Source organism: Microcebus murinus, chromosome 19 (genome assembly GCF_040939455.1).
Source record: "Microcebus murinus isolate Inina chromosome 19, M.murinus_Inina_mat1.0, whole genome shotgun sequence".
NCBI classification, from domain to species: Eukaryota; Metazoa; Chordata; class Mammalia; order Primates; family Cheirogaleidae; genus Microcebus; species Microcebus murinus.
In genome coordinates, this window is record NC_134122.1 from 16,592,647 (window position 1) to 16,736,825 (window position 144,179).

Genomic DNA, 144,179 nt, shown 5'->3' on the forward strand with positions numbered 1-144,179 from the left:
CAGTGATCAGACATCACTCTTGAGAAGTTGAACTGCAAAGGAACGAACATCAATGGAGCTCTAGTTGGAGGGAGAGATGAGGTCAAGACAGACTGGTTTTTTTAATGATGCAAGAAATAAAAAACATATTTGTATGCTTATGGGAATAATCCAGTGGAGAGGGGAAAGATTGATCATGCAGGAGAGAAAGGGAAGAATTGCTGGGGTCATGCTCTTGAAAAGATAAGAGTGGATTAGATATGTGCATAAGTGGAGGGATTGGCCTTATCTAAAAACACAGACAGTGAAATCACATCAACAGGAGAGAAAATAACGTCTATGGATGTAGATGCAGGTAGGCGAGAAGAGGTGGTAGTAAAAATGCTCCTCTGATTGCTTCTGTGTTACCAGTGAAGTAGGAAGCAAGGACATCAGCTGATGGTGACAGTAGCAGAGGTGTTAGAGGTGTGAGAAGAGGAGGGAAGGTACTAAATACTGTTAGTGAGACTAGCCATCATGCTTGCACATTTGCTGTGTTTAGTTGTGTGGGTGCAAATATTGAGTGGGAAGAAAGTTGATCTTAACCTGCACAGTGAAAGAGGGTCACGGGAGTTGATGATATAAGCCAAAAAAAAGTGATTGTCATGTTTATCCATTGAATTTAGACTTAATAAAGAGGGAAGAGAGGACATGAAGGAGGTGATCAATTAATGGAGAATTTGGTCCTTTATGATAAGTTGTACCATGTCTTCATGGCTAAAATTGCTGTCCTCCAGGCAAAAGGGTGTTTGAGGGTATTATCTATTTATTTATCCAGTAAGCACTTATTGAGCACCTGCCATGAGATATGTCCAGAGAGGATATTTGGTTTCTTCCCTAGAAACATTAAAAATTTCAGGAAGATAAATTAAATTTAAAGCAAGAGAGGTCTTAGATGATTACCGAGAACAGAAATTGATTTTATTTTGTTGTCAATAAAATTTTCAAGTTGGTTGAAAGATGCATATCTAGTTGAAAAGTACATATTTATATCAATCAAAATGGCTTAAGCCAAAACGAGAACTTATTGACAGATATAATTGAAAAGTTCTCAGCATGATAATGGCTAATGCTTACTGAGGACTTATGATTAGCCAGGATTTGTTCTGAGTGCATTACATTTATTATCTTTTTAAATTCTAGCTGGATATCCAGGATTTGAACCCTGGCAGTCTGTTTCCCGAGACTGCACTCCTAACCACTATGTTTCATTACCTCTTAAAGAGATAGCTTCAGGCAAAGCTGCATCCAGGGATTCCAACATTATTATCAGGACTCAGTCTTTCACTCCCACTCTGTTTACTTCTGAGTGAATTCACATGCAGGTGAGGTTTTCTCTATTCATGGTAGCTGCAGACTTACACCATCCTTACATCTAGCATTTCCAGTAGAAAGTTGTTTTCTCTTTCTGAAAGTACTAGATCTATTATTACATAAGTTTGTATTTAATGTTATAAAACAGATTCACAATATTGTGAAGTAAAACACCACTTTACAATATAGTAGGTATGGGAAGACCCATAAATGAACAAACAAATACATTTATAATTGCAAGGATGTAATTAAAATATTAACTATAGTTATTTCTGGGTGTTACGATTTGGAGGAGTTTTTTCTTTTTGCTTCTAAATATTTTAATTGTTTCTACATCGAATATATATTACCTGTATAATAAAAATATTAAAAGGAGAGAAAAAATCAGTAAAAACCAACAAATACATCTCACTATATCGTTCTTTGTAGCTAGGTACACTTCCCTTCATCTGCAAAACTCTGCTGTAGGGAAGAGAATCGAAACTTACATTGAATAAAACTGAATAACAAGGCTTGATTGGACCAAAGACTTAAGGGAAAGAAAAATTTCTTGCTTTGTAATTTCAAATTCAAGGTCTTCTTCCATCATATACCACTAAGGTCTGTATTTCAGGAAATTGGCAAACAGGAGTGACAAAACCTGTAGTGTCCACCATTCTTATCTGTTTCCATTTGGTTAAAAAAAAATTGGAGGAGAGGGAGCGGTACTAGGTCAGCCCTACCACATTATTGTGAACGTGACCAGGCTTAGGATCTTCCCTGACCTTACAAATAATCCACTTTCGATACATTTTGAAATGAAATATTAGTTCTTCCTTGGAAGCCCCAACAGGGGTCCATCAAAGAAGAAGAAAAAGGATGAAGAAACCAAATGAGTTCCAACATGAACATAGCAACCCAAATTCCACATCCCAGGCCCTGTTGGAACTAGGTATTTAGTCTCCATCCCCAAGGAGTTTACAGTCGCATTAGGAAGGCAAGATTATAAGATCAGGCAAGATTAGATAGTATGGTTTAAATAATGCAGGATGGGAGCGGGGGTGCTAAACAATACTGACTCCAGAAAAGATTATGAGATGGGTAAAGCTGATCCTTGATCTTCCCATTCATGCTTTTTTGGCTCTCCCTTCTGCTTTCCCCAGCCAGCAGCATCTGTGAGAACACAGCAAATTCAACCTATTTGAGACTGTTTTCTTACTGATAAAATAGGGACAGTAATAACACCTACCTTTTTGGTTTATTAAGAAGATTCAATTAGGTAATGCATCTAAATGCTTGGCCCAGACCCTGGAGCAGAGTAAATGCTCAATTAATGGTGTCTATCATTATGATTATTATTATTGCCAATAACCGAAGTAATCAACATGGCGAATGACAAAGGCTTTGAAATTTTGCAAAGTACTTAAAATCAACCACAGCCCCTGGTATTGTAGATTGGGCTCTTTTTTATAAGTAATATCTGGAAGCCATGAGCTCATTGATTTTATCCAGAAAATGAAGCATCCTTAAATCTTCTCTCATTCTCACTCCCAACCTCTTTTCTAAATGTAGACTATTCATGCACATCCTCTTGACTCAAATGTAAACTTAGCACCTCACAGAACCTGCAGACCATATGACACCACTTCACTGCTCTTTGCTTCATAGGAATCACCCTTTCTGGGAGATTTTTTTTACCGTCTACAAAACTCTGGTGTAGGGAAGAGAATCGAAACTTACATTGAATAAAACTGAATAACAAGGCTTGATTGGACCAAAGACTTAAGGGAAAGAAAAATTTCTTGCTTTGTAATTTCAAATTCAAGGTCTTAAATGCAGAGTATGACAGTGGGAAGGAAGATTCAAGACAGTGCTGATGCAAAAGAGAAATGTAGGCCCAGAGAAAGAAAGTGAACAGAAAAAAATGCATATTCTGTGTATAAGCCCAGTTCTTCAGCCCCCTCCTTAATTTTTTGACCCACCTCAACGTCCTTTTCCTGTGTGAGCTACCCCAAATTCCTCTTTTTGATTATATTAGCCAAAGTCAGTTTCTGCTGCTTGCAAATCAGTCATCATTACTGATTCATAAAGAGACAATGGCAGTTAAGAATGAGAAGGAAAACAAAGTACAAAGAGAAGTACAGAAAATGAGGAAAGTAGCTGGATCCTGTGATTGTCTCAAATTTGGAAGAATTCCAGTCCTGGTCTGTGTCTATCCTTAAAAAAAGAAAAGGCTCCACCCAACCCCTACCACTTTTTACTAAAATGGTCCCTATTCCTTGCAATGGGGATAGCAGCTATTTTTGTTTGTTTTTTTGTATTAGGACTCTTTCAATTCCAAGTACTAACAGAAAGATAACTCATCAGCTGGAGCAAAACCATCCAGGAACCATAATTCCTCCATGGCTAGATTCAGAGGGTCAAAAGATACCACCAGGAATCTGAGTCTTTATCTTTCAGTCCTGCTTTCCTCTTTGTTGGCTTCATTCTCAGAGACTCTCCTCATGATGGCAAAGATGACCGTCAGATTTATCATCATGGTGAGTTTTCATCGTTTCAAAAAAAAAAATAGTTTCTCTTTTTAAAAGTTTCAACCGGAGTCCCGTGGTTGATTCTCACTGGGAAGATTTGAGTTGCTTTCAGTCATTGAAATATAACTAGAAAACAGTGATAGCAAGCTTGGTCATATGCCTGTCTTTGAAATAGGCTCAGACTATACAAACCACATGGGAAAGAACAAAGGAAAACTATTTTTCCAAGGGTGGCAAAGATTACCAGTTGTCCTTCCTAACTGCTCTTCAGTTCTTCCCTGGTAACAAAACCCGTATGTTTCAGCCAGAACATAGGCACCCAGCATCAAGACTACATTTTGAAGGATCTCTTTAAGCTACAAAGCCATATGACAACATTCTGACCAATTGAATATGAGTGAAAATAATGCTGGAAATTTCCAAGAAATGTCGGTAAAGGGATATGGCATGTCTTTACTTCTTTACTGATGGCCAGTATGTGAACATGATGGCTGGAGATGGAAAAGGCATCCGCATGGTGACTTTAGAATGGAGGAAACACATCGTGGAGCAACAAGATAGAAGGAGCCTGGGTCCCAAATGTTGTGGAGCTTCTGCACCAGTCCTGAATCATCCTCATCTGGAGTTTCAAGTGATAGAAAAATAAATGTACATCTTAAGTGAGTGTTAATTGACAAACCATACACCCCAGTGTAATCCTAATTGATACCCCCCAAAGAAGAATCATGGTGCTACTCTAAAAAGATAGGAATGTGAGTGATGGGAGGGCATGTCCACTGTCTCACTAATCCCTGAAAAATTCTATCTAAGTCATGGTCATCACTCTCATTGGAAATTTGAAGAGGAAAATCTGCCTGGCTGCGATGTATCGGAGTACCTATAGATTTCAGAGTTTATGAATTCAAAGATTAAAAATAATTTTAAAATTAAGCTAAGCACAGAATTATGAGAAATAACCATACCTTTATTTTTCCTCTAAGTAAAGAAGCACTTATCTCAGTGGATTACTTTTCATTTAACCTTGTAATTTTAACAATGGAGTGCAAAAATATCAGGTTCATGATGTGAAGAATCATTGAAAGTATATATTGGAACTCTTTCAACATATTTGTTTTGACATTTTTATTAACAATTAGAGTGAAGAATTAATTACATTTGTAATCAAATGTGGAGATGGCATGATGTCAAGAGAGTAGTTCATGCTTCGGATAATGGAATCATAGAATCATGGAATTACACAACGTTAGAACCTCAAGAGGCTATTGAGTTCAATCAAAGCTCCCCATTTTACAGCCAAGGAAGCTAAGTCTCAGAGAGGGCAACCCATGTGCCCAAAATGCTCCTAGAATCAAAGGTACATCTGGGGTACAATCTTTCTACTTTCTCCTTTTGAATAAATGAAAGCTACATCATGACTTGTGATTCAAATAGGCATTTGAAAAAAAAAAAAAACTGGAGCAGTGAACTGATGAGACAAGATGAAACTTAATCAGATCAAATATGAAAGGACCCACATGTTGGGTCCAAAGAAGCCCACTGTACAAGCACAGTATGGGGCAGATGGGCCCTAATCAGCAGTACTTGTAAGAAACACTTGGAGACATTACGTGGCTGCAAGTTCAAGATGCCAGCAGTGTGATGTAGCTACAAGAAAAAGATAATGAAGTCTTAGGTGGCATTACCAGAAATAGAGCTTACGGAAGAGAGGTGAGAGTCCTGTTGAACTTTTCAATCTATACCTGGAATTCCTCATTCAGTCCCAGGTGCCAGAGTTTAGAAGAGACACAGACAAATTAGTTCACATCTGAGAGAGGAACCTTGGATAGAATTATGTGAATAATGGTCAAAGGAAGTTAGGGAGTTGCAAAGCACTGTAATTAAGAGCTTGAATCTCAGAGTCAGACTGCCTGGGTTTAATCCTAGCTCTGCCAATTACTGAGTATGCATTTGTTAAACCTTCTTTTCACTGCCTGTAAATTAGGAATTATAATAATGCCTATCTTCAAAGATAAATGAGGTAGTGCATGTCAAGTGATTAGCACATTACTGGCACAAAACTCACACTCAACAAATGTTAGCTACTGTTAGAATTAAGAAAGCAAGGTGATATGATGATAATGATAACAATCTCAGAGGTTGTGGTGAATATTAAATGGGTTAACACGTGCCAAGTGCTTGACACAAAGTTGGTAGCTATTATTATTATCTGCGGTAGAAGGATTGATCTAAGGTTTCTAGGAATGGTTCAGGGACAAAATATTTCCTGGTCTGGGCCAAGATCCACAGCGTCTTACAATCAGTTCTACCTCCTGAAGAAGGAAGTCATTGTACCCTGAATGGGGGTGGGGTGATAGTGGTCATCCAGACATCCTATGGGGCACTCACTGTGTGAACGCCCAGGCATGACGACTTGACATTGTTGTTGAGGGACAACCCAGCTGTGTTTTTGTCATGGGCATCTGGGCGCATTCTGATGCAGGGTTCTGATCCAAGGCACTAACGTGGTCCCTCAGGGAAGTACTGGAGATCGCCACTCAAGCCTGTTCTGGGCATGGTCACTGAGCATTGTCCTGCGGGCAGTCACTTAGATTGTCCTCTGTTTTCTCCTTCTAGCGCCACTGCGCGAAGAAGCCCAAGGCACCCTGGCCCTCAGGAACCACGCTGTACCCTGGACAGCTCCCGGGGGAGCTGTCCACCGCCAGGGGGCGGCTGCTAGGACCGGAGCCCGCCAGGCGCGGAGTCCGCGGCTCTGGGCTGCTCTCCGGCCAGGCCGGGGGAGAGGTGGAGTGACAATGGGTTGACAGTGCGTGCTTCACGGGTGTGAGACAGAGCAAGCTGCCTGGGTGTGAGTCAGCGTGCGGGGGGCTAAGGAGCTCGGTGAATAGTCACGGAATCACGCTCAGCTCCTCCACCCATCCCGTCTACAGCGTGTACGAGTCCCGGGCGTGCGTGCGCTCAGGGTCTGATTTTGGGTTGTATGTGCACGTTTGGAGAGATGGCGGGGGAGGAGGGGTTGCTGGGAGGGAGCGAGCGGGGGGTGGAGGTAAGGCAGTGTCCCTGTCGGTGTTTCCAAGGCCCAGATTAGGAGATTTCTCCCCCTCGTCCCTGTGCGGCTGTGGGGGTGTGTCCAGGTGAGAGTGCGTGTCCTCCCGAGTGTGTGTGTGTGTGCGCGTGCGGATCAGTGTGGTGGGACCGCGGATCAGGGCAGGGTGCTTGAGTCTGCGCCTGGGTCCATGTCTGGTCTGGATGTCGGCGCGATCTGGACCTGGGTTTCCACCCCTGGGTGTCCAGCGTGGTGGGGGTGTCCAGCCTCCTGGCGGGGAGTACAAACCTCGACAATACCTTCCTCTCACCGCCCCAAGCTGGCCTGGGTCCCTTAGTGGGCAGCCTGCATGAGGAAGGACTGGGGTGGCGTGTCTCTGGGAGGGGTAAGACAGTGGGGGCGCAGGGGACGGGCCAGGTCCCCGGGCGCGGCGCGGGCTCGGGGGACCCGCGTGGCTGACGTCAGGCGACTCCTTAAATAGAGCCGGCAGCGCGCTCCGCTCGGCATTTCCCGAGGAGCCAGAACGCAGCCGGCGCCAGCGCCACCGTCCGGCCCACCCGCCAGTCCGCACAGCCGCGCCGCCGCCGAGCGTTCCGTGCGCGGCGCTCCGAGGACCGGGAATGGGGCTTCGGGCACTGGGCGCGCTCCGACCCCGGCGCGCGTAGGAGCCGAAGAGCGCCAGGAGCCGCCCCGCTGCCCGGAGCCCCGCCGCCCAGGACCGGGAGATGTCGGAAATGCAGCCGCCGGTTCCCAGAGGAGCCGCCGCCCCCGGGATCCCGGGGCAGGGTGCGCGCCCCGGCCACCAGCGCCCGGAGAAGACGGCGCCCCCTACTCCCGACCCGCGCGGCCGGGGCAGCGCCACGCGAGCCCTCTAGGCGACCGCAGGGCCACAGCAGCTCCGCCGCCGGTGCCCCCTCGGAAACCATGACCCCCGGCGCGGGCCCATGGAGCCATGGCCTATAGGGTCCTGGGCCGCGCGGGGCCACCTCAGCCGCGGAGGGCGCGCAGGCTGCTCTTCGCCTTCACGCTGTCGCTGTCCTGCACTTACCTGTGTTACAGCTTCCTGTGCTGCTGCGACGACCTCGGCCGGAGCCGCCTCCTCGGCGCGCCTCGCTGCCTCCGCGGCCCCAGCGCGGGCGGCCAGAAACTTCTCCAGAAGTCCCGCCCCTGCGATCCCCCCGGGCCCACGCCCAGCGAGCCCAGCGCTCCCAGCGCGCCCGCCGCCGCCGCGCCCGCCCCGCGCCTCTCGGGCTCCAACCACTCCGGCTCGCCCAAGCTGGGCACCAAGCGGCTGCCCCAAGCCCTCATCGTGGGCGTGAAGAAGGGGGGCACCCGGGCCGTGCTGGAGTTTATCCGCGTGCACCCCGACGTGCGGGCCTTGGGCACGGAGCCCCACTTCTTCGACAGGAACTACGGCCGCGGGCTGGACTGGTACAGGTGAGGAGGGGGAGCCCCACTCCGTGCGTGCGCCAGAGCTGCGATCCGCTCCGTCCTTAGGGCCACCCGTCGCCTGCGTTTTCTCTTCCCTGTAACCCCCGCTCGTTGTGTGGGTTCAGGCTGACACGTGGTGGGGGGAGGGTCTAGCAGACGGATTTACCCAGAACTTCCCAGTGACCATCTAGACGGACACGCAGTTTCTTGAACTGCAAAGGGCGTTCCCTGTCGCCACTGGACTCGCTGGCTGGCAGGGAAGGGAGATCTCCAGTCAAACCCAAGTGCCGGCTGGAGGGCTGGCTCTGTGTCCAGCCTTTAGGGTGCCCAAAGAAGGGGCGAGTCAGGACACATGCTGCCTGAACACGACCCCATAAGGACCCTCGCTAGATCTTTCCTGGTCCCTGGCACCCGAAGGACCTTGAGAAGAGGAAGGGAGGGCAGAGACCCCCTGGGATGGGGCTCTGATTGGGAGACATCCCCACAGTTCACTCCCAATGAAGGAGTGTCCCCAGCGGTCTCTGGGTGAGAAAGGTCCCTTAGGGAACCTCAACGCCAGCTTCAGCTGTTTGCTGCTCTAGGGGGCTGAGACCCCCCCCCCAGTCGCTCTGGCCTGGGGTCAGTGGTCTTGGAGCAGTGGAAAGAACCCTGGATTCGAGTCTCAGCTCTGCCCCTGAGCTTGAGCAAGTTCCTTAAACCCTCCCCTCTATTTTCTCATCCATCACAATGGGCAGCAAAACAGTCCTTGTCCTGTCTACCCCTCAAGGTTTTTCTAAAGTGCTTTAAAGATGTGAAAAAAAAAAAGATACTTAACATCGGTTGGTACTTCTAAGCGGCAGCCCAGATGTGGCTTTAGAATACTGGTGAGCATCTGGGGGGGAGGGCTGGCCAGGGTCCACTCCCCCACCGCAGTGTGGGGAAAGAGATGAGAATGATCCCTGCTGGTGTCTGGGCCCAGACTGGAGTTCTGCAAAGTGCAGTCTCCGCTCCTCAATGCCCATCTGCCTCCCAAGCCCTGAATGGCGCTCAACGTGGGCCGAGTCAGGGTGTCCCTGGGAGTGGTGTAATGTATGGGCTCCCCATAACACACAGGTCACAGAGTTCTGACCATTCACCCGACCCCTTGAACACTTTCTAGAAATGTCTGCATAGTAACGGTATTGGGGAGGGGTAACATGGCAGCTTACACTGTAGCTGAGGCTACTTCCTTTATTTTTATCGACTGTTTCAGGCAGCAGAGGTCCTAAGCATATTGTACAAAGGACGATTTCATTAGAAGGAAGACCCCACTCGGCTCATAAGAGGGGGCCCTGGATTTACAAAAAGGGGGAGCCACAGGGCCAATTGGTCACCTTTGCCAGTTTGTCCTGGTCTGCAGGGGTTGTGGTTGTGGGGACAAGAAATGGGGTGTGCATTGTCCTCAGGAGGCAGACACATAGTCGGTCTCCAGTGGATCCAAGTAGGGGATAACTGGCCTGTGGGTGGCCCCAGCATCGTTATGTCTGGTTAGTGGAGTTGGGTGGCACAGAGTGGCAGGTTGGGCTCCATGCCAATACTGATGGCCCATCGTGCTTTTCAAGCTGTGACCCACAGGTGCCCCATCTAGGCGTGTGAGGGTCAGCCGCCGCCACATTCTAATGCAAGCCAGGGGTTCCCCGATGGGAAATCTGAAGATCCTTATGAAACCCTTTGCCAATGTGAAGTGCCTTTTAAGTGCAAAACAGCGAAATTCTGAGCATCTGGTTTTTCCACAGTATGCCCTGCAATAAACACCTGTATTCTGAACCCAGACTCTCTTCCCTCCACCCTCAAACAGCACACCTCAGGCTCCCTCCCCGGAGCCCGTGTCATTCAGGGATGGCTGCTTTATATTTTTAACCTTGGCATGTGTGATTCTAAGCCAGCTTAGCTGTGAACCTTAGAGATGGGAGCCATGCCTTTTCTTTCTTTCTTTCTTTTTTTTTTTTTTTTTTTTTTTTTAGCACATTTGGATTCTGCTAAAATTCTCAGCTGAGTCTTGGGAGGTTTTATTTAACATTGAGCGTACTGACAGCTCCACTTCTCCCTCTACTTCCCCCCCCACCTTTTCCCCCTTTATATTTCCAAAAGAAAGATTAGCCTGGAGGTCTGGTCATAACTTCCCACTCCCCATCACTTGCCCAGGAAGGCTGAGGAGCCTACAGCACCAGGAAAGGGCTGTGCGGTTTGTGCTCGTGTCCATTGCAAATCTACACCCCCAGAGTCAAAGGTTTGGGTTGTGGATTGCTATTTCTGCACAAGGTAATACTGCTACATTAGGATGCTCTTTCTATAATCTGCAGAATGTTTCTCTGTTTGTAAGGAACATTTTTCTGTATCCCTCTTTATTATCACTCAAATCATATGCATTAATTGCAGAAATGATGGGGATTTCTGAAGTCCTATAAAACCCATGCTCTCACTCCCGAATTCCATGAGTAAGGTATGGTGGGTGATAGGATGTTCCTCTTTCTGCCCACTGCCCTTGTCATTTCACAGCTTCCCATCATAAAGCCGGCATCCACTGGGCAGACGTGGCCAGAGGACCCTTGTACCCATTGCAGTGGACTCTGCTCTCCAAGGGTGGTGTTGCAGAGTTGCAGGCAGTTGATCTTATTATGACCTCCCCACGTTGAAGCCCCTGGTTAGGTAGCCCAAATCCAGATAGGCAGTGGAAAAGTGCTTTACCCTCAACCCAGAGAAAAGGCTTATAAAGCTGGAGGCAGAATGATACAGCCAGAGAGATACCTTCAGCCAGAGAGACCAGGAGACAGAGTCTGCACCTTCCTTGCCCCCAGCCTGAGGCCCTTCTTTGGAACCGGTCCAGTTGAGGAGGGCCCTGCCCTCTGCAGTGGGATCCCTCCCAGAGATACAAGTATTGTAGTACCATATCCAGTAGTTTTTAGAGTCATAGGGGAAACTGAGTTTTGTTTAAGGTGTTCTCTATTTTGCTGGTGTTCTGGAATAGTAAGAGGGGTATGTGAAGAGAGGAAGATGGCATTGAAATGCCAACAAGAGCAAGTTAATACATGATAATTGACTCTGTTCTCTGGTGTCCAAATTTTGATAGATGAGCCTGGTCTATAAATCTTAAACTTCACTTCACAACTCTGGTTATTTGTTTGTTCAGCATCAAAGATGTTCTTGGGATGGTAAAAGGTGAAGAAGACACATTCTTTGCCCCAGAGGCAGAGGTTTAAGTATGAAAGAGAATTAAAAAGCACAGAATAAGATCTATCATATTATCCAGTTCATTTCGATCAAGAAATTATATTCTAATAGCAAAACAAAACTCTGGAAGGGCCAACTTTAAGAATAAATAAAACCAACAGCAGATGGTGAGGGGCCTTCTGTGTGAAGTAGTTAATGCAGAAGGGTTCACTGTCTTTTAGCAAACTGACCAACACAGGAAACAGACTTGTCTGTGCTCTTTGGGGGTGCACAGAGGCACGTGTGTGCACAGCCCATGCGTGCACTCACTTGCACAATTGCAGCGTCTATGCAGACTTAATGTCTTTGTAAGGGATTTCCACTGCCTTGGTCCAGGGGATGTCACACACTGTGATTAAATGAAACCATTGAGTCCATAAATCCCCCATTTGTCTTGTAGCACTGTGTCAGCCTCGCAGCACGCTGTAGATAGAATAGTTAGTGCCGGCACATGTACAGTTCTTGTCAGGCACCGAGGAACATTCAGAATGGGCAAGCAGAGCTGTCATCGCCCAAGGAGGCTTTTTGAAGAGCTGGTTTCTCTTCCCCCCGGAGCTGAAAGGGACAGAAGAAGAGCTCGAAATAAAGAATAGCCTTGCCCGGAAGCCTTGGTACGTGGGTATTTAAGTGGAGAAGACCCCAGTGACCCCAGTGCTTTCCAGCCGCATGTATTGTTAAGGCTGTTTTGCATGTGAGAATGTGCAAATATCACTTAGAGTGTCTAAGAAGCATGTTTATTTTAACATCTCTGAAACTAGGATGTGTCTTGTGATGCATGGTGGCTTGGATTCAAGAGATATGAAGACGGAGATGGGATGCTTCCGTATCCCATCCGTATGGTATCCCATTCTGTATCCCATTGGTTGGAAGCCCCCTCCCCGGAAGTGCCCCGTGGCTGGGAGACCTGGTTGCTGCCCCAGCCCTCCCCGACACCCTCTGGACCTCCCAAAGAGCCAGAGACTAGACCCTGCTTCATCTCTGTAGGCAGCAGGGGTCTCTTCGGATTGGTGAAGGAGCCAGATTCATTTTAGGCTTTTGAATGTCACCCATGCCATCTCCCTGAAAGCATCCGTCCTAAAATTAGGGAAGGTGTGGGGCTGACACTCGCCAGGAGATGACAACAGGCTGTGGTGGGCATGCTCTTCACGGGCTGCTGTAGAGAGGCACTTGCTGCACCTCCCATGTGGCTGGAGGCACATCCAGAGTCCCTAATAGGTTTGGAGCAGAGTCAGTCAGTGCCCAACAGGTGCTCTTACCTGCATGCTTGGTAATGCCCCGTGCAGTGGGCATGCGGGACTGCAGAATAACTTTCTTTCCTTTGGTTACATCTCCATGAATCATTCCTGAATGATTGAGTGACCAAGTGGGTGGGGAGGGGTGGAAGCACACAGCTCCCTGTTCATCTATATCCGTGTCCAGAGGGCTTGGAGGGGACAGGGGACACCATCTCTATGTGTGAGGGTTCAGCAGCAGGGGGTGAAGGCGGGGATCAAGGGGTAGCTAAGCACCTGGGCTGTGAGTCAGGCTGAAGGGGACTGGCAGGTCACGAAGGCAACCCAAACCGTGGGACTCACTGCCTCCCTCAGCGCTCGCTCGGGGGCGGGTTAATCTGTTTATTTGTCAAACGCCTACCGTTTGCCAGGCTCGGTGCCAGGCTGCTGTAGGCCTGCCCTGCTGCCGCTTTGTTCTCCTAATGGGCTGTGAGGATGGGCTGAAGTGCTGTGTAGTCCACGGGCAGCTTGACGAGGTGGGTCAAAGCCACCAGTGAGTGGAAACGACTTTGCATTTCAGAGGTAATTGCTGCCTGTCAAGCGACACCCCTGGGCTGTCGGTCCAATGCCACGCTCCTAGCGGCCTTCTCAGCAGAGAGGGCAAGGGGCAGGGAGTTATTATTGAGCCAGTCCTTCCTGGGGACAGGGGCCAGAGGTGCTGGTTGGGTGATCTGGGGCTTGCACCTCACATGGATTTTTCTGGGCACAAGTCAAATGAGTGTGTCTTCATAAGCTTTCTGAGTCAGAGGAGCTCATATGGTTCCACCTCATTCATTGCCCACAGCCACCAGCTCCCATGAATGCTTCCCAAGTAAGAAAACTAGGGGTGTCTTCCAAGCAATAGTACAGTCCTTTGGGAGGCAGCAGTTTCCAGACTTCAGACATTCTTCTACTACCTTCATGGTATTTGCCAAAGCCTGGCACAGCCTCTATTATTTTTCTTGATATTTTTGTTTACATGAACTCATGAAAAAATTATAATTTTTCATAAAGGACAGGGTTTATTTTTCCTTTGTTTTGTATATATCAGAAGAGATAACATTAATATATTCACATAATGCGATTCAACAGTGGCAAAGGACACTCAGTGAAAATGAGTCCTTTCCTTCCTCCCTCATCTTTTACCTGTGAAGTTCCTATTTCCAGAAGCAACCACAGAAGGTACCTGTTTGGGTGCATCCTTCTAAATACATGCTGTGCATTTGTAAACCTAACTATGCAAGTATAGTTAAAATAAATATTTTTTTAAAAGCAACTTTATTTTAAAACCACCCTTAATGGAAAACCAGCATCACTTGTTATAATTAGAAAGAGATCATAAAAATAAATTGATTGAAAACAAAACAGGGTTATTGAATTTTTGCTCTATAATGTGGCTGGAATGTTCTAAGCCTGCAGCATTCTCTATCTTTGTTTAAAAGGGGATATTAAGGGACAGTACTAAGAGCAGTTAAAGAAATATCAATATCAATGTGAGACCTTTTCTCCTTGCTGTAACCAGAAGGAATGAAAGTGAAGTGGAAAAGATATAATAATAAATGTTCTCATGATGTGATCCGGTGGTATTTAGTAGGTCTACATAGCACCTAAAATTACCAAGATGGGGTACACAATTGACATCATGGGAAACATTGCTAGAGTTTGCAGAAAATCCCATTTAAGTAAATCCAAAGATGTTTCTAGCTTTTCAGGTTCCTTTGGTGTGTTGTGAGAGAGACAAGCCAAAGGAAAACTCAGAACAAATATGAGCATTAAGAGAAGTGTTTTGATTTGCAGTATTTACAAGGGAGGTTAGCCTTCCCAAGAACTAGATTCCCTGAATAAAGGTTTTAGTGGGCATTCAAAAGGACAAAATAAACCCACAGGGTCACTGTGGGGGGTGTCTTCATTATCCAGTGGTGGAAACCCAGCCGTCTCCCCCATAATCATGTCTACACAGGCTGTTACTTATCTGCAGGCATCAGTATTGTGAAAGTCAGAGAGTTTTCGCTAAGGAGCCAGCAACTTATGGGAAAGGGACTCAAGTCTTTTTTTTTATTTTGAGACAGAATGTCCCTTTTTCAAAATCTCAGGATGCGAAGTACCTTTTCTTCTTTTCTGCAAAACATGAGAGGAGGCTTATAAACATAGGGTGGGGCAGGGTGTCAGTTTTGCTTTCTCAAGCAGTTTAATTTCACTGAATCAAAAGCAGAAGACAATGTAATTTCTTTGTATCCTTTTAAAAAAAAACTGTGGAAAAGGAGTTCCACTGGGGAAAATGGTCCCTGGGACTTCTTATGTATTTTTTGTTTTTGTTTTTGTTAGAGTCTTAGTCTGTCACCCAGGCTAGAGTGCAGTGGCATCATCATAGCTCACTGCAGCCTCAAACTTTTCTGGGCTTGATTAGATCCTCCTGCCTCAGCCTCTTGAGTAGCTGAGACTACAGGCATGTGCTACATAACACCCTGCTAATTTTTCTGTTTTTAGTAGAGCTGGTGTCTTGCTCTTGCTCAGGCTAGTCTCAAACTCCTGAGCTTAAGCAATCTTCCTGCATCGACCTCCCAAAGTGCTAAGATTATAGACGTGAGCCACCGTGCCTGGCCAGGGATTTCTTATATTGTTAACAGAGGCAACTTAGAAGGTGTCTATGAGGACAGGACTCCTCAAACTTGCTTTTAATTAGGCAGACAGTCATCAGTACTGGGCGGGGGGGGGGGGGGGGGAGGTGGCTTCCTGCCAGCTCAGGGTATACCCTGAGGCCTAGAACCCCAGATCTGCCCCGAGGCTGGTGGAGAGATGCACAGGCATTAAAGCAGGCTCCTTAGGAAGCAACGAAAAGAAAAGACAGATCTTATTGGAGGGAGTGAGAGCAGCCTGATTCCAAAGGCATGGATGAGATGGACTCAAAATGGAGATAAAGAGACAGCAACTCGGAGGGAAGGTGGTTTCAGCACAGTGATTAAAAGCTCCAACTCTGGGATCAGAAGGAATGTGTTGTAATCTCAGCTCCACCACCTGCAAGGTGTGTGCCTGCCGACTGCTTGCTTCTCTGTGCCTCAGTCCCTCCGTCTGCACACTGGGACTAATCACATTGACTGCCATGTCCAGCTGCCGTGAGGAGTCACTGAGCAATTACATGGGAAAATACTCAGAGCACTTCTGGCACCTGGAAGGTGTTCAACAGGTGCCAGTTGTCATTATTGGCCATTGATTTCTTCATCATACCTTTATTGACCTCAATGCCGAGGACAGAGAGATGAATAGGACAGAGAGATGAATGAAGAGCCTCTGGGCTCTTCACAGTGTAGTGGGGTTAGGAGATGTTCTCGGAAATTTGTACACAAATCAGATGGGGACAGGTACTGTACTAAAGGAACAAGGGGGGCTACTGTAGCATGGGAAGGAGATAAAGTGCAATGGAGGGGGGGTTGGGGAAGGCTTCCCGGAGGAGGTGGTATGTTATTCAGGCATCAGCGGGCAGAGAGAATTTCCTTGGGCAGAAATATTGGTCTGGGGGCCGACGAAGGGCGTGGCCCTATAGGGGTGCAGTTTCTAACTACATTAATTCCACACATTCACCTCTGATTACTGTCAGATCACAAAATAAAGTTGTTTCAGATCACCCTTAGTTCTGCATGCATTTATTGGCCACCTACTGTGTTCCAGGCTTTGCGATAAGGCCTGGAGAAATGAACATGAGAAAGAGATTTAATCCCTCCTTTAAGGAGAGGAAGGGGCAGAGAAATTCAGTAGCAAGACTTGCTGAGAAAGAGAAAGCTCCCAGCTTTTGTGAGGTCAGATAGGAGAGGCTCCCAACAGGGTAGGTCAAAGAAGCTTTTGGGAGAGCAGATGCCGAAGCTTTGGGGCATTTGCGTGTGCTGTTTCCTCCCCCTGGGTCACTCTTCCCCCAGGGATGCCAGGTCTGGCTGTTTCTCATCATTCAGGTTCCAGCTCAAATGTCACCTCCTCAAAAAGGCCTTTCACAGTCTAGTCTAAGCTGGCTCATTGTGCTCATCGCGCTCTCTCGTTACCACCTTGCTCTATGTACTTGACACTTCTTACTGCCATCTGAGATCACCTCATCCATTTTCCTTTTAACTTACTGTCTCCCCACTGGAGTCAAAACTCCCTGAGAGCAGGAACCCTTTCTGTCTTGTTCATGGCTGTTTCACCAAAGCTCAGGACAATGTGTGGCATACAGTAGGTGCTCACTAAATATTTATTGAGTGACCATTCTCAGGTACAGGGGATTACTAGGAATTGGTGAGTCTGTTCTGAGGCTACAGACTGGCCCCAGCCCTTTTATTAAACTTGTCACAGCTGGTTCAGAGAGGATGCAGAATATGGATGCTGGTGACTTGGTTATCACATCAGTAGGTGTTTACTGAGCACCTACTGTGTGCCAAGTGTGTGGTCACTGGGGAGAGAGCAGTCAATAAAATAGACAAAAGTCCTGCCTGCATGGTGCTTACTTTCTGTGGGGGAGGGTAGGAAGAAGATGGCTAGTAAACAAACAAGGAAAACATATCTATGTCTGATGGTGACAAGTGCAGTGGAGAAAATATAGGGAAGGTGAGTAGTACTTGGTGGGGGAGAGTATTACAATTGTAAACAGGGTGGTTTCAGGAGAGTCCTCTCTGAGAAGGTGCTATCTGGGCAAAGACCTGAAAAAGGTGAAGAGGCAAAGCATGCCGTGATCTCGAGAAGAACATTCCAGTAAAGGGACCACAAATAAATGCCAAGGCTCTGAGGACAGCAGGGTGGCTGGTATGATGGAGCAAAACCCAGGGGCCAGTGTAGCCAGAGTAGAGTATACAAGGAGAAGAGCAATGGGAAATAAATTCAGGGTGGGTAGCAGGGGCCAGGTCGTGCACACCTCATAGGCCATTGCAACAACTTTGGCTTCTACTCAGAGCAAACGGGGAAAGATTGAATGGTGTGGAATTAAGGAGTTGTATGGTCTGATTACATTTTATTTTTTATTTTTATTTTTTTTTTTTTTATTTTTTTATTTTTATTTTTTTTTTTTTGAGACAGAGTCTCGCTTTGTTGCCCAGGCTAGAGTGAGTGCCATGGTGTCAGCCTAGCTCACAGCAACCTCAAACTCCTGGGCTCAAGCGATCCCTCCTGCCTCAGCCTCCCCAAGTAGCTGGGACTACAGGCATGCGCCACCATGCCCGGCTAATTTTTTCTATATATATTAGTTGGCCAATTAATTTCTTTGTATTTATAATAGAGACGGGGTCTCGCTCTTGCTCAGGCTGGTTTCGAACTCCTGACCTCGAGCAATCCGCCCGCCTCAGCCTCCCAGAGAGCTAGGATTACAGGCGTGAGCCACCGCGCCCGGCTTATTTTTTATTTTTAGAGACAGGGTCTCACTCTGTCACCCGGACTGGAGTGCAGTGATATGATCATAGCTCACTGCAACCTCAAACTCTTGGGTTCACGTAATCCACCCACTTTAGCCTCTGGAGTAGCTGAGACTATATAGGTGCGCACAACCACATTGGCTAATTTTAAACAATTTTGTTTAGAGATGGGGTCTTGCTATGTTGCCCAGGTTGGTCTCAAACTTTTGTCCTCAAGCAATCTTCCCCCAGCCTCCCAAAGTGCTGGAAGTACAGATGTGAGCCGCTGCTCCTGGCCCTGATTACATCTGCAAAGGATCTCTTGGGCTGCTATGTGGGGAGTGAGGATGGAAGTGGGAACATTGGTTGGGAGGCTGTCATGGAGGGAGCGGGAGAAGGGGCAGGTGCTGGGTGTGGTTTGGAGGTGCAGCTGCAGGACTTGCGGAGGGAGGGATGGTGCACAGGCCGGGTGTGAGAGAGCAGACAGGAACGATGGCAGCGGTGACGGTGATGGTAATGGGTGGCTGCTGCTGGTGACACTGATAGCATGTCCGGAGGACTTGCTAATCTTTCAGGCCCTTACGAGTGACAGCCTGGAGTCGGAACCAGATATGCTTCCCAGCATAGCCCCTGGCTTGACAGGTCATCTTGTTAATTCAAGATGTCCCTGAACTAACCAAAGAAAAGAACATCATTTCTACTGTAGCTTGGAGTTTTCACTCCCAAATCAGTGGGAGATGGCAGAGTCCCCATTTCCAGGGGTCTTTGAGACCCCCCCCTTTTTTTTTTAAATAAACGCAGAGTTCTTAGGCAACCTCTTGAGATCCTCTGAAGGTTAAATTAGCTTTGTTCCAGCCCAGAAAAGGCGCCTGCCACTCAACGAGCACTCGCCTGTTTCTCGCTCTTGTTCCAGCCTCGTCAGCATGCGTGGCAAGGTGGCTGCCTTGGTGACGTCGCCAGATTTAAGGGGCTTGAGTGTGTGGGTTCCTTCAAATGGAACCGAACACTATAATGCCTTCCTGCAAGATAGTCGGGGTCTGAATCTCCCCAACTTCCCCAGAGCTGCTGAAGCATGGGGGAAATGCTCTTGGCTTTGGCAGCTTCTTTGCAGTGTGTTTCTGCTTTGATGGTTTTAATGAAGATATGAAATCATCCAGCGGCTTTCATTTCGCTCCGGCGAGATGGCTTAAAGTGGAGGTAGCATTTCCCAGGATCAATCCCCATTTTCAGAAGTGGTTGGTTAAACTCTGCAGTTTATGGCCACTTCTAGCTGAAACACCGTGGGATCTGAATTATTAATTCTGTAAAAGACGACTTGAGTCATTGCAAAGCTCTGTGGTGGCACACTCCCTACTTTAGCCCCATCCCCACCTCCTTTCTGGTATCTTCTCTCTCACAAACATCTCCATTAACCAGAAATTCTTGGGCAACTTGGTCAAATCTCAGCCTGACAGTCATTTCACTGGCAGAGAAAGAACTTGACTTAATTCAATTGTTCTTTCCTGCCAAGGATGAAGAGGAAATAGGCATAAATGACCCTGGGAAGTACGTATGTCAAAGCTATTTACGGGGATTCAAATTTGGACATCATTCAAATGACAACTATGCAAGCAAGGTAGTCCTGAAACATGAACCCCTGAGCAGCTGTCTCCAGCCAGGTGGCTGATGGGAAGAGTGTGGAAGGAAGGAGAGACTCTGAGCTGCTCTGAATATGGCGTTGTGAGCTGGGTCAGTGACTGAGCTGTTGCGAGCCTATGTCCTGTGCAGAAGCAGTTGGAAGCAGTGAGCACATCAAACATTCAATATCCTTAAGGACTTCGTGGACACATACATGAATAAATGAATTTGGTTGTGGGACAATAAGAATAGGTGGGGACTTGTCCCATTTAGACAAGTCCCATGTAGACGAGGGTATTTGTCCCATGTATAAGGGACAACCACTAGTCAATCCCAACCCATTCTTTTATCATCTCTGTATTGCTGTATCTCCCAAGCTATTTTTTTTTTCAGAAGAAGCTTGAAATATGGCATTTAAAAAATGTGAACTCTCAGTTTATAATTGCATCTTACTGATTCACAACTTTTGTAGAAAACTTGTGGACCAAACAGAATATATCTCTGGGCTGGATGTGACCTGTCATCTGTCCTTTCTTGACTCGGAGAGGTTGGGCCATAGATAGAAACAGGTTCTACCGGCTTCTAATCCTCCTTCTGCCACGTGGTAGCTGTAGGGTAAGTCACTTTGTCTTTCCAAGGTTTGGTTTCTCCTACATAAGATGAGGGTATCCAGAGTTCCTACTTCACAGGTTGTTGTAGTGATTTGATATAATAAGAAAGAGTTCAAATTTATTGTCCCTGTTGTGGATCCCCCTCCCCAGGTTGTGTTTGAAGAAGATGTGACTTATCACTAAGCTGATGGCCGTTCCTAGGAGACAAGAGGCACTCCCTGTCATGACGTGGACCTTTGTCCATGTGAGGAAGGCTGGGGTATTATCAATTGGGCCAACGAGGATGAGAAGAATCTGGAGCCGAAATGACCCAGGGCTGGAGAACCTCATTGGGTTGTAAAAGTAGACCTCAGGGAGGGAGCCAGCAATTTCACCACTCCTTATTGTCATTTAAACTCTGCAGTTTATGGCCACTTCTAGCTGAAACACCGTGGGATCTGAATTATTAATTCTGTAAAAGACGACTTGAGTCATTGCAAAGCTCTGTGGTGGCACACTCCCCACTTTAGCCCCATCCCCACCTCCTTTCTGGTATCTTCTCTCTCACAAACATCTCCGTTAACCAGAAATTCTTGGGCAACTTGGTCAAATCTCAGCCTGACAGTCATTTCACTGGCAGAGAAAGAACTTGACTTAATTCAATTAAGCCAGTCCCACAAAAATCTCTGTAGGATATTGAGTCTGTGATGCCATCGCTGATCTGAACTGCTTCTCCATGGGATAGAAGCTCTCAACAGCTTGGTCACTGTCCCCAGCTCACAGTGCCATATTCAGAACAGCTTGCAGCCTCTCTTGTCACCAGCCACCTGGGTAGGGTAGAGGTGTATAGAGGTTGATGTTCACCATCAGAAGGTGAACGCCTCTCTGATTCTGGTGGCTTGGTGTAGGTAGAGTCCAACCTGGGCATGCGATCTTGCTATGAGAAGGCTAGGGCTGAGCAGGGCTGGGCCATTAAGATTAGCCTGGAAGAATCTGGTGCTATTGGAACTTATCCAACCTAGAGTCCAGATACATATTATGCATTAATAAAACTGCACTTGGGATGGTGGGCAGCCCAGAGAAGGCAGCCACACCTCTCAGGAGAACAAATACCTGTAAAGGTGGCCTTAGGGATGACACTTCTTGTTAAAGTCAAGCAAAGCTTTGATGCAAGGAAGGTCTGTTGGGATGGGCTGTATGTTCAATATGGAAAGTCTGGGTGCATGAACCACTGGTACAAGAGCTGGGAGACTACCCAGGCTTTGCCTTGCCCCTGGGGCAATCTGTCTACAAGCATCCCCAATCATGGGGTCATCTAAGTTCTTTCCAGAACCTAACATGTTGTTTCCCAACCTTCAGTTATGTGTGTGCCATCTTCATGATTTGTTTTTGGACATTACCTACAAACATTTTCATTTACTTTACATCATGTCGAAGTCCACTCGTAACTTTGATTCAAATGTATTTACTTAAAAATGAAAGTTTATATCACCATCCTAAATGAGACTCCTCATCTCTTGCCAAAAATAGAAAGTAGTCATTAAAACAAACACAGTGAAAACCAAACAATTCAATTCTGGCCTGATACCATTGCCTGTGCCTTGTTCTGCCTGAGGCAGCCTCTTTCTCTGTTCCAGAGAGAGATCAAAAAATGATTAGAGAGGTGTTAACAACATTCTAGCACCTAACAAAGACTTTCTTCATGATGTAATCAGAAGACTTGAATAGAACAGAAAAGGAAAAGGAAAGATAATTGTTTTCTAATGATGTGATTAGGTGGCATTTAAACTCATGTCATGTATTAACCCCCCCCCATTTGTTTTTTAACCGCTAATAGTATGTCTCCCACACCTTGGGAGATGCTGACTTTGATGCCAGTGTATGATTTAGTCATATTTGGTTGCCACGGCCTGTCAACAGCTTGGGAGGGACTGGCTGACATTACAAAGTCTGGGTGGTTTAAAAAGCTGTGATTCCAATTTCAATTGCAAATGGATGGGACATCACGGGGAAAGCAAATGCAGACGTGAAGAACTGGAGGAAAAGAGCCAGCTCTGTGGTATTTTTAGGTCTTTTTCCTTGGATTGGTTTTACATAATTTGTATCTGGACTCTACGTTTGATAAGTTCCAATATCTGCTCTCTAACATATTACCCCAGGGCTAAACCAAAGTTTCTCTACAATTCCAATTAATTTTTGTATGCCATTTTATAACTTGCATATTATCACCCATGGAAAACCTTTGTTTATGGCTCCTTAGAAACATGGTGACTTGGATGAATCTCCAAGGCATTTTGCCGAGCAAAAGAAAGGTTATGTACTATATGTTTCCATTTATACGGCACTCTCAGACAGACAAAACCAAAATGATGGAGAACAAATCACTGGTTGCCAGGGATTAAGGCAGCAGGGAGGGTTGACTACACGGTTGGTGAGGGAGTTTTTTGGGGTGTTCTGTAGGTACATCCAAAGGGAACTGTGATATATCCTGATTTTCATGGTGGTCACATGAATCTGTACATGTGTTAAAATTCATAGAGCAGAGCACCAATAAAAAATGTCTATTTTGCTGTATAATAATTTTAAAGATAAGATTTAAAAATAAAATTTTATTCAAAAAATATCCATGATTATAGAACTCAGCAACTGATAAGCATCTCACACTCCTCAAAAGAGTGGAAAAAAAAATTTGAGAACCAGCCCTCAAATTTTTTGGTGTTCACAAGCTTCCCTAAACTTCCATCCTTATTATGAGTTAGAAACCAAGATGTAGGTGGCACTTAAATCTTCCCCATCCCACGCCGACATTCCTGAATGATGCTGGGGTCTGAAGTAAAGGCTGGGGAGATCCCATTGTCGTCTGAGGCCAGGGTGGCCCGAGCAGATGTCTAGCTAGGCTTCTACCTGGAGGCGTCAGGACCGTGGGAGGCAGCCATGGAAAATGGATCTCATCATCATAGCGGCAGTGGGTGGATAAAAGGATCTAGCTGGGGGACTGGGAAGAGTTGGATGGCATCTGGGATGGGGGAAGATGGGCCACAGTGGAAGGGATGCCCAAGGATTTCCTCCAACCAAAATAATTCACAATCTACTGACAGCACCTGTGACTTCCTAGACAGCCTAAGGACGGAGCCAGAAGCATCCATCCTGCTCACTCAACCTCCATCCTGACCCAACAAGGCAGGGACAGATACCTCCAAGGCACCTTCTCCAGCCACAGCAACCCCAGAGCTGGGGAAGAACATCCACTCTGCCCACCACAGTTCCCTCCTCTCAGTACTTTGTAGAGAACCCACACTTCCCAGAGGCTCACACGCTGCAAGACTGCACTCCCCAGCCACTGCTAAAGATGGCCACCAATGGCGTTCCCTCTGTGGCATCTGGGATGGGACACAGGGACTGGGGGTACAGCAGAGAGAGTAGCCATTAAAGCCTGGCTGTCTTGCTGGCTCTTTATATCCACTCGGCATCCTGGCACCCTTTCCAAAACCCCATTTTTTACTTGGGTTAGTGTGATGGCTTTCTTTCTCTTAGACTGGCTGTGGCACTACTGGGGTGGTTGCCACTCCCCTCACTTGGGAAGTTGTGCTGAAACCAACCATCCTGGAGATCAGAGTGTGGGCTGTGCCAGCCGCTGGGTAATAATTAAATTCACGGAAGTGGCTGCAATAACCTAGCAGCACGTATAGCAGGAGAAGGAGGTCTCAAGGTGGAGTGTGACCAGGAAGTAAATGAATGAAGTGACAGGAGGGGCTGAGGATGGTGTCACTTCAGAAACCTGGTGGGACAGAGGGAGGGAGGTGCACCAGACATGTTTGGGGTGTCTGCTCCTCCAACGTCTCTTGCTCTAGGCCAGCCGCTTAGAGAAAGGCATCTTATATTTCTTAACTTCACCATTTTCCCATGGTTATTGGTCTATGTGGACTCTTGCGGGGTCAGCTTTGGTTATTGATATTTACCTATTTCAAAAATAATGATAAATGTACCACATTGAGACATCTGAGATCTGTTACTGCCATTGTCGTCCCCAACATATAAATATTTTTATTTTTTCTGATTATAAGAACAATTCATTTAAAAATAGATACGCAAACAAAAAATAAAGATACACATGGTTAAATTCAGCATAGAAGATAAAGTAAGAAAAATATATACTCATATGGGAAGTTCTCTAGATATATTGCTCAGTTAAAAAATAGCAAAGTGAAAAACATATTATCTTTCGCATAAAAAGAGGGAAAGGAATAATATATATTCAAATTTTCTTATTGATGCCTAAATAAATTCTGAAAGGTTACACAAGAAACTAATAGCAACAGTTTCCTGGGTATGAAATTGGGTGGTTGGGGAAAAGGAGTAAGAAAGAGACTTTTCACTACATACTTTTTGTATTTGTTTTCCTGCTATATGAATATATTCTTTGAAAAATTAAAATGGAAATTGTGCATTGTGCAAAAATTAGGAAATTTATAAACAAATTAAAAATTCACCCCAAATTGTATTAATACTCACATTTGTAACCACTATTAGAATTTTGCTTTTTACCTTTCTAGACAAATTACATGTATAATTTATATACCATTTTATACCTCTGTATATATCAGTATGTATAGTATATATCATGTGATTTATATACCATTTTATAACTTGCAATTTCATTTAACAGTGTGACATGGTTATCTTGCCATGCCAATAAGTATGAATCTGCAGGATCATTTCAAATGCTTTTATAGCATGTAGTTGTATAAATATACTATTATTTATATAATCATTAACCAAATCACCTACTGACAGACATTTAGATTGCCCCCATTTTTTGTTATTTAAAAATAAAAGGACAGCAGCAAGCATTTTATTCAATTTTTTCCCTCAATAAATTTTTTTTCCAGAGGAATTTTTGGGTTTTAGAGTAAGCATGCTAAAAGAAAGGAAAAGAAAAAAGTATCAAGTTTTGATGCCAATTGCCAGCTTTCCCCCACCGCTATGACAATATGGCTGAGGCATTTATACTTCTCTAGCAGAGTCTAAAAGGGCTTTTGTCCACAACCTTGTCAACAGTGACTATGAACAACCCACCCACCTAATCTTTGCCAATCTAATGCATGAAAACTATCTCCTTTTAATTGGAAATTTTTGATAGCTATTTAAAAATGTTTATTGCCCATTTGCATTTACTTTCCAACATTTTTGCTTAGTTTTTCCCCCTGTTGGAGATTTTTCTTTTCATTTTTGAAAGAGGATGCTTAACGGTTAATGATACTTACTCTGGGTTGATTTCATCTTTTAGTGTCTTATTATTTCAGATGTTTCTGCTGAGCTGAACTTGGCTGGATTTTATATCTTTTATGTATTTTTATGCAGTCTGATAATCTTCATCTTTCAACAAGAAAGTTTGAATTATTTTCTGTCTTCTGATTATCAACATATTTGGACTTTTCCCCCTATCATTTTTTTTTGTTCATTTTCATTGTTTCTTTTTTCCTCCTATCCTGACTTTCCAATATTGAATTGGTGGGGCTTCTATTATTTCCCCTTGTCTTCCCTCTACTGAGATGGAAGCTACATAGACTATTTCTGTACATCAAAAAAAATTTTTTTTAATTTTTAATTTTTTAATTCTTTTTATTTCTGTACTATTAATAGGTGACCTTCTATCTGACCAAACAAAGACTTAAGGAAGAGTAACTTAGAGTACAGTGACTCCAAACTTCTCTCTGCTCCACCTGGGTCCGTGTTATGACTGCCCAGTAATTTATTCTACTTTGTTTTTGTAATTTTAATGTTTATCAAAATAATGTCTACATAGTTTAAACAGCTCAATAACATCATAGGCTTATCACAAAACAGCAGCTCACTACCTGACTTCCCTGAATCCTGACTCTTGCTTAATGGAAGCAACCCATTTTCAATTCTTCTGGCTCTCTGTATATTACTAAATAATATGTTTATATTGCTATGTCTTAGAAATCACAAAAAGGATAACCTTGGGAGTTAAAATTGCACCTGTCAATTACTCAGGTAAAAGATGAATTTCAAAACTGCAATTGTACGATATGTAGAAAATAATGATCATGTGCACCATGCTTATTGAAACTAGCCAGATGTAACCAAAGCTACACTCAGCAGCAACTTAGCTTCTTTATTAAATGAAGAAAATGAATTGGCTAAGGATTCAGCCACAGAAGTGAGAGGAATGATAAAACAAGGACAGGGAAACAAAAAAAGGAGTTTGGAAAGATAAAAATAGAGATTCATGAATGGAGGAAAACAGAAACATAGATTTAAAAAAATAAACCCAACAACTGATTCTTTGGAAAATCAATAAAGTAGACAAACATCTATACTAATCAAGAAAAAATGGGCAACATTAGAAACGTGAAAGAGGATATAATCACAGGATTTTAAAAAATCTGCAAAAGGCTCAAGCATCTTTATGATACTGAAAAAGAATTAGATAAAATCCAACATTTAATCCTTGCAAAACACTGAGTACGTGTTAAAGATATTTTCTTAGCATAATTTTAAGAATAATTTTCAAGCTAATAGAGATTGGCATCCTGATCTGATGTGGGTACCACTTTCCCCAAGCTCTGCTGATAAATCACAGAAGTGCTAATGCGTAGATCACAGATAGAAGAACTAGAGTGTAACAAACAAAAACAAAAAGCCAAGAACTAAAGAAAGGAAGCTTCCAGCAGCCATAGTGATAGTGGTAGCAGCTGTTCCTGAGAATTTCACTGCTCTGTAATCACTATTAAATCACTTCATATAATGTATCTTCTATTTTAAATATTACATTTGATGTTGCCCTTGAGCTTCATAACCATATCACCAACACAAGTCTTGTTTACTGGTTCTGGTCCTCACTTTCCTCACTCCATTAATTTACACCTTTCTTTAGTTGTATGTTTTTATTTATCTCTCAACCAGTTGATGGGCTTTTCTGAGTAACTTTTGTTTTTCCAATTAGTGTTTCAACCTGAGCCCTTTGCAGGTTTAAGAATATCTTTCTGCTTTCCTCACACAAGAGCAGAAAATTTGGCCGAATTGAAATTTTTTGGACAAAATCTTTTTAATAGCACCCCTATCATCTTAGGGCATCTGTGACTGTGTGTGTGGCAGAAAAGAAGGTTGATGTTCATTCAACCTTTTCATTTTTTCCCTTTCCTTTATAGACAAATTGTTTTGTTTTGTTTTCCCTGATTGGATTGCTTATAAGTTTTCCCTCTGTCATTTAAATTATAAATAGGACCTGGACGAGGTGGCATGCACCTGTAGCCTCAGCTACTCTGGAGGCCAAGGTGCGAGGATCGATTGAGTCCAGGAGTTCAAGACCAACTTGGGCAGCATATGGAGATCCCATCTCTTTAAAAATACATACATAAACAAATAAATGAATAAATAAATAAAAAAAAAAACTGGTCTGGGTTCAGCTCCAGGCTCTTTTATTTACTTACTAGCTGTGTCCCCTTGTGTAACTTGTTTAACTTCTCTGTACCTCATTCTCCCATGTGTGAAGCAGGATAATAATCATATTGGCCTCACAGGGATGACATAAACATTATAACAATATACTGTAATAAAAGTTATATGAATGTGGTCTCTCTCTCAGATTTTCTTATTGTACTGTACTCTTCTTCTCGTGATGATGTGATATGATAAAATGCCTATGTGATAAGATGAAGTGGGGTGGTTGCCGTAGGCATTGTGATTTAATGCTGGGGTACTATTGACCTTCTGAAACTACGTTAGAAGGAGGATCATCTGCTTTGGTTGATCTTGGATCACTGAGTCGTGACGATGTTCATGGTCAGATGTCAAGAGCACAATGTCAGTGACTAACGGGCAGGTAGCATCTGACAAGGGGGTGATTCATGGGCGGGGCAGAACAAGATTTCATCACGCTACTCAGGACAGCACGCAGTTTAAAACTTATGAATTGTTTGTTTCTGGAATTTTCGATTTAATATTTTTAGACTGTAGTTGACTGTGAGTAACTGAAACTGTGGGAGACAAAAACCACAGATGAGGAGAGACTACTATGTTATTATTATCACTACTACTACTAAACATTTAGGTCTCATCTTGCCATTAATTTTATCTGTTCCTGTAGGTAGTCAGGGGTTTCAGCACCTAGAAGGAGATTTTTCCAATAGGTCTCCCGTAATCCTAGGCCTGCTATCTGCCCCATTATTCCCTATTATCTGCCAAATTGGCTTCCCTGTTTCCTTCTGGGGCCCCTGATAGATGAGCGGCTCTCTTTGCTTGGCATGGCCATCCATCCCAAGGAGCCACCGAGGACAGATGCTCTGTAGGATCTTTGCTCTCTGTGGCCTCTAGTGCGTGGGGAACTCCCCAGGACGTTAGTGAGACTGAGATTTCCACACCTCCCCACCTCCACTGCCAGTTGTCCCTATTCCTTCCTCCACCCCCTCTTACGAATTCAGGAGTGCTCGTTGGACTCTGCTGAAGTCTTTCTACGTAGCTCTTAGGCAGGCTGTTCTGTCCATGCTGCGGGACACAGGTTGGCTGGGCCTTCCGCAGTCTGGTCTCATCTTTATTATATCCTATTAAAAATTCTTGTAATTCCTGGCATGTGAGTTGAATACATCCCCGTTCCCAGTGCAGACACTAATTTCTCATATGTGTGTCATGACCAAAAGGGACCAGGAAGGTTGGGTGGGGGTGGTGGCTGAATGTACAAGAAGCCCTTTTAACCTGAAACCAGCATTATAATCATCTTTTCCCTTCTGGAACTTCTAAGTTTCTTTGCAGTGCTTCTCCTGGGGTCTGGATTTTAAAATCCAGGCCTTTTGCTGATGGACAGCCCCTCTTTCTTCTTCCTTCTGTGCCACTTTGGGCTTTTGGTGTGCTCTCTGCAGGGAACAGCGCCCTCTGTTGAGAGGGGTGGGAGTTGGTCTCTTCTATCCAGAGTTTCTGATATCATAACCTCTCCTGGCACCCAGTGTGACACCCCTGGGCCTTATCTGCCTCACATGAAATATGAGCATGCTTGATTTCCCCACTAAACAGAGCTACAGGCACGAGTGCAGGTACGGCAGTTTATTTAGGAGGTGATTCCTGAAAGCAGGAATGATGGAGAGGGAAGAGAGTACAGGCAAGGGGAAAAGTCAATTAGCCACAGCTGCTGTGAGGAGTGGGCCTCAACCCTGCCGGGTAATCTGAGCAATTCTAGGTAATTGTGTAGAAAGTGCCTCAGAATTGTCCCTCCAAAGGAACCATTGGTGGAGAATTTCTCCAAGAAGCATTTCCTTCCTGGTGCTTCTGGCTCACTCTGTGCGAGGGAAAAGCAAGCGCCCACACTTTGGGTAAAGCCCCCGGCTGAAGCAAAGAGACTCAACAAGTACCTAAGGAGGGATGTGATCAAGGTTCACAGGAACTGTCACCACAGCTGCAGTGGCATTCCAGGGCAGGCTCAGTTGGGAGTGCAAAGGGGCACATGGTGTATCTGCTATGTAATATATCAGAGCCCTCTTGCTCATGGATGCAAGAAGAAGCCTAAATCTTTCTCCAGCCACTTTCTCTTCCAGTCTTTTCTCTGGAAGAAGATACGGAGAACCCTCAAGGACCAGGAGCCAAGCACTGCACCAGGGCTCGGATTTGCTGCTCAGTATTGCTGACTCAGCAATGACTGCACGTCTCCCAGATTTTCAGGTTGAGCATGATCTAGACCAAGGGGCCACAGGACCAGGTTCTCAGTCCCATCTTGGTCTCTTGGCTGACAGGTCAGCCTCAGTTTGCTCTGAATCCCCTTCTCCTCCAGGATGGGGTGACTAGAGGCACAGTGCCATAGCACCCAGCCATTTCTGGGGCTCCCCCACCCCACTGTGTCCAGTCAGTGCTGCGTTGAATGGGTGGGAAATAGCCAAGCTTTGCTAGACTGATGACATAAGCCAGGATCTCCCAAGGGAACTAGCTGGTGCTCCTGAGTTCTGCATCACAAGGAAAGGAACGCTTTGTCCAATAGTGGTGTCTAAAGAGCACCAATATTGAGTCAAGAAACTTATGCTCTTGTTCCAGCAAGTTCACCTGCTTGCCTTTGACCTTGGATGAATGACTTGTGTGTTCTTGGTGTCAGTTTGTTCATTTGTAGAATTAGGGTGTTCGACTCGACTCGTGTATCTCAAGTGGAGAACATGTTATAAAATCGGCGGGGGGGGGGGGGCGTGTTAGGTGATACCTGAGGTGATTTGGAATGATCTGCACATGACATACATCAAGTTCACAGTTAAAAGACGACTCCTTTTCAATTTTTGTTCCCTTATTCTGATTGAGTAAAGGAAAAGTTCTCACTTTGCTGTTAATAGATCTTTAACACCCCTCTAACTCCTGTAACACACTACTTAGAATTTAATCATTTTAATTTTTCTCTGTGTTTATTTTTACACTTTTTTACTGTCTGTGGCAAGCGATGCTGATTTCCCTGTATGTTTCCAACAAAGTTTTAGGAAAAAAACTAAAAAATAGATTTATGTAAGGAAAGAGAAAAGTGAGTGGATTTTAAAGGAAAATATAAAGTAAACAATAGTGCAAAAATATGGCGAGAATTGTGGGAGTTGCACGTGAATGATTGAGTTTGGAGAAAAGAGACTTAAAGATCCTTTGTCTAGTCCTAGAATCTATCTGTGCAGTTGAGGCTCAGTATACAATATCCCACGGCCCAGGATCTTGCAGGCTCTGTTCTGCATTCCTTTGGAATATGTTCACAGCTGACTCACTGAGCACCAACCTTCAGATGCAATGTGTCTGCCACATTGGATCAAAGGGGATTTTTTGACAGTTGGTGGAGGCATCTCTCCTACAGCAGCTGCAGAATGCGTCCTTAAAAATCATAAACGACAAATCGCCTCTTTGGCTGCTTTGACATCCTTGTTTAGTTCAATCCAGGTGTGTTGTAGCTGAGCAGTTTAGACCGGAGTCCTGGCTGGGGAGAAAATCATTATGAAAAGCTATCGATTAGGTGTCCACAGCTGCTGAAACTCAGCCGCGGAAGCTCCTGGAGCTGCATTTATGAAAGGGCAGAGGGCACGGAGAAGGGCAAGGATGTGATGGAGTGAGGAGGCAATCTGTTTAAAGGACAACGGTGTGTGAAGGCAGGCGGCCACTGCAAAGTCGGGTCTTCCTCGTGCTAGACTCTAGGGTGGGTTGTACAGGTGTCTGCTGGGTTGTGCTTCATGACCTCTTGCAGCCTTGGAAGGAGTTCAGGGGATCCTGCTTTTCCCTGGGAAATCTTATTACCTTCCCTTTTCCCCATAGAGTCTCTGCACTACCCAGCCCTGCCCCGCCCAGCTTTTCCCTTCATTGCCCAGCCATGAAACCCCCCAACCCACACTTCACTGCAAAGCATAACCCACACAACACAAGCCAATACTCTCTCCCCTATCTGTGAATGGCGCTGAACTGTGATCACCATGATGCATCCCTGTATAGCCCTTGGCAACCCTGTATGACACTCTGTCTCATCGCACTGAGCGTCCTTAAACACCTGTGCATCACTGCAAAAGGAAGCACAGGCTTGTTTATGCCTATACCTCCTGTGCCTAGAAAAGTGCCTGGCAAGTAATAAGATGGATAAATATTTGCTGAATGAGTGTTTGCACCAGATGGACAGGGCAGGACTCAGGGAAGCTCACAGGCACTCCCTGAAAGCACATCAGACTGTTGACTCACAGCTACAAATACATGAAAGAGTGAAAAGCTGCTCAGGAAATCTGGAAGGAGCTCCTGACAAGAACAAAAGTATAAGTAGCAAAGGAGGAGTAGAACAATGTTCTTTCCTGCCTATAGCTTTAGAACAGTTGTAATTTTGAATGATCTGTCAATCATATTTGATGAATTAAATCATACCTTAGAACAGCATTTCACAACATTGTTTTCTTCTTGGCACAAAAGCTGCTGCATAGGTAACTTCTGCAAGATACGTGAAATTTTCTTTCCTAGGTAGCAGTAACTTCACTCTTTTTCTTCAATTCAACACAGCATATTGTATACTTTTTTTTTTTTAAGAAGACACACAGTTTTTTCTTTTACCTAAAGATTTTAATATACCTCCCTACCTGCTACTTTACTTAGGATTAACATCTTGGATGTTTCTTGCCCTCATTTTGTTCATAGATTTCTCTGAGAATATTGTGAAAGTTATATTCCCGAATTTGTAAATGCATACATGCAACATTTTGCAGAGAATTCATCTTATTGCAAAGAAAGTCGATTGCCTTCGAATTCATGCAATATGAATGTGATTTTTACAAAGAGCTAGCTATGCCTTTTCACCTCAGCTTTTTAATATAAAAGTAAATGGTCATTTTCTGGAAAAAAAACATAAACTCAAAGTTGTGCAACATAAGAATGAAAAAAAGCCTTTAACTTTACTCAAAAGGAAATTTAAACAATAATGCTGCTGATGTTTAGCTCGTGCAAGAAGCTGGAATTGTGGTGCAAGGCACTTGCCATTTTTGACATCAAATCGATTCTGACTTTTGGTTTTGATGGCGACAGGCACCTGACTTACAAAGCTAAGTAGCAGCAAACAGAATCCTAGGATTCCATGCATAGCTTTGCCTGATGAGGGTGGCCTTGGGTTGAAGGGCACAAGATTTCTCCAAAACTCCAAAGATTGAGTTCATGCCACATCATTTCTTTTGCACTTGTATCAGGGAGGTCACCTATACCCTAGTCTGCATATTCTTTGCTTGGCAAAGAAACTTCATTATTTCAGAGACATCATCTGCTTTTGCAGTGTACCAACAGGAGTGCACAAAATAGGAATTCTTGGATGGTGTCAGGGTTTTCACCAAGAGATGAAAATAAGCCACTGGCTGTGCTGAGAAGTGGCAGCAATTTTATCCAGCTATGTGCTATAGAGGATGGCGGAGTTATCATTTCCTCCATGACCTTCCTCACACTATCGGAAGAAACGCCAGCATTTTTGGAGTCGATGTCAACATGCTACGGAGGCACTACTTGAATTTCTGCTGGCACTACCTGAATGTCTTCCACTTCTCCAAGCAACAAGCCAGCCCAACAGCCTTGCTGAGTTTTCTTCTTCGACTACTTTGGGAAGTTGTCTGTTCTACTTATATTCTTTAGTGGTTATCCTTGAAATATTAACTTGACTTAACTTTCTAGAATTTATTGATATTTTACCTTCTTCCCAAATAAGACAAGAACCTTAGCATACTAATTCCTATCACCACCCCCGCTTGCCATGCAGTTGTCTAGTATTTTAGTTACACCGGGTTTGTACCAACCCAAATCATATTATCATTATTACTTCCTTTTTAAAAAAAAAACAGCAAAATTCAGAAGTTTTCCGAATTTCTTTGGTCATCATTGCTCTTTTCACCCAGATCCTCCCTTTGAGTTTGGTTGCCTCTAATAGATTTTCACTGGTGAATTGTCAATTTTTAAAATGAAAATGTCTCTCTTTTGCTTTCACTTTCAATTACTAGTTTATCTCAGTACAGAATTCTGTGTTGGCAGCGATTCTGCCTCAGATCCTGGAAGATATAATACTAGCATCTTCTGAACTTTCTTCTTGTCATTGAGAAACCTGCTCTGAATCTGACCAACATGTCTTTTCTCTCTGTTTGCATTTACTCTGTCTTTGGTATTCTGCAATTTCATGGACAATGCATCTAAACATGGATTTGTTTATATTTCTTTCTTTCTTTTCATTTTTCAAGCATATAATATACTGTTATTAACTAACCACCATATTGTACAATAGATCTCTTGAACTTACCCTTCCTGTCTAACTGCAACTTTGTATCGTTTGACCAACATCTCCCCAACCCTCCCTCTACCCTCAACATTTGTTTAGCAACACGATAAGCAACATAGTAGGAAGTCGACAGTAAGGCTTTTGTGTTAAAGCAAATCCAACTTCTAGTAAAGTTCCAGACTTTTTAAATTGAGTTTCTTCTCATTAACCAAAGACTACTATTGTCTAATGTCATTACAGGATGGACAGACATGAGTTGGCCCTTCAGATTGGTTGCTGCATTGAGCAGAGAGGCCCAGTCCACATTTGTTAATATATTATCATTGGCTTTGAACAGTGGTGTCCCTGATAGATCCCACTGCAAACCCTTCTGTGCTCCCACCTTTAATGCCTCTCATGTTACATTCTTGGTCTTACTTTGTGCCCTCATATAAGCTTAGTGAGCGCCTGGGCCAAGCCATATACTTGTTTCACATCACTTATGGTGCCGAGAACATAGTAAGAAGTTTTTTTAAAAAAAAATCTATATGTTTATATGAACTCACTTATAGATGGAGCTATTAGAATTAAATCGACTTGAGTTGCCTTTTCACACCTATCAGACTCGCAAAAATTAGAAAAATGCCACGTGTTGGAGTGATGACAGGTTTGAGGAACTCTCATGCACTGGTGATGGGAAGGTAGACTGGGGCGATTCTGAAGAACAATCTGACATTACTGTCAAATTAAACATATCAAACCTCAGAGTTCCACTCCTAGGTGTGTAGCCCAAAGACATTCTTACAAAGCTCCATGTGACCAATGCACAAAGAAAGAAACTGCAGTGGAGTTACAGTGGTGGGAGGCTGGAGACCATCTGCATGTCCAGCCCAGCCAAGTGGGCGGGCAAAGGTGGGGGTCCATAGCATGGAGTTCCCTGCAGCTCTCAGAATCAGCAGATTTTTCTGCACACAAAGCAACAGGGATAGATGTTCAAAGCGTGGTGCCGAGTGAAAAATGTAAGAAAGGAAGTGAAATATTTAATGCAGTATCATTTATGTAAATTTTTTAAAACCCACATACAAAACAATATACATTTTGCAAGATGAGACTCGAGCTAAAAGATACACATTTAAATATATGAGAATGGACTGCCTCTGGGAGAAGAAAATGGAAGAGAGAAATGAAGATAAAAATAAGTTAATTAATAAATATGTTTTTAAAAAGGAGGGCCATGCACAGGCCATAGATGAGAAACCATATAGTCAGGAGTATGATTAACTCTCAACACCTGATGGTGAAACAAATAATAATGAGAAGAAAGAAACATTTATTCAGTTGGGAGTCTCATTTTCTCCTTGAATTTTTGCCTGGTCAGGTCAGCCTCATGTTTTTTCTGGAATCCTGTAATTCTTATTTTAATGTGTCCTTTTCCTCCAACTCACTGGCAAGCCATTTTATTGCAGAAGTTGTATTTTATGCCTTTGTTCATTGTTACACGACTGCAGCCAGATGCAGCTGAAAGAGCATAGATTTTGGGGTCAAATGAACCTCTTCCATTGTTTGACCTTGGGCAGATCACTTTATCTTCTGAGCCTTAGTTTCCTTGTTTGGAAAACAAGGGCAAGAAGACCTCTGGGTTTGTCGCAAGGACTAAATGAGGAAATCCAAGTGATTTCTGGTACAGTACCTACAGTAGATACTCGATAAATGCCAGCATCTTCTCTTTAATTGTCTTTTCTATGGTCTCCAACACATTATAGGTATTCTGTCAAGATTTTTTGAACAGAAACTAATGCATGTTCACCAGAGACTTGAGCAAAAGATGATGGCTTTAGCTCTAGCTAAAAAAGAACTTCCATACAGCATTAAAAAAAAAAAGCATCAGAATTGCATTTGAGCATAGTTGTGAAATATTCTCCTTTGAACACCTTTAGAAAGAATTCTCTCCTCTCACTTGCGTCTGCTCTGCCCTCCTCTCAGCTCTGTTTCTCTGCCTTCAGTCCTGAGGACTCTGTGATTTCTCACTCACCTCCCTCCCTGCTGGTCCTGGGAGAAGTACTCCACGTATTCAAGTTGATTTCTCTTTCCCTTTTGTTCTCTGCTGTCTGTTAGAGAGACCATAACTTAACATGAGGCCCGATGATTATCCCCACGCCTGCTGCCGAGGGAGGAAACCCTGACACTGTACCACGGACTGGGGTGATTTTCCGAGGCCTTTAGGTTGATTGCATTCATCTTAGCAGCAGGTTACACACGCTATAAAATTATCCAGCTGCTTTTCTAAAACCTTGCATTCAACCTGAGAGTCTTTAAAAGCTTTCACATTTTGAACGTTTTTAAATCCAGCAGATTTGGACAATGCAACTGACTCACTGTGCTTTGGGCGGCTGTTTTTACCTCTCTATGCCTTGTTTTTCTCATCTAGGAAACGGGAATGATCTTCAGCATGGCATGAACACCCAGAGTCATGGGAAGCATGTAATGTGCCCTAAATAGCAGGTTTCACAGATGCAGTCCCACTCTCTGGCAGTGATAGCTCCCCGGCCCACTGCAGGAAGACACCTGTGTTGTCTCCCCACTTGCAGCCAACGGGAGCTCACAGATGTATGCATTTACCTCTTTAAAGCAACCCAGTCCTCTCTTTGAAATAAGCTAACCCACCCAGAGACTAAGAGTATAAAGTAGGGGAAGACAAACCTCTTACTGAAATGTCTGCAGTACAGAAATGTCATGGCTCATCTTCTGTATATGGGGATACCACCTATTTCATTGTTTAGTTCTCATTCTAACTCTTCTTAGATACAATAGGCTAAATCGTGCTGCAGCAACAAACAACCTCAACATATCGATGGCTTGGCACGGCAAAGATTTATTTCTTGTTCATGCTACATGTCCTGCAGGCATCAGCAGGGGGCCTGTGCTCACTCGGGGACCCAGTTGATAGAGACTTCATCTCAGTGTGGGCTTCCCAGGTCACCACAGAAAAGGGAAAGGACTGTGGTACGTTGCGCACCTGCTCCTAACATTTCTGCCTAGAATACAAGTAGCGGGCGGGAAACTCCCATGAATCAGGAGAATGTGAATTATACCCTGGAACTTCAGGCAAGGCTGGATTCAGGGCACAAGCAAGGCCATTGTGCTCCTTCCTTCAGATCTGCTTCCTCTCCCTTATCTCCATTGTCAGGTTCTGCTTGATAACATCACAGCGCTCAGTTCAGCAGAAGAGACAAGGTCATTGTGAATAGTTCCCACCCAGGTCCTGGGGTTCCCTCTCCCATCACCGTGGGTTGGACCGTGGCTGGGGGAGTACACTTCAGTATTGGCTTGGTGTAGGTCATCCCCTCTTCTGGGAGTAGGGTTGCTTCCATACAATAAAATATAGGACACCCAGTTACATTTGAATTTAAGATAAACAACAACTTTTTTTAGTATCAGTAAGTTCCAAATATTTCATGAGGTATACTTACACTAAAAACATTCATTGTTTATCTGAAATTCAAATGTAACTGCGTATCCTGTATTTTTATTTGCTAAAACTGGCAACCTTTTATGGGAGCCCCTTCCCAAACCACATATAAAGAGAGGGTGGTCCTTCCAATGCAAAACTGGTATGCCACATTATCAGAATGAAGGACAATTTCTACTGAGTGGCCTAAACCATAATCGCTCACTATAGTAACTATGTGAGGGTTGAATGGGGCAACACTCCCTCCAGGTGTATCTGTGTGACATAGCCCTGAAAACAATACCTTACAGTGGCATGACACTGCTCCAGTTATGGATTGCTGTGTAACCAACAGCCCCCAAATCGAGTTGCTTACACCAGTCATTTATTCTCTCTCATGGTTCCATGGGGCAACTGGGCTGAGCTGTTCCTGCTCAGCATCTCTGGTGCAGTTGCAGTCGAATGTCGGCCGGGCTGTCTGTCCGCATCTGAAGGTTCTACTGGGACGAATGTCCAAGATGGCTGACTGGGGGGCTGGCAGCGATGCTGGCTGTTGGTGTGAGCTCAGCTGGGATTATCAACCGAAGCAACTACACATGGCCTCTCCATGTGGCTTGGGCTTCGTGCAGCATGGAAGCTGGGTCTGGGGAGGAGCATCTCCAGACCAAGTGTTCCAACAACTCCAGGCAGAAGCTTCAGGACTTCTTATGACTTGGTCTCAGAAGTCCCAAAGCATCACATTTGCCTTTTTAGTCAAGCAAATCGCTGAGGCCAGTCTAGATTCTAGGCAAGGGGAATTAGACTCCATCTCTTGTGCAAACAGCATCATATGTGTACAGGGAAGGGAACAGCTGGTGGAGTACTACATTATGTACATAAAATCATGTACATTTTATGTGCACAATGTGTTAATAATGTAAGCCTCACATCAACTGTACTGGGTAGAAAGGGATTCTGCCTCTTTTATTGGATGAGAAAATCAAGTCCAAGTGAAGTCAAGGGATTTGCCCCAAATTAAGGAGCTAGTAAATGGCAAAGCAAGGACTGGAACTCACATCTTCTGATTCCACGTCAGTGTTATTTCTTTCTCTGTTGCAACTTAGTTATCTCCTCTTTGGAGTGGTGTAGCTATGGTACATGGGTTTGAGAGTGAAGATGGAAGGAAGTTCTAGGGTATAATTCACATTCTCCTGATTCCTGATTCATGAGAATTTCCCGCCCCCTACTTGTATCCTATTTCCTGGGTCTCCTCCAGGGTAATTTAAGATAAAAGGTAAAGAACTTCTTAGACTAAAATAATTTGAAGCCAATTATGGTGTTGAGGGCTGTGATATTCTGGATTATTATTTCATACATGTTCACTCCCGTTTCCCCTCCCTTGGGGTATGGTGTGCCTCCTTGCTCCGTCAGTGCCTTGCCCAAAGGAATGTTAGCTGAAGTTCCGTGCTCAACGAGTTGAAATGTGCTGTGTAGTTGGACTTACTCTCTTGTGCTTCTGCAATTACACAGGAGAATAATCTGCCCCCTAGCCAGCTGGTTCAAAAAAGATGAGAGACGCATGAGACAGGCTTAACCCAACCTGACACTTAGACCCAAACCCAGGTGAGCCCAGCCCAAGTTCATCCTAGACCAGTGGTTCTCAAATGAAAGTGATTTTCCCTGCCAGGGAACATCTGGTAAAGTCTAGAGATAATTTTGGTTGTCACAGCTAGGAGGAGGATGCTATGGGCATCTAGTGGGTGGAGGTCGGGGATGCTTACAATGAGCAGGACAGCCCCCTCAGTAAAGAATTACCTGGCTTAAAATGACAATAGTGCTGAGGTTGAGAAGCCCCAGGATGACATGAACAAACCTCCAGCCTCCCTGTAGACACAGGAGCAAAAATCAGTGATTTCTACTTGAAACCTCTGAGTCTGGGGGGAGGCTTTGAATGCAGCGTCATTGTAGCAGTAAATGGCAGCTACAAAGGCAAATGTGAGAACCAGATTTTATAAGGCAAGCTCAATAAACAGCTCCTCCCAGCTGAGGTTTGCAGTCTCCTTGCCCGCTCTCATCCCCAGTCATTTCCTCCGGCAGGGGGTGGTCAGGTTCTCAGACACCCCGGGAGAGGAAGCCACCACCCTTGACCCGGAAGGTTCCCCCCTCAAGCTTCACGTCAGCTTCTTTCTTGCCTTCCGACGCCCTTAACGACTCTCTGCCCCACAAGACCTGCCCCTTCCCCTCTCTGTCCCATTCAATTTGTCTGAAGAATTTTCTCCCGCTGGTTATTAATGCTGGTTTTCTGCTGCGGAGAAGCTCAGCTTTTTCTCTCGTCATTCCAGGCTAGACTCGCCAGCCCTCAGGACCACGCGTCCGTGATGGTGACTCGCACACTCCAAGGAACCTAATTCATTGTGTCCTTTTCCAGAAAAGATGAAAAGTGTTCCTTTCGGTCCTCCGGAAAATCCCCACATCCCTTAGGATCATTCCAAACTGAGAAAAGAATCATTTCTGACTAATCTACACAAAAGACATTGTGGAAACATGTTTTTTTTTTTTTTTATCTACTGAACATGCAATCCCATTTTATACTAGCTTACTTTTTTTCCCCACTCTGAAGGTTTTTTTAAAAATTGAGGTGTAATTTTGCACATAGCAAAATGCACAAATCTGAAGAGTACGGCTTGATACATTTTTCTGTCTGTATACACCTGTATAACCGCTACCCAGATCAAGATCTGGAACATTCCATCACCTCAGAAAGTCCCCTTGGGCCCTTTTCCAAGCAGTCACTACCCCCATAAAGGTAACTTCTATTCTGTCTTTTATCAACAAAGATTAATTTTGCCTGTTCTCAAACTTCATATAGGTGGAATCATACGGTGTATCTTACAGGATGTACTCATGTGTGTCTGGCTTCTCTCAGTCAACACAATGCCTTGAAATCCATCCATGTTGTTGGGTGATTCAGTTAGAGGATTCAAAATGGCTTCTTCCACAGGGAAGAGGATTTAGTAAAATTTCTACCACTGCTATTATTTCAGGAATCCATGAATGGGTAAAAGAGAGAATTAAGGACTTCTGGGAAAGATGGGGACTTTAACACAGGCATCTACTACATCTAATAAATATATCTTCCCCTCTACTTGCCCTCACTCCTGTGGCAATGACCAGCACTGATAGGAGGAAAATCTACACTGGATTTTAGAGACTAGGAATGGATTCACCTGTTTGGAAGACACTTCAAGGAATTTCTGCTAGAGCAGAAAGAGATGAGATGAGATGGGGGTCCGAAGGTGCCATGGAAGGCAGCCTCCCTCTCCCCACCCTGGAAGGAGGAGAGAAGGCTGTGAGACAGGCAGAGACACCTACAGCAGAAGCGTGGGTGGTGCTTGGGCTTCCGCCAAGACTGGACGGCTGCCATGATCACAGAAGCTCCAAGGAAGGCATCTCCCCAGCCCTGGCATCCAAAACAAATAAAAGTCCTCTGAGATGGGCTGTCCTCTGAGGCTGGTTTTCTGGCCAAGCGAGAAGCCTGGCACACTTAACTAGTCTAAGCAGGTTGACTCTTATTGAGTCAATTTTGGTGATTTATCTTTTCCTAGAAGAACATCCATGTCATCCAGTTTTTAGCTCACAGGCTTGGACCCACGTGGTCTCACTATTGTATTTTTAATCAATTGGAACATGATTTCAATAGTGTAGCATGCAGATGTTGGACTTTCTGAGCTCTTGAACACCTGGGAATAACTTCCCATTGTTGTACATGGGGGAACAGCAATTTGGCTGTGTGTCTAGCCAGGGTGGGGAACCTGTGGCCTCAAGGCCACATGTGGCCCTCCAGATCCCCAAGTGGGGCCCCTCCACTAAATCCTATCTTCACAGAACAAATCCTTTAAAATAAAGGGATTTGTTCTATAAAATTTGGATTCAGTCAAAAGGCCACACTCAAGGATCCAAAAGGCCACCTGTGGCCCCAAGGCCACAGGTTCCTTACCCCTAGGGGATTTCAGGCTTCCAGAACCCCAAAGCTCATCATTATCTTTGATATCTAATGCCCCGGCTGACCTCTTCTCTTATCAGGAAGTTTTTTTCCCTGAGTATTTACAGAGATCTTTTCCTTGGAGTTAGGACTTTACCAGGAAACACATCTAGGTTTGATTCTCTTTTTGTGAATATATTTTTTTCTGATATGATTTGTACTCTTTTGAAACACAGATTCAGATTTCTCTTTAATTCGGGAACTTTCTTCTCTCATATCAAATATTTCTTCTGTTGCATTTGCTTTGGTATCTTGTGCACTGCACAGCCATGCACATCTTATGGGGCCAGAGTCACACTATAGACACTATGGATTTACATAACTTTGACAATTTTCCAACAGATAGAAGTAGAGTTTTAAGGAAGGGACTCCTTTTGCTAATTGTATAAACGTGCCATATATACTGGTGACGAGTGTCAGCCCTCTCAAGATATCTTTAATCAATATTTCTTTCTGCAATCTGCAATTCCTTTCCCTGAGCTGCCAGTCCTGAAGTAATTTCTTCAGATTATTTTTACATATTTAAATTTGTAAATCCTCCATTTTCTGTCTTTTCCCAGAAATAGAAATCCCATTGCTAATATAGGATTATTCTTCTCTCCTGCCCCCATGCCTGTCCCCAAAACACTCCACTAAGAAACCCAGCTCTCCTCATCCTTCACCTTGTGGGTTTTGAGGATTTCTGATGAGCAAGCGTGATAGGAAGTCCATTCTAGGGTAGGTGGATTAGACTCCGAAAGAGCAGGAGAGGCCCGAATCTGCTTCGATCTGGTAGCTGACGTGCCATCACACTGGCAGTGACCTCAGGGCGCCCCATGGAGCAGAGCTTTCCCAGCGGGAATCCAGCCAAGGACTCACCTGCATTCTAGTCCTGATTTTTCACTGCCTTGGGCATGATATGTCCCTCCTCCAGGCCTTTCTGTTGGGGAGCAGAGCTGAGTCATTCCTGAAGGCCTTTCCACTCTCAGATCCCATGCCTGTGGGTGTCATTCAATGGTCAGAATAAAAACATTTTCAACAGATGCTACGTAATCTCAATAGCCACCTTTTATTCAATGATATATATCAAAGGTGCTGTCCTAGGGGGTGTACGTACATCGTGCCGTTTAATTTTTACAACAACATCACGAATGTGTACATTACTATCTGCCTCATTTCCTAAATGAGGGAAGTGAGGTTTGGAGAGGCCAAATGACACCTTGTTAAAAAAAAAATCACTTAAGTCTCATTCCTATGACTTTATATGTGATTTACTGGTACTAAGTACCATGATGAAAATAATGTTATTAATTTCCACAGTTTATAATTTTTTACACAAGAAAATATGAACACTCATTGTTTCACAAGACACTTCTTGCATCTTTCCACATGTATGTTATACAATCACCATCTCCTTTCTTCAAGCTAGAGGCCTTTGATGATTTCCTTTTAAGAAAGCCTCTCTTAGTGATTTTCACTGTAGCCTCTTGATGAGTATTTGAGATGATTTTAAAGCGTAAACAGTGGAAAATGCGTTAATATCATTTCCTTTCCAGCCTCATTTGAAAATGAAAGGGAAATGTGTTTGGGGAAAAATTCACTTACAAGTTTGGCCAAATGCCCAAACTGCAAAAAGAGCTTGACAAACAGAACAAAGTTCTACTCTCTCTAAAATAAAATCCCCATCTCTCTGATTTCGAGCTGGGGAAAGCTCTTACAGTGACCCGTTTGCTAATGATAGCCCGGACATCAATAATGGAATGTGAAAGACAATCTTCTAATCAATTTTTTTTTTTTTTGCTGGTTTAGATTAAAGCACAGAAAATGCCCAAATGCTCCATCTGCTTCCTCTAAGATTTCTGGTAGGCTAGAGCCCAATTATGGCTGCCTTATCCATTTTTAATAATCTACTTATGATCATGCAAACACAGGGTGTGATTATACCCACATCAGCTTCTGTTTCAGAGCTTCCATTTCCATCCATAATTAATAAGCCACTCCGTGCATTGGAGGAAAGCTGCAGGAGAGATATGAGAGATTCTTAAGTAGGGTAGCTTTTTCGGTGGTTGTTCCTTCATTCATTTTACAAACCTTCAGTGATGTCTTCAGTGTGCCAGGCACTGTGTGACACACCAAAGGCAAAGCAGTGACACACACTTTGCCCTCTCCCAGAGCTCTTGGACCACCAAGACACATAAGCACCTCCATTTGTGGTGTAACTTGTGCTTGTTTTATAAGCAAAAAATTCAGCTGCTGAGACAACCAAGATGTTTTATATTCCCAAACAATGAAGTATAGGATAATTAGATCACTCTATTATTACAAATATAATTCTAGAAGGGCCTATTTTGGAACCCAAGCTTTTTTGGTTTGGTTTTTTTTTTTTTTTTTTGAGAGGGAGTGAGCTATTCTGGGGAGGTAGCCAATTTAGTAAGAAGGTTAGAATAGAAAAGGATAAACTTACAGCCAGAGAGCCTGGCTTTGAGTCCCTTTTTTGCTCTGTGTAACCTTGGACCAGTCCCTTCACCTCTAGGACTGTTTCTGCATTGCAAAATGAGGAAACTCACTTGGATTCTCTGAGATAATGTGCATGAATTCATTGCATGGATTGCAAAGTACTACATCAGTATAATAAAGAAAACTCAAAGTTTTGCTGGTCAGAAATATGATAAAAACCACTTTGTCCTTATTTTTCTGATCCTGTCTCCCTGCCCAGTTCTCCCAGCCAAATGTTACCTATGCTCTGGAAAGACCAAACCCTTCACGTTAAAGACTAGTGTGAAGTATTTTGCAATCCTCACGGTACAACTTATTGTTCTCATTTGCACACAATGCAAATTGCCTCTATAATTCTTAGCACAAAGGGGATACTTCAGGAAAGATACAAGGGACTCACAAATTTGCAGTAGGCCAGATAACTGAATTTAGTCTATGTTCTATTATTATTTGCTGAAAATGTAATCGAATCAATACTTTACTACTTACGCTCATTTTCAGTGTTATAGCTGCCAGACTTCCTTACATCTTTTATGGGACTTGCGTTAAGAATCCACTGTGCCCACCATCCTACCTCAATGTCTCCCTCACTGGGCCACAGTGGTTCTCTCCTGCCATCTTAGAGGAATTCTCCAGCTCTGCCTTAAAATTTCCCACCGATAGTCTTGATGGAAAATTCCAGCGATATATAACCTATGATTTATAGCTGAATGAAACCTACAAACATTAATCTCCAGCAGGAACTGAGCAGTATTAAATGAAGGTGCAGGCAACAAGTGCCATATATCCAAGGTGGGAGGGTCACTCTGATGGTCTCCAGACCTGGTCCGAGAGGGTTCCTGATTTGGGTGGGTAGTGAGCAATCGGCATTGGGGAGGATGCAGAAGGGGAGAGCTCTGATCATGTGCACCCTGGCTCCATCTCACCTCCCCAGCCCCATTGCTCTTCCTCAAACATGTCGAGCACACCCTGTTCAAAGCCTTTGTATGATACTGGCCCTTCCCAATGGAATTCTCTTCCCCCAAGGGACCACGTGACTCGCTCCCCTATTTTGCTCAAATCTCTGCTTAAATGTCTGTGAGACTCTCCCTAACAACCCTGCTTACAACTGCAACCACTTCTCCCCACCATACACACTCAGAACTCCCCATCTGAACTCTGTGCTTTCTTTCTCTTCACAGCAATGATCACTTTTTGCTATATAACTTCCCTTTGGGGAGGAGGTCTGTCTTCCCCCTCAAGGCGGGAATTGCCATCTATTTTGTGCACTGGTGCAGTCCTCAGCACCTGGAACAATTTGGGGCAACTGTAGGCCCCCAATAAATATCTGTGAAAGGAACAAATAGAAGAGCCACAACTTGCTTTTACATATCATAATTCTGTATGTCTATAACTATGACATACAAAAATACAAATTTAATGTACTTAAAATGTATTTAATATATTACAATATGCAATGAAATATATAGTATAGTTAATATATTAAAACAATATATATTAAAGCAATATATATTAAATATATTAAAGCAATATATATTTTATGTACCCTAATTATATGTCATAGTCTTGATATAGAACTTGCTTTCCTGGCCTCCAGAACTGCAGCCCACTCTGGGGGTCCATCAGGGCCTTGTGGGCTGGTTCCTCTCCTTTGTTTTTGGTTCAGATGCCCTGGCTGCATCCGCTCCGGCTTCCCCCAATGCACCGCTCCAGCCAAGGTGCCCCCTCTGGTGCTCAAACCTGCAGAGCTGCTTTACTGCCTCAGGGCCTTTGCACTTGTCTCCTAGAGGCTCTGCTGCCCGGTCTTGGCTTCCTCTCATCATTCAAACCCCAGCCCGGTATATCCCCTTGGAGAGACTTTTCCAGCCTAAAATGGCTGCCCCCGTCCTGTTCTCTTTCTTCGCAGAGAGACGCAAATCCACTTGTCACATTTGCACGGGTTGTCTCTCCGCCACACCTTGGGAATATGAGCTCTCTGGTCCGTTTACCACGGCAGCCTTATCGCTGAGTGTGGCCCCGTGCACTTAACAGGTGCTCAGTAAACATTTGATGAATGAATGAATGAATGAATGAATGAACACACCCACAGGACAATTAGGCACTCCGGTTTTAGGATCTAGAGGCAACTGTGTGGGTGTGTGTCTCATTCGTGAGGCAGGCTTCTTCTTGGTCTCTTTTTTTTTTTTTTTTTTTTGAAGGGAATTAGCAGCAAAGGCTGCAAACTGGTAGACTGTGGGCTAGAAGGAGCCTGTGGATCTGTTGAAGTGGTTTGATTGCCCTCCCACCGTGTCTGAAGCGCGGACGCACCAGGCACCTGTTATACTTGCAGTCCCAGCTGTGCAGTGTCAGTCGTATTGCACCGTTTCTACCTCTCACAGTTCTGTTACCTGCCTGGCTCATGCAGCAGCTGAGCCTACCTGCTCTGGACTGTTGGATCATTTGGACTCAGATCATTTCATCGGTGGCTTCTGTGGCTTCCACCGCTGTCCTATGGGTCAGAGTCCATTCTCGGGAACCTGGCTGGGGAACCAGTCTTCTCACTCGGGACTCTGCCAGGCTGCCAGCTCGGGACGTGTCTATAACATTCCCAGGCTCGAGGGTCAGGCAAGACATGGCTGATGGCTTTCATCTTTCTGGAGAAGTTGAGCAAGGTTGGCAGCCAAGAGAGAAGGATGAGGTGGAGAATAAAGGTTTGGAGCATCTCCTACGGGGATGCAAGGGGAGCCCGTGAGAGCAGCATCCAGGTCTGTTTGGGGCACTGCTAATATCCTCAACTTCCGGCATGGCTTAGATCCTAGTAGATGCCAAGGAAAATCACCCCAACTTAAAGTCCTTAACCTAATCACACCTCCAAAGACTTCTTTTCTAGATGAGGGCACATTTATAAGAGTCAGGACCTAATATACTGGGAGCCATTCTTCAGTAGACTATAGACGGTCTTCCCAGAAATTGTAAAGGACCTCCTATAAGATCTTCTGGGGTTCCTGGTCACCCCACTAGTGTCCCCAAATGAACAGAACTCCTGAAACATGCTTGAGAATGATGTGCCTCCTGGGAATCTTGCCCTTTGGGATGGCACATCTATAGATGCTATTGCTGATTTGTCCCCACTTGGGGTCATAAGGTTGTTCCTATTCTCATGGATGTGCTCACAGAAATGGCCACCTCACTCCCTGCTGTCATTCCATACACCTGTCCTCTGGTTCAATGCCCGTCGTCCTCTGAGAAGCCCTCAAAAATCTCTGACTATCCACACCAGGACCCTTCTGAAGGACCCGCCTATTGGATGCACTTAAAATGATCCACTCCTATGATGGTGCCTCTGATCCAGGCAGCCACCTTTGCTCACAAGGCTCATACAAGGGGGTGCCTGGAAACCCCCATCATGTGACGTGGTAGCTATTCTGGCTCTGTTAGTATAACCCACAGTTCTCAAGGCCATCCAAGAAGCTCAGTGGCAAGTACTTGCCACCTCTTCCTTCATCCTCTTTAGCCCCCAGCACTCAGGGGCTCCATGGTTCCTCCCATGTTGAGTTTGGGAGGGTTCCTCACTCTATCTCAGAGCCCCTTGCCCGGAAACCTCAAATGTATAGGACAAATGTTCTCCGTGAGTAGGTGGGATTGGAAGTCTCAAAGTAACATGTAAACTTAAAAGCCAAAAATATAAAAGGACCGCCAGTCATCCCATCCATACGTCCCCTTCAGGGGGGCCACACCAACAGGGTCAGTGTGTGACTTCTCGAGGTGCTGATGAGCCGGACGCCTGACCCTCAGTGACTGCCTTGACCAAGGATTGTCTGACTGCAAAGAGCAGAAACATATGCGAATGAGATAAAGCAGAAGGAGGGGATTTATTATAAAGTTACAAGGACATTTCATGGAACCAAGTGCAGGCAATATGGCAGGACCTAATGAAGAATCGTACCCAGGAACCAGGGCAGGCAGCAGCCATCGGTTTGAACAAATGGCAGACGTTAACTAGCACCTCTGATTCTCAATTCCAAGTTCCCAGGAGAGGCCGTTTGGTGTAGCTTGAAACAAGTGTCTGTGAGTTTTTCAGTCCAAATGTGGCTGCAGGGGCCGCTCCTGTGGGTCTGCTCACACTCAGGGAGGTGGAGGTTGAGCGGACAGCCTGGAGTCTGTCTGTGCCAATGACTGAGCACACACAACCCCCCAGCCACCACTCTTCTAGGGACATGGCCTGCAAAACGCTGCAATTAGCAAAATAAGCCCAAGTGCTGCTGTTTTAAATACACAAAATGGACAGATCTCTGCCTAGGTAAATGCAGAAAAAAATAAATAAATAAAGCTCAATGCACAATATAAGAAAGAAAAAAAATGCAGATTAAAAAAAATTAAATGGAATTACGTTTAATTTTTTTTAATGAAATCTCATTTAAGAAGATGGTTTTATAGAAAAAAAAACTCAACTCAAGGAAAACTGAAAATCTACCAGCCACCATGGGAGTATTTGTAAATATTGTCCAGGAAAAAAAAAAAAAAGCTGCTAGACCAAAAGATTTTATGTCTGAGTTCAATCAAATCTTCAAAGAACTAGGCTATTGATGTGGCTTCAGACATATAAAAAACGTACTTGCCTGTTTATTTTACTGGCGAGTAACTGGATTACTCAGATAAGAAGCTCTGAATACAGATGCAGAAAATGTGGATAATACAGGAGCAAGAAGGATTCAGGTAAACTAGCAAAGAGAAATAAATATGCCCCTAGAGAATTTAGAGGAGGAGAATGTATTGCAGTCACGTCGGATTTCTTCCAAGGATGCTGAGAATGTTTTGTTATTAGGATGCCGAATAATATAATTAAAACACCATAGTGGGTCAAAAGGAGGGGAAGGTACAATCAACTGGATGGCTTTTAAATTAGGCACGGGTGGAAGTCAGTGGTCATTTCTGAAAACAAAATACTAAATTAGGACTAGGAAATGGTCTTTCACGTAGTAAAGAGTATGTGCCTGACTGGCTCCTTCCATCATGCTAAGGCAGCGTTTAAAGCCAAGAGCAACACGACTGCAATTATTGAGTGTGGTTCTGGAAGGTATAGCCAATGGAACAAGATAAGAAAAAAAAAATAGACATAAATCCTGAAGTCTTCTTTTTTAGGAGATGATGGTATTGTCTGCCTCCGGAACCAAAGAAAGTCAACTGACAACCAATTAGAACTAATAATAGAGTCTGGCAGAACGGAGAACATACAAATGCACACACAGTAACCAGTTTGATGATTGTGTGTGTGTGTCGGGGGTGGGGAGGGGTTATTTACAACAGAAACAAAAATGGTAAATATTTAAATAAATGTGCACCTATGTGACAAAAACTCTCAAACTTTACTATAGTAGATAACATAAACAAAACAAAAAATAAGGAGAGGGCATGGCACGTGCCTGGATGTCAGTTCTCTTCAAATGAATCTATTCTTTTTATGTGGTTAAATAGAAACTGCAATTGAAAAGAAAACGTTGACTTTTGAAGTTCTTCTAGAGATTGGTGAGCATACTGAAAAAAATTTTGGACATGGAGGGTAAGATGATTACTCTAAAACATAAGTTTATGGTAATTAAAAATATAGTACTGCTATAAGAAAGATCAGTGGAATAGAAGAGAAAATCCATTAAACAATTTGAATTGACTATACAGTAAGGTGGCATTTGAATGAGTGGGAAAGACTTACTCAACAATAGCGTTGAGATAACTGGCTTGCCCTTTGGAAAATAATTCTTACCTCACATATACCACAATGAGTCTCAGAATGATTATAGGTTTACATGTTAAAAAGGAAACCACTTTAGGGTTATGGGATGGTGAAAATTTTCTAAGCATGGCACCCAAGATGGAAAACATAAAGGAAAAGACTAAGAAATTGGACTACGTAAAAACATAAAATATTTTTACATTAACAAATCATAAAGGCAAAACAGCCAGTAACATGGGTAGTGGGGTATGCAACATAGAGAACCATCATTTAGATACCCTTAGCTTATAAAAATGTATTACATATATAAAAGTCAATAAGACCTTAGTAGATAAGAAAGAGATAAACATCCTTGTGGCAAATTGGGCAACAAGCATGAACAAGCAATGTGCAAAGGCAGAAATTCAAATGGAAAAGCAACAAGTGAAAGAAAAAAATGTTCAATTCAGTAGTCATGAAAAAGGTGAAATAAAATAATGATAGCATATTTGCACCTATGAAGTGAGGAAATATGAAAAAATCCTCTTGTAGTGCAATTATGAGTGTCAAGTGGTACAACTGTTCTGGAAGGAAATTTGGCTGGTTTTTTTTTTGCAAAAGCCTTAGACTCCATCACACTCAGAATCTGTTTTTAGAAAACAATTTCAAGGAAACAAAGGGTATATGCATATTTAACCTCAAGGATGTTTAATGTAGTTTTGTTTGACTATTGAAAATGCAAGCAAATATCTGATATAGGAGATTGGTGTAGAATACCATACAACTGTTGAAAAAGATGAAAAAATGGATGTAATCAATTAACATGGAATATACATTCATTGCATAGGATCAAGTTTTAAAAGGTTATAAAACAAATGCATTTATTTTGTGTGATTCTGTTTATTTTTTTTAAAAAAAAACCATACATACACAAATCACACAGGCACATAGGAACATGAAAAGTGTGGAAGGATACACAACACACATGTTTATCTCTGCATGGCGAGATTGGTTATACAAGCTCTTCATTTTTTTCCTTTTTCCTTATTCGATGTGTTATTTCCATGTATATCAGCCAGAGAATGCAAAGTCAGGAAATATTTTAAAGTCAGTGGCAGTTACGTTTCAGATCCATTTCAGAACCTGGGCCCTGCCCAGCACTGTTGTTAAGTTAAAGATAAATTCATCCACGACTGTGCTCTATCTTACAATTCCGGGCATTGATTTCTTTCCTTTTGGAGTTAATTTTGCAGCCACAGCATTCTGAGGTCCCTTAGCTGGGGGTGCCTGTTTAACTACCAGTCCTTTGTGTCTCTTGCCAGATTTATTCAGCAGTTTATCCAGTGCTTTTCCTAATTGAATAAAACTTATAATTTCATTTCTAAAATACATGGACCCATTAGTGTCAGTAATTAGACATTAACAAGTATGAAGATGGCCCATTAATGAAGCAGCGGTTTTAGGAGGCTCCACTGCTAGTGTCTATGGGGGAATCATGTATAAATACTGTCTCTTGCGGATTTATGATGGACCTGTTTGAGATCATCTGAACAGCCGTGAGACCTACAATGAAATTAGCATTTTCCTAACAGGTATTAAATGGCAAGAACTGCAAATGGGATTGATGTTGTTGGTAGAACAGCACAGAAGCCCAGTGAAGCTGGAGGTGGGGGCGGCGGGTGGGGGGGGGGGTTCTGTAAAACCAGCCCTGAGTGACAGACTGATTCTGACTTTGCTTTCTGCTACAGGCCTCCCTCCTCTGGCCTGCTGGACGAATCTTTAAGCGAAAAATCCTCCAATGCATGTGGGAGGCAGCCTGGTGTCGTGGTTAAAGGCATCAGACAGCCATGGGTTCAAATCTAGCTTTGCCACTTTTGGCTCTGTGATCTTTAGCAGGTTAATGTAAATTCCTTTAGCTGGTTCAAGGCTCATTTTGATGCCAGAGTGGGCGTCGGGTAAAACCCCAAGATCTTCAACCTCTTGTTAATTTAGGCCAGAGGAGCAAATAAAAGTCCTTTTGTATCACCTATGATCTAGCCCAGGCTGAAGGCAAAGCCTCAAAATCTCAATCTTACTTGGGTCATTGACCCATTGAGAAAATTCTATGAAAATAGCTAATATATATCGAACACTTACTACGAAGCCTTATGCAAATGTAGTCTTAAATTCTTATATTAGACTTCCAAGGTAGGTACAATTATGAATATCTCTGATTTTATAGGTGAGGAAACTGAGGCTTGGAGAGAGGTTTATATTATAACTCCCTCTAGGATTATAGAGAGTAAGTGGTCCACGTGGAATTTGAACTCAGGCTATTTGACAGCAGAGCCCTGGGACATACTGCCCTACACTGACCGGCTCATGTATCTACCGTCCACAAAACAGCGTTTTGCAGACAATTTCAGGGGATTCATGGACCCCCTGAGGCCCACCCAGGAATGCCTAATAACCTGCCAGGGCAGGAATAATGGAGTACGTGGAGATTTAGATGTTTCCAGAATGTGATCACTTCTCACTGACTCCCGGCCAAGCCACCATTGCCTCATTCATGGATGGCTATTAGCAGCCTCCTAACTGATTCTTGCTTCTGCCCTTTCATCTCTTCTGTCTGTCCTCAGCAGAGCAGCCCACAAGACCTGCCAAAACATGAGTCCCCTCTTGTCACTCCCCTGCTTCTCGTTTCACTTGGAGTAAACGCTGAAGTCCTGCCATCTCCAAGTCCTACCCAGCCCGCCTCTCCCTGTGTCTCCCTGACCTTCTGTCCTGCTACCCCTCCCTTTTGCCCACTCTGTTCCTGCAACACTGGCTTCCTCCCCGTGCCTGGAATACACGAGGCGCAATCCCACCTCAGGGACTATGCACTACTTGCTCCTAAGGGAGCCTCGTGCCAATTTCCTCACTTCCTGTAAGTCTTGACTCAAACACCCCCTTCTAAGAGAAGTCTTTCCCGGTTGCCCTTGGCAAAATCTTAACCTCCCAGCCTTTCATCACACCCTTCCCCACTTTATTTTTTCTGCTTAGGACTTATAGCCATCTAATGTGGTTTAACTGTTAAATACACGTTTATCTCCAACTTACAATGGTTCAACCTACAATTTTTTGACTTTATGAGGGTGTGAAAGCAATAGGCATTCAATAGGAGCCATACTTCAAGTACCCACACAAACATTCTGTTTTTTTCATTTTCAGTACAGTATTCAATATATCACATGGGCTGTTCAACAATTTCTTGTGAAATAGGCTTTGTGTGAGATGATTTTGCCCAGCTGTAGGCTAATGTAAGTATGTAAGTGTTCTGAGCACGTTTAAGGTAGGCTAGCTCTGATGTTTGGTAAGCTAGGTGTATTTAAATGCATTTTGACTTATGGTAGTTTCAACTTCCAATGGGCTTATCAGAACATAACCTCCTCATATATCAAGGAGCATCTGCATTTTGTTTATTCATCTTGCTAGTTTTCTGTCTGTGCACTATAACACTATCTCCATTAGGCAGTGATTTTTGTCTCTTCTGTTCAGTCTATCTCTATTCTCTGGAACAGTGCTCAGCACATAGTAGATGCTCAATAAATATTTGATGAATGAATGAACGAACCTGGTCCAATGCCCTTCTATCCACGGAGTCTGCAATTTGGGAGGCAAAATCCCAGGGAAGCCAGCAAGACTTCTGCATGGAGAGCAGCTGCGAGCAGTAACAGCTCGCGGGCTAAGAAACCTGCATGGCTTAGACACCCATGTTGGCAGGAACAAGGATGCAATTCCAGGGCTAGGGCAGGCTCACCTGGGAGGTGCGAACAGGCCTGGAATAGCCCTGTTGGGGGAGTGACCAGGAGTACAAACATTTCTGTTGGTACCAGCGTAACGATTACAGATGGTGCCTGTGCCTCTCCAGACAGTCTGTTTATTGTTGGTGGAAATGAGATCTGTACACTGTAGATACCCAAACAGCCAGGATTACAGCCGACACTCTGGGATGAAAATTTCAGAACTTGGCTTATAAATGTGCTCTCTACACAGAAGTGGGACAATCTTGCGATTTGTCAACCGAGCATTAGGATTTCAAATGGCAGCCCTAGAGATAAACCTATGTAAAAGGACTATTTAATAATCTACCCTTCACTTCCCTTATCAACCCTAAAGATGATTATTCCAGACCTATTTTCCAGGAGATAAGTTGCCTTTTAAAAGCATTCTGATTTTTATTGCCATTTACCCTGAATTTTATCTCCTATATCAAATATATCAAATGCTGCTCTTGGGCAATATTTGGCCCAGAGAAGTTTTGTTTGGTTCCTGTGGTATGCCCTACCTGGCCCACATCACTCACCTGTTACCTGCCTGTCCCATGCAGGTATCTGAACCAGCAACCCTGGCATCTAACTCCAGGTGGTGGGTGGGCTGCCCTATTGAGGGTGAGGTGCGGGCATCCCTAGACACCAGAATGCAAGATTCTCCCAAGCATCATCCCAAAGAACCTAAAACATGAACTTATTAGGCAATCTTCTTCCCTGTCCAGGACCCTTGTGTTGGTTTATTATGAAGCAAAAATGGGAAGGAAGGAACCGTTTATATAATGACTTCCAGACTTTCAGCCACTAATACTGAGCTCTGTGACTAAACGTGCAGGATCTAGAGCCAGAAGACCTAGTCTCAAATCTTAGCTCCACCACTCACCAGATGCATGACCATGAATAAGTTTCTTAATCTTTCTATGCCTCAGTTTCCTTATCTGTAAAGTGGTGATAATATTGGGCTAGAGTTGAGGATTAAATTATTCATGTGAAGCATTTAGAAAAGTACTTGGCATGTAAGTGGTGGCCAACAAGTGTTTGCTGGAATACAGAAATCTCGGGGCATCAAGAAAACAGTCAAACTTTGAGCTGGCAGAGTGGACTTCAAAACTTGGCCCCACCACGCCTAGGAGAAGCAATGCCACTCCCCTGGTCTCACCTCCAGAACTCGTGGCAGCAGAATCTATTTCATAGGTTATTAAATGGGAGTGATGGAAGAGAATGCAACCAAGAATTTTTAAAGTTCAAAGGCTGGAACATAATGGACATTTAAATGTTCATTAAATCTTATCTCATTTTAATGGCATGTTTCTCGGACCATTTTCTTGACCTCTACTCACATCCAGCTAAATCTGTTGGGTGACAGATACGCTAGACTGGAAGAGAGAGAGAGTGATGGGAGATGGCATTTTGTTTCTGGTGCAGATCATGTTGAATATATAGTCATTCTTTTTGTTCTGTGGACTTTACAAATGACCATTCTTGGATTTTCTGGGCAGATATCCTAGTCTGGAAGGATTAAACCTAGTGTTCTCTGGTGATCTCTGACAACACAAAATCAGTGTGTTTCAGTTTGCTTTTGTTGTGTAACAAACCACCCCAAAACTTAGCGGCTTAGAGCAACAGTCCATTTATTGAACCCAACAACCATACAAGTTGGCAGATTGGCCTGAATTCACCTGGGCAGTTCTTCTGGTCTGGGCCAGGTTTGGCTGAGGTTGGCTGGGTTCACGCTTTCATCTGTGGCCAGGCAGTTGTCCCGCTGTGGCTGGGTGATGCATGGTGGCGTGGTCCAGAGTGCCCGAGGTGATGGAGCCTTTGGTCTCCCATCCTCCAACAGGCTAGCCTGGGCGTGCTCTGGGGCGGCCCTGGGTTTCCAGGAGCTGCACGAGAGCAAATCTCAATGCCTAAGAGCTTCTCAAGTGTCTGCATGAGTCACATTTGCTACTATCTTGTTGGCCAAAGCAAAGCCATAGCCAAATGTTGAGTCAGTGTGGGAGGGCACTACAAAGGGGTTAATACAGAAAGGGGACCCACTGTAGCCATTTTTGCAAACAGTAGACACCCATGGCCATAAGCCAAGCTAGAAAACCGCTCCCTCAACTTCCAATAAGTGGAAATTCCCGAAGGTGCGTGAGTATTCCTCTTCCATGTCCCACCTGCAAGTTCTCAGACTCTCAGGGAATTTGTTCCTCGACGATGGCACTTACCAGGCTTCTAGCAAAGTCTATACATAGCTGTCTCCTCAAGCCTGGTTCACAGTTTTCCCCATTTGAGCCCCCCAACCCCTGCTTCCCTGTGTGTCCTGGCTTGTCCAGAGTGGCACAGACAATGGGCCGGTACAGCTGTGAGTCAGCGTCTCCTGAATGCCAAACTCTGCCAGCGCCATATGCTGTCTGGGGAAAGGCATCATTCACTCTGAGCGTCATTGCTGAGAACTGGCAGAGGCTTCTGCTGGAACCTGTCACAGTAGAGACAAGTACTGGGACCTGGTACACCTCCAGGCCCCAGGAAGCCGAACCAGTTGAACCAATGACAAATCTCCTGGGTCTCCTCAGATTTCTGAATCCTACCTCCCTAGGCCACTAGTGCAGAGCGGGGCTTGTGGTCTGAGTCCCCAAGACTCTCCGAAGAGACTCGGCAGGGCTAAAACCCCAAGAACTTTGCTGGAACAATCTGGCACCTACCCGATCCTTCTACACTGTGGGCTACGTCATCCTGTTTGGCTGGGTCCATGCAGTGGGCAGGACTCTCAGCTGCAGCTGAGAGTGTGTGGGGCCCAAGGGTCAATGCCAAGTCACACACAAGAAAGAGTGCTGGGGGCCAAGGCTGCAGAAGTGTGCCCTAATGGGACAACCCTCACAGCAGCTGACACAGGCAGAGCATTTGCTATACAGTCACGCGTTGCTTAGTGACCGGGGTCTGTTCTGAAGTGCATCGTTAGGCAACTTCAGTGTCACTGTCAACCCTGACCCTATGCAGGCTTTAGGCTAACATGGTGTATGTTTGCATCTTAGTTTTTAACAACAGATTTTAAAAAGGAAAATAAATGGATAAATAAATATAAAGATAGAAAAAAGCTTATAGAGTAAAGATATGAAGAAAGAAGATATTTTTCTATGGTTGTACCATGGGTTTGTGCTTTAAGCTAAGTGTTACTACAAAAAAAAGTCAAAAAGTTTTAAAAAAAATGTAAAAAGTTTACAAAGTAGAAAGAATTGCAGTAAGGTAAGTTTAATGTATTATTGACAAAAGAAAAACATTGTTTTATAAATTTAGTGTAGCCTAAGTGTAAGTGCTTATGATATGTCTACAGCAGTGGACGGTAATGTCCTAGGTGGTAGGTGTGAATTCACTGACCACTCTCTCACTGATCACCCAGAGCATCTTTCAGTCCTGCCAGCTCCGTTCACAGTGAGAGCCCTACACAGGTGTATTGTTTTTTTATCTGTATGTTGCCCTTATACTGTCCTTTTTCTATATTTAGATACGTTCAGATGCACAAGCATTTCCCATTGTGTTACAGTTGCCTGCAGCATTTGGTACAGTCACATGCTGTACAGGCTTGTGGCCTGGGAGCAACAGGTTGTACCACACTGTAGTAGGCTGTACAAGATCAGTGTATATAAGTGCACTATGATGTTCACGCAATGGCAGACTCGCCTAATGATGCATTTCTCAGAACGTATCCCTACCATTAAATGGTGCATGACTTAACATCAATGACGTAATTCATTCTTTTCTTCCCTTCCCAAGTTCAGAGCCAATTGAGTCAAAAGTCAAACACATGGCAATCAAAATGTCAGCTCTGTCACCAGTGAAGGTGGTCAGAGGATGTGACTCTAGTTCTGCAGCTGAAAGGTGCTGCTGGGTCAGAGTCACTGGTACCAGCAGAGCCAGGTGACAGCAGGTGTCCACCACAGAGCCCACTGCTCTGCACTGATGGCCCAGAGGACAGGAATACCTTTGCTTGAGACTGGCTGGTCCTAGCAGGCTTGAGAAGGAGGGCTGCTGATCACAGCATCCTGGTGACTTCTTCTCCCAAATCTGCCAACCAGTTAAGTCAATGTGAGGATAGAAAAGGTGAGGGGAAAGACCAAGAGCATTATTCTAGCTGAAGGCTTTTTACATGATTATTAGTGGTCAAGGAAGTGAATTTTCCCTGACTAGGCAACTCCAAGTATGGTGAAGGGTGCATGTCCTTCTGTGCTGGCCCGAGAGATTCTCACTTGGACAGAGGACAGGGTCTGAAAATCCAAGAGAGTTGTAGGGTCATAACTTACCCCGAGGAGGGCGCAGGCCACTATCAGCTTAGATTTTATCCCAGCCCTCCCGCTAACCCCAAAATACCAGGCACTCGGATCGTCCTATAGATTGTACGTAAGACAGTGTTTTGCTCTGCGTTTACTTGGCATCTGGTGTGTGCCGGCACTGTGCTAGGCATGGAAGGGATGAAGGGGAAGAAGGCAGTGTCTGCCCTCGAGGCGTTGCTTATTTGAACAAGTAACACAGGGCTGTGTAATGAGTGCACAGTGCAGGCATGTGCAAGGTATTCAGGCAGCCGAGAGACGCAGAGGATGAGCTGTTTCTTGCATGGAGGGATAACGAGGGCTTCTCAGCGGAAGAGATGTGGATGCCGGCGTCGGAAGGGTGAGCAGGAGTCCACCCAGAAGACAAGGCTGGGAAGCCTTGCATTCTGTGCAGAGATGTGTAAACATGTACTAACTGCTGGGGGAAACTTAAATACTCCTGTATTTTCAAAGCAGTTCAGGATGCACGAAGAAGAGTGTCTAAGGATCGCAGCAAGTACCGGATCTAGAAAGGTCTAAGCGATAGTCAGAATTCGTTGTATACATGACCACTTCTTAAACTTGTCATTCACGTAGCCCCTGGGTGATTTTCTTTGTATCAGGTACTTGGGTTTTTGACTTAAATGCTTTAGAAAGTAAACTTTTTATCACTGCAATAAATGGAAAATGGGTATCATCTGTCAAAGAAATAAGTACAACAAAACCAAAATAATGTTACTCAATTCTGATTAGTCCCTGTTTCCTGCTGAAAGCTTGGAGCCTGAGACCTGCCCTCTCTTCGTTAAAGATGGAGATTGGCACGTGCTGGAGAGGTTTTCCAGACACACTAACACAACCTGAGACTTTGTCCTTGACTAAGGGAGAGGCTGGAAAGAGACCAACCTTTTTGGTCTATGATTCGGCGTTAGCTGCGCTGGGCCCACTGACCGCCCCAAATCATCCCACCCCATAAGCCATGGGGAACCACATTAGGAGGCAGGGGCGTAGCGTGGTCCAATGGAAGAATTAAGTAAAATGATGGAGCTTATTAGAAGGTGGTAAGTGATACAAAGAAAATAACAAGAATCGGGGATAAGGAGTGCCAGGGGAGGGGTGTTGCAATTTTAAACAGGTGGTCAGGGAAGTCCCCCGAGAGGGCAAGGGTGACATTTGAGCACAGACTTGAAGAGGGTGAGGGAGGAAGCTGCATAGACATCTGAGGGAAGAGCATCCGTGCAGAGAGGATGACATGTGCAAAGGCCCTGAGGTGGGCGAGTGCCTGGCGTGTTCGACTGCAAAATAGCCAGTGAGGCTGGAGTGGGGCAAGGGAGGGGCGATGGTTGGAGATGAAGCCGTAGGAGCAGAAGGAGGGAACAGATAGCATCTTGGGATTGCCCAAAGTCCTATTCTATTCCTGCAACAACCTCAGAGGGGAAGAGTGAGAGTCAGTCGGCCATTCTGTATTCTTTCCACAAGCTGAGCACCATCTTCATAAGTCAGTGCCAGGACCATCTCCGCAGACTGCCTGGGCTCTGGCTACAAACTCAACAACTGTGCCATGTCGTCACCAACCCAGCGTCTCTGTCTAGACAGCTCCAAACTGAGGTTGTGTTTTCCAAGCAAATGACCAGTCTGACTGATTGTGTCTCTGGATTCCAGCAGAATCCACCAGGTGTTTCAGTATCTCGTAGACGGTCTCCGGAGCCTTCACGTGCCTAATGCCCCGCAGGCAGGACGGCTGTTGTCGTGAGTCCTCCTGGCTTCGGGACTGCTCCTGGGCTCCCCCGGGGAAGGTGATTGAGCTCCTCTGCAGACTGTGTTCCTGCCAGGTGCGTGTTTGCACCACGTCCTTGGACGGATGGAGGCAGATGGCGGACGGGGTGGGGGTCTGGGCAGCCCCACTGGGAATCCTCCCGGGAATCCAGCACTGAGCGCGCGGGGCCCGGGCGAGCCGGCTCCGTCTTGCATGAGATTGGCTGTGTCCGAGGTGTGGCAAGGGAAGGAGAGGAGCTCGGAGCTAATGAGCTGAGTTCGTGGCAGCATTAATGCGGCTGCACACCCAGCAGGCATTGCCATCCATCAGTCTGTCAGCCTCTCCGGGGGCCGCCGGAGTGTAAATTAATCTGGAGGTGGCAACTCCACTGCTGAATTCTTCCTCCAAATAGGCTTGTGTCTGGAATCTTTCCCTGGGCTCCCAAAGAGGATAAGGCAATCACTTCTGCCTTCTGCCGTCAAAGCATGGGGATTTCTCCATGGCCACAGACACCCGCCCCCCAACAAGGGGCTCAGGGGTCCTTGGCCTGGGAGAGAGACCACAGCTGGTGAGTCGCAGGGAGAAAAAAAGACGCTATGTGACGCCCTGGATCCAGATGGGCCTGAGACTAGATGAGTCACTGGACTCCCAAAGTATGTATGACAACAAATTCCCTTGTTGTTTGAGCTGAGTTTCTAGCACTTGCAACCAAAGAACAGATATCGGTTCAAATCCTAGCTCTGCCATTGACTAATTCTACGATCTTGGGAACGAATTTACTTTGTCTAAAGTTACCGTCCTCATATGAAAAATAGAAATAATAATAACACGTGTCTTATAGGGTTGTTGGCAGGGCTAAATGAGAACACCAGTGGATGCTCCTGCCTGTTTCTTGACGTGAACAGGTGATCAGTGAAATGCTGGTTCCCCTCCTTCCCTGCTGCTGAGGGGAGGTGAGAGGACACTGAACTGGGCAGGGCAGACATTGGTGGCATCAGGAGCTAAGTAGAGTCACGTGAGCAGAGCATGTGAGCAGAGCATGGCTGCTTTCCGGTGTTGCCTCCTGTACTCTCTACTACTCTTTTTCCAGTTTTCCCATCTCCTCCCAGTCTCCAGACCCCGCCTTGCTCTAAAGAGGGTACCAGAATGCACGATTCCTGTAACGGCTGCTCCCTGGAAGGCTGTGTCACGTGGAACCTCTTAGCCTTAGCATCCGGAGCTCCAGGAAGGGAGAACTTTCAAGTCAGATAGAATTACATATACACCATTCCTTTGGAACCTTCAGCCCTCAAGATCCCAACATCGTGACTTCAGTTTTAACACAGTCGCTCCCGGTCCTCATGTCACTGCCTTTGGCGCTGCCTGTTGTGGAGGCAGCAGAAGCTGGAGGTGCGATTGCTCTTCCGTTGGGTGTTCTCAGCACCTGTGCTTGTTTGCAGGTGTCTGCACGGAAGAGAAATGCACAGGTGTGACTGTGAAGGACCTCCTGAATCAAACCTCGCCCTGAAAACCTTTGTGCTGCTGAGGCTAAACCTGAGCTTTGGTGTCTGAAAGTTTCCAAGAAACAGTAAACAGGGGAGTTTCATATTCTTTGTTGTTTCCCTTAAAATGGGAACAAATTGATATATAAATGGGAAAATATGTTTTCTTTACAACAAGTAATGCACTGAAAGAATGCAGCCTATAATTTGTATTTGCTGGTTAAAAAGTGGGGGGGGAGTCAAAGAAGTAAGATGGCTGAAATTCACATAAGTAATATTTCACAATTTTAGAATTTTCAAAACACACGAAATAGGAAGAAGGAAGCTTTTGCCCAGAATCCTATGAAATCACCACTATTAAGTTATAATCACTGCCTCTTGAATTGTTGAGGAGTCTTTTCTCCATGTTTTTATTAGATTATTGTTTTATGTCCCAAGTTAATATTGTATTTAGATATCACATAGTCAGCCAAAAATTGAAATGTTTATCTCTGGGTAGAAAACATTTAGAAAAATGTATTCACGTATAACTAATATTGAAATGGAAAAAGATTTAATTTAAAAACGAAACCCATTATATTAACATTGAAATAGAGAAGAGATCTAATGTAAAAAAAAACCTTTATATTAATTAACTGAGTAACATTCTCATGGTGAAAAAGTACTATATTAACTATAAATCCATTCATTATGTTGTTAAAAAAAAAAAAAAAAGAATTCATGTCCAGCCATGTTGGAATGGCAAGAGTCGAAGGAAACCCGTTGAAAAGTAGAGCTTGCAGGAAACTGACAAGGGTAGGCACAAAGGGGTCTACATAGGCACAGGTGACTTCCATGGCAAAACCCCCAACTTCTCAGCAAAGTGAGAACAGAAAGGTTTCCAGTGGCATTTGGGAAGCTGGATAAGAGTCTTCACAGCATCTAAGAAACTTATGCCAAAGTTGCATGGCTTAATTGTGTGCAAGACTTATAGGGACAAAAACTGTGGGTCCTTTGCCTGCTTCTCTTCTCCCAGCATCTTCTCAAGTGTTTGGAATCTAATGGGTCCTTAATAAACAGAAATTTAAAAAAAGAAGAATATGCCAGTGGCCAAGGCACACAGGCTGCAAACTGGCAGCTTGTTGGCTAGAGCATCAGGGGACACGTTTTATTTGGTCCTTATTATAGTTTTTTTTTTTTTCCAGTAGCTATTGATGTTGTTTAAAAAACATTTGCCAAAATTTTATAACTGAGAAAATTTCACATGAAAATCTTTATTTCTGACTTTGCATTAAAAAAATAACATGCGTAGGATTTCCAAGAGAGTCGTGTGGTTCAGCGAGGGAGGTGAACTTAGCTGCGTTTAAGATTCCCAGACCATAGCAACATCCCTGCCATCCATATGCTCCATTTGAGGAAAATTCAGATCACTTTATAGTGCTTGCAGAATATTATAAACTGCAAACAGATGCCAATTCCCAAGCACATGGACCATTCTTGCCTCTGAGAGTCACAGGATGAAAGATAATGATAATTTTTTTTTAAAAGTTCAGGGAGTCTCCCACCAGCCCAGCAGTGACAGGCAACTGCTGTCCAGAGCTTCAGCCCCACTGCTCAGTCTGAAGCTTTGACACCCTTTAAGAGACAGAAAAATTGGGGAGGCTAAAAAAGCGGAAACATAGTAGATGGTGGGTGAACTCCATACCTCCTTCTGTTAAGGGTCAAGGTTAGCAATGAATCATATCCCTCCTCACTTCCTGGTTCTAAACTAAATAAAAATATAGAGGCAGGTGAACATTAAAATATAATTTCTACTTATATTCCTAGTAAAGCTAGATTGAGGAATATGTCTTGAACACAAGGCCAAAATTAGGCATTATGCAGTTATGAATCGTCTCCTTTTAAACTTGACTTTGGGTCCTGCCTAATGGAAAAGTTGGGGCACCCACCCAGAAAGTCGCAGAAGGGATCTGGACTGGCCTCACTCTCATGAGGGCCTCAGAGAGAACAGTCAGAGGTGTGGCTTCCAGTCCTACCTCTAAAAACCAGGACAGGTGGGTCCTGCCCCAGGTGGGAATAAGGGCTCCATCATTTCTCTGCGAAAGGCAAGTCCCAGCAACAGAGGAAAAGGGAAAAGACGTGGTCAAGAAAGAAAGCTGAGCTACACTTGGCCCAAATTCCACTGTATAAATGTTAATTATGACATCTAACACTGGAATTATGTCTCAGGGCCATTCTAAGGGCTTTACACAATCTAATTTATCTCATTTGATCGTCTCAATCCTTGCAACAACCCTGTGAAATATTATTACGATCGTCTCTGTTTTGTAGATAAGAAACCCAAGGAATAGCGAGGTTCAGTAACTTGCCTAAGATCACACTAGTTAGAGGGTGGGCTGAGTTTCAAACCCAGGTTCATTGGACTCCAAACCGGAGCTCCTGCTGAGACAGAAGGAAGGGCAGAAGCCTGGTCCACAAGGATGCAGGTGTCGGCAGGACTCTGCACAGCCACAGTCACAGGACTCTGTCACAGAAGGAGCTTCGGACCCTGTGTCTTCTCCCTGAGCCCTGGGACAGGTCCCGAACCATCACCTTCTGGTGCAGGGTCTAGGGAAGCCCACAGGCTCCTGGGTTCAACCTCTACTTTGCCACTTTTGAGCTGGATGTCCTTGGGTAACTTCTCTCGTCTCAGTTTTCCCATCTGCGAAATGGAGGAAAAAATACATCTACTGTCAGCTGTATCCGCTGTGAAAAGTTAGGCAGGCTCCGATCTCATCTAGACATCGACCTTGACCATCGTCTTTTTTTGTCAGGTAGATCTTCAGCCTTGCGTTTTTCACTTTCATGTGACTTACCACCACCACTCCAACCCCTCGTTTTTGCCTCTTTAACTTCAGGGTCTGTGGGAGATGGCTTGGAAGAGGAAAGCCCTCCCCTAACCTTGTTTCCTTAAGCCTATAGTACAGGAGAATCTTCCAGGTGTCAATCCCATCCATAGTCCCAGAAGACAGAATGAAGAGAAGCAAAGACGACTGGAAGGACAGAACTTTGAACTTGGGGCTGTTGCCTTCCAATCTCACTCCCTACCTCACCATGCATCATTATGGATTCCATGTTTGTCCTAGATTTTTTTGCCAGAGATGCTTCTCTACTGAGGACGAAATGGGGACCATTCCCCTAGAGGAACACCAAGCAGAAGGTCCTGCACACAACCGCCCAGCCCGATGGTCACTGGTTGCCAGAAGACTGGGAGTCAGAGATACAGACAGACCATCTGGCCCAGCCAGTTTTCCCAGCCTGTCTCCAAGGGTCAGGCCGTCAGAAATCAGCCTTTCTCTCCAGGCTCATGCATGGGGACCCCGGCTCGCTCCCGCACACCCCAAGACTGAGAGGTAAATGTGCACCACTTACAGGGGGTGCAGTTAACACACAGATTATCTTCTAAGCAAAGTAGCTCTGGAGGCTCATTTTCTTCTCTCTCAAAACCCTCTCCAGGCAGCCGTGGATTCTGTTTTATAGCTCGAGTTAGTTGCACAATTAAACCCAAAGCAGCCTGTTTATGAATATGAGATGCCAAGTTTCCCTGCAAAGCATAGCAAAGTAACAGATGCTTGAGAGCAATAAACAAATTGAAATATAGCTTTTTGTTTCTCTCTCTGATGCTAATAGGCAGGAAACCTTTCTTGGGAAGTGCAGCTTGGGGCTGGGGCGCTGAAAGAGGGTGTGTTCACATCATTCCATTGGACTCGGGGTCTGGATAACCCACTTTTGAAGATCCACATTGGCCCAAACCCCCATGAAGGGGATTTCTCGTGTGAAGCCCAGGGCCACTTGCAGCTTCGTGCAAAATAGACAAGCACCACTTTCTAGTAAGGTGCGGTGGAGACAGCTTGGTAAACTAAATGTAGACTTGATTTCACCCCCATTTCTCCCTTGGCTGGGCATCCATGGGCAGAAACCACCTCGCACAACTTTAAGTAGTAGGTCTGATATAGGTACTTTGACACCACCCAGATGGTGACCTCTGTTTTATAGATCTGAAAAAACAAAACAAACTCAAGAACCCCAAAAGGGAGATATTTCCTCCACCTTCCTTTGCTAGTTTGCACCTCACATTTTTAAAGTGTTCCTGAGGCATTGATTCCACTTTTGAATTATGAGTCACAATTCATCAGAGTCCCTAGCATTTATGAGTGAGTTTTTGTGGGCACCTGGGAATTTCCCACTCCATGCCCCAATGGCCATTTCAAACCTGTAAGTCCACTTTAAGTCTCCAGCCCTGCCCTTCCCAGCCCTTCCCAGGGCTGACCTTGTTTCTGCAAATCCTTCCATTTTTCCACTGTCTTAGTCTGCTCCTGCTGCTATAACAAAATACCATACAGTGGGTGGCTTATAAACATTTATTTCCAATAGTTTTGGAGGCTGGGAAGTCCAAGATCAAGGTGCTGGAAGATTCAGTGCCTGCTAAGAGAATTCCCTGGTGCCTATAGAGCCATGAGAAGGGAGCTGCCTGAGGTCTGTTTTACAAAAGACACTAATGCCATGCATGAGGATGCATGCACTTGTAGCAGACACTGCCGATGTTCTGCTCAGATACCTTTTGGTCTTCACCCTTACACAATGAAGACTGAGCAGAAACATGTTTGGCCTGTGAAAGGCAGGCCAAAATTCTAGAGGCTTCATACCCCTGGAGATAGCCCTCAACCAATAGCAGGTAAATACTCCAGCTTTCTTGTTTTTCAACTGCGACAACTCTAGATTAGATCCCACACTGTCTCCCAGAGCTCCTCAGTGGGATCGAGGCCTAGGTGCCCACAGGGTGACTGCCTTCACAACACACCTTTTATTGGAGTCCTTCTGTCCCCACTCTCTGGTATTTCCTAAGATCACCTTTCGAATAAATTTCTTGCATTCAAATCTTTGTCTCAGTGTCTACTTCTGGGGGAAAACCAAACCTGGACACTACCTAAAGCCATCCCTGGTCTTCTTTCTCCCATTCAAGGCGGATTAACTGATGTGTCCTTTTATCCCCATCTCTTGCTAAGGCTGCTTGATCCCATAAATACAAGGGCTACTTTTTAATAAATTCTTTGTCTTGTCTACAGCATTAGACACCACTGACCATTTGCTCCTTCTGGAAAAGAAATGACCTCTTGGTTGCCACTTCATCATAGCGTTCGTTTGGATATCAGTGTAACCAAACTCATGCTGGCTTAACCATGTCACTCTTGCAATTCTCTGGAGTAGAGTGAGGTGCCACCACCTCATCTGCTGTCATTGTTCCTTGAGTGCATTTCCACCTCTAGCATTTCTCTTTGTTTTTGTCTCATTGGCTAGATTATAAGCTCCTTAATTAAGGCAAAGAAAAAAAATTCCCTCAGCATCAGGGACAGTGCATAGCACAAACATGTTTGCTTTTCAATGTTGAATAAACTAGCTGGTGAAACTGTACAACAGCCACGACATCAAGATTGACCCATCTTCCTTTATTCTCTAGCCATGCATAGATGTGTCCACCTGAAAATTCACGTGGAAGACTTGTACGCACACAAACACAAACACTTAGATGAACTTCCTGAAAATAAACAAAGGAGTAAGCACAGAGAACAATGAAAGCTCCAGACTCAAACACTTTGGTGATAAGTTAAGAGTCAAAATCAAACTTAGTTGCAGTGATAATAAGTGCAGAGGGAGGCTGTGTAACATGAGCTAACACTTTAGATACAACTTATTTAATCTTCATAGTAGCCTTGTAGGAAACATACAGGTTGAGCACCTGAATTTAAAAATCCAAAATCCAAAACGCTCCAAAATCCGAAACTATTTGAGTGCCCGACATGATGCCCAAAGGAAATACTCATTGGAACATTTCAGATTTGCAGATTTAGAATGCTCAACCAGTAAGCATAATGCAAATTTTCTAAAATCCAAAAAAAATCTGCAATCTGGAACACTTCTGGTCCCAAGCATTTCAGATAAGGACTACTCAACCTGTAATACCTTTTGCATTCTGTGTATGGAAACTGAGACCCAGAGAGTTTCACTGCCTTGCTTTGTGTGCCCCAATTTTTTTTATTTCAGCTTATTATGGGGGTACAAATGTTGAGGTTACGTATATTGCCCTTGTCCCCCTCTTCCCTGTGAGTCAGAGCTTCAAACGTGTCCCTCCCCTAGACGGTGGCATCGCACTCATTACGTATGTATATACCCAGCCCCTTCCCCCCCCTCCCATCTGCCCAACAAATGTTATTCCTATATGTTGTGTGCCCCAATTTTTAAGTGATGGAGACTAGATCACAACTCGGGCCCGTGTTTCTCTCCACACTACATAGTTTCCAGTGGGGATTATGCTTTACACATTCAACAAGGCTTTACTGCAACTGGGAGGTGGGATGAGACTTGAGATTTTGGGAATTGGCTATAACTTTCTGGGAAATAACAGACTTTTGCCAAAAATATTTCTTTAAAAATAAAGTAAAAATACAACAAGACTACATTACTGCCTTTGGAGCAATGACTACTCTTAGGGTTGGCTTCAAGACATAACAGGTAACTAACGAATACCTTCTTCCATTTCAAGATTCTTGGTATAATAAGGAAAAAACCATGTATCCTCCATGACAATCTTGTACAATCAGAAAAAAAAAAATCAAAGTTTCAGACAGCTCTCTTTTGACATCCTTGCTAATCAGAAAATTACTTTTCACACGAGTACTTAGAATTAAATAGTGATTCGTTACATTTTTGTGACAGCCCACTCCTTGAAAAAATGTGGACATATAATAGATTCCATTTGATAATCACAATAATAATCAGACTTGGGTTTTCTAGAGAAATTTTCTTCTTAAAGGAGCATTGCTTTATTTTTTTTTTCTTTAAAACCATTGAAATTTTTTTGACCATAATAGAATCATACTTTTAAACAGCTTTTCTCACATTTTCCTTTTAGGATGTCTAATGAGCAAGTTATTTATAAGCTTGACACAGAGGAGAACATGAATGTTCTTTGTTACTGTTTTTTTTTTCCTGGTTGTTAAAGTGTTCCTTAAAGTGAGCTCAGTTACATACATGTTTCTGCAGTAGGTGACCTTCTCTGGTTGCCTTTATGAGGACACTATTGCTCCTTTTGGATTTTCTCATGCAAAAGCACATACATCTTTGTTTTGTTAACATTTTTGAGGCCTTACTGAGCACTAAGCACTGTGCCAATTACTGTACATTTTCTTATTCAATTCTCATCCCTTGTCACACTTAATTATGACAATAATCCTACAAGGTAGGCACCACAATTGGCTCCACTTAACAGATGAGAAAACTGAGGCTCAAAAGGGTTAAATAATTTACACGGGATTACTCAGTCAAGAGGTGAACGAGCAGAATTAGAGGCCGTGTCAGGCCGACTCCAGTGTCTGTAGGTTTTACTGCTAAGCTACTGTGCCTTCCTAATTTTACAGAGCAATCAGACTGATCTTCTGCAAGAGAAATGCCTTCCAGTGGGTTAAGTAAAAGTTAGCCTTAACTGTCCAATTGCCCAGGCATTTAGCAACTTGCTGGAGGCACTAGTAGGTAGGAAAAAAAAAATCACCTGTGTTTAACAGAAAAGGGCCAGGGTTTGCTGACATATTTAGTTAATCCACATAGAGATCGCTGATGAGGAATCTGGCTAATTAGTTGTGGAATTTTAAAAAATGAGCAGATGTGCTATGGTGAAATGCATTTTACTTCCTGAACCTTCAGGGAAAGCACTGGGTATGTTCTGAGGCTGTGTGTATTTAACGTATCTTGATTGAACATTCAGCTGCATGTTTTGCAAGACTCAGGTATCCTGGCTTTGTTCCAACATAGATAATTACATTCTGCTTCAGTTGTCCGTGCAGCCTCAGGTAGGTACAAGGTTAATGATATTAACTACAGCTAACCTACTGTGCACCAGAACATATTGGGAGATTTCTATGCATCATAGAAATGATCCTTTCCACTATCCTGCAGAGTGAATTTTATTTTAGCCTCTACCATGGGGAAACTGAGGCCCAGACTGAGGTTAAGTGACTTGCCTGAGGCTACATACTTTGTAGTAAGTAGCAAACCAGAAATGCAAACTTTTATTCCTACACTCGTCATTTGACAAAAATGCACTTAACCCAAAAAGTTAAAGGGTACAGAAGGGATAGGATTTGTATTTCAAAGGATTAAAATCACAAAGAATTAATTTTAAAATTGAATTTAATCTTAAAATTATAAAGGATTTAATTTCTTTGATAGCTAATGAATTTGAATATTTTGCAAATTTTCTGCCTTCTTTCAAGAATTATGTCTCACAATGAAAAATGAGTTTCCTTCTAGCCCTCAGCCCTCCAGTTTCCCTTCCCAGAGGCCCGCCCTCACATGTTCTTACGTATCATTCAATATATTCTGTGCATCTACACCTGATTTTCTCTTTGAAGTTGCTGTTAGAAGTTGTTTGGCTGAAATGGACTATAGCTCTGTACTGGTTTCCTATTTGGAATTTATAAATGCATTGGGAGTGAAGTAGTGAAGGGTTTTGTATGAATATCAAAGCAGAGGCTGTTCTACACATCTTTCAGGAAAAGTTATCAAGAACAGCAAGTGGTATATTTTTATATATAGTTGGGAGAGGTAGAGAATGTCAGAAACTAGAATATCATGGGCAAATTATGTCTTCCCTTTTTTCTGGGCACAGAGAAAATTATATCTTCCTTTTAATATCCAAGTACGCAGACACAGAGACCAGTTATCATGTGTACAAAGTATTTTTAAACTTTTTTTTTTACATACTAATTTAACACCAACATTTTCCCAACGTCTCAAACATTTTCTAAAATGTTATTTATAATCACAGTATAACATCTCCTTAAATGAATGTGCTGTCATTTAATCAATATTAGTCTTATCTACATTTAGGTTGTTTCTATAATTTCACCACTTTACATAAGTAATACTGGGTTGAGCATCCTTATAATATACATCTTTTTGCAAATATCTTAATATTTTGACAGGATAAATTCTAGAAACTGCCTTCCATAAAATTTAAACTTATTTACAATCCTAGCACTTTATGGGTGCATATTTCTAATGTTCCATAGTCAACACTAAATAATTTTTAACAGTTATAGGTCAAAATGCTCTCTTACTTGGATTTAATTTATAATTCTTTGATATCTCATGTATTTCAATATAGTTCCAATTTTATGTCTTCTTTCAGGAGTTATGTCTTTTCCTCAGTTTTCTATTGAGGTATTTTTCATATTGATTTATAAAAACTCTATGTATTAAAAGTAAGTACTTGTGATATATAATATATTATTCAAATATATAATACTCAATATTCAAATATATAATAATATTTGAAACACAGTTTTTCTTTGGAGTTTTCTTTCTCTTTATGGTGACTTTTTTTTGTCTTCCAGAACTTTAAAAATTTTTATGTGGTCACATCAAAAGCATTTCCCTGTGCTTTCTTCCTACAATATCATGATTATAAAGCCTCCCCAGTTCTCAAGAATGCAGGCGTGTTTACTGATATTTTAACTCTGTGTCATTACGTTCTTTTTAACATTTAATTATTTCATTCATCTTGAATTAATATTTGGGTAGGGTATGAATGAAAAAATCTAACTCCATGTTTTTCCCAAATGATTGGCCAATTGCTCCAACAAAGTTCTAATAATCCATAATTTCCCAACCAATTTGAAATGCCACCTTTATCATGTTTTTTCACATAACCATGCTTATTTCTGATTTTGTGTTCTGTTCCATTAATCCATTTGCCTATATTCCTGAGCCAGAGCCATACTGTTTTAATTACTACAGCTTTATCATATATATTATATTATTCATATGGGATATTACAATTCCATCCCCATCATGCTTCCTTCTAATAAAATACATTGGCTCTTTCCCTTAATTTACTTATCCAATAGAAACTGTATAATTATTATGTCAAATTCAATTTCCTAAATCCTTTTGGGGTTTGGATTGGAAATTACACTTGATTTCTAGATTAATTTGAGAAGAATTGATGTCTTTCTAACATTACAATGTCTCATCTCCCCAGTTATTAAAGTTTTAATTTATAGAACAATATTAAATATTAATTGTGTTCGCAGGCATCTTTGTTTTGCCTAACTTTAATGAGACTCATAACCTGGAGGTTGTAAGGACAGGACTAGAGTTAAAACCCTTGTGTTTATATCCCAGCTTCCCTACTCAGTACCTTGAGTCCTTGGGCAGTTTCCTTCTTTGTGCCTAATTCCATTCAGTGAATATTAGGGTTAATAGTAATACCTACCGGGAAATATTATGGTGAAGTTTAAATGAGATGATACACCTGAAAGCACACGTAGCCACGCCTGCCGCAAGGCTCTCAACAAACGTTAGCTGTTGAGATTATTTCTGCCTTCAGCTTGCTAGTGCCTGTGGGGTTGGGATGGACAAATCTGTTTCGTGTCCAACAGGCAGCCTTTCTGCTTTCTTACAGTTACTATCTTTCCCTAAATTAGTCACAGATATTGAATTTACTAAGTGCCTTTTTCAGAATCTGTTGAAATGATAGTGTTTCCTTTTGACCTATTTCTGCACTGAATTATGACTCTGGATTACAGCGGCTGATGTTGATCTTGATGGGACTTGGCAGCTTTGCTTTTCCTAAACGGTGCTTTGGTAGACAGGACTCGCCATCCGGACTGGTCAGTTTCTCCTGGGAGGGACCCTCCACGTGTCAGCTGGCAGTAGATGCGCCTGCCTGCCCGCACTCTGTCTCAGTGTCTCTCCTGTCTCTTCACTGTCTCCAGTGTCACTGGGTCTGGGGTCCCTGGTTCCAAAGCTGCAAAGGGTAATCTCCCTCCTCTGCCCTCGTAGGAGCAGAGCAGAGGCCTGGCTGTGGGTTGGGGCAAGGTTCTATGGATGCAGCGCCTCCTTCTGGAAACCTCGAACATCAGTTTACGCCTTTGCCCAAACCTCTCACCCCCACCAGGGTCCCTGGTGCTTCTGGCTTCTGAGCTGTTAGGGGTCTTTCTGGCAAGAACCCACTTTCCCCTCCTTAATGACACCCCCTCTCCCACAGCCACTCGAGTCTCAGCCTTGTCCTCTCTCCTAAGTCGAATGCCCCTCATCAGTCAGCCTCCCTCCTTCCAGAAATATGTCTACATTTATTGCCTGCCACCAACTCTTCACCGTTTCTCTTTGATATTTTGAGTTTATACCTTCTATCCATTTATTATCATTTATTATTCTCACCTCTTGTCCTTCTGCTCAAATGTCCCCCAGAGGGTTTCTCTGACCACTTAATTCCCTCACTGCCATTTGTACTATTATTTACTTAATATTTGTAAATTTAGATCAATTCACATTTGCTACCTCCACAATGTATTGAAGCTTCATCCTAAGCAAAGAGATCTGTTAAATAAAAGCGATGTCCTAGTTCCAATTTTCTAAAATATATTAAAATCAACACATAACTGTAAAAAAATGTAAATTTCATCCATGAATCACTGTGGGCACCACAGATGACAAGTGAACACACTTTGGGAAATTCTTCCTAAAGCTCTCAGGCTGCCGAATTTCCTCCAGGACTCCGTGTCTTCTTGGTTTAGACGATTCCTTCCCATCTTATTCATTCAACAAGCAAAATATTTGGTGGGTATGAATCATTCTCTTTTGCTTGCCTGTAATGGGATGGCTCCGTGACAAGGACTGAGGATACCACAGCCAGCAAGGCAGACACCAGCCCTTCCTGACGGGGTTTTCAGATGAGCTGGGGGGAGGAGAGGCACTAGAGAAACAGATATGCAAGATAATTACAGATCGTGCTTAGAGCGATGACAGAAATAAACTACGGGGTTTAAAGAGTGACATTTGAAAGTGGTAACATTTGAACTGAGACTTGAGTATGAGAAGGACTGAGCCATAGGAAGAGCCAAGGTAAACTAATCAAGGTAGAAAGAACAGCGAAGTCCTGGAGACAGAAAGGAGTAGGTCTGGGGGCTGGGAGACCGCCTGCTGGTTCATCTTGCCGGGTTTCAAGAATGCCTTCCAGAACCGAAGTGCAGAGCTGGACCGTTTACACCAAAGCCCCGACAAGAATCCTAGTGTGTACAGTTTAGGCAGGGCTTGGACCTATCAAAAGTATTGGTGATCCAACAACCATACACGTGGCTTTGGGCACATCTGAGGCCTGGATGATATTTAAGCAGCGGAGTTTCTGGCATAACCAGAAAGCCAACCCCTGCTAATCCCTCGCAACCATAGAGATTCATATATTCTGATACAACTGCAACTTTAAGGAGACAGACTGGAAAGGACTCCTATCATTGGTTCCTCTCTGAAAGGGAGGCAACAGGTGTTCGTTCCAACAGCTGCAGTTGGATCACCTCCCACCAGGGGGCACTGTGATGCCGCAGGACGTGGGGCAGGCTTGCGGAACTCATCCCGACAAAACCGTTAATACCCCTGGGCACTCTGGAGTGTGAGGCTGCAAAGCTTGGCGTTAAAAAATAAACTCACTGACTCATGCAGTCATTGGCTGGAGAGTTTGCAGATGCCCGGGAAGCATCCAGAACTGGTGGGGACCGACTGGTCCTTAGAGTGCATAGGGGGCGGAGGGTGGAGGGTGGGGGCTCTGTGAACCACACAAGCCAGGAGCACCAGGAGGGAAGAAGGTGTCCGGGCCAGGGAGGCTGGCACCCAGCTCGGTCCCCGTGCTGGTCAGTGTGGAAGACTTCATGTGCTCGGTAGCAGGATGCTGAGGGTGTCCCATTCTCAAGGGTTTCTATATTCTCTGTGGATGGTGATGTGAGCTCATCTGTTGAGAGTGGCAGGAAACGGCAGGGTTTGGGTCCTCTGCAGAGAAGTGGGAAGGTCTGAAATAGTTGTTGTGCAGAGTGAGAGAGCCAGTTGGCCAGACGCATGTGGTGGATTTGCTCACTATGTGCTGAAGTCCCTTTGTGTTGGCAGTCAGGTCTCTGCGTTGAAGCCAGCCTGCCAGTTTCAGGAGTTCTCCAGCAACCCTCTTCCCCTGTGGGTGCAGGTGTAAAGAAAGGGCAGTCAGGTGCCCCCAGCACCCAGTGTTGCTCAGGAAGCTTCTTGTACAGGTCCCCGGCCTTTTTGAGGGTCTCCTCCATGTCCTTAGGGATGATCTGTCATCCTGCCTGGAGGTGGTGGTTCCAAAATTTCTATATGGGGGAAGGGGTGGGCGTGGCCCCACTGGAGGAGGGTTGGAAGGCTTGTCTTGGAGTTGCTGTGCATTCCGCTTCATGGGGTGCGTTCACTGATTTGAGTAATGGAGACTATAGGAGGACAAAGATCCCCTCGGCCAGCACATGGTATGATGACTGCCTCCATGTACCATCTTGCTTTCTGGATGCTGGTGTCACTGGGGAACATCACTCCAGAGCAAGCTGACCCAGCATGGATGCTAGAAAGTAGAGCCTAGCTAGAGAAAGGTGCCCGAGCTGCTCCCTGCCGCTCTGCCCTTGAGTGAGCACAGCTGCCATGGGTCCTGCACTGGCTGGGACAGACGTCAAAAGAGAATGAGTAAGAAGTGATCAATTGGATTTGGTTATAGATTCGACGTGGGTGTTGCTGGGGCTACTGGTGGATGGTGGGCCATTCACTGGGGCGTGAGAAGGTAAGTGCTAAGTTGAGGGCAAATGACTGAAATACGCCTGGAGAAGGACGAGTCAGAGGATAAAAAGGACAGCCAGAGAGTGTGTTCCGAGAGCGAACAAGATGCCTCTGCTGCCACAGGAAGGCGGAAGGAGGCTGGGACCAGAGGCCGAGCTGACGAGCAGGGCTGTGCTCAGAGGGGCCGGCTGGGAGCCAGAGTAACAAGCAGAGGAGGAACTCAGAGAGAAGGAAGTGGATGCCCCCGGGCTTTATTTCAGCAACTCTGACTGGGAAGAAGAGGAGACACACAGGAGTGTCGCAGGAGAGGGGGAAGGGGTAAATGACTGGCATTTTGACAATGAAAAAGACTTGAACTAAAGGGGGAGACTCAAGTAGGGAAAGAGGAGCCCCTTGATGGCTGGTGACAGTGCTTGATGGTTGATGTGGGACTCTCACATGTTTACCCAGCTGAGTCCACACGACAGCCAGGTGACGTCAGCAGCAGCAGCACCTACACGTTGCAGGTGAACAAATGAATGTGAGAGTCACGTGGCCGGGAAATGGAAAAGCTGGGACTCAAACCCAGGTTTTCTGAATGCAAATCATCCACAATATCTCGCCCAACACCAATTATCTGATTCCGTTTAATGCAGCAAACAGTCCTTGAATACAGAATTTGTGCCAGGGTTGCCAGGGCTGCCTTAAGACCTTGCTACTCAAAGTGTGGTCCAAGGACCAGCAGGTCAGCCTCAGCATAGAGCCTGCTAGAATGCAGACTCTCAGGCCCCCTCCCTGGACCTACTGAATTGGAATCTGCACTTCAGCAAGACGCCCTCACTCCAGGTGATTCAAATGCACAGTAAAGTGTGAGAGGCAGTAGCTTAAGGGACACGCTCCAAGAGAAAGGGAGGGTAGGAGAAGAAACTAAACCCAGATTGCAAACGGAGGGATATTTGGGGAGTTACCACTAGATAGTGTCCCCATAGTCAGCCACAGATGGAGGCCTGAGAAATCGAGGTCCAGTTGCCTGGAAGCTTGTCAGAGCTGCACATGCAGCAGCAAAAAGCATTCATTCAACACCCACACACCCTTCCTCCTTTCCGGGCAAGCTTCTTGAGAAAAAGAGCTATGCATTCTCACCTTCCATGTCCTTGCTCCCGCCCACGCCTCAGCCACTCCAGACACATTTCCACCCCCTCACTCCACGATAGAGGCTCTCTTCTTCCTAAATATTATCAATGGAGACTTTTTTAAAAAAAAAAATCGCTTTTCAGTAGCTAGTTTTTTAAACAACAAAGAATACATATTTATGATAGAGGGAGAAAAGTCCAATAAGTGCAGAAAGCTAAAGGTGGTAACAAATCCACATTCTTCACTACAATCCATCCCTGACCCCCACCCCCCCAAGGTTACTCTCTGAAGATAATCGCTCTTAACAATGTATTGTATATCTTTTCAGAAAAAGTTTATGCATAGACAGCACACTAGCTTATGTGTGTATGTTTACATGTTAAACTTACCATTTTGAAACTTGCTTTTTTCACTTAATAATACATTTTGGACTCCCTTCTGTGTAAATATTTATAAATCAACCTCATTTCTTAACAGTTATATCATAATCTATTGTATGGCCTCACTGTTGTTTAACTAGTCACCAACTAATGGACATGTAGGTTGTTTCTGGTCTTTTTTTATTACAGTGTTTCAGTAGTTAGGTTAATGCTAGCTGCTATAACAAACAAACCCCAAGAAAAAGTTTATTTCTTGTTGGACAAGAGTCAGAGGGGGTTGTTTCCTAGTTGTTAAGTGTTCTTCCTTACCTCTCCTACTTTTTGGACCCACCCCCTTCCAGGACCACGTTGTCCGTGCACTCAGCTAGTAGATCAGAAAAGACAGCCAAGAGGACATACCTACTTTGTCACCACCTTCACCTAGTACATAGCGCTTCTGCTTCACCTAGTACATAGCGCTACCTATGTACATAGGTAGTACATAGCGCTTCTGCTCACTGTCCCTGCCAAGAGTCAGCCACCTGCCCACCTGAGTGTAACAGGAGATGTAGTCCTTGGCTGGCAGCTGCCCTATAGGAACAGCCTGTATAGGTATCTTTGGGGGACACCCCCCAATGTCTACCACAAATGAATATCCATGCATATCTACAATGAATATCCTTGCATACGGGTCTTTGTGCAAATAAATTTCCAGAAGTGGAATTGCTGGGTTAAAGTGTATGTGCATTTTACATTTTAATAGATAATATCTAATTGCCCTCCTAAATACTGCATCGATTTATACACCTGCCAATATTAGGAGAGTATTGGTTTTTCACACTCTTGCCAACAATTACTGTTACAATTTTTAAAAATGTATTTCCAGCCTTATAGATGAACAGTATTATGTCATCCTGGTTTTAATTTGCATTTCTTTAATTTTGAGACATTGAGTATCTTTTTGTGTGCTTATTTTCCATTCACAGCACTTTTCCTATTAACTCTTTTCTCATGCCTATGTTCCTTTCTTCTATTGGTTGGTTCTTCTTATTGATTTGTAAGAAATCTGGAAAAACATATAAAATATAAATATATGTGAAAAATAGATGAAATCAGTTCTTTGTGTCTGTAGCATACATACTGCAAATATTTTTTCAGCTAGTCATTTTTCTTTTATTTTATTTATGGTATTTTTCCATTCCAGAAACTTACATTCTTTACATAGTCTAACTTTTCCATCTTTTCCTTTATGATTTTTGCCTCATGCCTAGAAAGGCTGTCCTCATGCCAAGATTCATTTTTATATTCTCACGTTTTCTTCTAGTGAGAGAGTCACACTTGAATCCAGACTCTGCAAATTGACTGTGTTGCTTTGGTGATTTACTTCAGTTCTCTGCGTCCTAGTTTCCTCAGTTCAAAAACTGGAATAATGTGAGTGTCTGCTTTGTAGGGTTATTGTGAAGATTGAGTGAGATGATTCATACACAGAGCTTAGAACAGCGTCTGGCCCACAGTCACTGAACAACAAAGGTTGCTATTATTTTGTTGTCCAAAGCATGAGTGACCATGTGCATGGCTGACGTCTGCTGGACACTCCTTCCTTATGGTGAGCAAGTGACAAGATTCAAACCCAGCTCTCTTTGATTCTAAATCCTATACTCATATGCAGCCACTAAAATAGCCCACTGTCTTCTACATGGGTGTATCATGCAAGAAGGACCCCCTGATATTCTCTACTTATCATACATAGGACAAATTCTACAGTTCACAAGGAATGAGTAAAAGAACCTTTACTGGGGACACCTGCAAGCCAAGGGTCACAATAGAATAGGCAGAAGGACAGAGTTACCTTGTCTTCTCATCCTCACACTGAGGGACCTGCCAGGGCCTGGACCAACTGGGTCTATGCCCCAAGGAAGGGACTCTGCCCCCATACCTCCATCAATCTCCATTCTTACAGGGCAGGGATGAGAGCAGCCTTGTCCATCGGGGCATAATAAAACAACCCGGTGATTGGATTTGTGTGCCTGCTGTTTACAGGAGTTAGCTGGGAAAGCCAGCTGCCCAGCGCCTGGGGACCTTGAAGACCCATGGGAAACTGGGCTGGGGCATAGCCCCAGAAAGAGGAGGCTACCAGTCCCTGTGGGAAGCCAAGTTCAGGTGCAGCCCCTCACATTGGAAAAGAGACCCTGTAATCTCTCACCCCTGTTGGTCCACAAAACTGTTAACACCTTGAAGAAAGAAACTACACTTCACTTACCTTTGTATCCCTGGCATACAGTAAGTGCTCAATAAATGTTTGCCTCTTGAATGAATACATGAATGTATATGGGCCCAGGACTAGGCATCGTCAAAATAGAGATGTGACAGTCATGATCCCTGCCATCAGGGGCCTTACGCTTTAGGGGGATGACAGACTCAGATAATGTGTCAAAAATGGTTTATGTCTATAGTAGGTACCATGGAATCACAAGGGTAAAAAAAATGCCCACCTCTTCCATGCAGGGGGAAATGCTAAGGGCGCAGTCAGGGAAGGCTTCGTGGTGGAGGTGATAATGAACTGAGATATGAGGTTTTGCCAGGATAGTTAAAGGAGGGCTTCGTGCAAAGGGCACAACACCTCAAGGGTCCCTTAGCATGAAAAATACAGTCTTTGGGGGGAGTAGAGACTGGACATTAAATAGTCCAGTCTGGCCAGAGCCCAGGAGTGGCCATGCGTGGTAGTAGGGTCAGGAAGAGCTGCAGAAGTCCCGATAAGGACTTGATCCTGAGAGCATGAAGAATGAATGGTTGCTGGAGTTTAAGGTTGGACTTAGTGTTTTGCTCTTGGGTCACATAAATGGAAAGATCTGGGGCTGTGGACTTAGAAGGAAGTGTTCCCACGATACGGGAGGGGACCCGTGTCCAGGCTCAACCAGACGAGGCTAAACGGCCACAGGTGCCGCGCCTGCCGGCTCGCTCGGCACGTGGGGTTTAGCAGGTTTAGTCTTAAGAACCAGTTTCTTGCAGTAAGGCCTTTTCCCTCCTCTTCCGCTCCTAATTATGCCTCCGGAGACTGCAATGATTTTCAAAGAGCCTGGTTGCCCAGTTAGGAGCTAATAAATCACCACGGTCCCCCAGGCAGCCGGGCCTTCCAGAACACATACAAAGGGTGTACAAATTTAGCAGAAAATGAAACCTTCCGAAGAATCCTATCAGTAATAATCAGCGGTGTGCCAGCTCTGTAAGTTTCCAATGATAGCCCAACACCAGGCCGGCTCCCGCGTGCTGACACATGCACAGGCTGTCCCAGTGTGGACGGCGGGGCCCAGGGGGCTGTCTCTGCTCCCCTGGGTGGCCCAATGTGGGTCAAAAATCTAACTTCCAGAGAGCCTAAGCATAATAAGAGAGCATTTGGATTCTTTTTTCTTTCTTTTGCAGGGTAGGTGGGTAGAGGCTATAGAAAGTCTGATTTTTCCCTTAGGGTGATAGAGTATGGACTTCTGTGGCATGGGACAGAGGGACAGCTCTCCACTAGTATAAACAATATGATTCTGCCTCCCTGTTCTCAGATGACTGCCTTATCTTTATGTTTTTCCCTTCGACAAGTATTTTCTGAACCCCTACTAAGTACCAGCGTCCTCTAGATACAGAGAATACAGCAGTGAACAGGATAGCAACACTCACTTCTGGAATTTACACTCTACCATGAGGTGGAGCAGGGGGTGGCCAGGGACAGTAAACAAACAAATAAACCTACACTATATTAGACAGTAATCAGTTGATCATGCACTTCTGAGGGTACCTATTATTAATATTAAGGTTGTACTTCCCAAGCTTCCCTGATTATAAGAATCCCGAAGGGAGCTTATCTGACATGCAGGTGTGTGGACTGCATCCCAAGCCCATTGAAATCAGAACATACGGGGGAGGGGCCTAGGAATTTTTCTCTAAGATGCACCCAGTTAATACTCATGAACACCCATATTAAAGGACATGTGGCTGAAGGAAGGCACAGTCTACAGCAGTGGTTCTTAGTCCTGGTAGCCCACTGGAACCATCTGGGGAGCCTTAACAGTGCAGGTACCTGGGCCCAGTGCCAAGAGTTTCTGATTTAATTAGTCTGGCGTGGGACCCAGGCATTTGTGTTGCTCCAAAAACCCCTCAGGTGGTCCCAGAATCCAGTTTGATTTCACCACCTCTTCCCCGCCTCCCCCCAGCCTTGGGCTAGGGACAGTGTGCAGATGGCGAAACAGACATGGCATGAGGTGTGTTCCTTTAAATCTCATTTTACCTTCCTGCATTTGGAGGTCTTAGCCGAACCAGAGCACCTATGGTGTGCCAGGTATTGTGCTGGGAAGGCAGAAATGAGCAGGAAACATGTCCAAGTTGCTGATTTGTCGATATAAGTGGACGCATAACTAATAACGCCCACCCGATGGGATGAGGGTGCTAGCAGGTGGATCTACAAAGTGCTGAGAGATCACAAAGAAGGATTCCCAGAGGGTGTGTGTGACTCTGGGTTTGGATTTGGAAACATGAGCAGGCATCCATGAGGGCAAAAGAGACAAGAAAGATGATCCGTGGTCTTGAAAAACAAAACTAAAACACCCGGTAAGTGCACAGCACACACGGAGGAGCAAGACATGTTTGGGGAGTGGATTGTGTGTTCAGTATGGCATGAGCATCAGGTTACCAGGAAGTGGCAAGAGATTAATTCTAGAAAGGTAGGCAGGGGGCTCAAGTACCCAGCCAGGGAATACGGGCTTTATTCAAAAGAGTCGCTGATGGTTGACATGATTGGTTTTGCTCTAGAAAGTTTAAAACTCCTGATTGGATTCCCTAGTGGACACAGAATGCAGAATAGATGGAAAGGGAGAGCAAGTAGAAGCAGGGACGTCAGAGAGAAATCTCTTGTCTGGGGAAGAGGTGACAAGGGCCTGCAGCCACATGAGTGGGCTAGGTGAGCCATGGGGAGACTTAAGAAGGTTGGAGAAATAAAACTTACAAAAGTGAAAGACATTAGGTGTGAGAAAGAGTGGAGAACAATTTTGAGGTTTTTCTGTTTTCACGGTGATATCTGTAAAAACAGGCAAAAGAGAGAAATAAGTTTGGGGAGAAAAACGGTGAGTTGAGTTGTTGAGGTCGGTATCTGATGCATAGACAACTGGGCATGAGCTGCAGTTACAGCTCCCTATGGCTGATTGGAAGAGCTCCATTTTCAGTCTTCATGACCCATTTTTTTAGTCTTTATAACACAGTCGGTACTTAGTGACCTAACTTTGATCATGCACCCACCTCTTGGCCCACCAAGATTTTGTCCAAAGCAGGAGTGATAGTTCCTCAAAGAAAAATGTGGGGGGTGGGGGTGTTAACCAGGTGTACGGGAAATTGTTGCTGAGTTAAAATAACAGATGGGAAGTAAGTTGAAACAGGGAGTGTTAGATTATTCTTTCAGTAATTTTTGCAGAACCACATAAAAAAAGGAGGCAGAAGCTCAAGAGGGTTACAGGGTGAGAGGAAAGTCCAGCTGTTTGTTAGCAGCTGGAAACAAGTAAGCAAAATTTAAGCAGTGACATAAGGAAGTAAGATGGGCCTCAAAGCAAAGTCTAAGCACCCCCCCCCCACATCATCCCCTTGCATGTCATCATCACACGGGATTCCTGTGTTCTATTCCAAGGACCTAAAGAGAAGTAAATATGCAAAGGTGTTTTGGGGGGACAGAGAAAATTTGAAGTCCATGGGAGCCCTTTGACTCATGGTGTGGCTACAGTGATCTTGTTTACCATCAGATGTTCCTATATCTTCCTTGGTATTTGTCATTTGGTTTTGCAACTGATATGCTGATTAGGAACTAGAAGGGTGGATCTTCACTTCAGTGTACAGACAGGGGAATGATGAGATGCTCCGGAGATCACTGGAATTGGTAACAGAGAGAGATGTTCAAACTGGTAACAGAGAGAGATGTTAATTGGTGCTCCTGGAAAAAATCCATAGCTCCATGGTCCAATAAGCTTAGAAAACGTTGCATCTTCAATTCCTCTCTTCACTGTATGGGAAGGATATTGTAAAGAAATCTGTTTAACCACTTGTCACGTCCACATCTTTGTGTTGCCCTATAGAGTTTGGAAAGTCTTTAAACAGAGTCTAAATGCCCTGTTACATTTATATAATTTTGTCTACTCTTGTCATAAAGGCCAACACCTAATTACAATGTGTGCCAACTTCATAATAGGATATAGCCAGATTCCTAAGAAAATCCAGCCAAAGAATTCTATTTAAGTGGCCTTGTGATTGTTTACTCACAATGATATCCTTTAAAAAAAAATTGGTCTACTCAATACTACTAAATATTATTTAAACTTTCAACCCTCAAGGTTCCATATAGACTTTGGACCTGACAGCAAAGTATCAGTTGTTTCAGCCCTATAGCACAAGGGATTTGAAAGCTCACAGGGCTAATGGGTAGGTTTGCAGAGAAGGCAGTAGGAGAAGGGACCTGAGCATGGGTGGACAGGTGAGCCCCTGCATACCTTGTTCTCTGAGGCTAGCAGGAGGGGCTCAGGATGGGTGCAAATCAAGGTCAATTTCAAGATAATAGAGAGGAAAGCGTGGGAGACTAGTTACATGTTACGGGTGGGTGACAAAATTAGAGTTGGGAGTTTATGGTGAGAATTGGGAATATTTGCTATGAAGAATGACAGGGAGAGCCTGTAAAGACAAATGTGAAACTACAGGTCAGTACTGAGGGTTCAACTAAAGCTGGAATTAATAAATATATAAAGGATCCACTTACTGTAAGGGCCAGCAATTTTCTCCACTGCTGTTTGACAACCTAGGGACAGAATTAGAAAGGATGAAAGGCTGGAATTAGCCTGATGAAGTTGATGACAATAATGATAATGATAATGATGATGATGCCATTGAAATGATTGTTCACTGGGTCTAGGGAAAGCAGGGAAGAAAGTGAGATAAGAGAGGCTCCTGGATGAATTTGAAAACAGGTGTAATGAGTTTGAGACCATGGGAAAGGTGGAAGGCAACAAGGTTGTCATCTATAGTTTTTACTGTGGCTGCTGTAACAAATGACTGCAAACTGGGTGGCTTAAAACAAGAGATATGTATTCTTTCACACTTCTGGAGGCCAGAAGTCTGAAACCAAATGTTTAGCAGGGTTGGTTCCTTCTGGATGCCCCGAGGAAGGTTCTGGTCTGTGCCCCTCTCCTGGATTCCGGAGGCTGCCAGTGGCACTCCTTGATATTCACAGCTTATAGACACCTTCCTTCACTCCCTGCCTTTGAATTTAGGTCTTCTCATTCCCTACATGTCTCCTCTTCCTTCTCTTCCCTTCTAAGGACACTCGTCATTGGACTTAAGGCCTACCCTAATCTAGGATGATTTCATCTCTAGGCTTAATTTAATTAAATCTGCAAAGACTCTTTTCCCAAATAAGGTCACATTCAAAGGTCTTGGGTGGGCATATATTTTGGAAGGTCACCATTTCAACCCAATACATAGTCCTAGAGTGAGATTTCTGAGCTAACCATCCCAGAGTTAGGGCAATTTCAATGACAAGACCCAAGGAACGGGCAGGAGGAAGAGGTGGTGAAGGGAAGAGAACATGGACATGCTCGGCGTCGTGAAGGTCAAAACACTGTGAGGACAAGTTGTTGGATGGAGATGATGGTAGGAGCTGGGAAGAAGTCTAGGAACCAGGAGTCAATATCTGAAAGGAATGTGAAGATGAATGCTTTGGTGGTTGGTAAGTCACAGTGTCAGGACTGGAGAAAGGATGATTGTGGAAGGGTGTTTCTCAACTCCGTCTTCACCTTGGAATCATCGGAGGACCTTTAGAAAAGTACACCTCCGCCCCAAATATTTTGAATCAACTGGTCCAGGATAGAGCCCAGACATCTTCATTTTTTAAAAAAAAGAAAGAATAAACTTCTCAGGTAGTTGTAATGTGCAGCCAAAATTAAGAGAAACTAGTTTAAGGGTAAAATATGACCTTCATCAAGAAGTAGCAACTGGGAACCAGGAGTTTCCCTCCATCAAAGTCTGAAAGAGACGTACCTGGGAAGGAGACGTTAGAATCTCCTTCCATCACCCCTTAAAGTCTCAAGCAGAGCCAGGAAATTAAAAAAAGAGAGAAGGGTTGCATTGCCTGGCTTCCAACCGAGGTCCCAACCAGCCTGGAGTTCTGTTCTTCTTCAAGCCTACACAAAGGATGTATTTCAGATGTTTTTGGCAGGAGAAGACATCAGAACTCATATCTAAAACAGTTGCTATTCTTGCAAAACAAGCTTCTTTCACCCCCCCAAAAAAAGATTTTCTTAATATAATTGGAGAAGTGTCTTTTGCCAGAACAATATTCAGTGCCTTACTTTGTATTTTTTGAATATGCAATAAATGCATTGAAAATTTCAAGCCATGTGAGAGATAACACAATAAAAAGTAATTCTCATTTATCTCTCATCTGCTAGTTTCTCACCCACCTCAAGTTCCCTCCCTAGAAGCGACTGATTTTTCCTGGTGCCCTGTGTGTCCTTCCTACCATACACACACTGTACCTTGCCTTTTTTTTATTTAACACCATATGTTGGAAATCATTCCATATTAACACATGCAGATCTGCCTAACTCTACTCATTGGCTGTTCCACAATTTATTTAACACATATGGATGGACATCTAGGTTGCTTCCAGTTTTAAAGCAAACCTGTTAAAAATTTAAAAAAATAAAAAAAAAAAAAAAGACAAGAGTTAAAGTGGGTTTCTCACCAGGTGAGAGTTTCAAATGTGCGAGAGGAGAAGACAGGGACTGAACAGGACACGAGGTGGAGCGAGCCGATGTGCTGTGCTTGACTCCCCGGCCCCGGGGGAACCCTGTTTGACGATGTGTTGCTTCTGCCCCTAGGAGCCTGATGCCCAGGACACTGGAGAGCCAGATCACGCTGGAGAAGACGCCCAGCTACTTCGTCACCCAGGAGGCCCCTCGCCGCATCTTCAACATGTCCCGAGACACCAAGCTGATCGTGGTGGTGCGCAACCCCGTGACTCGCGCCATCTCCGATTACACCCAGACGCTCTCCAAGAAGCCGGACATCCCCACCTTCGAGGGCCTGTCCTTCCGCAACCGCAGCCTGGGCCTGGTGGACGTGTCGTGGAACGCCATCCGCATCGGCATGTACGTGCTGCACCTGGAGAGCTGGCTGCAGTACTTCCCGCTGGCCCAGATCCACTTCGTCAGCGGCGAGCGGCTCATCACCGACCCGGCCGGCGAGATGGGGCGCGTCCAGGACTTCCTGGGCATCAAGAGATTCATCACGGACAAGCACTTCTACTTCAACAAGACCAAAGGATTCCCTTGCTTGAAAAAAACACAGTCGAGCCTCCTGCCTCGATGCCTGGGCAAGTCCAAAGGGAGAACTCATGTACAGATTGACCCTGAAGTCATAGACCAGCTCCGGGAGTTTTATAGACCGTATAATATCAAATTTTATGAGACCGTTGGGCAGGACTTCAGGTGGGAGTGAGCCACCCAGAGGCAAGGGCTATTCTGTGGTCTCTTCCTTGAGGTTTGCTCTCAGAGCCTCTGGCCCTCTTCCCCCAACAGGCCGAGACTCCAGCCTCTTTCCCAGCTGGGAGCCCATCATCTCCGAAACTGGAAGCCCAGCTAACGCCAGACCAGGGGGTCCCTGCCACTAGCTCTCCCCAGTCTGTCTGGGCAGAGTTGATCTGCTCTGGCACCTCCAGTCAGTTCCACGGTAGTTACCCTTCCGCCCATAAGGGGCCTTGGGGAACTGCTTTAAGAAGAGTGGATCTTCCCATGATGATAGATATCGTAAGTGGTGATGGTTCTGTTGCTATGGATGCAGCAGTCAGCCCCTGTCACTATCTGCCCAGGAGTGGCCTTGTTAAATCCAAGTGGCATGTACCCTCCCTCTGAGCTTCTTTCCCCCAAGACACCCTGGGTGGTGGGATGGGGGACCATCCTCAGTCCTCCTCAGAACTTGGCAACCCATCTCAAGATTGCAACGCTGGAAGCACCCCCCCTGGCCACTCCTGCGAGATGGACCCTTTGGTGATGAAATGTGCCGGTGACTTCAGAGCCTGTGTTCTGAAGGATACTGCCTCTGAAAACCACTTGGTGACTCTCCCTGTTCCCTGTGGACAAAAGCACATAAGTTCTGCTGTTACGGGTACCTCGCTCACACGAGCTTTGGTGTTCAGCATGCGACGGAATCATGCTTGTCCATGTGAAATAAATATGGCTCTCTCGTGTCCTTAACGCTGGGCTTCTCTCTGTAAGCCAGGTCTGCAGCACGGTTCAGTTTGTTCATCCAGTTCCTCCCAGTGGAGAAGGTGGGTGGTGCTGCAGGGTAGGGGTCTGGGAGGGGCAGGGAGGGGGCAGAGACTGCGTGGGGGAGGGGCAAGGAAGTGGAGGTGGGGAAGGAGGTCCTGTTGGCAGGGGCTGGGGCAGAAAGACCACGTGAGATCTGTGGGGACACCCTTTCTCTGACATAAGTCTGTATCAGTTCTCTGCTTAGAAATTCTAAATTTCTAATCTGATCTAAATCAGTTGTGCCAAACTAAAGGTCTGGGAGTTGATGGGACATAAGATAACTTTTTGCTCGGCCAGCATGATATTTTGAAATAACTGCCCACAGCTGGAAGCCTCCATATAAAAATATGGATTTCCAGCTTGTTATCTTTTAGAAAATGGAAACGTGACTACACGGAGCCTGCACCCAAGCATGGCAACAGGTGGCTGCATGTTTGGATGGGGCCTGCACTCCCCATGTTTGCAAGCCCCACCCAGCCTCCTCACTGAGTTGCATCATTTGCCTGACCCTGCAGGCTTCTGAGTCCCAGCCCTGCCTTGAATGTGTCCCATAACCCAGATAAGGTCCAAATCCTCCCCCACAGCGCCCAAGAGGACCTCAGGTTGCAGTTTCTGGCTCATATCCTCCTCCTCCTCCCTCATTCTCTGCTCCAACCTTACAGAACTATGTGCCTGTGTCCATGTTGTTCCCTTTGCCTGGAATGCTTCCCCACACCCAACATCTCCAGCTCATGGAAACCCACGTTCCCAGTAAGATTTCACTCAAGTGTCACTTGTTTGGTATTTAGGAAGCCTTCCCCAGCTAAGCTATCTGCTCATTCTTCTGTGTTCACTTGGTAGCTTGTGTGTAACTCAATTACGGCTTTTATCACACTAGATTACAATTGTTTGTGTAAATGTCTACCTCCACCATAGACCATGAGCTCCTCAAGAGTCAAGACTGTCTTGCAACCATGGAGGAGGCACACAACAAATGTTTGATGGATGGATGGATGGATGGTGGGTGGATGGATGTTGGAGGCCTGGGGTCATGTACAGGGATGTCCCAGGAAACTACAATTCTGGGACATGCTTCCCAGATAGCACCACACTACCCAGTAAGGATGGCTGAACATCCTGGGGCCTCTTTGCTTTGGTCTTCTCTGTCAGGCACGGTGGAAGGTCCCTAAAAATCAGGTCTGACTTAAGAAGGTGAAAGACACACAAGTCTAAGACATTAGTTCTGTGTTTTGACCCATCTTCCTGACCCAAGTGTTTTACAGGGCATCAAATGGCTGGGCCCATGGCCCCAAGATGTCAGTTCTGTGGGTCCACCCCTCCGCGCTTCCCTGTGGGTCTAGAGAAGTAACATGGAGGAAGGTGGGAACTATTCCTGCCTGGAAGCTGGGGCCCTTAGCTCTGGTGCCCAGAAGAAGGATGGGTTATATGTGGACATTAATAAATTTCCCTTGTATCTTTTCCACCCAAAGTATTTTGTGTCCTGTGATCCTGGGCCATGTAGTGGCCAAATCTGTATCCAAAGGGAGACAGAATCACACTGGGACACAAAGGAATCACCTGAGAAAGAGTCAGCAAAATTTGCTTATTTATTCTAATTGGGAAGAGTCTGGTCAGAATTGACAAAAATTCTGAATTTTGTGTGCATCAATGCAGCTTTCTTCCTTTGCATTACAAGCATTCACAGACTGCCAGGACTAAGTAAACTCCAAGTATTAATGAATAGGTATGAGTCTCTTGTAATTAGCATATCAATCATTGTATGCAAATAAAAGATGCTAAAGTACCTTAAAAATCCTAGTTGAAATGAGTGAAATCTAGAGTACATGAATCTGCTCAGCAAACTCTGATTTTTAATCCAGTGCAAATGTACCCTTTACCCAGGCAGCCCCAGGGCAAACTTGCACAAGTTCCAAATTAGTACGGTTTAAATAGATGAAGCTTGACTATTCAATCTGAGCTAAAAAAAAAAAAAAAAAAAAAAGGCTCCAAGGCTCCTCAGGGTGTGTGTGTGTGTGTGTGTGTGTATGTTTGGTTAGGTTGCTGAAACAGAGACCTAAAATGGCAGAGCCTTAAAAGACTGAAGCATGTTTCTCTCTCACTAACAGACTGGAGTGTATGGCAGTTCCATGATGCCAGAAACAGGGGACCCTAGCATCTTAGTGCTCACAATTCAAGTTGGCTCACCCCATGTCTGTATTCCACTCATCAGAACGTGGGTGTGGACATAAATGAAGACCCTCCACCCCCTACAAAAGAGGGAAAACAGAGTCTACTGGTCCAGAGCTTGCTATGGCAAGGAGTTCTGCATTTGGCAGAGACTCGAAGGCAGGCAGAGGAGGGGAAAACTTCACAGAGGCAAAGAAGGAAGGCTGCAAATGTGCCCTGACTGGGGGCTGTTGGCACAGAGAGGCTGCAGGCTGGCTCATTAGGAGTGGGCATCTTATGTGATTGGTTTGCACACATATTTGACTTTCCCCAGTTGGTCCTGAGTTGGAAGCAGGAATAAAAAGTAGGGAAGCTGACAGTCATTAACCAAGTCCTGCCCATTCTGGGTCAGTTGCTACAGAGGTCATGGTTTGGCTTCCTGTGAGTCCCAATTCTATTGCCATTGTCGGTTGGGACGTTGAGCCTTTCAGGAGCGAAAAGGGGCATGGGAAGAACATGCTTCTTCCATTTGAGGTTGCAACATCATTTCTACTCATAGCTGTCTCACATCGTGAATGGGGCCCCCAGGATTGTGCAGACATTGGTACCACTTTCCCTCACATCACCTTGGGCAGAACTCCGTCACTTGGTCACACTTAGATGCAAGTAAATTAAATGCTCTTTGAGGTGACTCCATTGCGTCATCAGGTGAAATGCAATCTGTCTTGTTTTAAAGGTGTTGAACTTGTGTTTGGTCCAGTGCCCAGAGCTCAAGTTAAACCCAGGCACCAAACTGCATAACAAAACTCCAAGGCCTCTGATTTGTTCTCTCAGGTGTTTCTTGGCTATGGGAAACAGGAAAAGGGGAGACGATGCAAGGATGTGCCAGAGCTGGCTAGTTCTGGGAAATATAATCTTTAATTTGGGTGGTATTGTACTCAGCTAAAAAAAAAATAGGGTGTTCTCCTATAAAAGAGGGGAGAACAAACACTGGGGAACACCTAGCTGTCTGGCCACAGAGGCTTATCCACGTGGCAGAGCTTCCAGGTGTGTCTGGTGCTCTCTGTGGCTTTGCGTCACTATGTGGGTATGCTTTTCCCTACATACCAAATTGTGTCTATACTTCTGCCAGTCCCTGCTTCCTTTGCCCTGCCTCTGTCTGAAGACAATATGGTATAGAGGCGAGTACCTCTAGCTGCAAAGGAGGCAAGAAAATTCAATCTCTTAGCCGAACACATTGCCTCCCTGACAACCCAGGATTTTGATGAAAAGGAAGAAGGAGAGAAGAGATATTTGGAAGGCAGTTAATCTCTGGCACCATGAAACTCCAATTATCAAAAAAGCTGTCTCTTAGTTTACCAATATTTTCCAACAACTCATCTTCAAAATGGCTGAAGCACCCCCGCCCCACATTTGAGACCTCCAATATTTGTCTCTCTAAATCCCTTCCACTTGTCTTCTGAAAGCAAGCGATTCCAGCACCAACGTTTCCCTGCCCTCATCTACATCTAGTAAATTGGCTCTCTGAGAGTGTGGCAGGGGAAGAAGAGACATCTGATTTGTAGCATCTGCCAATTTCCCTGGTGTAAATACACCTGCCATGGCCAATTTCAAGCCACCAAAGTAGCATCGCTGAATGCAGAATCAGGAAGAGACATGCACGTTCAACTTTCAGGAGACAGAACTAGCCAGCTCTGGCACATCCTTGCATCATCTCCACTTTTCCTGTTTCCCATAGCCAAGAAACAGCTGAGAGAATAAATCAGAGGCCTTGGAGTTTTGTTATGCAGTTTGGTGCCTGGGTTTAACCTGGGCTCTGGGCACTGGACCAAACGCAATTTCAACACCTTTAAAACAAGGCAGATTGCATTTCACCTGATGACGCAATGGAGTCACCTCAAAGAGCATTTAATTTACCTAAATTCAATTCTATTCTGTCAGAGAGAAAAACAGATGACTTTAAAAATGTAAGCAACTTTATCTGCCGCTTCACTTCATGAGCGCATACTACAGAATAACTATGAGAAGGGGGCATGGGTCTTTTGTCGCTTCCATTTCTGCATGCCCTCCACAGTGTGAGCATTTTGCCTCGCTAATTGTGATCCTGATGTTGATTATTGCTTACTTTTTATACTCTGTGGTCCCTAAATGCAAGCCACCTGCTTCCTCAGATGCCCAGCTGGATAAACAGAAAACTGTAGCAATGATGGAAGGTGCGTTGGTTTAAATGCTCGCACTCTCCAAAGTCATGTTAAGACTTAATCCTTAACGCAATAGTATTAAGAGGTGGAGCCTTGAGGAGGAGATTAGGCCATGAGGGCTCCACCTTCCTGCAAGAGATTTGTGCCCTTGTAAAAGGGGCTGAGGGAGTGAGTTCAGCTTCTCTTTGTCCCTCCGTCCTTCCACCATGTGAGGACACAGCGTTCAAGGTACCATCTTAGAAGCGGAGACCAGGCCTTCCCAGACAGCAAACTTGGACTTCCCAGCCTCCAGAACTGTGAGAAATAAATTTCTATTGTTTGTAAGTTATCCAGTCTGTAGTATTTTGCTACAGCAGTTCAAACAGACTAAGACAGAAGGTAAAACCGGCAGTGCTGGATGGAAGGGATTTCTCAAGGCGATTTTGCCTACATGCCTTTGTCATCTGACCTGTTGACTTGAGAACCCAATCTCTGAGTACGACGCCACTCCCTTTTATATCCCCACCACCAACATTTGGCATCCACACCCCCTGTGTACACACACACACACACACACACACACACTCCCAGACTGCAGGAGAAAGGATGAGACCGTGAATGAAAGGCGCTAAGAGAAAAGCTGGGGTGGATGGAAGGGCTTCCAGCAACTGCCTAATTCTTACATCAGCCTTCCTACTGCTTGCTGCTGGGGGCACGTGGGTTGTGCCCCTTCCTCACTCAGCAGAGAGTCTGCCGGAAATGCAGCTGGTGGCCCTGTGTGTGATGGATGTTGATTTCACTCCCATGTGCCTTGAAGAACTGCAGATAAGTCTGTGTGGCTGACAGGTGTCTTGCGGATCCGTATCTGAACAGAACATGATTGACTACACACGACTAATTGGATCATGGCTGAGTGACACTTGGTTAATGGACACAGCCCACCCCAGCACACGTCAGTCTGGAACTTATCTGAAGAGAACCAGTCAATTGACGTATGCTCAACCTGGCACCTTGTTACCTGAGAATGGGCCTGCTGTCCTGCCCTCAGGCTTCTAGGAAGGGGCTCTGTTTCTCTCGAGGCCTAGAGGGAAGGATGTATTTATAATTTGACTGCAGCTGTGCCTCGGTCCCTTGACCTGGCTGTCCTTCTATGCTGGCCTTTACCTGTATCACAGACCAGCATGGGCTCTACAGCTCACCATACCCAGATGAACCTGGTCCTCGAGGGGTTCAGTTCTAAGCTCCCTACAGCGGCTTTAAGGGCAATTCATGCGACCTTCACAGTCCCAAACCCTCTTTCCAGAGGCCGCAGCCACTCAGAGCCTTTGGGCAGAGGCATTGCAAAGAGAGTCTGGATAATACGGAGAAGCAAAGATAAAAAAGTGTAAGTAACGTACTCAGGGCACAAAGGTATTTTATACATGACTTCAATCTTTCTCCTGCTGTTAAATAATAATGTCATGACTTCTACACTGGCTTAAGGGAATGAAGTTCTTTCACATGCTTCATATCATTTTCTCTTTGTAATAACTAAGATTTTTATTCCCATTTTGCAGAGAGAAGGAATTGAGGTCCACAGATTTTTTAAAAGTGATTTCTCTGAGGACTCAAAGATTTCTCACTTTTAAAATCCAGGCAAGGCGACACCAGCGGAATTTTCTCCCAGCCCCATGCACCCATTCCCGAGATGTTAGCATAGTTGACCTTTCTGGAGGTTGGTCGGGAAGGGATGCAGTCATGATCCCAGCAACATCCCTGCTTCACATCTTGCTGGTTGAGATTACTCCAACAGACTATTTACATGCAACACTTGCACTGTGAGTTCGCATCACCAAGAATAAGGACTAAATCGGTGTCAAATTTCTTTGCCTTCTCTGTTACCAAGTCCATCCAGTGACCTATATAAACATCCCAAGTTAGCACTGAGTCAGCTCACTTCAGGCCGTCCAAACAGTACTTCATGGTTCAAAAGAAAGTAATTTAGAGAATGCCTTTTAGCATGGAGACTTTATAAGGACTCAACTAAAAGATGGCTCCATCTTTTCTGAGGGACTTTTATACTGGGGGAAGCTGTCACTCCTTATATAGGCATAGTTGGGGACTGCTTTTGATTTTGAGTACAAATATACAGCAATTAACCTTTCAGGAACATTTGGCAGCAAAATGGCCCCCAGGTAACACAGCGAATACACCTTTGGGGTAGAATAATTTAATGTTGTCATTTGGATGCCAAGATTTTTCTGCCAAATACAGGTTTTTCTTTTTGGCCTAATTCACATTTAGCTAATTCTACCTGGCACCATTTAGCCAAGTTGCCTCCTGGAACCTGTGAGTATAACCTTGACATGCAATGGGTAAAAAAGAATACCGGTGTCCTGTTTGCTACGGCAGTAGGACATATTCCTAGTTCATCTAAAAACTGCATCAAACTGTTGAAGGACACAGTCTCATTTTAGGCCATTTAAAAAAAATGGATTTTGCTATCCCACCCACTTGGATTCTCACCATGAACTTTTTAAAAATGAGAGAGAGACAGAATTAAAAGCCTTGGATCGATACTATTAAGATCATATGACTTGACCCATAAATGATTTATATATATGAAATCGAGGCCAATAATATGCCAAGGGTCTTAGTTTATTTGTTCTAACCACTCTATTGAGTGAAATGGAATCAAACCATAATCAATGGTCAAAGAATTGAACTAAAGCCTTCTGTCCCTCATGGAGACCATTGGGAAAAGAAACTGATCTTCAGTTTGAAAAGATGAAATGTGGCGTTGAGATTTCAGGGAATAGTAAATGGGCCAGTGTTTCCTAAAGTTTAGACATTTGAGCATCATCTTTATAATTTTGCTATATCCACATACTACCTGTACCATTATTGCCTTAATATTTTTCTTTAAATTGTCTCTGTTTTATTTACTTCAATTTAAGGAAACCTTATGTTTTATCATAAATAGAAAATCAGTTCCATTGACCTTAATTAATTAAAACACAATAACATAACTGTTGCTATAAGGGAATGTCTTTCCCCCATCCTTCTGGTTCCAGGAGAAGAGAGATTTTCACAAAACACTTCTAAACTCTTGCCTACCCTTTCTCCTCTTCACAGAATTTACCTGGTTGGTGGGTGCAGTCATGGGTTTGCATTTCCTGATGGGGTGGAGGTAATTGATCAAAAATCCTATTTTTGTCTCATTCTCCTTCCCTCTCCACCCAGACAGGAGTCAGCCAGTGATCTGGGTAAGTGGATCTGTTCCCAAGACTCACATTTACGCTCAGGTGTGCCACCCGACATCCCAGCAGGGGGTCGAGGTGGGAAGGGCATTAATAGAGCCCCTTGACTCTAATAAAATCAGATCTCAGCCTAGTCTTTATCACAATAAGAATGTTATTATAGTCTCCCATCTGCCTTATGCTTTTGTCTTTTCTCTCAATGGGTTCAGAATTCTGATGGAAAGCATAGGGTTATACCTTATTGGGTCCCTCAAATCCCAATGAATATTAGCATGTTAAACAATTAGTAATGTGTTAACGTCACATACCAACAATGAGACATTCATCCCACTTTGAGATATACTGAATATGGATAAATAATTTGGGAAGTTGTAGACATTTATCCTTTTTTAATAGCTAGAATAGATTACACTTTGAGTTTGCCCTGATAGGACTCTATTTGAAGAGTTAATTACAATAATTGGTGATAATTGGGGCACTCAAAATTGAGAGCAAAACCTAAAGCATTCTTACAGCTAAACAATTTCTCCGGGAGGGTGGTATTCAAAAAAGTTAAAAGCCAGCATAACATTGGCTCTAATCAGTGAGACTAGATTCCAGTTGTATCCAGCCAGGGGGTTTCCTCCAGCTTGGGGTAACACAAAGTCCCCTGAGACATTGCTACCCAAATGTGTTCTGCAGAGCAGTGTCACATCACCTGGGAGACTGTTGAAATGCAGAATACCACACCCCATTCCAGACCTGCTGGGTCAGCATCTGCATTTTTTACAAGATCTCCCTCCAGATAACTCAAGTGCACATTGTCACGTGAGAAGCACAGTGTATTTCCAAAAATCTGTAAGGGCATACCAGTCTGCAGACCCCACTCCGAGTAGCAAGGCTCTCAGAGGTCCATGAGGCATGGAGTGGGTGTCACTAGACTCTGGAATTAGGAGGAAAGCTTCCCAGGCATCAGATAAGTGCGTGCATCCTCCAACTTCCCTCCGGGGCCTGTGCAACAGCAGCACTGCCCCCAAATCTGACTTGGTGACCCTGACAGCCAGGTACCCAGCTCCTGTCCTCAGCGCTAGCTGCCTAATCCACTGTTAAGAAATGAACTACTTCCAGAAGGACTTTAGAGAGTCCCAGAGTTTAACTTTCTCTGAGTATTGAAGTCTTTGATTATAAAAGGAATAGATATCTTTAAAAATCTGCGACAAATAGGGCAGATGTTAACATGTGTTAAACTTTTACAGTGAGTACGTGGATGTCTGTGATATTATTTTCTATATGCTTAAAATTTTGAAATTAAAAGATAAAAAAAAACCTATGAAGTAAAAGTAATACATCCCCAATTGAGATAAGAAAAATTGCAAAGAATAAAAATCACCTGTAATTCCAGTGCCCGGATATACCTTTGGGTATTTATCTTCTCAGTCCTTTTTCCTTGTTAAAAAGGAAATTTAAAATTTGCATTTTTATTATAATAATTTAAGCTCGTGCTTTTAATTCCTCTGCTTCATAAAGCCTAATTGAAATGGTCACAGAAATAGGAATAGAAATGAGTGGTTTTGGGGGAGAACTTCATCAGTATTGGGAGACAGAGAAGCTGGGCAGCAGAAAGCCATGGCCCAGTGAGAGATGTCCACAAAGAACTCCCAAGCTCAGAGTGATGGGTCTAGGGCAGGACACAGGACCTGGGACATTTGGTGGCATGAACGCTGGCCTGCAGAGCTGTTAGCCCTGGCAATTCCCCAGGAAAGCATGCCTGGCCGAGCAGAGGCATTTCTGCAGCGAGCTCCTAATGAGGTCACTTCGAGGAGAGGGCAATGCCCTGCTAACTTCTGCTACCAAAATAAACTCAGGAAGGAAACTGCTTTGCCCAGCAGGAAACTTGTCTTCTGCAATGCTGACTCCCTCAGAAACTCACTTCCTGCTCATCATCCCAGGCAGCCAAATCCCAATCCAGCAAAAGAAAGCTAAGAAAATACAAGCTTTCCCGTCTCCCCTTAGTCTGAGACAAAAATATTGAACACAGATTCACTTAAAAAGACAAAACCCAAGAATGGACAAGGAAACCTCCCTCTGTAAAGATGCCCAAGGAAAGACAAATTATAGAGGAAAAGGAAAAAAACTAAAAGATCCAGGAGTTTAAAAAGAAATTGTGCTAGAAGGTTCTTAAATGTAAATCAAAAAAAATGGAAAAGATTTTCATAATTATTCCTAGTCCATACTTTCTTGAGATTTGAATTTGTACATATACATTGCATTTATAAAAAAGAAAACAATTAAGAGATAGTATCAAAAGAAAACAATGCAGCCAAAAGAAGGCATAGGTTAGCTTAAAAGTACCTGGAGTTAGGTAACCCAGTTTCAAATTTTGGCTCGGCCATTTTTTTAGCTGTGTGAGTTTGATCAAGTAAATCCCCCTATGCCTCAGTTTCTCCATCTGTAAAAAGGGCTGGTAGTGACACGACAGCTCCTACCTCACAGAACGCTAAGGGATGTTCAACGTGCCAATACGTGCCACGCGTTTGGCTCAGCAGTCAATAATGTCACATACTCTTGTGCCATAAAAGCAAAATTACCAAATTTTAAAATGCAATGGACGACTTTCATGTTCTAAAGAGGAAATCTAGCTTGCATGTTTATCTCTATTCCTTCCCAAAATGCCGCTGAAGTGATAAAAATCGAAAACCTGTAGTAACTCTGGAAAAGAGAGAATGGTATTAAGAAGAGGCCAGAAGCTCTGGGGAATTCCTGGAAGATATGAAGGGATGCAGTCAGACTGACAGAAAACGCCTCCCTCTCTGCTGGGTGTGCAGATTCCTTGGCAAGACAGAACTGCGGTCACCCGAGGCAGCGCAGCTGGCCCAACCCTCCCAGGAAATAGCGCCGCCTGCACAGGAGGAGCAGAGGGAGCCGAAGTCGCCTACGCAGGGATTGCTAAAGAATTAAATAAACTCTTTAAAGAATTTTTTAAAGTATTTCCTTGGATGCATGATGTATGTTGATTTTTCCTGCAGAGAGAGGAGCAGTTGGCAGGAGCTACACAATGTGTGTATGCGTGTGCGTGTGTGTTTGTGTGTGTGGTATGTACCCACATGTGCGTGAGTGCATGTGTGTGTGTGTGTGTGTATCACAATGTCTATGTGTGAATCCACAAGTGGCTAAGAGTGTGGCCTTTGCAGGACTGTGTATTTAGAAAGTGTTTGGAGTATATCTGTGGATCTCTGTTACTATCCAGATGTGTCTGCAGCTGTTTAGGAAAGGGTATTTTTTGGCAGGCAGTGTGGGAAGGTGGAGAAGAGCCCAGTCCAGAGTCAGATCACCTGGGTTTAAATTGAGACTCTGCCATTTACCAGCTCTGTGGTCTTAGGCAAATTACTTAAAACCTCCCCACACCTCAGTTCCGCGTGTGTTGAACGGGGCTAACAATATCGCCGTCCCATAAGGTGATGTGAAGGCTACATGAAAATAAAGGGGAATCACTTGGCTTTTGCCAGGGGCATAGAAAGCGCTCAGCAACTGTGAGCAATGAATAACATCTGTGCGTGTGTGCATGTGTGTGTACTCGTGTACACATGCATGTACTTGGATACGGGGTCCTCAAGCACAGGCATGTAAGATCCCGTCTATGGAAGGCGACTAGGTGGGGAATTTGAGGAGCAGTAGAGAAAGAAGCCCTCCTTCTGTCAAATACAAATGCAAAGAAAGTTGCAATTTGTGCCAAAACATGTAGTCCAAACTCCCAGGCAGCCTTCTTCATTCCTCCAGGGTCCATACATCTTCCCCAGAGCAAGAGGACTCAAAGAGACATTGTTGCTTGCTAATAATTTCCATAATCCTCAGTATCAGCTACTAAGCCTGCAGCCCACTCCACATAAGCAATAATAATTTATAGTTGCAGTTAATGGGCTGTTTTATAGGAACCCACAATTATAATTGGATGTCAAGTGTTGTGAATCTCAACGGATGGAAAGTGACAAGCACTGGGGCCTGGTGTTTAATTTTTTAATGTGATTATTAAATTTCCTGTCTCCTGGCTCCTGTATCTTCTCTTGACGTGGCTTCCAGCTGTGGCCCCATTCTCTGTCAATGCTGTGGCCCCATTCTCTGTCAATGCTGCCATCCTGGGCCCAGAATCTCGAAATTCACTTCTGTAAACCTGTTCTATGGGTGTTTTAATGGGCTTGGGTGTACAGCCACCCACTGGCCTAGATCCTGAAGAAATAGGGCATCTATCAACTTTTCTGGCTGGGAACTCCCCTCCCTGTCAAATAAACCCACCAAAAAAGCACCCCAGGTCCCCAGGTTTGCTCAGCTCGCTTTGCACATACTGAACCCCATAACACATGGCCTGGTGGCCCCTAGCCCACTCAGAAGCCCATTCAGAAGGGGAAAACCTGGCTCCAAGCCTTTAGAGTACTTCTAGACTCCAGGACATAAGATTGACACAGGATTTTCCAATAGCAAAAGTTAAGGAAGTGGTAGAGTTGTTTCCAAAAGTGGCAATATGCTTTCATATTTTAAGTCCTGGGTGAAGGAGAAAGCATGGCCTTCTTCCAGTGAAGTCGAGGACCACTGCCCAGGAGATGAGGTGCCAAGGGCTGATTGAGCAAGAGAAGCAAAGGACAATCAAAGAGAGACCAGCCAGGATGTTACTACCTGGTGGCAGCCCTGAGCCCACCTGCCTTTTCTGTCTTAGATCCCAGCCCAGACAGGACCCCAGGGCCCAAAGCCAAGTACAGAGACTAATGGGGCACAAAACCTAGTACCAAGCCAAGCTCAAACAAAAACTAAGTGAAGACCCAACATCTCCCAGGGAAATTCAGACACAAGCCAAAGTCTAGTCCAAGTATAACCCTAGAGCCCTCTCCATAGCCTATACTACAACACTGCCGTGCCCAGAACCTCATGGAATAGTAGCTCTGAATTCAGTCTTGCTTAAAACACATAACCAGGGCCCAAGTCCCAAGCCCACTTCAGGGTGAGAAATAAAGTGAGGAATCAAAGTCATTGAACAACTCAAAACCATTGCCCGCTACTCATTACCTGAATCCAGAAGCTTCTGGCCTAGCATTTCTCTACTGGGAAGGCACTGCACCCTGAGTAGACGTGTCTCATAGCACCCCGAACACCTTAGTTCACACGAACTTCTAATCCTCTGGGGACAGAGACTGTCCATCCCAAGCCTAGCACAGTGTGCATCATAATCACCACTTGCCAATGAATACATCAAAAACACAGAGTTGGTTAGGAAGGCGGTTTTTGGAGTCCGTCAGACCTGGATCAGAATTCCTATTCTGCCACTTCTTACCTGTGTGACCTTGAGAGTGTCCCTTCCCTCCCTCAGCTGTGAAATGTTTTCCACAGGGGTAGCTGTAAGGAGAAAATGGAACATGACTCTAAATTACCTGGTCAGTTTCCTTTTTCTTTCTCCAAGGGCAACATCTCCGAGGATGGTATTAGATAATATCTATTTTTTTTCTATCCATCACTGAGTGCAGAATCCTCAGAGGGTTTCAGATTCCCAGAGTCCTTGAGACCCGCCAAATCTTCTTTGCCATCCTGCTGTCCAATACTCTGTTGTGCATCTTTCCAGCGTGGAGTCTCCATAGCCTTCTGTACCAGTTATCTACGGCCACAGTAGTGCTGTGTAACGAACAGTCACGAAACCTCGGTGATATACAGTAAACATTTATCATTGCTCGTGAGTCCCTGGGTTGGCTGAGCTGTTCTGCTGCTCTCTGACATCTGCAAGTCAGCTGAGCTCCTCAGCTCTAGTCCCCAGGGTTTCTCGTCCTCCAGCAGGTTAGCCGGGGGTCACGCACATGGCAATGGCAGGGTTCCAGGAGAGTGAATGGGGGGGACAGAAACTGTGCCTCTTGATGGGAGGAAGTTCAGAGTCGCATTGCAAGGGAGGAGAATTCAGAGAAGGGAAGAATTGTGACCAATTTTAGCAATCGAGCTACTATTTCTTCTTTCTCCTCCTTAAGTCTCTTTGTTTTTGAGAAGGTGGATAAGAGGCTGAATGATACACTTGAACTGGAGACAGAAATATTTGGATTCTAACCCCAGCTCTACCACATGTATTACTTAGCCTTTCTGCACCTCGATTTCCTTGTCTATGAAGTGGTGTCAAGGGTAGGACTACTGACCTTCTCTCCTATTCTGCTACTCATTTAAGTCATGCTCAATCCTCTGGTGTTAGTAAGAGCAAAAGAAAAATCTAAGCAGCAGATTGTCACAGTCAGTCTGTGGTGGTGACAGTGACAGTGTGATTGTCACTGTCAGCCCTGAGCTGACACGTCTTAGAGAGGCAAGGGTTGACGCTATGCTGATGCTGTCCATCCCAGATCCCAGGTCAGCTGTGACCCCAGAGTCCAAAGCCAAGTACAGAACCACAGATCACCAGGAAGATGGTCTTTCACCATTTTCCAGGAAAATGTTGCTCCAAGGAGTCTATTCCAGCAGTGGGAAGAGAAAATAGATAATTCTATACCCACATCCACCAAACCAAGCAAATGCATGATTCATTTTCTACTCTATTTTTTTCCAAAATCTGTAGGAAAAGCCAAAGGTACATGCCATGCCCAATTCTCTCAATGTAACTTCTAAACATAACCCAAATGTTTTCCTTCCTGCCCTTCTCTGCTGTCTACCTTCCCTCAAGATGGCTCTAACTAGGCCACACACAGCTCTTTCTCTAATTCCTACTTATTTCATTTGCCTTTTCTTATTATAAAATTATTATTCTAAAATGAGGGTCCCATTACAGGGCCAACCAGAAGTGATGCCTGTGTGGATTCAGTCTTTTCCGAGACCTAAATTCTACTGGGCTAAAATCCCCTCTTGGCATCAAAGGACAAAAAACATCCCATGGTTCTGCCTCCCCTTGTTCCTTATTTTGTCTTTCTATGGATAAGACTTAACTGACTTCTATGGTTTCTCCTGAATGTGCTCACATAACTCGTTTCGCTTCTACTCACCAGCTATATAACCTTAACTCCTCCTATGAGTGAACTCCTCTCTGATCAATACTGCCCACTCAAAACCCACCTCGTGGGGTCAGCGTGAGGTTACATGGTTTAAATTCTTAGTACGGTGCTCAGCACATCATAAGCAGCTCAATGGAGATTAACTACCAGTATTACTATTGATACGAATATTGATATTAATACTAATGTTAGTATTAATCTGTCACCACCCTCATTAGAGTCTTCACATTAGTTGTTATTCCCATGCCCTCTGTCCTCTTTTCAAGACAAAAAGTCTCCTCTCAACACAGGTTCTTTAATCCTGTCCTCTGCGTAGATAACCAATCAACTCTGACCAGGTTAACCAGGTCAAGGAACTGTCATTGTCTCACTTGGCAAAGATGCTTCTGGCCAGGTCCAGAGAGGAACAGAGAGGAGACCTGCTATGGTGTCAATGTTTGTTCCCTCCAAAACTCATGTTGAAATTCAATCCCCAATGTGGCCACTTTGGGAGGTGGGGCCTTAAAGAGGTGATTGGGCCATGAGAGTTCTGCCTTCATGAAGGGATTAATCCATTCATGGGTCAGTGGGTTAATGGCTGAATGGGTTATCATGGGAAGGGAACTGGTGGCTTTAAGAAGAAGAAGACAGACCTGAGCTAGCACGTAGCACCGTCACCATGCGGTGCCTGGAACCAGCTCAGACTCTGCAGAGTCCCCACCAGCCAGAAGGCTCTCACCAAATGCCCCCCTAGACCTTGGACTTCTCCGCCTCCATGACTGTAAGAATACATTTCTTTTTTTATATATAAATCACCCAGTTTCAGATATTCCGTTATAAGCAACAGAAAACAAATTAATACAAGACCTCCCCCTGTGTTTTCTCTGTTGACACTTGACCCAAGCAGAGGCCAGCACCATGGGGAGCAGGCGGTCCTGGGGCGGTACCTCTGGGGTTCCCTTCAGAACTAAGATGAGGAGACAGGCAGCTGGTAGGAAAGGAATATGACACAAACGTTCTGCTAGAATAGCTATAAATAGGGAGAGTCAATGGAGTGGAAAAGAAAGCATTTAACAGCTAAGTGTTCTTTGCAACAGCAGGCTCACACCTCATTTTATCAGACATTATTTACACAAAAGAAGGTGCGATAGTGCTTATGGCATCATTAAGCATGGATTACTTCCTTAACCGTGAATACAGAGCCCAGGGGAAGCAACTCTTCTGAAACTCCTCAAGGACACCCTGGAAACCAGACTCAGCCACCCCCTTAGTTAACCAGAAACTCAGTCGCCTTGCCCTTCTGTCATTGCCTCTCTCATCCAGTTCTCAACCAACCAGTAATAAGCACAGAGTGGATGGGAACTTCTGTCCCAAAAGTCTGGGGTGCAAGAATGCTCACATCTCCTTCTTTTCAAAAAATGGTCAAATTTCTCATTCTGAACCTCACAGTGCTAGCAGGAACTTCCACCTCAGTTTCTTGGGCTGTCCACTGAGGTCACTGTGACTGTACTATCAAGGGTGGGGTCTTAGGCAGTGTGGGGGCATGGACTTCAGGATCTGTGGTGTCAATTAGCCCTGGGTGTTGTGTTCATCTCTGTTGTGCCGTCAGCTCTGACTTCTCTCTGCCACTTCCACACTAGGCATGGGACACAAGGATCTTTGGAAAAGCTGAGGACCCAGGTCCCCATGGGCTTATGTTCATGGACACACCACATACCCACTTCCCCCTGGGGTCTCTCTGCCTCCCAATTGCTCTGAAGACCCACTGGCTTCTCTCCTCTCCCCCACCCCAGAGTCCTCTCTTTTTCTTAGTCTGAGGGAAGTCCCTCTCTCTCCTTTCTGAGTTGTCTCAGCCACTCTGCCTCCTCCCACAAACCTATCCTCAACATGTTTAAGTTTTCAGCAACAAAGACAGAAATCTCGGGGGATTCTTCTGCTTTCAGTCTTGACACATTCCTCCCCCAAAGCAATAAACCACCAAGCCAGCCACCTGCCTGCATGGGAGGAAGGAAAAGAGAGAAAATACAAATTAATGTCTCACAATAGCATCCAGGCAGTAGCATTTAAGAAATTCTGACTACATGTTATATATCTACCCAGACAGTCTCTCCTTTCAGGAACACACCTAAGCCTACACATTCAGAGTGTTGACGGTCTGTTTTAACCAAGCCTTGAAGATAATTCACTCACCCACCAGCTCCTTGTTGGATCAGCTTGTTTGTGCAGGAGTGTGTGACGTGGTCCAGGGAGGAGAAAGATGAATGAGTCTTTGGAAGCTCAGCTAGAGCTGGGCAGGATAGACTGACCTTGTCTCGCAGTTCCTTTGTCATGGCATTTTCTCTAGGATTTGAGGTTCCCCTCTGCAGAACAAAATTGACATGTTGCATATACTGAAACACAAATATGATGTAAGTGACAACATAGAACCATTGCCAACCTTGACTTCCATTCAGTCACCAAATGGAAAAAGTTAGTGGTTGCCTGGTCCATGTCCAATTCTGGGCTAGAGCCTGAGGAAGCTCCAAAGGGTCACTCAGTTTTTCATTAATACGATTGATACTTCTTAAATGTATCAATTGATACTTCTTGATACTTCTTAAATTGATACTTCTTAAATTCCGGGTGGAGGGATACAGCAACAGTGAATGAGACAGCCAAGAAGTCTTACAGAAATACCATTTTAGGGAGGAAGATATAAGATAAATAAATAAGCAAATAAATTGATAACATAAAAAAATAAGGCAGAATAAGGGGATGAAGGAGGATGGCGTCCCTGTTTTCCATAGGCTGATCAGGGACAGTCTCTATGATGACAGGACTGTAAGCAGAAATAAGGACAAAAAGATGAGGGGGGAATGGCACTCCAAGCAGAGACAGTAGAAAGTGGGTTTGTGCTGGGTGACTAACTGAACAACTGAATGTCTGAATAACTGAAAGAAAGCCCATGTGTCTGAGCACTAGTCCAGGGGACAAGAGGGTAGGAGACAAAGTCAATGCAACATGCAAAGGTTGAAATCTGTGGACCCTCTAGTCATAGCAGGAATTCTGGACTCTGCTCTATTTAATAAGTGCCCTGAGAAACCCTGAGAGAGTTTTGGAACACTATGATTCATCTCAGAAATGACCTCTCAGGCTCAAGTGTGCAGAATGGATTGTGGGGGAAGAGATGAGCATGTGGCCCAAGCCAGTTAGGAGGCTGGTGCTGTTTACAGGCAGGAAATGATGGCGGCTTGGACCGAAGCATGGGCACAGGGATGAAGAGGTATGAAACACTCAGGGTATGATTTGGAAGTGGAGACAGCAGGTCACCCTAAAGCACAGGACGTTAGGAATGAGGGAAAGAAAGGAGCTGAGCATGATTAAGACATAGTCCCTATTCTAGAAAAACCCACAGCAGACCACAAAAGACCCCTCCCCACCCACATGCAAAGGAGAAATCAAAGTCCAATCTATTTTACACTCACACATCTTCATTACTATCAACCTCCAGTCTTTGCTCTAGAAACTTTTGTGAAATACTTTATTCCTATTAAATGCCAAGGACCAATTTCTCATTATCTGGCCTTGGAACTTTCTAGAAAGATGAATGTTCGTGCTTCCTACTTGCTTGCTCAAAACAATATAGGGCTTAGATTTCTAACCAGGTTATCTGCTGAGCTGGGAAAGATTCCTACCAAACTAGGATCTCACTGGGTTTGAGTGAAAACATCTTCAGCGGTGGAAGCAATGGTGGCTGGATTTCAACTCCAATATCCCAGTGACACCAGCCTCTGCTCAAATGCCTGCCAGCAACAGGAAGCTCGTTACCTCCAAGATGGCTTCAATCACTTTGACTGCCAGCCCGTTTTCCCTCATAGAAACTGTTCTTGAAACCAAATATGAGAATCCATAACTTATTTTCCTTGAACTTATTTTCCTTCAGTGCAAGAGGAGTTGGAAGAAGATCAGAAACTGAGGTCTTCAGAAGAACCAGAGATTATTCCCTGGACAGTGTCTTCCATTCTCTCTCAGTTTTCCTTCATTTACTACGTGGTCCTTGTCAAAGGGACCCCTTTTTGAGGGAAGATTTGAATAAGCCACTCCACGTGAAGTGACAACAAAGTGTATTAGTCAGTATGGGCCAGTTGCTGTAACAAACAATACCAACACCCTAGTAACTTAATAATAAATAATAATAAAACTTCATATCTTGCTTAAATCACAGTCTGTGGCAAGGTCAAAATAGCCACAGATTCTTTTTGGCCACTTCTCCAGTTGAGACGTGTGGTCTTTTCCCCCTCCCCTTGAATCTGGGTTGGCCCTTGTGATCGGTTTGACCAACAGAATTTGGCAGAAGCAATGCTGCGGCAGTTGTATTCCCTTAAGAGGACAGACAGCCTCTGCATGTGCTCTTGGGGGGCGGGAGGGGGGCGCCTGCCGCCATGTAAGATGTCAGATTACCCTGAAACGACATAGTGTGAGGAAGCCCAAGCTGGTCATGAGGAGAGGCCACATGAAAAGAAAGAGAATGCGAGGAAGAAAGGTGCTGGCTGGCACCGAGCTGTTTTAGTCGTCTTAGTCTGAATACCACACATGTGAAGGAAGAAGCTATCCAGAACGTTCTCATCCCTGCCTTACATCATCCCCCTTGGCCATCACCTAGATGGCTCGTGGGGATCCAGACGACAGAGGCCTCATAGGAACAGTATGGGCTTCTTTGGTTTTCCAAAGATGACATCTCCAGGGGTGTGCATCTGTGTGCGTGCACGTGCATGGTGTTAAAATACGCACATCCTTGCCCGTGAACCTGTCACCTAGATCTCTAGGCAGGAGGTCCTAACTGGACATATTCTGATTTGGGACACAGAACCCCAGAGCCAGATATCCAGAAGTCAAGGTGACCCCAATCAAGACCCAGCAAAGCCCCAGGAAAACATAATATACAAGCTTGTTGTATTTTTTCCCCCAAAATCACTCAATGTATTGTGTTGCCTGGCCTTATTCGAAATTTCTTGTTACAAACATTCTGATTGCTTTTCTAACAAAATTATTTTATTAACCACGGATAATTCACTTCCCACATTAATAACTCCTGCTGTTCAGTAACTCGATTCTGCTGGGTGCCTTGTAGTGACTGTCTACAGAGGGTACTGTTAAGATCCAAACTCGAAAAGTCAAATTCCTTGGGTCTGAATTCGGGCTGTGCCACTTGCAACCTGTGGGACCGTGGGCCATTGACTTGACTTCTCTGGTTCTCGGTTTCTTGGTCAGACATGTGGATAATAAGACTGCCTACTTCATAGAGTTACTGTGAGGATTAAATGAATTAGTATGTCAAGCACTTAGCATGGTGTCTGGCACAAAGTGTTAACTACCATTGATATGACCATGACCAGCAAGGATGAGGGTGCTGCTGAGTTCTGATGGGTTGAACCGGCTTGGAATCTGCTGGATCCCGACATGAGTGTGGTGTGACGGTGGTTGTCTTAGATTGGGCTCCCCAGAAGCAAGTCTCAAAATAAGGATTCAGCTGAAAATAATCTATTAGACCTGCTCTCAGGAAAGCCCATAGGGGAGTAGAAAATAGAGACTGGGAAGGCAAGGGGGGCGGTCAAGGGCGTGGTCTCAAGCAGAGTAGTTCCTATTCATGGCCCAGAACCCAGTCCAGCAGAACAATGTCACACGCTCACAGCCCGGTGGCTGTGGTCACTAATATCTTAATATTACCATGGGTAACTCTTACTGAGCAAATAAATGCCACGTGCCAGGCACTGTGCCAAGTGCTTTACTATACGTACATTATCTCATCTAACTTTCGATACCTGATGAGCTATTACATCATAAAAGGTCCTCACAGGTAAAGGAGACACATCAGAGTTTTCGTTTGGTTAATGTGAATATCTAAAGATGTTTAGTTCATTGGATTCTGCCGAAGTGTCCCCAAATACATTGCCGTCCTCTAAATAATGGCTGGGAAGATATGCACATTTATTCATAAATATATTGGCCAACACACACTTCTCTAGTGCAATGAAAGCTGGAGCAGGCTTCTGTGCTATAATTGTAGATTCTTTGTTAAGTGAGGCTAAAAAGATATCATCGTAATGTAGCTCGAAGCCCTCGATCTGGCAAGGCCCGAGGCCAGCGATGCCAGCACGTCTGCCGCGGTTCCCCAAACCTGATGGATCAGCCGGAGTTTGGAGCACTTGAGTTGGGGCCATCAGGGCTTAGCAGGAAGGAGTGCTTGGCTGGATTTGTCACGCCTGCATGGCTATAGGACTGGCAGTGAACTACACGTGCCAACCCTTTAACAGCCACAACTTGAGGAAGCTACTTTATAATTCCATGTCGCAGGTGAGGAGACTGAGGTGGGAAGAAGTAAGCTCAGTAAGTAGTCACAGTGAGAGGTGAAGCTTGAATCACACCTAAGCTTGTTGAGTGCAGGGCTGATGCTGGCCACTACCCTCTTACTATGACAGCCTCCTAATTTGACACCAGTCCCTGCTGCTTCTGGGGGCTGCTTCTGGCCCCGGGGTTACAGCACCCCCCTCTTTCAGTTCCAGAATCTAAGCTCCATTTCTTCCAAGCCCTCCCCCAAAACACTCCCACCAACCCCAGGAGTTCCTAGGACCCAGGGGCCAGGGGCAGTGTCCTCTGCCTCGCCCAGCGTCCCGTGGGAAGAGAGGGACTCCTCTGGTGGTGGCCTGGCTTGGGGTCCCCGTCTCCCCACGCTGCACACGGCAGGGCACGCACGCAGGGCCAGCCTCCGCGGAGGAGGGCCCCACTATTGATCCCCGCGCCCCCGCAGCCGCCTCTGCCCAGAGAGGCAATTAACCACCAGCTGGGAGGTCGCAGCGAGGAGACCTGGCTGCCCGCCGGCACTTTCCTGCCGCTGCAAAAGCCATTTAAAGGGCCACTTCGTGAGCTGCTGTTCATCAGAGGAGGAGCAAAGCGGAGGCAGCCCAGGCAGCCCAGGCGCCCAGGAGCCCCGAAGCCTCCCCTGCGCGTCCCCGGTCCCCGGGACCCTCTGCTGGGCAGGCCGGGGCAGCAGCTCCGTGGGTGGCAGGTGCCCTCATTAGCATGCCCATTTCTCAGAGGGAAGACCCGAGGCGTGGGGAGGTTAAGCGACTTGGCCGAGGTTTCACAGCTGGAAGTAGCAAAGCCTGGACTTAAACTCGGATAGTGCAACTGCAAAGCCCGCGGTGTGCGTCGCCAGCCGCCTCCGCGCCGCACACACACTGATAAAGATAAGGCCTTCACTGCAGCCTCAGAAGCCAGCTGCGCGGGCGTCGCGCACGTGGCTAAACCGCAGCGAAGGTGGCCGATCCTTGGGCCACACTGCGGTTCCCACTCCGGTCTGCCTGGTCAACTACCGCCGCCTACAGGTAGAGTTGCTCATTGTGTCTTTGGGGCCCCCGCTGAGTTCATTCACTTTATCCATTCGTGCGCTGAGTCATTGCACAGATACTTATTGATTTCTGCTTCGCGCCAGGAGCGCAGAACTGGGCTGGAGGCTGGGGTTGGAGGGTGGATATAAGACACCTACAGTCTAGCAGAGGAGACCGTCATTTAAACAACTGTAATACAGGGTAAACGGATAGTGAAAAGGGAAGGAAGGAAGGAGGGCTGCCTGGAGGAGGAGTCATCCAAGACCTGAAGGATGAGTAGAAATTACCCAGGCAAAGAAGAATCAAGAAGTGTGTTCCTGCTGGGCTCAGTGGCTCTGGCCTGTAATCCTAGCACTTTGGGAGGCCAGGATGGGAGGATCACAGGAGGCCTGGGCAACAAGGCAATACCCAACTCTACAAAAAAGAAAAATTAAAAGAGACCCAGGAACAGCATAGGGCCTCAGTCATCAAGTTCCACAAGAGGAACCAAGCCAAGTTCCCCATGACTGATGAAGAGAGTAAGAGATGCCAGTGAGTGGCTTCCACGTTTTCCATCATCCCACTGCCTCCATGCTTTGGGACGAACAACTGAGCTTGTCTCAGTCTTACCGGAAGTGGTAAGCAAGGATAGCGGTGAGGCAAGCTCCCTGCCTTCCACACAGGAAAATCCGAGCCCCCTCTGGAGAGAGGAAGAGTAGTGACACATGGCAGGCGAGGGGAACAGCTCCTAATGGATCTTGCCAGCCAGGTTAGCTCACTTGGCCTTCCTCAAGCAAATGGCAAGTCGCTAAAGGACTTGCTGACAGGAGACCTGACCATGTTGTCACTTTGGGGATAGAGTGGCTGCCTGGCTTCCTTCAGGTGCCTAGGAAGCCTGGGGTACCAAATGCTGCTTCTCACATTAGAAATCTTACTACTTCCTTTTGCAGGGGCAGGGGTGGGGGGTAGAGGGTGGTCCCTAAATAAGCCAGGGACTGAGGGGATGTTTCTGCCCAACATCATCTCACTGGTCGGTCGACACTGTTGACCCTGGAGCAGGACCCAAGGGAAAGCCCAGGCCAGAGCTGCCCCCACTTTGCTAACCTTCCCCCAAACCCTCCAAGGTGCCTCCCAGCCCCGCCTCCTTGCAGAGACCCAGGAGGCCGCGTGCAGCTGAGCCTCTTCGGCTTAGGGATCCTTGCTCACCTTCCTGCTCTCTTTCCAGGCTTCAGCCCGGCCTGGGAGGAGGCAGCTCCTCTTCTAATCTGAGCCTCACTTCTCTGACTGATCCCTCCCCTGCCTGGGCTTCCCGAGACGAGACGACTTAGTTCCACTTATTGTCCCATCTCTCTTGAGTCTTCAATATGTTCTCATGCTCCCTCTGCCAGGAAGCACACTTAAGTTTCACCCAGCCAAACAAAAGACCTGTGGGCCTGTCCCCTCACCCTCGCCACCCTCTTTCCTTCTCCCTCTCCTTTCCTCCACTGTATTGATGCATGTTTCTCCAAAACAGCAGCCTCTGTTCCTGGCCCTGCTTTTTCATCCTAGGGCAATTTGTCCAAAACCAGTAAGGCTACCGCTCCTTAAGCATCTCCTATCTGCCAGTGCTGTGCCACTTTATATACCTGAGCTCCATTCATTTCTCACCATGCAAATTCTGATTTTCCTCATTTTTTCAGATGAAGAAACTGAGGCTCGGAGGTGGGAGGTTGAAGTAAGTTGCTCAGTCATACTCCTGGCCCCAAAGTCTGCCTCTAACCATTCTGCCCCCCGGCCTCTCATTCATCCTAATGAACCCCCAATCCGGACAGCCACCCCTGCCTTATTCCTTGCAATACCCCATATTGGGGGGACTTGATAAATATTTGGTGACAGAATGAATGCTCAAACACTTTAATGACTTTTTGCCAGCTCGTCTAGAGACCTTCCCTGCAAAGTTTTATAATTTAGTCATAAATACATTTGGTAGTAATGTTAGATGTATCATTGTGTCTCATAATCCCCAAAATTACTTTATGAATTAAATATCTTGAAAAATAGAGTGAAATTTAATACAACGCTGAAGCATCTACCACATGTCTTCATCCTAGCTGTCAAAATGCCAATGCCTTCTTAAACAGGAGAGAACACCGACTACATATTAATTTGGTTTAGCTCATGAAGTATACTCAGACTTGCATAGTACAAAACAAAACAAAAACCCAAGGAGACAAAAAATAATCAAAAGGGATGAATTTAGTAAATCCTGTACAAAACGCTGCAGGTCTGAAAATATTTATTGGAAGAAATATACACATTCAAGAAAGGTTATTCAGCAGAAGGAATGGGGAAAAAAAAGACATCCACAAGAATAAATGGTACAGATTTGGAAAATCTTTCAGAGAAATAAAAAATGAAGTTAGAAATGCCCGTAGGCAAATTGAAACAGATGTTCTTGTATTTATACGCACAGGCAACCAGGTGAATCGGCTTTCAGTAAATGAGCTGGTGTCAATCAGAGTGGGTTGGGTTCTGCTGCAGTAACAACCCCCGAATCTCGGTGGCTCGACTCGGTGGAAGTTATGTCTTGCTCACTCCAAATTTCCATTGCAGGTTGATAACTGTTCCATGTTATCTTAATTCCAGGAGGATGGCACAGCCTCTGCTTGGAATATTACTGAGACTTGTGTACTGGCTTTAAGTGGATCTGCTTAAAAGTAACACAAGTTATTTCTGCTCACGTTTCATTGACCCAGGCAAATCTCATGGCACTTGGCCTGAGCTTAGCGGGACAAGGATATATAATTCTCCTCCAGGAAGGGGAAGCACAAAACAACCCTCCGCTTTCAGTTTAAGCAAATTGGATTTAGGGAAATCGTTAATCCGCTACTTCCTTACCTCCCAAACATTCCTTCCTTTAGGTCACGAACTTGACTGTACATAAAAACCACCAGGGAACAAGTTAAATGTAGATTTCTGGCATTCGCCTCCATAGAGTCTGGTTTGGGGCATCTGGACGCCTGTCTTCGTGGGATCTGTGTGGTCAGGTCACTACATGGCACTGGCTTGGTTACTACAGGTGACTTGGATGTCCGATGGTAGAAGGAGCATTTTGAGAAAACTGACTTAATCTCAGAGGCAACTTGCCGTCTGACCCCTCTCACACCAAAAGACCTCTCTTCATTTCTCCTTCAAAATGCAAGCAACCGAAAACCCTGCCAGTGACTTGAGTGAGATGGAAATTAATTTTTCTCTTACAATAATAATAAGTCTTGAAATAAGACATCCAGAACTGGTCTGGTGATTCCATGATCATCAGGGCCCCAGGCTCCTTCAATCCCGATGCTCCACTATCCTCGTGGTCCAAGATGGCTGCTCATGCTTAGCCATTACATGTACATTCCAGGCAGCCCAAGGAAGGACAGGAGGAAAGAAGGATGTGCTCCTTATTTTAAGGAAACGAGACTCCTCAAAAGTCCATACACTTCCTCTGACATCTCATTGGCCACAATGTAATCACATTGGCCATACCTCACTGCAGGAGAGAATGGAAGATAGTCTTTTATTCCAAGTGGCAATGAGCCCCACTAAATATAAGCATTTTGTTACTAAAGAGGAAGGAATGGGCTACTGGCAATCTCTGCCATGCTGTTCTTCACCTTTCTGCAGCAGTCATCAGCACTGACACCTCTGCCTTTGCCTACCCTCCCCCACTGGCCTTTGGGGAGCTGCCCTATTCTTCTATGTCAGTCTTCAGGTTTCAAGACTTCTTTCTGGGTCTTGGAGACTGGTTTCTCCTCTTTCTCCTTCACTCCCATGTTCGTTTCTGTTTTCTGCTCTCTTTGCACAGAGGTGATATGTGAGCCACATCCAACAAAAAGATGTGCTTTGTTTAGCCTATACGGGGTTGTTCTTATTATTTTTAATTGGTTTCCAACGTTTAAAAATCAGGCTGTTTCACGTGGGAATCCAGATTACTGAATGCTCTTTTGAAAATTAATTGGAGCCTGGCACAGTGGCTCACACCTATAATCCTAGCACTTTGGGAGGCTGAGGCAAGAGGATTGCTTGAGGTCCCTTGAGTTCAAGACCAGCCTGAGCAACATAGCCAGACTCTGTCTCTACAGAAATCTTTTAAAAATTGCCAGGTGGGATGGCGCACACCTGTGCTCCTAGCTACTCAGGAGGCGGAGGCAGGAAGATGGCTTGGGATCAGGAATTCCAGGCTGCAGTAAACTATTATTGTGCCACTGCTCTCCAGCCTGGGTGACAGAGTGACACCCTGTCTCAAAAACAAAACAAAACAAAACAAAAAACTAAAAACTAATTGGAAGATCTATCCAAACTAAGCTGACATTACTTTGTGGCCACAGCCAGCTCAGCCAAGTGGAGCTGCCCCCATAGATGAAACAGGTGATTGCCAGCCCTCCCTGCATCCACCTGGCCTGCTAATGCTACTTAGGCTACTGAACCAGTGACCCCGGGGCTCTATATTCTACCCCAGGAGGGACCTTCTTATATTGAATAACATTCGTCGCAATGCAGCCATGATCTCTTACCTAAATTTCAATCCTGCACTTCTAACATCTATTAATCCTTCCTGCTCCCAAGCCCATTTTGATGTGGCCTGTGATTCTGCTAGGTTCAAAACTGTGGGTCTCAGGTGAGTTACTTAATCTCCATAACTCCTTAACTCATATGTGAAAACAAAAACAAAAAAAGTTACTATAAGACATATGAACATCATGAACCTCCTAGCAGGGTGCACTGAGACGAGCATCGCACCGTATCTGTGGTATTCTTGCCAAAGATGCATAACCTCAGCTCAATCGTGAGAAAACACCAGATAAACTGGTGCACCTCAAAAGCGTCAAGTCATGAAAGACAAGAATCTGGCACAGCCAGGAAGAAACCAAGAAGATGCAACGACTAAATGCAACGTGGGGTCCTGGAACAGGAGACGGATGTCAGGGGAATCATTGGGTAAACTCTGTAGTTTATTTAATAGAATTATACCAATCTTAATTTCCTGGTTTTGAAAATTGTACTCGTGATTACATAAGATGTTAACATTAGGGGAAGTTGAGTCAAAGTCATACGGGAACTCCCTGCACTACTTTTTTTTTAACTTTTCTGTAAGTCTAAAATTATTTCAAAATAAAAAGTTAAAAAATGAAGCTATAAAAATATGTATCTCATGGGATCATGGTGATGTTAAAGAGATCATGCACACAAAGAATATGACGCTATAATGTATCCATCCGTGTACCCCTCCTTGCTGGGCCTAGCACAGGGCAGGTGCTCTGTACCTACCTGACATATTGAATTAGCTTGAGGAAAGGGAAACTAAAGCACACACTAGTTTGTCCCGCCTCTCTCCTGGGTGGGATTGGTTGCCATTTCCCGCCCTTGGGTGATTGACAGGTTGAGGTTACATAACAGGTTACATAACAGGTTGGGCTTATATAACAGTTTCCTTTTTACGCATGCGTCTTCCCAGAAATCCTCCATGAAAACCCTACATGGGGGGGGGGGGGGCGGGGGATCAATACCATAATGCTAATTCGATGGTAATGAGCCCCAGGTCAGTTAAGTTCACTAGAAGCTTCTCACTGCTCATGCTCCATCCAGGGGACACTCTATAGCCACAAATACCTGATATTGAGGTTTCTTTTCTGCATTCTAACTGGTTCCCACTCTCCACCTTTAGCTCCTTCCTCTGCCTGCCTTGCCACCTGTTCCCCTCTACCCAGACCTGACAGTATTATTATCCTCATTTTACAGATGAGGAAATTGAAGTACAAAAGGGTTTACAGCTTATGCACTTGAACAGAATTTATTTCTGCCGGGGCTGCAGGGAAACCGCTCTTGCCTCCGCACTGCTAACCCAGGGGAGCATCTCTCTGCTCTCCCTGGCCCTCCCAAGCCCACCACCCTCTCCAGCTGCCTGGTTTGTGCTTACGGAAAACAGGGCCGCTTCTGCCAGCTTCCTGCACCAGCATGTGGATTTCATTAGCAAGCACAATTCTAACTGAACGTTATTCACTAGCCACAGCTTGGCAATTAATCAAGCTTCTCCCAAGCTCAGAGCCTATGTTTACTTCCTTTCACGGAGAGAGAGAAAGGAACGCAAACCTCAATCCTCATTCCTGGGGCGACGTACCCTGCTCTTGTGCTGGTCTCTGTGTCTCCCAGTGTTCCCAGGACACGGTGCACTGAGTCATTTCTAAAGAAGGCTGTGAGATTCAGATGGTAATCACAGCCCCCTTCTGGCGCGTTCCCTGGACTCTTGGCCTCATTAGAAATCCTCTCATTGCCTGCTTCCAGCCTCTCTGGCTTATAAGGAAATGCTGGCCTCTGCTCTCCTGCCTGCCGGAATCTCAGGACACCTCGTTTTCTTTTTTTCTTAATGTAACATTTATGTCGTTTTCTTCTTGTACTCTGATTAAAGAAGAAATAAATGTTCATTGCAGAAAAATTGGAAAATGTGAAAAAAAAATCACACAGACGAGAATGAAATTCCATCATACTGCCCCCAGCCAGAAATAAGCACTGCTTGTGGAGGTGCAGGTGATCCTTGACTTTATTAAATACAGCTTTTGTGCAAATTGCGCATTATATGTTGAAATCCCCAATTCAGAGATCCAAAATGCAAGTAAAAACAGAGCAGGGTCACCATATTACACAATTCAAGGGAACGCCATTCCTACTGTAGCCTGTGAGAAAGGTGCCCTCTGAAGTTGTGCAGTGCACAACCTGTGCTGCTGTACCTGGCGGCCACGTACGTGAAGCAAGTTAGAGGCAAACTAAAGGGCCAGGGCAGCTCCTAGAATTGTTCCCAAGTGGGGATGTGGGACCACTGGTGCCAGAATCTTGTGATTGTTAAGAGGCGCTGGAAAACAAGCAGGCACCATCTGGACTATGGGGCATGTGATGAAAATGGTGTCAGGTCATCCCAGGGCCTTCCCCTCTTCCAGCCCAGCTTCTCCTCTTACTACTCGGACTCCCACCATCCTTGTTTTCCGCACAGAGTGGCCTCCACAGCCCTCTTCTTAGGCAGGGAGCCTTGCTCTGATTGTCCTGGGTGGACAGTGGTGGGGACAGTCATCAAAGGCCCTGCTCATCCCCTGCCACTAAGACAAGGAGGCAAGTCTGTTTCCTCTGCCCCTTCTCTAGCATTTCACAATGTGGGGGTTTAAGGTTGGGGGTCTGCCCCACCACCAGCCTGGGCTGCCAGGGAGAGAGAGGGAAGACAGCACGCAGGTCCTGGGTAAGGAGAGACGCTCGGGTCCATTTTCCCAGTCATCACTGCTAAGGGGTTGGTTGACGTCCTTTCCTTTGAGAGCACATTCGTTCGTGTGACAATTTCATTAAGATGAGCCCCGCTGGACTGGACTGTGGGCTACATGGGAGTTAGACGTGAGTCTGGTTTTGTTCCCTGGTGTGTCCCTGTGCCCGGCGGAGGCACTGGCACATGGTAGGTACTCCGTGAATACCACAGAATGAGTGGAGGAGGGGCAGTTCCTGTGCTGTCAACACCCCAGGCCCAGGCAGAGCGCCTCAGAAGAGTCTCCCCTCCATGGGAGATTTGCAGCAGCCGTAAGTCAGGATTTTCATCCGTAAGTCAGGATTTTCGTGTTTAGCTCTCTAGGAATAGAAATCCTTTGTCATGTATAAGCCTCCTGTTGAGCTCTTGGAGAGCCCACTTCCAAAGATACTTTCAGCAAAACATTACATAGAAAAGTAAAACGCTCTTTCAATATTTTTGTCTATCTCTGTGGGTATATAATGCTTAATATTTCATAATCATGTCTTTCCTACAACCATATATTATAAATATTTCCCTGGGACAATAAATATTCTTTGATAACATTATTTTTAACAATTGCATGGAATGCCAGAGATATATTTCCTGTCAATGAGCATCTAGATTGTTTCCAATTTTTTGCTATTGTAAATAAAAGAAATTAGTAGTGATCATCTTTGTCCGGAAGGGTTTGTTCGTATCCCTATTTTGTTTATGTTGTTTATATCATATTATTTTATGTTAAACTATGTGGTCAAATAGTATGCCAATTTGATGCACAAGTTTCCCTACCTATAGATTGGAACAAATTTCCACATACAGTGTGTGAGTGCTCATAAGTCAGATGCACTGCAGACTTGGAACTGTATCACCGGATGAGACACATACACAGTCCAGTTGAGACATCAACTGAAGAATCACTGGGGCACGCAAGTGTTACTGAACATTGTATTCACCACAATTCCTCTCAAAGAGAGTTGTGTGTATGGTTACAAGGAACACACTGATGAGCCTTTTGTAGAGGAGGGGTGAGACCTCCCAGGAGGTTTGCTTAAAGAACAAATAGGTGGCTATTAAACTACTGTCTAAAGAGAGTGGCCCAAATAAGTATAGGGATATTATTTTACTCAAGTGAGGCTTGCAAGTTCAGGGCCAGAGCTGAATTGTTGGGGCATTGGTGGAGAGGTTGAAGTCTCCTCCTTTTCCACTCTTCCCCACATAGCACCCAGCCATTCTGCTTTACAACTAGTAAACAAATGTTTAATGAACATCAGTTTTAACCATGTAGAGTATTATGCATTAACTGGAAGACTATCCATGATAAACTGGTAACGGGTTAAAGCAAGCTGAAGAGTATCTTTTGCATTCTCCACTTTTTAAAAAGAAGGAGAAACCTATGTATGTAATCACATTTCCATATGTCTAATATAAACAAAGGTATATAATGGAAGGATACCATATAATATTTTTAACAGCATCTGTTAGGGATGTTAGTTTGGAGAGAGGAAGAAAAGACTATTGATTTTACATTAGGTTCTTGAATTGCATCAATTTTTAACTTGTTTCAACAAGCACATACAACTTTCATGATTCAAATGTTGAATTCTTTTAATTAGGTTTGAAGAGGCACTGAATTGTAGCATGGCCACAAGAGCCCACATGTCTTAGCCATCTCTGACTATATATTATTATCTTTATAAATCTTTGCTGAAAAGCTGCCAGTATTAAATGTTGATGATATGAAAATCATAAATAGGCATCTCTTTTAGCCTTTGATCATAAGGGATTATCACCAGTAATTTGCCTTTAAGTTAATGTGGATATTATTTTAAGATAGAAATTCTTCATTATATTAAGGAATTATACCTTTAATCCAATTTTACCTACTGTTGTTAGGAAAAATGAATATGAGATATTGTTATGTAATTAAAATATTATTAAAATGCTTTTTACAAAATCAACAGTGTTGATCAGTTTGCTTCTTTTTTTTTTTAATATTAGACCATCTTATCATTTGTTTGTTTATTTGTTTGTTTGTTTGTTTTCTGAGACAGAGTCTCGTTTTGTTGCCCAGGCTAGAGTGAGTGCCGTGGAGTCAGCCTAGCTCACAGCAACCTCACACTCCTGGGCTCAAGCGATCCTCCTGCCTCAGCCTCCCGAGTAGCTGGGACTACAGGCATGCGCCACCATGCCCGGCTAATTTTTTCTATATGTATTAGTTGGCCAATTAATTTCTTTCTATTTATAGTAGAGACAGGGTCTCGCTCTTGCTCAGGCTGGTTTCGAATTCTTGACCTCGAGCAATCCGCCCACCTTGGCCTCCCAGAGTGCTAGGATTATAGGCATGACCCACCGCGCCTGGCCTGCTTTGGACTTATTGATGTGACCAGATGTGTTAATAACTGTCCTAATATTAAGCCATCCTTGCATTAAAAGACTAAGCTTGATTGGGTTATGTTTTATTGTACTCTTACTGTAGTGTTAGAATCAATTTGATTAGAATAGATGGGATGATATTTTACATAGGATTTTTATATCAGTATTCATAAGGACATTTGGTTAGTTGGTAGTATTCTTTTTTGTGATGTTTTTGTCAGATTTTGCCACCAGTCATGCGAGCTTCATAAAGCAATTTGAGGAACTTCTCTCCTTTTTATTTACTCTATTCAGATAGTCTGAAAATGGCTTGCTCTTTGTATGTTTAAAAGAACTCATCCATAAATTGTCTGAACATGAAATTTTGGGGGGAAGTGGAGTTTTACTTATCTGTTTGTTTGTTTACAACTTTTACTATTTCTTTTAGGGATACTAGTATATTTACCTTTCCCACTTCTTTCTTGAGTCAATTTTATTCATTTGTATTTTCCTTGAAAAGAATCCAGTTTCATCCAGATTTTCAGGTTCATTTGCATTGTATTGTAGTATATCCTTTGGTAATTCTTTTAAAATATCCTTTAATTCTGTAGTTCTGACTCCTTTTCCATTCTGAATTTTGCTTATTTTCTTAGATTTGTTAGAGATTTGCCTATTTCATGGGTCTGTTTAAGCAACCAGGTCTTGGATGTAGCTTTCGATTTTTATTGGTCTTGGGTTTTTCCAGTTCAATTTATTTTTTTAAACCCTTCCTCCTGTTTTCCTTGGGTTTATTTTGTTGTCCTTCTCTTCCCAACGCTTGAGGTCAATAACTCATTTCATTTATTTTCACTTTTTACTTGCTCAATGACTAAAACATTCAAGACAATTATTTTTTCTGAATCCAGCTGTGGCATATCCCGTAAAATCAAAGATACTGCATTTCATGTCTACTTTCTTTGAAAGAGTTTCTATCCACAGCTGAGTTTGTAGGAGACAGTTTTTATGGTTGCTTTCTAAAAGAATTGTTTTACAGATTATCTTAAATGAAAAATAGGTTCCTTGTAGAAAACCAAAAGAAGGGTAAAACCATCCTGAATTCTACCACTCAGGTGTTTATGCACACCTTTCAAATCATTTGTGCATATAGTTGCTTCATTTCTTTCCTTTTTAAAAAGAAATCATATTATCTATCTTGTCTTAAAAGATATTAATACATAATATGTTCTTCTTCAGACATTATATGTGTGGATATTAGGGGTCTCTTGCTACTTCTGGAAGGTTTTGGCTTTTTTGGATCCTACAGAAACTTGTATGAACCTGGAGATTGTCAGGCAGATTTTAGAACGTTTTATCCATATCTTATTTCCTTCCTTATGAGAGACAGAAAGAGGAATTGTGACCAAGATTTCATGTAAGAAGTTATTGCCCTGACTTCATCACCTTTAAACGGCCATCCCGCTCATCAAGCTTGACAACAAAGGGAACAGGAAAAGGATTCTCGTGCCCTCCTGCCCAGGGATCCACCATTTACAACCAGATCCATCCTTTACCAATTGGGCAAATCACATCACTTCTTTGAGCCTCAATTTCTCTATCTGTGAAATGGGGACAATAGTAGTCTCTCTCTTGTAAGGTAGTGGTGAGTTTTAAATAAAACGATTCTCACAAAGCACATCACACAGAGCCTGGCACATGGTTAAGTTCTCACTAAATCAGGGGTCCTCAAACTTTTTAAACAGGGGGCCAGTTCACTGCCCTCAGACCATTGGAGGGCCGTTGGAGAGTGCGGTGCACATTCCACACATGCGCACTGTGGGCCGGGATGGGTCAGCTGGTAAGCAGGACAGGCTGCGGTGGCAAAACCACCCGGCGGGCCAGATAAATGTCCTGCAGTGGGCCGCATGTGGCCCTCAGGCCCTAGTTTGAGGACCCTGCCTGATGGCTGCTGTTGTTGTTGTTTGGTCATTGTTATTGTCGTTACACTTACTACTTTCCACACATGCAAGATGAATAAAGAGCTCGCTTCTTAACCAAGACTCAGGGGGGATCTCAACGCCTGCTACTCTTGTGCACTTTTACAAAAGCAATTAAAGCTCGCCTGTGATTGTGAGTCTCTCGGCCGTCCTTGAAGCCGAGAGACGCCCTATTGAGAGAGGAAGCCAGTGCCCTTCCATGCATTCTCGTGCTGTTTATTATGCACGAGAGGCTGCCCCGACTCATTACTGCAGTGGAACACAGGCCCCCAGGGGCTGAAGTGGAGCCGGGTAATTACCAACAGGTCCCTAATAGGTGTGGACTCGATGGAAACAAGTCAATCAGGAACGCGGCATTTATGTCTAAATGATTCCAGTCCATGCTCAGGAGCACAAGGGACTGCTAACAAGGGCCACGCTTCTGAGGCCAAGGGCCCTGACCACCCGCTCCACCCTCCAGAGCTCTGTGCCTCAAAGAATCCTAACAAGTGGGTCGTCCCTCGACTTCCAGTCTTGGTCCGCTTAGTGCTGCTATAAAGGAACACCTGAGGCTGGGTGGTTTATAAAGAAAAGAGATTTATTTGACTCATGATTCTGGTGGCTGGAAATTTCAAGATTGAGCCTGTGCATCTGGTGAGGGCCTCAGGCTGCTTCCACTCGTGGCAGAAGGGACAGGGGAGCCGGCGTGTGCAGAGATCACGCAGCAAGGGAAGCAGCGGGCAGGGGGGAAGGTACCAAGCTCCTTTGAACAACCAGCATTTGCAGGAACGGACAGGGTGAGAACTCACTCACCCCCAAGGGAGGACATTAACATCTTCTGAAGGGATCCACCACCATGATCCAAACACCTCCCTTTAGGCCCCACCTCCAACATTAGGAATAAAATTTCAACAGGAGGTTTGTAAGAGACAAACATCCAAACCATAGCATTCTGCCATGGGCACCCCAAAACTCATGTCCTTCTCACAATCATTCCATCCCAATAGTTCCAGAAGTCTTAAGTCATTTCAGCATCAACTCAAAAGTCCAAAGTACCACAGTCTCATCTGAGATTAGAGGTAAATTCCTTCCAGCTCTGAGCCTGTAAAATCAAAAACAAGTTATTTACCTCCAAGTTACAATAGTTGTACAGGCATTGGATAAACATTCCCATTCCAAAAGGGAGAAATCAGCTAAAAGAAAGGGGTAACAGGCCCTGCACAAGTCCAAAGCCCAGCAGGGCAGACATTCAATCTTAAAGCTCCAAAATCATCTCCTTCAACTCCATGTCCCACATCCTTTGTGCATGGATGTAAAGGGTGGGTTCTCAAGGGCTCAGGCAGCCCTGACCCTGTGGCTTTGCTGGGTGCAGCTCATGTGGCTGATCTTCTGGATAGGAGCCTAATGCCAGTGGATTTTTCATGCTGAGCTGCAAAGCTACCAGCGGCTCTATCTTTCTGGAGTCCTGATGGTGACCCCCTCACACTGTGTGGCTCTCATAGGCATTGCCCAGGTGGGGACCCTTGGTGGTGGCTCCACTCGTGTGGCAGGTTTCTGTCTGGGCACCCAGGCTTTCCAATCCTCTGAAATCTAGGTGAAGCCATCAAGGGTATGGAGCAACAGCCCAAGCAGTGCTGGGGCTATTTGAGGCAATGCTAAGGCCCCCAAGGTTAGGATGCAGAGAGTAGCATCCCAAGATAGCACCCCAGGCCTGTCCCTGGAAGCCATTCTGTCCTCGTCCTCTGGGCCTAGAAGATTTCTGAAATGCCTTCATGGTCTTTTTCTCTGAAAAAGTAGTCTTGTCTACTGGTTCCTGGCTCCCTTTCAGTCATGCTAATCTCTTTAGCAACCCGCCTTTCCAGTTCATACCCTTGAATTTCTCTCCTGAAAATGCTCTTTCCTTCTCTACCAAATGGCCAGCCTGCAACCAACCATTCCAATTTTTTTTGCTCTGCTTCCCTTTTAATTATAAATTCTGCCTTTAGGTCATTCCTTTCCTGCTGTAATTCAGCATAAGCTGTCAAAAGTAACCATGCCACTTCCTGAGAGCTTTCCTGTTTAGAAATTTCTTCCAGGAGATACCCTAAGTCATCACTCTTAAGTTTAGCCTTCCACAAAACCCTAGGGCATGGACACACTGAAGCCAAGTTCTTTGCTACAGAGTAACAAGAATGACCTTTGCTCCAGTTCCCAATAGGTGCCTCGTTTCCATCTGAGACCTGGTCAGCTTGGTTTTTACTGTCCATGTGTCTATCAGCATGTTGGTCACAACCACTTACCAATCTCTAAGAATTTCTAAACTTTCCCTCATCTTTTTGCCTTCTTCTGAGCCCTCCAAACTCTTCCAACCTCTGTCCATTCCTCAGTTCCAAACCTGCTTCCATATTTTCGAGTGTCTTTGTGGTAATACCCCACTGCTTGGTACCAATTTTATGTCTCAGTCCATTTAGTGTTGCCATCTGAGACTGCATGGTTTATAAAGAAAAGGGGTTTATTCGGCTCATGATTCTAATGGCTGGAAAGTTCAAGACTGGGCTTCTGTACCGGGTAATGGCCTCTGGCTGCTTCCACTCATGGCAGAAGGTGAAGGTGAAACTACTGCCCTTACAAAATGAATTGAAACCAAGAGGTTAAAGCTTTGATAGAGGCCTAAGTTTTGCAAGGTACAAGGTATAACTATAGTTAAAAATTAACCAGCTATTGCCCCATAGACTGCTTCCCTATGATGGTTTACTGCTTAGGAGTTCATAGCCAATGATCACAAGATTTATAACTTCCTTTAATCGCTTCTATAGATAATTTCTTTATTGTAAGACCTAAGACTGTCTTTTAAGATATTTTCCAGACCCTGCATTCCAGTGGACCTGCTAATGCCAACAGGACCAGTGACCCATACTGTGGAACTGACTCAATCGATTCTAGGACCCTTGCCGAGGAACAGACGCAGCATGAGAGTGAAGTTTCTACATTCCCTGTGATTTCACCCCCAACCCCGCTAATCAGCAATGCCAATTCCCTAGTTGCCTGCCTGGGAGATTTTCTGTAAAATCCCTAGCCTAGAAACTCTTCATGGAGGTGAATTTGAGGGATTTCATCCCTCCTTTGGCTGCCCAACAATTATTAAACTCTCTCTGCGGCAATTCCTGCTACCTCTGTGTGCTGGCTCTTTTCTGCACAGCAGTCAAGATGAACCTGGTTGGGTAGTAACAACGGGGAGGCAGAATGTGCAGAGATCACATGGTGAGAGAGGAAGTAGGAGAGAGGAGGGTGGTGCCAGGCTCTTTTTAACAACCAGCTCTTGGGGGAATGAATAGAGCACTCACTGACCCCCAAGGGAGAACATTAGTCTGTTCATGGGGGATCCACCCCCATGACCCAAACACCTCCCATCAGGCCCCACCTCCAACATCGAGGATAAATTTTCAACATGAGGTTCAGAGGGACAAACATCCAAGCCATAGCACCTCCCAAGGGCTGACGCTTGCAGTGAACTACAAGGCAAGCTGGCTTGGTGTGATGTCAGAATGTTCTCTGATGGCCTGACCTGCTTTTTCCACTAACAAATCTGGTTCTTTCAGGAATGCCACATTTAAGAGAAATCTCCTGGAGCAAGCCTCCCTCCTGCTCAGTTTTCCTTCCATCTCCTGCTCAGCTTCACCTCTCCTCCTTCCTTCTTAATACAGGTAGCTGCATTTTTTAAATCAGCAGTGACTTCTGGAAGCCAACTTACCTCTGCTCACCAATTCTCTCAGGGCTGATCACCTTAAGGTAACCCAGCTTCATTTCTCATGTTTTCTGTCAGTACAGCATGCAGACACACAGCTTAATCTAAAAAGACAATGGATTCGAATTCCTGAGAGACGTCCCCCTCCCCAGAAGTAAGGATTTCAGTCCACAAATTAGGGGTGCAGAGAACTTAACTTTCTAGATGGTTCTATAGCTGACCTTCATTGGTATCCCAAGCCCCATTTCCTCTGGGTGGTGAAAACGCAATCTCGGCAGCTGAGGGGGGCCCCCCACTTGTCCCCTGGGGGAATGGGGCAGAGGAGCCAAGTGTCAGTGGGTACCTGCTCCTTTATCACTGCCTGCTGCCTCTGCTGGCATGCTCCAAGCCACCTTGTCCTTCTCTTGTCTCAGCCGTCATCCACCACCCATCCAGAGTCCTTCCTGAGATCTGCTCATCCCCATGGCAAAGTTGCACTGGGTCCAGTCATTCAGCTATTAATATTTCCAAACCCTTCCCCTCAAATACCAAACATTCACCTGCTTTTCCGTTGTACCATTCCTCCTCCAAAGCACTAAAATCCATTGACTCGATGGACGGGGAAAGTGACGAAATGTGGGGAGAATCCTTGGTTAATATCTAAATGACTGTTCGCCCACAGGGGTTACAAAAGAAAAATGGAAGATGGTAAAGAGTCAGTCAAGCCACCTGAAAAGGAAGAGCCTCATCACTCGGGAAGCATCTGTAACACCAGTGTGACCATTTTGGGCACAGTTGCTGCTCCCGAGAGGAACACAATAGGGTGAATCAGTAAAGGAGAAATTAGCACCAGCAGGGAGCTTCCTCTGGGCTCAGGGACCAGCAGGGGCTTTCTTCATTCCAAAATCCCATAAAAACACAAAGTGTACCCAAGATGACAGGTAAATTATTCCACCCCTCAAAAATCAGGAAGGCATTTTTTTCTCCCCTAAACTATGGTGCCTATGTGATTATGGATGATCCAGGTAACAGTTGGGTCCACCATGGTGACTGCCCACCACCACCACCAGCCCATGCCCACTATTTGCTTTTGGAACAAATTTTTTATCCTACAAACTATGTGAGACCTTAAGCAAAACTCAGAGCCAGCCAGGGCTTCTTGGGCAACTGTATTAGCCTAAGCTGGAAACTTGAAAAGCTTTCACTCCTCTAGATAGCTCTGCCACTCCCAGCACCCTTACAAAAATGCAAATGCTTGGGTCATCTATCCTCTGGAGCTGTCTCATTCCATTATCCTGAGCTGCTTCTTCATCAACCATTCCAAACTGAGCAAAAAAAAAAAAGGAGCCCATGCCATCTGAGCACATCTCTCTCTAGCCTTGTCACTGACACCCAAGACCTCCTGGACACTCCCCCACAGCTTAGGTAACTTCAGCGTCTGTGAAGATGACCTGTCCAACGAAAAGCTCCTTGGTTATTTGACTCTGCAATCTTGATGTATCTCCCCACCTCAACCTGAGCCATGCCTGGAACTTCTTGGCATCTCTGAGAAGTGCCGTATGTCATAAATAAATGCTAAATTGTCCAACTGCGATCTCTTACCTTCCCTCTGCTGCCCTGTGCTTCAAAGACTTTGAAGACTTTGGAGTCTTATCCTCTTTTTGTCCCAGCCTGTGAACTTCTTCTTAGCTTCACATTCTTCCCTACCCAGCCTAGACCCCACAACCCCTTATTTGGGCTACTTGCTTGCCATCCACATTCTCATCCTCTTGTCTCTCTGCCACCACCTGCACAACCCAGAATTTGCTCAGCCGCTGAAAACCACTGCAGGAACCCCCGGCGCCAGTCAGTCCACTGTCACCACAAACACGATCCCCAGCATCACCCTCACTCTCCAGCCTGTCTTGGCATCATGTAAAGAAGGAAGTCAAGCAAAAAACATGTTTTGGTTCAATTGTCAAACTCGATCAAGTCTTTTAGCTTCACTGAGATGTTGACGCTTGTGTCTAGGAGATCCCGAGACAAAGGTAAGAACAACCTTTGCCTCTGACCCAACGAGCAGCAAGGTTCTAGGTTTTATTTTGAAATATTTCAAAAAGATTAGGGGGTACGGTGTTTTTTGTGATGTGGATAAATTGCATCTGCTGAAGGGAGAGTGACAGCGCTGTTGCCATTGTTCCATTGATGAGATCACCATGCTTGCTCGAGGGAGTTTCAGAGGCTTATGGAATCAATTCCTCACCACCTTGGTGAGGTGCTCGGTGGTAGCATTTCTCACAGACCCCCTCTTGGATCGCTGTGTCCTTGCACACTAACCTAAATGAGCAAAGGGTCACTTGTACATGGAAGAAGAAATCCCGCTGCTTCACTGCTGCCCTTTGCCCATGGCACCTGCCTCTACCCCTTGCATGGCTCCTACTCAATGCGATAACCACTTTAAATGCAGTTGGAGAACTAATAGCCCACCCGCTTGGGCCAGGTGTCTGCCCTCGGTCCAATCAGCTCTCGGAAAGCCGCAGTCAATGTGGAGAGGTTCCTAACAAGAAGAGTGAACAGAGTGACGCGTCAAGGGCTTGGAAGCAGGGGACCTGCACTCCGCGCATGGCTCTGTCCCTAATTCGTGTGATGCTTGGAGAAGCCCACTTCCCATCTCTGGCTTTCTTCTTTCCTCCTGTGTGGAGTGAAGTCGTTCCATTGAGTGGGTGGAGGGAGGGAGTGCGACTAGTAGAAACTCTAGAATCTAAAAGGAGAGAAGCATATAAAGTTTGGGAAAGGATACCTGCTTTCTCTCTTTTAACCCTCTTTTAACAACCCTGTCCAGCACACAATTCATTATCTTCTCCATTTTATAATTGGGGAAACTGAGGCACGGCCCGATTAAGGGGCACATTCAGGCTCACACAATCAGCAAGCAGACTCAGTTGAGACCCAGACGCAAATCCGTTTGCCATGAAAGCCTGTGCTCTGAGTCATTCCCTGTACCCCTTATCTATGCCACAGTCTGTGTGCCCAGGAGGAAAAACAACGGAAAATACAAAAAAAAAAAAAAAAAAAAGAAAGAAAGAAAGAAAGGTTGAGAAATGCTAGAACAGTCTATAATATTCCTTTCAGCACTGCATCCTCCTCTCTTATATGCTAGTATTTTGTTCTGTTAAGCATTGCAGGACGCTGGGGGCCTGATAAGTAATAATGAGCTGGATGTAAACCAAAGGCCTCAAGGAGAGTCTGCTGCTCACAATGACATCTCCCTCCTCGTCCCCGTGGGACAATTTCGTGGTATCACATAATACAAGGGTGGGGAGACGCCTCCTCCCTCCCTCCCTATTAATACCGTTCAGTGCAAATTTTAAAGAAACAGAACTTGATTAGCTGCCGTGGCTGGAACAGCGGTCAAAGGCCTTGTTCTCTGCAACCCCGAGAGCCCTCTGAGGCCGTGCACTCCGAGCATGCCGGGCCAGTGGGCACCCCCAGTGGCTCAGCGCTCCCTCTAATTAGCACAGCCCCTGAGGAGGGAGGGCAGAGCCCTGGGTCAACACAGGGAAGGTCCCGCCCTCCCTGTGGAGCTTGGTCCAGAGAACAGGCTTCACCCGGTCTCCAATATGCATTTGAATGTTTTGCTCCGTGCTGTCACTCCCTGGCCTGAATGCAGATGAACCCTGCTGAAACGCAGCAGCAGCCCCTGCAGGAATGGGGCTGGCTCCAGCCTACATCTGCCAGGAGACAAGGGAGAATTCCTCTCCCCAGGGGCTCTCAGTTGGAGCTCCCCCAAACCAGAACACACTTAAGGCATCAGCAACAGGGGTGCCCCCAAAACGACGGGGGAGTACATGCTTATGGCACTTGGCATTCAGTAGTTCATTCTGAGACAAGCTTTGTAGATGTCTTTACATTTACCAATTTTTTTTCAAATTGTTTTTGTTTTAATTACATAGGGGATACATGGCAGAAACCATAATCTTTTATGATAGCTATGCTTATGTATAGCAGTTACTAAATCCCAGGCACTGTTCTGAGAATTCTTAAAAGATTAACTCATTTACTATGTACATTAACACTTTAAATTACAAGATCCATTTTTATCATTATTTCACAGGTGAGGAAACTAAGGCACAGGGAGGTTAAGGAACTTTTTTCAGCTCAAACAATTAAATGGCCTGTAATCTTAGCACTCTGGGAGGCTGAGGCGGGAGGATTGCTTGGGTTAGAAGTTCGAGACCAGCCTGAGCAAGAGTGAGACCCCATCTCTACTAAAAATAGAAAAATTATCCAGGCACGGTGGTGTGCACCTATAGTCCCAGCTACTTGGGAGGCTGAGACAGGAGAATCGCTCGAGCCCAGGGGTTTTGAGGTTGCTGTGAGCTAGGCTGATGCCAGGGCACTCTAGCCCAGGTGACAGAGCGAAACTCCATCTTAAAAAACAAACTAACAAACAAAAAACAACTAGATGGCGAGACTGAGGTTTAAACCTAAACAAGAGTGCACCATGGCTGTAGCAGTTAGCTTTTGCTGTGTAACAAACCATCCCAAAGCTTAATGGCTTAAAACAGCACACATTTACTATTCCTCACAATTGTGTGTGTTGACAGACTGGTTCCTCTGGTCTGGGTCTGCTCAGCTGACCCCTGTGGTGGGCTGGCAGCCCCGCTGGGGACGGATGGTCCAGGCTGCCTCACCCACGTGTCTGGGGGTGGCTCCAGTTCAGCTGGTGCCGGGGAGGACCTGGCTGTGTGTCCCTCACCACCAACAGAGCACCCCGGATTTACTGACACAGAGGCGGTCCTAGGGATCCCAAGATGGACAAGAGAGGGAAGACCCCAGTGAGCAAGTGCTTTTAGAGTCTGCTTGTGTCATGTCTGGCAATGGTCCACGGCCCAGAGTCAGGGTGGGAGAGGACCACCCAAGGAATAAACAGGGTACAAGCACTCATTCGTCTGCCTCGTTGGATTGAGGCTTCCAATAGCCTTAATCCAATTTTGGTTCTCAATGGATCCCAGAGCAGGAAGAGCCAAGAGGAAAATCTTACAGCCAAAAAGGACCAGATACTCCTCCTCCATGCCCAAGTCCTCCTGCCCTTCTCCCATGGCCCCATCCAGTTGGCATCCCCCACCCCCACCGCCATTGTGTAGGAACAAAATCTAAGTGTCCATGGATGGAAAAGAAAATGGATTGTGGCTCAGGGAGTTGGAGTTTGGTTACCTGAAACTAGCCATGGAACCTTGGGAAGATCACCTTGTATCTCTGGGCCTCAGTGATTCTATTTCATTCAGTTCAGCAGCCCCATTCACTCAGTAAACATGAATCCAGTCCCACGGTGTGCTAGGCTTTGCACTGAACAACACAGAAACACTGTGAACACAGACACAGTCCTTGTCCCTGTGAAGCATACAGCATAATGGGATAAACAGATGTTAATCAAATATTCTCAGTAATGAGCATCTAATTACAGGCTGAAACAAGTGCATCGAAGGACAAGAGCCCAGTTCTGTGAGAAATTATGACAAAGGAGTCTGGCATGAATCACGAGAGAGATGCGTGAAGGAAGGTCCCCCTCAGCTGAAGGAGAGTTGAGAGGAAATTACATGGAATGACCCAGGGAGATGACATTGAATCCAGAATTACTGGGAGACAGTTCTCCACAGATCTCTTGCATTTCTGCGTGTCTTAAAAGCAGAGGGCCTGACTACCATTGTCCTAAGCTACCTTTTCAAGGATATTTATATGGCAAACAAAGTCAGAAGATAGAGGTAATTTCTTCCCCTGGGAGCAATGAGTAGGCATGCTCACTGCCCAGTATAGAAGATTGGAGTTCCCTAAGCTCAGGGTTTCTCTCCTGCAATGTAGCCCACTGCAGGTACACGTGTTATCTGGCCCTCTTCATATCACACTCTGGGAACCCGGGCTTGGAAAGCCAACATAAAAATGATGACATTTTGGACTCTGCTATTGTCGTGAGTAATAAGCCATCCTTTGTCTCTGACCCAGGTGTCTCGTGTCTTCTGCAGCAACCATAAAGCTGTGGCCAGCTAATAGGTTAGCTTGCAAGGAAGGTAAACTCAGACCCTTCACGGTTCTTGATACTTGTAACGTTCCCCAGAAAAGTGACATACAAACCAAACCCTGAAGGATGAAAAAAACAGGGGGAGAGAGGGAAGGAACAGGGAGCAGAGTTCTAGGAAGAGAACATGTGCAAAGGCTTGGAGGTGGTGGAGAGCAAGGACATGCAGAAGAGAATTTGTCCAATCTAGTGGGAGCAGAGAACGTGGTGAGGAAAGGGACAGAGATGAAGCCAGAGGGGTGGGAGCGAGTGGGAAGGTGGAGGTCAGCCAGGTTAAGCAGGGAGGCCTTCTCCTGAAGGCAAGTGTGAGCCAGTGAAGGATATATTGGGCAGACTAGATTCAAAATCCATTGACAGAAATTTTGAATGTCCCCCCACCTTAGCCTCGGAACCTTTTCTACCTCGACACCCCCCATTAAAATTGTCTGGGTTGCAGTGCAGGTTGGCATAGCAACTGCTGATGAGGCTGTTTTCACCATAGTTTTATTTTTATCATTTCTAGATTGTCAAACTGGCCCTGAGTGTTTGGTCAATCACAGAGTCCCGGATGTCGGGAAGAGAGGTGGGAGGCCAGCTTCCCCCTGGCTGAGGAGTGGACAGCGATAAGAGGTAATTTCTTTTGGGAGACTGAGACCCCTGACCAATCCTTTCTCATCTGACAGGTGACTGCTTGTTTAGACCAGCCAGGCCAGGCCAAACAGCCTCTTCCCTTAACCCATGACATACGTGGTGACAGCAGGTACACCCGGGGCTTCAGAATCGGGTAATTCCCCTCATTTGAGTGCATGTGATAGCTGCCGTGTATTTGAGTGCGTACCGAGTCAGACCACTTGGATCCAAATCCTCACTTTATGACTTCACACAAAGTAATTAAATCACTCTGTGCCTCAGTTTCCCTACCTGACAAATGGGACCCAGCTCATAAGGTTGTCATGAAGATTAGAAGAAGATTCTGTCAAGTGTTTAGAACAGTGTGTGGCATGTTGTATGCATTTAATAAATACCATCATTATTATTTATTTGAAATGTACCTTCTCACAACTTCTATCATTCAAAAACATCAAATATTTATATCATTCCCAGTAGAACAGGTATCATGCAGCAGTTTAAATACCTGTAGTTACTGCATCATTTTCAAAGAAACTTCCTCTTGGGATCCGTTGAAATGACTACGCTTTGATATTCAAAACCTGCCAGAATACCATTTAAGGGCCTTACTTCAACACAATTTGTTGATGGCTCCCCTAGAACTTGCAAAGTTTCCTTCCTGAGGGACACACAGTAGACCTGGTGGGGTGGAGGAGCAGGGTCTGCAATCGCCTTTGGGATCCAGAGTCTGTAAACTAGGCAGGGCCCCAGTTGACCCACAGAACATGAGAAATAATAGAGCATTATTGTTTCAAGCCCACTGTTTTGAAGTGTTTTGATACTCAAGAATAGACAAATGAAACACCTAAGTGGACATAAAGGAATAACATTTATCAGGTGTCAGGCAGGTGGGAGGGGGGAGGAGGGGATGGGCATATAACATACATAATGAGTGAGATGTGCACCATCTGGGGGATTGTCACACTTGAAGCTCTGACTCGAGGGGGGAGGAGGGGCGTGGGCAATATACGTAACCTTAACATTCGTATCCCCATAAAATGCTAAAATTTTTTTAAAAAGATATTTATGCAACAAACAAAAAATAGACAAATGACATAGGAAACAAGCAGATTCCTAACCACACCCCCTAGAGATTCTGACTTATTCAGTCTGGGACAAGGTCTGGGTAGCTACCTGTGTTCCCAGGTGACTCTAAGTCACATGGTTTCCGTCAGTGGCCCTCAACCCTTCCAGGTGTTAAGAATTGCCTGGAGATTCCTGGGTCCCAACCCACACTTTCTGAATCAGCAAGTCCAGGAAAGAGCCCTGGGAATTGAGGGATTGAACGCACAAATGGACAAGGGCCAGGCCACACGGATAAATAGAACTCTGACCCATGATCTGCGGTAACCAGTCCAGGGAGCTGAACAACAACCCCCGTAGCCATTGGCCCCAAAGGACCAGGACTTGATCAATACCTGACAGCTTCCCTAACGTCCAAACAGAGAAAGCCAAGCATGCACCCTAACCAGTCGCATAGGATGCCCTGCCCCGCAGTGACTGCCTCCAGCTTCCTCCAGCCAATGGCCTCCACTCTGGGTGGCATGAAGCCTTCCCTTTCTCCCCTCCAAAGCCTTTCCATTCTTCTGCCTGCCTGTGAGTCTCTGCCAAGACACAGGTGAGAGGGGCTGACTCCCTGGCTAGAGCAAGCTCCAAATAAATCGCCTTTGCTTGTTCTCATTTGAGTGGTCTTTGTTTATTTCCACAGAACTTATATATCTGATAAGAACGAGTGATTCTTATCATCAGAGAAGTTTGAAAAAGGCCATCCCCTTACTACTCAAAACTGTGGTCCCCAGAATAGCTCCAGCAGCACCACCTGGGAGCTTGTTTGAAATGCAGAATCTCAGCCCCCATCCCAGACCTACTGATTCTTAACCCCGACGTGATCTCCACACATCAAAGTGTACAAAGCACCGACCAGGAGCACTGATCCAGGTCAGTGGGTCTCAACCTTGTGTGCATGTTAGAAACGTGGGGGGGGCTGATGTATCGGCCCTGGGTAGGGCTTATGCAGCAGTGGTCTTAAACGCTCCCTGGCTGGTTCTCATGTGCTAAGAACCACTGATCCAGGACAATGACTCCCAAACTTTAGGGTGTGTCAGAATCACCTGGAGAGGCACACAGAGGTCCAGACTTGATGCAGGAGGATGGCCCTGGGCCTTGGCCATCTTATCAAATTCCCACAGTACTCTGAAACTGACTCGAGTATAAGAACCGTTGATCTAGGAGAACCTCTCTAAGGGGAAGCATCCCATGGAAACCTCCTGTACAGTTCTCTTTTCTTCCTAATTTCTTCCCCTTCCCCCTCCAACTTGGCCAGGACTACAGCTCTTAAAGTTCACAGAATGAGAGAACCTCAGAACTGAAAGGAAATGAAGGGTTCTTTGAACGCAGTAGGTAGGGATTTGCCAGCCAAGTTCAGCTAATGGCTATGTAATTTTTTTATCAGACAGTTGTTAGGTTTTTGTTTTGTTTTTTAAGGTTTGAATCCATTGTCAACATTTTCTAAAAGGAGATCTTACATAATAATAGCATTTCCAGGTTCTTCTGGAAGATCAAGAGATCTAGCAATAATAGACCCACATTCCTGCACGACAACTGCCCCTTAAAATGGGGCATGTGCTCACCAGATTACCGTAGTTTCCGTCTGACCCACATTGCTCCTTTCCTTTCCTTTCCTTTCCTTTCCTTTCCTTTCCTTTCCTTTCCTTTCCTTTCCTTTCCTTTCCTTTCCTTTCCTTTCCTTTCCTTTCCTTTCCTTTCCTTTCCTTTCCTTTCCTTTTCTTTCCTGCTTGGCCCTGTAAGTATTTAATTTGGAACCTTTATAGAGCAATAATCCAACCCTTCCTTTTGTGGATGAAAAACTCAAGCCCTATACTCCAGTGGAAGCTGTTTGTCCAATGTCCCTGGCTGGACCTGGGACTGGGCTCAAAATTCTGACTGCTTCCTGCTTGTGGGGGGTTGGGGATTCTGTGGGGTTCGCTCCTCCATCCCCGAGATCCCCACCAGAGAGCAAGGACCTAAATCCCTCCAGTTCCCACTCAGAATCCTGGGCATAGCATCAGGAAGTATAGGCAAGCTCTGCTCTTGGCCTTGGAGCTGTCACCTACTCAGACACTCCTACGCAGCAGTTTACTTAACCTCTCTGCACCTCCATGAGCTCATCTATACAGCAAGCATAACAACGGTGCCCAATCTACAGGGTCGTTTTGAGGGTTAAATTAATTGTGTTTGTGAAGCATGATCCTGACACCGGAGACATAGGAAGGACTCCTTAAGTGAGCACTAAATACTGTTAGTGATTTTTCCCAATATGTGTGTTCTTCTGAGAGCACGGCCACTGTCCAGCTTCAAAATGGTCTTTGTTCAGTCTCTTTCAACCCCACACTTACTCAGAAAGCAATGTGTTAAGAGAGCCACCTATTGGATGAATGAGCTTTAGGCAAAGCTCTTAAAATTTGCTAAGCCTCAGGCTCTTTCCTCAGTGAAGTAGGGCTAATAATAGCACTTAGAAATTTAAATGAGATAATGCATGTAGTGGGTCTGCCTATCAAGTGCCCAGCTCCTCCCAGTCCATGAGAACCTCGGGTTTTGACTCCTCCAAGCAGAGTCGCTACCTAGTGGAGTGAGAGAGCAACTTCCAGGCTCTACAAGGCACAAGAGAAAAGGACGGCCAAAATGAGGGCCGTGGGCTGTAGAAACAAAGGTCTGATTTGATGGTGGAAAGCGAATTCGGAGAGAAGGGACTGGCCGCTCAGTGGGCTTAGGAACTGTCCGCAGGCCCATTCCTGGACCACTCCCTGCCGTTGCACGCCGTTCCTCGTTCCTCCTGACAGCCCTGGCTTTTCAGTGTGTTTAGGAATCTCCTCTTGACCTCGGCCAGCTGGATTCCGTGTTGTCTTAGTGCATGCTGCTGTAACAGAACACCATAGACTGGTGGCTTAAACAACAAACATTTATTTCTCACAGTTCTCAATGTTAGGTTCTTGGTGAAGGTCCTGGTCTCTTGGTGAAGGTCTCTTCCTGGTTATAACCCTCAGTGGTGTTTCCTTGGTGGGTACAGGGAAAAAGACAGGGAGGGAGGGGGAGGAGGGGGGGAGGGAGGAGACGGAAGGGAAGAGCAGGAGGGGGAGGGGGGAGAGGGAGGGCAAAGAGCCACTTAGGAAGCAACAGATGATGAGGGCTTGAACAAGGGACAGTGGAGAAGGTTAGAAGTGGAAGGAATCTCAACATGACTTTGTCTTGCAATGAGTCTTACAGAGGAGTCAATACTTCTCATGTGCAACACTTAACTATTGATAAAATTAATTGCATAATCATTTGTTTTCTATCCATTTTGCCCGATAAACTGTGATCTCTCTGCTGTCAGGAGCCATGCCTGCCTTTTTGATTCTGTGTCCCAGAGCCTAGCACAGTGTCCAGCGCTGAGTGGGCACTCAGTGAATGGATGTATGCATGGATAGGTGGATGGATGGAAGGATGGATGGATGAATGGAAGGATGGATGCATGGGTGGACGGATAGGCAAATGCACGTGTGGATGACTAAAGGACAGGGCTGGTTTCCCCACTTCCCCTTGTCCAAACTATAGAGTTGTGAGCAGTCAATTTCATGACAATTCATGCAGCTGACCACCCAGCTGAGGATATTCCAGCAATACCCCTACTAAAAAATTTTTTTTTGTGGACACATGCCTGGGGGAAGCCCGAGCCTAAGCCTCCCTTCCTCTTATTCATCCCTACTGAGGTGAGAGACATTCTAAAACTGGGATTTGGACACTGAGGGGAATTTTTAGTTTGTGTGAAACATCTGCTGACTTAGAGCTTGGTGTGTGTTTCTTTTTGTAAGCAATTTTTACATAACCTTGCATAAAGAGGACTCTTGAGACCATGCCTGTTTCATATATAGTCAGTATTCCCAGAGGCGTGGGGAGGAAGTCTGCCAGCCAAGGGGATATACCTGCAGGATCATTGTCTGGGTGACAGTGAGGGAAGGTTGTGCCTCTGTTGTATAAAAATGCTCATCCAAGGACATCTTCCTCCTCCTCTGCCCCAGGAAACAACCTTTTTGCTGTTAAATATTAGGCTCTCAGGGGGCACCCAGCTCTGCCCAAGCTGTTCTCCTAGCTGTCTGTCTCCTATAGCCACAGGGAGACTGGAGACAGAAAGTTTATCAAACATAGAACCCACCTTGACTACCTCAGCATATGATGTCTCAGGAATAGTTAGTCATGCAATTCCAAGTCTTGATTCAGTCTGGCCACAAAAGCTTCTTCTATTCCATTCGGTCATTAGCAACCTTGAAATCAATAGACAGCCCATGCCGGCCCTAAGAAATGCAGAAATAGTTATAGCCACAGCCCCAGTTAAGTGACTGTGGTGTTTTAGGATCTCACTAGGGAGAAAATTGCAATCACATGAGTGTATATTTTCCTCTGTTCTTAAAAAGATATCTGTATGCCTAATAAGTACATACAACTATGAGGGGTTTAAACACTCTGTGTCTCTATCTCTGCCTCTCTGTCTCTGCCTCTCTGTCTCTGTCTCTATGTTTCTGTGTCTCTGCCTCTGTTTCTCTCTCTCTCTCTCTCTCTCTCTCACACACACACACACACACACACACACACACACATTCTGTGTATCTCTTTTGCTTTTATAAATAGCATTGGCAAGCATATACCATGATAATGATGTCTGAGACTATTAACCAAGGAGAGAAAAAAAAAAAAGTCTGCATGAGAAGGAAACAAAAGACCCACATCTGGGACAAAAGTTCAAAGGAGTATCTTATGTTATCATTAAGATGCAGCAACATAAAGTAATTGCCTGTTTGCTACATCTCCACCCCACCCCCAAAAAAGCTCACATTCAAAATGGAGAAATCAACTCATATGTTTACATTTGTTTATGTAAAAAAAATTTAATGAAATCAAAACCTCTGATAGAAACGTACAAAGAAATATACAAATAGGTAAATACTTTTATTCATGAAAATTGTTTTAAATGAATATTTATTGGCACCAAATATGTTCTTATGTATTGTTAATGGAAAAAATGAAATAAAACAACACAGGACTTGCATTTCTAATAATTTAATAGACTAGATGTCTTAGGAAACCCCTGATACAAAACATGTAGAAATTATTTTCAATCAATCTATATGAGCAGCATCCAAATAGGAGAAATACGCAGATTCCAAAATATGAAATGGGGGCTGAAAGGCAAGGCAAGAGTAGTTACGTTGACATTGAGCTGCAGCAAGCTTAGGGCATTTACCAATCTTAGTAATCAAGAGGTTTTCACAATTTTATAGATTTTAACAGTTACATAAGGACACATGACCAAAGTCCTAGACCTGCCCATGGTGGTAACATACCCACATAAGGCCAGGGCCCTCAAAGGGCAATTCCCTTGGTGAGAAGTTTGATTGGAAAGTAATTCACTCACTGGCAAAGGGATAAGACTAAGGGAAAGACTGTTGAACTCTGTCTAGGATCTAAAAGGGAAAAATATTTCCTTGATAATTCATGAACAGAATTATACTCAAATGGATCTAGGATTTAAATTACTCTCCCAACATGGTCTGGAATACCCAGCTGAAAACTAGTAGTGTGATTCCATGTTGGTAGTACTTCAGAGTACCTAGAAGAAAATACAGATTCTCTCTAGAGGTACCCATCCTCAACTCCAGAATTCACAGATAATACCCTACTAAACATTAACTCACTATCCAAACTGAAAAATACATGAATAAATAGACCACCATGAATGAAAATGCACCATGAATGTGCAACATATAGAACAATCAGACCCTCAAGAACTTCATAATGTAGAATTATCAAATTTAGAATGTAAAATACATATTTTTAAAAGGAGAAAAAATAAAATACTATCCAAAAATAAAAGAGACAAGAGTGAAATGGTAAGTATAAAAAAATAATCAAATATAACTTTTGGAAATAAAAAATAAATTAAATAAAAAATCTCAATAAACAGATAAATCAGATTAGAAACAGATAAAGAGAAAATAATGACCAAGAAAATAGATCTGAAAAACTACTCAGAATATTGCAGAGAAATTAAGAGATATAAAATTATAAGTGATTAAGAGACATTGATCCTAGAACTCTTATTCAATCATATTGCCAAAATAAGATAATATAAAAAATGAAGAAAACAATACTTGAAGAGATAATTACTGATGATTTTTCAAAACTGATACAGAAATTAATCCTTGATGCAGAAAGCATACTAGTTGTTTAAAAAAAATCCAGACCTGTGCATATCACAGTGAAACTGAAAAATACTCAAACTACTCCATCCTGCCAAGAAGAAAGATCTTAAAGTCAGCAGAAATAAAAGACAAAGGAATGGAATTTGAGCATCAGAAGATTCTCAATAGCAGCAATGGAAACTTGTAGACAATAGAATGAGACCTTCAATGTGCTGAAGGAAATAATTGTCAACTTAGATTTGTATACCCAGCTAAACTATCATTCTCTAACAAGAACTAAATAATGCCATTGAAAAAAAATAAAATAATATCTTTGCTAAGGAATTAATAAAGGAAATATTTCAGGAATAATGAAAGTGAAACCTAGAAGAAAGGATTAATATATACAAAGAAATGTGCATACAATCAGGTTTGTGGATTTAGTGGTCCTACATACATTTGGTCAGAATCATAAGCATAAGGCATCTCAATGGTGTACTAAAGTGGAGATGGGGAGGTGCCCCTTTTGTAAATGCTAAAGTGTGCAAAAGCTCCCTTCTGATGCAGGCTGGCCCAGAAAATCTTTTTCCACCAGAACTTCAGAAAGCCTTTTCTGACTCATGCTCCATAGATCCTTCCAGTGCCTCTAAGGTACTCTTCACTCTGGATTAACTCAACCTGCAACTTTATCCTCCCTCCAAACTACAGAGCTGTTAGTTTTCCAGATAATCCTTCAAATCTACACACTAGCTTTCTACTCAACCAATTGCAATTCTGGATAAATCAGCCTGATGCTTCGAACAAGTAGAAAGTATGTTTAAGTCACTTGTTTTTATTAACTACAACCATTTGCCTTATGAAGACATCTGCAAAGAGAAAAGTAAGACTGTCGGCAGCTTTTATTAGTTTGTTTTTTTTTTGTTAGTCTTTGCTTTCATGAATAGAATTGGCCAAGATGTAGGAACTTGAGATAAATCTTCACGTACTAAGTCATCTAAAAAGTCTGTATCTTTACTTCACTACAAGAACAAGAAAAAATAAGACTAATTTAGGGGCAGTTCACATCTTCATTTTTAAAAATAAGGTTACATTATAGCCAAGTCCTCTAATTTAGACCTTGGTAACCTGATATTCCTTCCCATGAATTGATTCCATGCCATTCTACTTTAGGAAATTGGAAGAGAAGTACATGCTCATGTGCTGAGGACATGGTTTTATTATTCTGTACCAAGATGTATTGCCGTGAATCTCATAAAACAAGTAACTTTGGTGCTTAACTGCAGTCATAAAAAATAACTCTGTATCAGTCTTGTAAAACCAAAAATTATTGTCTTTGGTAGACTTGCCCCAAATTCATTTGATCAATATTAAATGACTCTCTACAGCAAGTTTACATCTTTTAGTATCTGTGCATATTTTGCTGCTAACTCAACCTGACAAACTCATGGGAAGACAGTGTTGTCAAAATCAAATGTTCTTTGGAGAATAACTGAGGTTTTCCTAGTCCAGGCACACATGATAGTATGTACAAATCCATGAAGGGGAGAAAGAACATGGTTTGCTCAAGAATACACTGTGAATATTGCTGCTGCATGAGTGTCAGAGTGAGGGAAAGCAGGACATAAAATTGGAGAAATAAGCAGGTATCTGCTCACAGAGACCGTAATATGTCATGCGAATAAATTTGTAACTTGATTTCTGCCCAGAAGGTTTTGATCTGAGAAGTAGCATAAAAACACTTTATGTCAAAAAGTATGAAATGTATCCAATACAACATATGAAGGTAAATTTATAGCTTTAAATGATACTAATACCTAAGGAGAAGAAAACATTTCATCCTAGAGTTCTGAAAGGGAAAAAAATCATATTCAAAGGAAAATAAAAGGAAGGAAATAATTAGGTTCTCAGATCTCATTTTACATTTTATGCTTTTCCTATGTTCTATCTCTTAAAATGTTCTTGCCCCCTTTTGCCACATGCAAACTCCTACTTATCCCTCATGACCCAAATCAAACGTAAGTTCTGTGACATACATCCTGACTCCCTCTATACTGATATTATAACCAGAAATATCATGCATACTATTTCAGTTTTTGCCATTATTTCTATAATCCTGTCTCTACCATTAGACTGTTAACTTCCTAAGAACAAGAACTGGTTTTTTTTTATTTTTATCTTTTTTATCCCCAACTCCTGGAACAGCATCTGGCATAGATACTTGCTCACACGTATTTCATATCTACTGATTGAATAAACAAATGAATGGCCCCATGGCTCTGAATTCAATAGATATGCACTATCCAAACACTAAGTAACCAGGTCCTGCATCAATATTCTGGATCCTGGGAGAAATCTAGCTCACAAAATGTAAGAGCCTCCAGTAAATACTTTCTAATGAACTCAGTGGATGTGATCCACTACAAAGTAAGAAACTAAGCCTCAGCAGTATCATGCTGTTGATATTTCTACAGAATCTGGGGTCAAAGATCTGTGGCATGGAAATAATGCACAATCAAGCCCTGGGATTGCAAGAAACACCAGACGACTCTTAGACCTTACCCACAGCCATGGTCCTGGGAACACTTATTGAGAAATGTTGGTGACATCTAGATTTGGATTTGTCTGTCTACTATCTAAGCCATTCATTAACCTGCAGGGTACCTTCTGAGCCTTGATCCCTACTGTCCAATTAGCATGCCATTAATTTTTATGCAATGCATGGGTCACAGACCATCACTGTGACACAATAATTCCACAAATGTAGGGAATTGAATCTTTTGCATTTCTTTTTTTTTTTTTTTTTTTTTTTTTTTTTTTTTTTTTTCCTTTTTTTCTTTTTTCAGACAACATACACTAGGGAAACTTTTGCATTTCTGAGCAGAACTGAGATCATGTCTCAAAAACTTGGTTCACTGATAGCAGAGCAGGAAGCAGCCTTGAGCAAGAAATGGCATTTTATAAATAGTAGCAAAGAGAATGTGAAAAGTTCCAGGTGAGGACCCTAGTTAAAAAGGTAAATGTCCAGAAAAAGGCAAATTCTTAGAGACAGAAAGTAGATTAGAGGTTGCCTAGGGCTAGGGGTGGGAGCAGAGATTAAGTGTAAATGGGCTCCAGGAATCCATTGGGTGATGGAAATGATCTAAATCTAGATTATGGCTGGATGCACAACTCTGTCAAGTTGCTAAAAATCATTGACTTGTACATTTAAAATGGGTGGGCTTTATATATGATATGTAAAGTATACTGTAACAAAGCTGAGGTTTCTTTAAAAACAGTTTTAGTCCATCAAGGCAGCAGCAGTGTTTGGTCAGAAAGCACTGACCGCAGCTTTGGACCCGGCCACACCAAGAATTAAGGAGATGGAGATGAGGGAAGACATAAGAAGCGGTTTATGATGAGATATTCACTGCAGCACAGTTGTTTAACTTTTCATTATCTAAAATGTCAGGCATATATAGAAGTAGAAAGGATGGCTTAACAAATGCAGCACCCAGCCTTAACAGTTATCCAATTTGTGGATAGTTTTATTTCATCAAAAACCCCACCCATTCTACCCTACCCTACACACTAGATTACTAAACCCTAAGTATTTTTTTAATTTTCTCATTATGGAAAATGCCAAAAATAGACTCACATAGACAACACAGTACAACAAACCCCCACAAGCCTACCTCCCAGCTTCGACAATCATCAACCCATGACCACTCTTATATCATCTGTATCTCTCTCACTCCCCCATCCCTGTATTATCTGCAAGCATACCTCAGACAGCATACCATTTCATTTGCAAATATTTCATGAAGTATCTTAAAAGGTGAGGACTTTATTTTTTGACATAGCTAAGTATCATTATCATACCCTGACAAATTTCAGATTATATCATAAATGTCAAAAAATATGTTTTTTAAGAGTTTGTTTATTTGAATCAGGGTCCAGGGAAGGTTCACACATTGTTATTTGTTGGTATGTCTCTCAAGTTTCTTTTAATCTGTAGGCCTTCTCTCCTGTGCCCACAAATTTCTCTCTTTTTCCTTGTCATTTATTTGTTGAAGAAACTAGGTCATTTGTCTATAAAATTTTTCACAATCTACATTTTGCAGTACTATTTTTAATAACAAAACATTGGAATCAGTAGATGCCTTCCATCAAAAGGAAGTCAGTTAAATAAATGAGGATATAACCACATAATGGAATTGATAAACACTATGTGATGAATTTATATCAGCTAGAAAGATACAACAAATATTTATTAAATATATGCTATGTATGTTCAATATATGGTTAAATATATTTTTTAAAAAGATATATGCCCAAGCATGGTGGCTCATAACTATAATTCCAGCACATTGGGAGGCTGAGGCAGGAGGACTGCCTGAGGCCAGGAGTTTAAGAACAGCCTGGACAACACAGCAAGACCCTATCTCTTCAAAAAATTTAAAAAATTATCAGGACATGCATGCCTGTAGTCCCAGCTACTGTGCAGGCTGAGGCAGGAGGATCACTTGAGCCGAGGAGCTTGAGGTTGCAGTGAGCTAGGCTGACACCACGGCACTCTAGCCTGGGCAACAGGGTGAGACCCTGTCTCAAAATAATAATACTAAAAGAAAATAAATCTGCCAGGAAGGCTTTGGGAACTGTCAACATATCTACAGAAGTTGGGAAAGACTAATGGACCGCTCAAACAAAAACATCCAAGCTTCCTTGCAAAAAGGTAACTGAGAAGACTATTCAAGCAAAAAGCTCTGTTCCCGCCTCGAATGATACCCACCCAGAAATAGAAAAATTCTTTCCCTTCAATCCTCTAGATCTTGAGGGTTTTGACTTGCCTGAAGAGCACCAGATTGCAGACCTCCCCTTGAGTGGAGTGCCTCTCACATCCTCAGTGAGGAGAGAGAGCTTGAAACGCTGTCGCAGCTGGGCCCCCTTCACCTGTGAAGACGCCCCCTCCACAGTGGGAATCCGATCTGCGCTGTCTCCTTCAAGCATTCTGTCAACCCTGGATGTTGAATTGCCACCCGTTTGCTACAACATAGATATTTAAATTTCTTAGTGCTTTATGGTTTGTGTGTGGGTTTTGTATTAATAGAGCATTTTTTAAGCAGATTTTAAAAAAGAAAGGAAAATGATGTCAGCTAATACTATGATAGAAAGTGACAGGCAAGGGGGCCTTCCCTGGGGGCGGGGTGCTCTTCCCCCAAAATGCTGAAGTGGTCGGCCGCGTGCAGATCTAGGTGAAGAGTTCAGGTACAGAAAACAGCACGTGCAAAGGTCCTGAGCTGGGAATGAGCCCTGTGTGTTTAAGACATAGAAATGAAGACCCCTGGGACAAAATGAGAGTCACCATGGGAAAAAGGTAGGTAGGGCCCTAAGTATGTGAGGACTCGAAGATAAAGAGTTTGAATTTTATTCTAAGTACAATGGAATTGGAGGGTTATAAGTGGAGGATTGATATTTCTGAGCTTGTTTAGCAAGGTGGTCCTGGTTGTTAGGTGAAGAAGGGGTACAAGCAGGGAGACCTGTTAGGAAGTTTCATCACAGTGCAGTTGAGAGTGATGATGACTTGAACTAAGGAGGTAGCAGAGGGGATAGAATCAAACGTGTCCTGAATATAATAAATATATTGGAGACAGAGGCAGTAGGACATGCTGGTGTATCAGATGGGTAAGAGAAAGCAATGAGGCAAGAATGACTTCCAGATTTGGGGCTTTAGCCACTGGAAGGACAGTGGTATCATTTATTGGAAAGGGAAAGAGGGATATGAGTAGGCAATTTATGGGCAGGCATTAGTCAAAAAGGATTCCAGGTGGAAGTAATAACAACGCCACTGAGATAGGAAACTTCAGCACACATCTGGAAATCTGCTATTAATCTAATGTGGTTGCAGTGTAAGGTATGTGGGGTTGGGAAGCAGTCATTCAACAGTGTAAGAAACACAAAGACAATCGGTTTTGAGAGAGGAAGATAATTGAGTGTGCATTGGGTATACTAAGTTGGAGGTGACGGAGTGGCGTCCTGGTGGAAAGTGCTCTTGGCAATTAAAAGCACTTATTCGGAGTTCCAGAGAGAACTGAAGGCTCCCAGCAGCTTCACGGTGGTTGAATTTAGGAGCACAGTAACAGAGGCACCTGAGTCCTGGAAAACAGTGTTTGAGGGTAGGGGAGGAAAGGGATGCAAAAGGATCGTTCTGGGTCGAGGAAAATCAGGACAGCTCAGGCTCGTGAGAGCCAGAGGAGGATAGAAAGACTTTTGCAAAAGTAAAACCTTCCTTATTAAGAAAAGCCATCCACCCTCCTTCTTTGCAGGTTGAAGTCTTTCAGAGAGGCGTGGCCTTTGGGCTCTGTTCACTTTTGCAGCAAGAGCCTTCTGCAACTACGGAGTCCAGGCCCCAGCGGCCAGAGCAGTCCCAGCACTCTAGTGCCTCTCTCCTCGAACCTTGTTGCTTCTGCCTTGACTTCTTTCTTCCCATCATTTCTCACAAGAGCAAGGCTACGGCTTGGTAACATCGTCAGCTGCGGCTAGGGTTAACGTGAAAGCACTTTAAGGTAGTGGTTCTCACACTTTTTGTGCCTATAAATCACTGCAAAGCTTGTTAAACTGCAATCCTAACTCCTGAGATGCTGATTCACACAGTGGAGCCCGTGAATCTGCATCTCTAACAAGCTTCTGGC

The 144,179-nt window shown here is 44.5% G+C and overlaps 1 protein-coding gene across 1 annotated transcript; it reads left to right on the forward strand.

Annotated features, from left to right (window-relative positions):
- Positions 1-7,387: 7,387 nt before the first annotated feature.
- On the forward strand, positions 7,388-86,376 carry HS3ST2 (heparan sulfate-glucosamine 3-sulfotransferase 2). Its single transcript, XM_012780208.2, has 2 exons — positions 7,388-8,322; positions 85,003-86,376. Exons 1-2 carry the CDS (start codon positions 7,838-7,840, stop codon positions 85,619-85,621), a joined length of 1,104 nt encoding a protein of 367 aa, XP_012635662.1. The 5' UTR covers positions 7,388-7,837; the 3' UTR covers positions 85,622-86,376.
- The last annotated feature ends 57,803 nt before the right edge of the window (positions 86,377-144,179 follow it).

Bases quoted from the DNA above. Each gene is read 5' to 3' on its own strand.
- HS3ST2 (XM_012780208.2), top strand. From the start codon at position 7,838: ATGGCCTATAGGGTCCTGGGCCGCGCGGGGCCACCTCAGCCGCGGAGG. The intron at 8,323-85,002 runs GTGAGGAGGGGG...TTCTGCCCCTAG, and splicing joins CGCGGGCTGGACTGGTACAG to GAGCCTGATGCCCAGGACAC.